This window comes from Trichogramma pretiosum, unplaced genomic scaffold (assembly GCF_000599845.2).
Source record: "Trichogramma pretiosum strain Unisexual culture from Peru unplaced genomic scaffold, Tpre_2.0 scaffold2, whole genome shotgun sequence".
NCBI lineage: Eukaryota > Metazoa > Arthropoda > Insecta > Hymenoptera > Trichogrammatidae > Trichogramma > Trichogramma pretiosum.
Window position 1 is genome coordinate 2,457,537 of NW_019641687.1, and position 144,179 is coordinate 2,601,715.

A 144,179-nucleotide genomic window follows, 5' to 3' on the forward strand; every position below is an offset into this window, starting at 1 on the left:
ATCGAAATTTATTAATATACTCAAGTTTCTTTGAATTCAAAAAAATATTACTACATCTGTGAATAACTATTTGATTGAAATTTGTGATGAGTTTCTGATAGAATCATTTGATTAAACATTGATCAGCTAATTATATTCAAACTTGATAGTTTTAAACAAAAAGTTATTAAGAAATAGTATGGGATTTAGTTTGATTGGAGTAGCGAGAGTTTATACTCCACAAATGTGCTTTATGATAATAATGAACCATAAAATAAGAAATCACCATGAATATGTTTTCAAAATATTATTAACTTGAATTTAACATTTATAAATCAATTTATGATATTGTTGCAATTATGCCCAAAAGAGACACCTGCATTAAAGTCGAATTTACTTTTCATACATCCGTACTTATGAATAACGGCAATGGTAGTTGTATTAAAATTTTACAAGCAGTTGAATTCATTATTAGAATAGCGCGCCTGGACACATTGTGAGAGCAGCAAGTAAAACAAAGCATGAAAGCCACACCGCTGCGGAATGCAAAACTTTCAGGGAAAATAATCAGCCGCTGCGCACGGAGCAACAATGCGACCTCCCAGAGCTCGAGGTAAAAAAATGAGTACCGCGCCGCGGAGCAAACGAGCGCGCGGCGCGCCGTCCTATATAGCTGTATCCTCGCGCTGCTGTCTCGGGGTATTCCATCGATGGTAAAGGAGCAAAAGATCGGTATACACGTCGTCGCGTCGACTTGATGAATGTGCCGATGGGCGGAGTCTGCGGACCGTAGGCAGGGCCTCCACGAAGTAGCTCGAGTCGGCCGCCCGCCCCCCGTCGGTGAAGCACAAGCGCCGGAACAAGCTCGTCCGAGTCTCGAGGTCGATGGCTATATACCGCGGAGATAGGCAGTCGCGCGGCCTGTCACCCGTCGGGCTCGGCTACCCTCTCTCTACGCGATCGAGCTCGTTCCTGCGCTCTCTCTCTCTCTCTCTCTTTCTTTTTCCTCGCTACTGGCGAGATCGAGGTCTCGCGGCGCTCGCCTGCAGTGCGAACCACCTCCTTTATACCGAGAGCCCGGCGTGCGCGCGCCAAAGGTGACTGTCCCAGCGCGAGACAGTTTTAAAGCCGCAGTCGACGATTGCGCTACACGAGGCTCTGCGAGCGAGAGAGAGAGAGAGAGAGGCTATATCGGTAGCGCGCGTGGTGAACCTAACCTCTCCCTCGATCGACCGATCGTTAATGATAACAGGCGAGAGCGTATCGGTGGTAAATTATCTTTAAAAAAAAAAAACCCATCACGAGTCCAATGACTTTTGGTCTGCGAGTGATTAGGAACTCTGACGATTGTGGCGCTCGAGGCTCGGCCGACGCTACAACCGATGTGCGCGTGCGATCGTTTTGTCGATGATCAGCGACCAGCCGCCTGTAGCCCGATCGACGGCTCTTAGTGTCAGTGTCGAGAGTAAGTGAATCGGCGGCTAAAGCCTCGAGTGATCGCCGATCGTGGACGTTAAACAGTGCCGATTTTCATCGTTATCAGTGAAAACTCATTTTGTGCAACTCGCTCGAAGGGAATCGCATCGTTTTCAAACGGATTCGTGACATTCTGTGAGGTCAAAATTAATCAACTGGAGTTTATTGCGTAGTGTAGTTTCCAATCTGTCTGTTGAAACTACTCTCGAGCGCTGTCAATCGATCGTGTTGGACTAGTTTTTTCAGTGATGAAATCAGTGCCGCGTGTTTCATTGTACTGTTGAAAAACTCGTCTTTGTGCCATCACGCTTCAACTCATGTCTCGCCGCTTATGTTTTGCATCCTTTAAGATGTTGGCTGTTTCTTACTGATTATGTGTAAGCATTGAAAGTATTTTATTTATCACAATTATACAACGCCAAAGTATGATAAACTAAACAACGATTTTGGCCTCATATTACTTTTCATAAAAATGATTTATCACATTGCTTTCAACTACGTACATAATCATGCTCGAATATTTTTTGGAATATAACAAGACTCGTTTCATAATATCAGTGTTTGATTTCAAAAAGCTTATGCAATCTGATTTCGATATACAATAAATAGATAAACTTTCTTTCAAACAAAACTCGATTAGAGTTTTTATGATTAGAGATTTGTCCCTCATTTGAAAAAGTGAACAAACCATATCAAATGTACATTTTAATAATATAATAATCAGAAAATCATTTCTTGGTCGATTAAACACGATGGAACCGGCGCCATCCACAGGCTTCTTCCGACGACTAATTCTGTAGAAATCAAACAATTCATATGTGATGAATAAGAAGAGAAGGCTTTCAGCTGTGATTTTCTATTCAGTTGACTTCATCATATTTAACGTGCAATATTCTCACTTGCTCATGTTTTATAAAGTTATTTATTGTCTACTTACACCTACTATATAATAGAGTGATAAATGAACACATATAATAAATTACTGCATCTTATTGAATAGCAGCTGATAAACATCAAAACAACGCATGTGCTTTTCAATGTTTTTAGCTGAATTATAATACAACATGAAACTCACCTAAAACTTGAAATTTACGCGCTCTCAATCTTCGTAACACACAAAGTTGCTGTTCGCATTGCTCGTACAATAATAATTGACACACAATTTCTGAAATTCAGCACAATGATCCGAGCGAGATCGCGAACAGCTAATATATTTATACCATTAAAATTTATTCGATCTCATAAACACCATTAGAAAACCGGCCGAGCACGCGAACTCTTGGCGCACACTTGCTGAAATATGCCAATATTACTTGACAAGAAAGTGGAGGCATATACACGGCAAATACACGAGATCTCCTGGCATGTAATCACCATTAACGCTAATGCCATCGGTGAAATTACTCTTTCACTCGCGCGTTAGTCCTGTTTTTTTCTGTTTCGGAAAACTACCTGTGCGCGAGTGGCTTGCGTTGAAAAAAACGCGCGCTTCGTCTAAAAAGTCCATTATTCGTTTATAACATAATTTTTCGCTGGAAAAAAAATACCCGAGAACAAGAATCTTATCGGCCAACATGACTTGAACATTAAAAATTTGCTTATCAGGATAATTAAGTACCATCGGTGTATATACTATTCTTTTTATCGTAGCTCGTTATTAACAGCGCTTTTATGTATTTCGAAGGAGTAATTTTTCAATGTGCAAGAGCGCGAGCAAACACGATTGATGGAAAGAAAGTTGATTATCTGCGCTTCTCCGCTTTCGTCGATTGTTTTGAGACTTATGGGCGCGCAAGAGCATAATTTTGTAATAGCTCTCACGAAGATGGTCAAATTTTTTCAATCAAAATTGTATGTGTAAGCAAAGTGATATAAACATTAGAAAAGCAGGCCATGGAATTATGCGACTTCAAATGAAAAATGTCTGTTTACTTTTTGTTTGCCAAAAAGTCTCCGAATCATTATCATCGATTTGCAAAGCAGCGACTATTTCATCTTTAGTTGCGGAATCGTTTGATAAATCTTGTGTAAAAGTATAATATCTACAAAATTTACGTACATAGATCACAACTACTTTCTACGTATTTTTTCCAACCAGGCTTTTACTCCAATTTTCATTAATGAGTTTAAATGCATGTAAATAAATGTACCGCCCGAGGTCGTATTATACAGCGTACATGTAAATTTGTGTAAACTTATTTTTGTGCAAATATTATTCTCTAGGAAAAACTGTAAGTTCTAGCTCGACTTTAAATCACTCGGCTGTTTTGAAAAAATTACTCAATTGATTGATTTATTGCCCTCATAATCATCTTATAAATAAATCGAGAGCTTTTACGATGACAAGTCTCGCATGTGTGTGCAGTGTATGCCAATGCGTGCTGTGTACTTGCTCGTGTACGTGCCTGTATCTAGCTTATATGCGCGTTTAAATTTATATGCGATAGTGGATAATATTAGCAGTAGTAAACTAATTACGAATGCGTGTTTAGTTAAAATCACTTTTACCTTTTATGTATCGCGAGCCTTGATAGAGCAACCATAAAAACGATATCGTCGTGTCTATATGCATACAAAGAAAGCAACTGTACGTACAACAATACTTGGTATTTCTGTAACAAAATTTTACACGTATTTTTTAATACTGCCCACTTTTTAGTCGTAATATTTAATAGACATTTATTCATTTTCGCTTAGTTAAAAATGAATGGATTTAGTGATACGATACATTCTTATTAGTAATAGGTTATTGCCAAGTCAACGTGAATAGACTTAATAAAATAAACAAGTAATATAGAAAATTGTGTTATAAATCATTAAAATCAAGGCGTAAAAAGAAAACATAATGGTAAGGCTGAAGACGTAGGAAAGGTTTTGAGAAATGATATGTGAGCGTTCACGATAAAGACTTGGAAAAACGGAGTAAGGAGTTTTAATTCAAAGCCTTCAATTGATAACGAAACTTTACAAATTTTTAATATAGTATGAAGACATGCATAAGTTATAATTATAGTTACGGGCCTACAAGGGAGGGAAAAATAGGAAAGCCTCAGCTTCGTCCGCTCATTAACAAGTGCTCTTACTCTTTCCAGTTTTGTACTCCCTAGTCACGTAATCTATTATTTCGATTCATTATTCCTATGAGATAAAATAAACTCAAGAATTATTAATTAAAACAAGGGACGAAAAATGTAACGATAACTTCAGTAAGAGACAACTCCAAATTTCACATAATTTAAGTAGAATAAAGAATATTACGTTTTCTTTAAATAAATACAAATATTTACCAAATATTTACCACCCCAAATTCTACTAAACATCGAACAAAATTATCTACGCAGTGGTGATTTTAGGATGTGCTTATATAATTAAGAGTGTAATATCTCTCGTTCAGATTTATTTCTGACATCTGTTGACATTTTCGCGTAGTTATAGTTACGATAGCGATGCTCGATCAAAACAATTTTTTTTATCATTTAAATATTTTTCATATACCGTAAATTCTAAGAATGCACAAAACAAGAATATCTTCTTCAAAATATAAATAAACAAATGGAAAAAATGGAAAGTCAATTATAAAATAACTTTTTTTCTGTATCATATTATACGTGCCTCATAGGAAAACAATTAAAAATAAAATTCACAACTGAAATTATTACCTGAAATGAGAGTGAAAAGCTTTTGAGTTTCAAAGAAACTTGCAAGTCAAATAATGATTCAAGTGCACCGTGCTGAAAAATCATAAAATAACGAGGCTCAAGCCGATGAACGAAAGAAGGGCTCGGATAAGAATCTCGGTTGGAGCTTTTTCGCAGTACGAAGGCAAAGGAATAATAGACCGTAGGCAGGCAAGCTCGGGCTCGTGATTCGTCGTCGCCAAATGCACTCGCCCGAGCCCCGCTCATACAGCCAACTCATAATACACGCAGCGCACGTGAAATAGTAACGGTCGAACTGCACGCAACGCGCAGAAAAGCCCGATGATGCCTTGGCATTGTACTCGCACTCGGGGCTGGGGGAGAGAGGGCACGGAAATTTACGATAATGAATTCGTCCTATCAAGACATGATAAATTTATATTTCGACTATCGTGAAACACTTTTTTTTGTTTGCAGTCGCGCGCTCGCCCTCGGCCATGCAAAATCTTCGTACGAAGCAGTGGTGCGCTGTACGTGCAGTCCGTATATACACGCGCGCGCGTAAATGACTCGCGTAGCTCGTCGCGTACGCGGTCACTAAGTAATGACACTGCTGCTATTTTATCGTGTCATTGATATGAATAAACGTCGGGTGGAGCGAGCTCGCCTCAAGAAATCTGGCTCTTTACGGCTGAGATTTTAGGCGACACAATCGCTCCTAGGCTCTGCGAGACTTATCAGCGATTTGAAAGGTTCTTGCTGTACGGCGAGCGACTCGTGTGTCTGTCTCTCTCTCTCTCTCTCTTTGCCATATACTCGTGTACTATTAGCGTCCGCGCGCAGACAGACAGAAGCAACGATTCGAACACTGCTCAGACACGAGTACGCAGGCCGAGGCAGTTATACGCCCAGATATGAGGCAAATTTCAATCTCGTGTATAGGCGGATTTACAGCGTGTAAGTTCGATAATTTTGAATTGTATCGCGTAATATGCCACGGGCAGGCGCGAGAGCATGTACCCCTCGAGCAAATGAGAGCTTACATTCCGTCATTGCACGTGCGCGTGGCAGCGGCCGCTGTCTCTCGCTCTATCGGGACATTATACTTTCTGCAAGCTTCGCTTTGTAATTCATAGGCACTTTATGGAAATGTCACGAGGATAGTTGCAGATATTATTTTTCAATTATTATTATTTATTGCATTTTTTAATTTTACTTCACGATGATTATCGATTTTGAATTAAATGTGAATTTTAACGAGCTTTTTATATTGGTCCAATACATAGCTCACTTTCTAATATTCGAATAAATGAAAAACTACCGAGAGTCTGCAAAGCTGAATTGATTTTTCTCAAACCTATTTGGGTGTCACCCTTCTATGAGTTATCGATTTTTAATCATACTTGCTACTAAGGTCTCGCACGTAATTCATGTACGTATTTTAATTTTGCTTTGCTTTGTAACGAATAAATTCTAAACTTCTCACCGATTATCGACGGAAAAAGTTGTTAGCCGCTCCAAAGTATGCACGTTTCTAATGACCATATGCGGGCGGAAAATTCCCGATCGCCCATTTCGGATCATGTGCACATTTTTCAGCCGGCGAGGCTCGAGGTACTACATTAAGGATGCGATAAGGACGATTCTTGCGCGACGCGCACTTTTACGCGAATTATGACTTTTTGACATATATGTTGCTAACGCGCACACGTACTGCGTGTACCCGCTCGCTTATCGTTTTGCCCGCTGTCAAAACACTGCGAGCATCCATAAATTTACCTATGCATGTGCTGCACACACACATATAGTTATATATTGTATACGGCACCGGCAAGCAAAAGCGACTGCCTCGCAGTGAACTGGCAGATAAGAAAAAAAAAACGAACGATAATGCGACTCGAACAAGTTTTCTTCCACGCGCTTATTCATACGAGTTGAAATACAAAATAGAAATTGTTAGATTTACTATAGAGCTATGCGGATGTGTGCGTGCGCGTGTGTGTGTGTGCCCGAGTCGCGCGAGCTCTCGAGAGTAATTGAGCTTTGAGAAAGACCAGCTTCGACTTCAAAATTTTAAGTGCTTTACACCGCTTCTATTTAAAACCTTGCGTGCTCAGCTGTGAGAGCAGTAGCTCCGTACTTTGGCTGACTCGGGAACGCGTTGAAAATATTACAGAAGCACGAAAAAAGTTTTCGTCGATCATATCGACTTTCGACCGTCTAAAATCATCACTCGGTAAAACGCGGCATTGCTCGAATATCGAACGACGGACTTGTGCCGATTGAAAAAGTTGACGTTCGCCGCATATACGCGCTTCGCTGACTCGAGAGATTCAATAAAACAACCTGACTATGCATGTTATATATGCGGGGATGGATGAGCAGCGCCGCGCAAGACTAGCGGAAGTACGCTGTCGTAGGCCGCGAGCTGAACCGGCATTGATAAGAGCTTATCGGACGTGCGCGCGTACCAGCAGCAGCGGCTTTTTTCAAGCCGTTCGACGCTCGCGCGCGCGACAAGACTACCGATGAGCTCATTTTTTCCGTGCAGCTCAGCCGCATACTGCTTTGCAATTAAAAGCACTTACATATTTAAGCATGGATGTATAACGCGCGGCGATGTTTAACTGTAAAAACTTCTCACGCTTCATCGGATCAAGGGGACAGCAGTGCGTGTAGCGATGCAACCTCACGCGTGGAGCTTAATAACCGAAAATTGTTCAAAGCCTCGTAATCATAAATCTATTTACATGCTCATGCGACGCAATGATATAATTCATTATGCATGCCTGATAGTCGCATCAAATTATTTTTCGATAATGCAATTAAATTTACATACACATTGAAAACTAGAATAATTTTATTAACACAAATATGTGAACTTTGAAAAATGTATTTTAGCTCGAAATCGTCTTATTCGTCTCATCGTGTCGTATAAAATTTCATGCATCTGGGATTCTACAGCACATATCCTTGATCCTTTTATTTTGTTCGTATTTTGTGAAGTGACGCATGCATTATAATATACACTGTTCTCGCATCAACGTTTGCTCCTATATATACGTATAAATGCACGTATGTGTGTGCGTAGCCATGTCCAGAGAACGAGTCGGAGAAGAGAGGAGGAGAGCGAGGACGAGAAAATAGCAGCAGCAGCGAGCTCCGGCCAAGAGGAATTGTCAAAAGATTGTTGTGCGTAATATGTTTATAGACAAAATATGCACGCGCGCAGTGGATCTTAAAATCTCCCGAACGGAACCGGACGAGACAAAAATGCGCGCATGGTTATATAGCTATACGACTACGGCGGCGGTGGCGGCATCGTTGAGGCCAAGCTTTTTAGTCCTAATTAGTTGTCGCTCTAACGGAGACCACAACGATCCATTTCACGGGACGATCATCCGCACTATACACACACACACACAGGCGCGCGGGGCACGCTTAGGGTGTTTGCCTTGTTGTCTTTTTCTTTCTTTCTCTTTTTCTTGGCTGCGCTCGAGCTGCACGATATATATACCCGTGTACCCCCATCCGGGCTCCGACGGCAGCAACATTCTTTCATTCGCTACGTCCTGATTTCTCAATCGACCATATTCTTACCTTAACATCGACTTTTAACGATCATAAATTTTTGCTGCTTTGCAACCCGGATATGTACATAATCGTTTTCGGAAAGATGCCAATGTATAAGAAAGGAAAATACGAGGCTCTCGTTTTTTAGTTAAAATCGGCTACTAGTCCTATAACTGCCTCGGTATATTGTATAATGAATTCATCGTTCGCGGTTAACACATGATTTTTTACAGTCACCTCTCCTTTCTACACGGATGCATATTCATGAGGGCAATGAATTTAATTTGAGCTTACGCATTTTTCATCAAATAATTCAAAACAGCAGCCAGCACATCATTATAATCTTGAAATTTTCTCGATAGATTATTCATCTTATTTCATTATTCGGGTTAAGCGTGTGTCTCGAGTCGAATTAATCACGTTAAGTTTAATTACATCGAATTCAAGTTTACGGCCAGATTAATCGATCGCGCAAATCAGTAAAATGGTAGAAAGCATTTAAACGTATACGAGGTGATAGAATATTGATTTATATTGAAGATTTTATCTTTTCGGATCGCCGTTCAGTAGCTATAAGTTACGCTTTAAATTGAAAGGTTGAATTGGATTTGTAATTAATACTGCTGTAATGAGCAAATCGATGCCTCTCGGATCGAATTTCTTATATCATAACGTTTAGCTTCTGTCTTAAAATACAAAAAAAGGAAACTCGATCAATATCACTGGTTGCGGTCACTGATAATATCTTGTCAATTTTGTACTCAATGATAAATTTCTAATTCTGATAGACACTGAGAAGTTTTCATTTTAATTATGCAACAAGAGTATTCGAAGAAAAAGCTGCGCTACCTAAACCCCAACTCCAGTACTTGATTTTACGAAACTTCATGGTGGTTCATAGTCAGCGAGAAAAAAAGGTGCAGAGGAGCCGATACCTTTGTTTTTGTTGTCCATAATTTGGAAGCTCATAAAACTAGCGAGGCTCTCAAAGGAAGTGTTGACTATTCGAAATCGATGAGCGGATACCAGCGCCCCTTTATGGCACTTCTCGCTTGTCGCTTCTGCTTTACGAAAAACCAGTCTGCTCTCCGGCCCAACACATCTCCACTCAGACTGATTTGTGCTTTATTCCTTAGACTTTGACTCGGATTACCTCGGATTTCGATCCTGTTTCGCCAAATTCCATTCTTCGGCTACTTCCTCTTCTTGCTTCTTTTTTCTTTTATTCGTCATTATGTATCTTTTATTAACTCTTTAAAGGATAAAGGAAGGCATGGGCGTGACATTTTTTTCATACAATCTTAATTCAAAGGGGTAAATGTTTTTAAATATTTTTTCAAATTACTTATAAAATATTTGTGAATGCATTTATTGAGATTCTTACAGCTAATATTTAAAACAATTTAAGCACGAGCTTCAAAACTGAAGCTAAGTTCTCTGTAGTTATTTGCCGTTTGAGGCTGTAGTTTCATAAAAATAAGATGGTTATTTGATGAAATATTGAATGGTTTGGTTTATTGACTAAATTTTAAATTGTTTAAAGAATTTTTTTATAAAAATTCATCTTTAAACCAAAATTCTATTTTATTGCTAATGTACAGATTTTGAAAGTCTAAACCAACAAAGTTTAAATTATATTTATCAGCGTAAGTTGTGAGTGAATTTCAAGAAAAGGCAGTCATAATAATATTAAAATTTTTGTAAAAATTAAAGAAGAATTATTGTTCTCATGAATTATTTACACTAATTTAATAAATCAACAGGTGATGTAATTTAAAACCTGACGTAATATTAAACTCGGTAGCAGAAATTATTCCGCAGTTATTGGCCTTAAAATATAACGAGATGTGCTACTGTTTTCATCAAGCCAGAAGAAAAACAAAAATAAATAGTAACTTTATTCATTTCACTTCATCCGATAGACTAGAAGAGACACATTGTCACTTCATATGTCATTTTGGTAGGTATTTATTGTTATTGCGAGTCTTCCAGACTTGCAGGTTGCATATAAATTACGTAAAAATAGCGAATCCATGTTGTATTTTAATTACCTTCGTTCAAAAATATAAAAATGAGCGTGCCTCTTTTTAAATATTTTAGAAAGTATCTGATCGTAAATTAACTGTCGAAGCTAACGCATTATGAGGTTTTTTTTCTTCGTATACCAGAGTTCGCTTTTTAAGGAGACAATTTTTTTTGTCACATAACAGTCATCAATAAAAAAGTCATTAATAAAATCAATTTCTATAGACTTACAATTCGCAACATGTTTGTGCAGCAATGTCTTATCAATGGAAAGATTGACAAGCGTCAAAATAGAAAGAAATTCTTATCGAGAAAAATTATTATTCAAATTATTCGAAAAGGCATTTGAACTTTCCATACGATTTTTAATGAAGTGAAAACATTAGCAACTGACGACGATGGAGGCAACGCGATGTATTTGAACTCGTATTAAGTCCTACGTCGTTAATAAACAGAGGAAGAGAGAATGAAAGAAGTGAGAAAGCAAGAAAGAAGGGAGAGAGACTTAGAGAAAAACCTGTCGCTTGTAATTTCGTCAGGTTCTATTCTTCATTTTTTTTGAGTCCATTGCCGAAACATTTGAACGCTATATTGCTACTTCTCGTGTGGTCTAGTGCAGCCGGGCTCTCTCGGCAAATTAATGTCCTTCATTTAAAAACCAAAGTTGGGAAGCAACACCCGCAAGCCATCGCTGTCGCGCATATTATGCCCGTCGTCCAACGACTTGGATCTGCTTCTTTTTTTTTCTTCGCTCTTCGAATTCGAAAACCTGCGCAGAGAAATATCTCGAAGGTGACGTTGTTCGCGTATTCGTAACTCTCTCGCCAGCCGTATATATGCTAATATAGATCATAATTATGTATAATATGCTTACTTTTCTTCCTCGGTGTTTGTTTAATTCGACGGCTTAAATGGCGTCTACACTAGGCCTTGCTGACACTTGCACACAATATGCCAGCTGAGATCGCTATGTCTTTATTTCATATATGTGCGGGCAAAGGATACAAATCACGAAGTTCGGCTTGGCTTTATTTCAACCTGAGATTTTTATCGATGATAAATCCTTTATTTATGTTGATAGCGAGGTGTGGAATACGATAACGGGTGCTGATTGAAAAGATGGAATCTGTTTCAAAAAAACATAAAAAAACAGTAGCTAGTCATGTGTTGCCAGCATTATATACAACCGGACAGCATATTCTATTTCCATTTCGTCTTCTTTTAGAGGAATGACAGTCATTTTTTATATGCCTCAGCCTTTTCTAAACATAAAAGACTAGAATTTTTCTGGAAATCATACAAATTTCGATACTTTTAAGATGCATATTTTCTGAAGGCTTTTCAAAGTTTTCTTAGTACGTAAATTCGAAGGTATGTTGCATTTATTATCAATTTTTGGCGTATACGGGGATCAATTAAAGAGTTTAGCATAGGAAGCACCGATAGGAAGTAGGTGCCTTAAGGAATATTGTTCATAATTTAGTTAATGAAATGAATATGAATAAATTTTTTACAATTCCGAAAAGATTAATAAAAATTCTAAATACTTTATTGTTCTTTAAAGTTCAAACTTACTTATGTGAAATATTTTTTAAAATTACTTGGCAGATTCGTGCGATTCTAAAAGTCTTTATTACATCTAAATGCTTTCAGCAAACCTGGTCCAAATGAATTGTGACAAATCTCACACTCAAAGGTCTTACTCCAATTATGTACTGAATTTACTACTTTGGCCAAACGATTTGTGACAAATTTCACATTCAACGGATTTGTTTTCATTATGTAACATATTTACATGAGTTTTGAGATTACTTCTGAGTCAAAATGATTTTTGACAAATTCTCACATTCAAAGGGTTTACTGTGAGCATGTACTATCATTTTGTGCCTTTTAAGGTTATTCTTTTCACCAAAAGATTTATGACAAATATCACATTTGAAGGGTTTGCTACCATTATGTACTGTATTTATCTGTCCTTCGAGGTGATGTTTTGAACCAAATGATTTGTGACAAATCTTACATTCAAAGGGTTTATTATAATTATGTACTGTATTGATGTGCTTTTTCAGGTCACTTTTATGTCCAAATGATTTATGACAAACATCACATTCGAAGGGTTTATTCCGATTATGTACTGTATTGATGTGCTTTTTCAGGTCACTTTTATGTCCAAATGATTTATGACAAACATCACATTCAAAAGGTTTGCTTCGATTGTGTACTGAATTTATGTGAGTTTTGAGATGTCCTTTTTGTCCAAATAATTTCTGACAAATGTCACATTCAAAGGGTTTGCTACGATCATGTACTGTTCTTATGTGCATTTTGAGATTACCTTTTTCTCCAAATGATTTGTGACAGATGTCACATTTGAAAGGTTTAAGACGATTATGTACTGTATTGATATGCTTTTCCAGGTCACTTTTATGTCCAAATGATTTGTGACAAAATTCACATTCGAAGCGTTTGATGCGATCATGTACCACATTGACGTGTCTATTAAGGTCACCCTTGCTCCTATATGATTTGTGACAAATCTCACATTTAAATGGTCTAATGCTCTTATACGTTTTATTAACATGTGTTTTTAGACTCGCTCCTCCAATAATATTTTTCCGACACAAATTAAACTCATGTGACATTTTTTTTCGAGTTATTTTTTCAAATATATAATCATCCTGAAACTGTCTTTGAAACTGGCAATTACTATCGTAATTGAATTCTTTTTTTATTAAAATTACTAGCCGTTTTTCGTTTGAGTAATTTTTCTCTGTTTGCTTTTCTATTTTCACAATAGGTAAGCAACTTTGATACTTAGTTTTGCACATTGTTGTTGATAGAGACTTCAATTTAGGTTCAACATATTTGCACTCGAAGTCAATAAATATTTTTTAACACTGCGTGCGCGAAACACGGGCTTTCTAACCTTAAATCGTCAGAAAACCCTAGTTTCTCGCAAGCAGAGTTAAAAAATATCGTTTGCAACTAGTCCGCGAGGAAGTTGACTCACCCAGGAGTCTTTGCACCCTCGCTACGCTCGGGTGAAAACAACTCCTGGGTGAGTCAACTGCTTCGCGCACTTGTTACAAAATATACTATTTTCATTCAACTTTTCGGGCCATACCATAGCCTCTCTCATGTGATTGCCCTAAAATTAAAATTGTTTTATAATTTTGGGTAGCGGAAAAACATAAAAATTCAAATCATTAAACTCACTGATGATTTATAAAACGGGAATGCTTCATGGTTTTTGTCTTCGCAAGCATCAAAAATATCTTCACCTGCATCTGAACAAGGATCGTTGGATTCTTTTTTTACCCTGAAAAACAATATAATTTGATGGAGCCATTGCTTGAAAAAATATTATGGAATGAAATATGAATTTAAAAATTTCATACCCAACTATATCCTCTCGGCGTTCCATCTCTTGTTTGATTACGTGTAATAACTTTGAATTTGCACGATCCACGTTGATAAAGTATTCTAGGTTATATTGCCTCGCGTAGCCAACACTGAACCTGGATTTTATCTGTACACTTTTACGGTTATAATTTGTAATAGGGCGTTTTCACAAAGCGTTACTGACGGTCAGGATTGAACAGCTGATTTGCCTGTAGGCACAACAAACCGAGTTTCCATATACTTTATATGTTAAGTCGATTAGTTTGACTGCAAATTACAAATAAATGAGATGCTCTAAAAATATATAAAAAATATGTCGATGTAGAGGAAGACTTCATCTTTTCATCTATCGAAGCGGATTTTACGATTTCTCTTTAGGTATTGCAAAAAAAATTGTTGAAATTTCGGTTATTTCGGAGTTTTACTCGCTGCTCGGCTGCTGTCAACACCGAGTTGCGCGTGTCCGTAATTGTTTTAGCGATATTTGAAAATACATTTAAATATTAAAGCATGAGTATATTGCCTTTTTCGACTCAGTTCCCTTAATTCTTCAGAATTTCTATTATTTTTCGGCTTTCCTGTTGGTATACAAAAGAAGGAAAACTTTCCATTTTGTGAATTTGCTTTGCATCCTGTTAAATAACACCTCAACACCATTTTTTATTTTATGATTGCAGATTGATAAAAAAAACGAAACCAAATCTCAAATATGGCTAAAACGATCACGGACACGCGCAACTCGGTGTTGACAGCAGCCGAGCAGCGAGTAAAACTCCGAAATAACCGAAATTTCAACAATTTTTTTTGTAATAACTAAAGAGAAATCGTAAAATCCGCTTCGATAGATGAAAAGATGAAGTCTTCCTCTACATAGACATATTTTTTATATATTTTTAGAGCATCTCATTTATTTGTAATTTGCAGTCAAACTAATCGACTTAACATATAAAGTGAATGGAAGCTCGGTTTGTTATGCCTACAGGCAAATCAGCTGTTTGAGTGAAGCAGTTAATGACGGTCTCTGAAAACAGCCTATACTTATTCACCTATAAACACCTCTCTTTCGACTGAACGCACTATTGGTATGTTAGCGACGTTATCCTGGACTGTGATTGTGATAGCTCCTTAGCGATACTTTCTCCCTCTATCGTCGACCATTGTACGTAGTATTGTTCTGCGATACTTGCGTGTCGTCAATTGCAATGAAAATTTGATTCATACCGTTTATTTGATACATACAATTTACTCACACTTACGTTCTACATATGCGGAGAAATGTTTACAAGAAAGAGAAATATATCTCTGAGTCCGGACCGATACAGTACATGATGAGACTCAAGAGATATTATGAATAATGTTCAATTAGTCATTAGGACTTCAGTTGTTAAAAAAATATTTATGGCAGATGTATCGATAATTTAACGAATTCTATAATTGGTATTCATTACGTTTAAGAAGCACTAATTAAGAAAATGTTGTCCAAAATATTTATTTAGATCACTGGGTCTCTGATAAAGCAAGCAATATAAATATAGACAATAAATCCATAGTGTTCCATTAAGACAATAGATCACGAATGTTTAATATCTTAAAAATCTCGCCCAGGCGTGTGCTCGCTGAGAATCGCCGAAAAGATCTGCGCGAATAATTGACTTTCACGACACGATCTTAAACATCGCATATCCGCGTACACAACTTTTCGAATTTATGAAGCTAAAGGCCGCTTAGCATTCATTATAAGCTCCGTCGCTGGTTCTGCGCTGCTGTGCGCACTTGCTTCGCAGCGCCTGGATTATGTCTCTCACTTATGAATCGAGCTCTATGCTCTCCATACACCCATACACACGAGTTATATACGCGCCTAAGGTTGCTAACTTATTTTAACATATTCTCGAGGCTCGTTTTCTGTGCTTTTGTCGTTTCCACCGCTGAACACGCGTCGTGTTTTTGAACGAACCTAAAAGTCTGTTTTATCTATGGCTTTTAAAAGCATTTCAATGGGGAAAATTTATGCTTTCACGGGTGTGAATTTTTTTCGGATTTCTTATTGTAACTAGAAAAGCACGAAAACGCTACAAAATTCTGATTACATTGTGATGTAAATAAAGGCTAAAATAAAACATATTGATGAATTTATATTGTTTTAAAAATTCTAAGTATTATATTTATTGAGAAATTTTACAATAGGTTACAATTACAAAACAAAATGGTATAAAATATAAATGCAATGTTTTATTAAACTAACAGTCATAGTAAAACTGCTGCGCAGAGCCATTTACTGAACGTTAGCGTACGAAATCTCGCTGAAATATTAAATAACAACTGAATGAAACAAGCGGAAAGGAAGTGATCCCAGCAATGTAAAAACTGGCTTTTATACAACAAAAATATCAGCTGTAATAATTGCAAATTCATTGGTCACTAAATTGGCTGAAACGCATCGCTGCAGCGCGAAGTTACATTGTCCGCGCGCGTAACAAGCCCAGAATGCAGTAAGTATGCAGACGACTTTTATCCGTGAAAAGGGCTTCGGAACTGCCACGTGCAATAAAGCGGCGAGTTTATTAATTTTAAATGTGTAGCCTCTCAAGCTTACTATGCGACGTGTGAATATAAGTAATGGGTGCTTGAAACATCGGCTTAATTGAACAAAATCGAATAGATTCGTATTGCTGAATTTTTCAGCTATAAAGACTAAATTTTTTGAAAGGAGCGTCTCGCTGTGGGTGGAAGAAGGAATTTTAAAACAATTCTTTCATGATCCTAGCTCTACATTAATCATGGACTGATGACAAAAAAATGAACTTTTAAAATGTTACAAAAAATATATTACCATTAATTGGCTTATTGAAAATGATTATTCAAAATTTAGATAAGTTTTCAACCACTTCGAATACGATAATAATTTAAGGCTCCATCACTAGATGGCGAACATAACTTTATCAGTAAATCTGCAAGTGGCAAAGTAAAAATAATTGTATAAGTGGAAGCACAATTTTTTTCCACAATATGGTATTTTGTACAATATGGGATTTTTTCACAAAATATGGAAAGATAATTACAGCCGCGATCAAAAAGTAAAAATAAAAGAGAAAAGTTTCACGAAATAATGCCGGAAAAATTAATACAGAGTTGAAGTCGAACGTAATTGCGTTACCGCGATCGTTGGCCATCGTCATGCCTCGTGTGTGCATCATGCGCGTGTATGTGTGAGTATCAGTGTGTATCATGCCGCAGTACTGCACACATATCGCTCGACTCGAACTGCGCGCGCGGACAGACCGCGTGCGCGTAAATCATTAAGTGGTATGCGAGAGCTGCAGTGCCAGGAGAGCCTCGTATCGGTGCGCAGTTCTGCCCGCTTGTGTGTGTGCGCGCGCGCTTGCATGCACTTTAGAGCCATTTATCCGTTAATGCATGTCGAGCCCCTCCATCGTCGAGGCCCGTTCTCGAGCCGCTGACTCTCCTCGTAGTCGTCCTGCAAAGTCCTCGTCGTCGTCGTCGTCGTCGTCTTTCCTCCCGCGAACGTGACAGTAAATTATATCAACACCTTGGACGTGAGGAATCGCAACCTGGACAAAAACAACTAACAAACATACGTAGTCAATATGCCCACGCGTTCAGTTATCTGTAAATTCAATTGGGATCTAACTGTATGCAACGTTATTGACTTTGGTGTAGTTCAGCTAGGATTTTACTCACTAGTTTGCACATTTTCAAGACCGATAAATCTTTCTTTTGACTATTCAATTAAGGTCCAAGTTTATTTTTTCGAGTCGAAAAAAGTGGAAGTATTTTAGAACAAGCTAAAAATGCTTATAAATTTTTATCACTTTTGTAATTAAATACTTATACTTGTAAAGATTACTATTTGCAAGTGTTACATCACTTTTATTGGTAATTACTCGCAGCTGTAACTTTTCCTTTTTCGAGTCCCAATTCGAGATAAAAAAAATATCAAAAATTACAATTTGCTGCTACCTCGCGACTTTGGTCCCACTCATGTTGCACGAGCGATGTCATGCATAGTCATCAAACGACAGAGTCTCATTTTCTCGGTTTCAATCGATCTTGCGGCGGTGCGCTCAAAGAGTTGATTATTGCCAGCGCGTCATTACCATCCATGAACGTATCGCAGTCACTGTATGCACGGCACATGTTTTTCAATTACATCAATTGCAATAAAAAATATACTCGCCGTAAACGGCTTATTGCTTTTTCATGGAAAATCGGCATTTTTTATACATTCAAAGAACCTTTTGATTAAATTATGCTCGAACTTCAATAACTTCTGGTAAATAAATGTGAACTTTTAGGGAGAAAAAGTTGCTGCAGGAGTGTCTGAGTCACTTTTTGCAATCGCGTTAAAACAGCGCACTGGCGATGAATCAGAAATATATGCTTGATCCTGCATATAAAAACTTGGCAGTGCTCCTACAGGAATGATAATTCATTTCGTAATATTAAATTCAATACGAAATTCAATCGTATCAGCAAGCAGACTGCTCACAGTACTTCTCGCGAGGTGCGAAATAGAATCATTGCTTTAATTAAAAAAGGCAGCTCAATTGTGGAGTCTATTTTTGAAAAAGAATCATTAAAATGTTCACACGGCACGCGTACGCTCGAGTGCAAAGTCTTATTCAGTTTTCCCATAGCACGGCGGAATTGTGGCGCGCATACAAACACACAAGCACTCACGGGCAAACTCATATACGTTTTAGCATTTAGCGCACTTAGTATATGAAGCCGCGTGTTGGTATTTATTATATAGATTTGTAATCGAGCCTCTTCACCTGCACCGAGTCGGTCGGATGGAAATCGAATACGAGTATTACGAGTGTCGCGCGCGTGCTCATCGTCGTCGACTTTCGCTCGTTCGGGTCGATCGAGCTCAAAAAAATCATCGACATCGTGAACGAGAGAGAGCGAGAGAGGAAAACCCGTTAGGATATCGCACGAACACATACTGTAACAGGGTAATTAATTTCGCACGCGTTTGTGTCGTGTGTGTTTGCGAGTCGGTGTGTGTATGTGTGTGCAATGTCTGTGTGATTGTGTGCACTAGACCAAACTGCAGAGAAACTGCAGTTCTGCTCATAACATATAACAGCAAGCTTGAGCCGAGCCCAAGATGCTGTGCGCGGCTTCTTTATTTGCGCCTGAGAGACTCTTTCTAACGCACGTGTGCAGTACGGCGGCCGTCGAGCTTTTAACATTCGCCACGCAAACTGCAGCAACGTATGTTAACGCGGCTATATAGCTACGTGAGCTCGATTGTCCGCTTTTCAACATGAAGATGTACGAGAGATATCGAGCCGTGTCTACACACATGATGTGTACGTGCGCCTATGCTATGTATGTGTGTGTGTGCGAGTAGCAAAGCAAGCCTGCTCGGGTTTCCGAGGCGCATTTCTCGCCTTATATATACTAGCTGCGCGCGCGAGTCAAGTTTGTATGTTTCTGTGCTGTTGCACACCTAGAATCGCGTGGATGGGATGTGCGCATGAATGTTCACTTTTTCCCATGAAAAATCCCGCCAACCGACGCTCCAGCTATTTTACAAGTTTTTAATCCTCGAAGGCGTGCGAGCAAGTTTCTGTAATATCTATGTGGGCGATATTATTTGGGTTTTGGGTAAACAATTAATTTTTTCTTTACTGCTGCGTTATAATCTTGATCGTTGAGCTTTTAAAATATTTTCATCGATCACAACTGCAACGAGCTTTGAATGTTTCAAAAATTCCAATTGAAATTATTTCACAACAAATACAGTAGCAGCAATTGTATACACACGAAACTTATTGCGAATGAGGTATCGTAGATTTGTTGCACGGATAGAATTTTGCAATATCTATGGCTCGAACTTTGCTCGCGAGCAGCTCACGATCTCGAAGCTGTGGCAGATGGCCGTGCGATGGTGTTGCGAGTGAGCGCGTTACGTGTAAAATGTAAATTTCCCTTCGCGCTCGCAAAGAGAGAGAGGACCGACGGAGCGGCACACGCAGGTGAATGTATTTTATATATATTTATTGTAATTAATTAAGAAACGTTCATACGAGTCACGTGAATAGCTATATGTGTGCGACGTATGTCTGGATGTATGTATTATTACCCACACACTAAACGCAGCTTTCACACTGTTATTCATTTATATACAGTATAGGTGCATGAACTGCAGAAGAATACGTGGAAGCAAGAATTTTCCAGGTGAACGTTCGTTTGCCTGGCGTTATTTTAATCGTTGGTACTTTCTTCCATTGATAGAGACCGCAAAGCCTTTGTATCCCAATCGCATAATTTTGCAGATACGATCGGCATCGACATACTTTTTTTTCATCTACATTTTGCTGTTCAATGTCATATCGCATAATTATACCAGTACGAACGAGGAACTAATTATTGATACATAATTGTTAAACGTATTGTCACAATCGCACATTACTCCAATTATATAGTAATATTGACACCCAGTACAAGTTATGATTTAACATTAAAATTTTATTCTTGAAGTGAACATGAAAGAGGTTTTCGTATAGGGGAAAAATGGGAAAGAAATAAAAAGGATCATGGAGAAAAAGTAGCGCGTAAATTACTTGGTTGACGATACACTTTGCAGTTGGACAGGATGGGAAAAAAGGTGATCGAAGATACACGTTCAAACGACTCGAAGTGTACTCGGACTGCCACGATTAATTAATTGCACAAGAGCAGCGTCTCTACTAGGTGTGCGCGCATATCCTATACACACATACGCCGTGCGGCACACGACTTGAGTGATGATATGAAGATCGATAAGTCTCCCGCGCTTACTGCAGGCGGCAGGCAACGACCGAAACTATACTCGCAAAGCCACTGGAGCGTATAGCGTATAAAGCAAAAGTGTAAAAGATCATTGCCACTGAAAATAAAAGATAGCTCGCGAGCGAGGCCTTAAAAGCTCTTTGTATTTATAATAAGCGGCCTGGACTTGGATTTGCGCCGAGTGGAGTACGCATAAAACAAGAGTAAAATTGAAGTCATCAAGGATGCGCACTATTGGAATATGTATGTATGCGCGCACGAGAGAAAGCAGAGTTTGCTCGTCGTATTATTTCCCGTTTAATTAGCGCGAATGTATGCATACATCGATGTGTTGAGTTATCCATCCATACAGGCGGCGCATACATACGCGCTTATGCGTATGTTATTTCATACGTGTCACTCGTGGTCGATCCGCTGTTAAGCCTTATCGCAAATATCCTGTACCGCCTTACAAGCTACCGCAGCATCTCATGTGCGTGTGCTTGTGTGCAGTGCAGTGTAATATGCGCAAAAGTAAATAAAGTCGTTCCACTTATTGGTATCTTGTTTATTGTGTGCCGCTCGTCAAAGCACGCCAGATCGTTGATAACTTTTCCAATTTTCGGCGTAATTACTATACTTTGTATCGTTATTGGCGTGTATACTTGCATAATTTGTCGGGAAAATGCTCGGGATCGTATCTCTGGCGATCCATCGAACTAGAGCTGATATTTACATAAGCTTTTAACTTTATTGCGACACGTGTCATTTTTTAACGGTGCAGCAGCAGCAGCAGAGCAGGCCGTTGTTGTATCAATAAGAACTGCTTGTTTTGACTCGCCGGATCACTTAAGATAAAAGTGAATAACTATGCAGCGAGCCAGCGTCCAGTATTATATACCCTTGTAACTCGGAACCCATATTATATACGCGCACTATTTTAAGTAGATGCATATTATATAGTCAACAGTCAGCTCGTTTCATTTCTATCCGGACGCTGCGCGAGACGCGGAGACGGCTGCCCACACGAGGCGGATAAGAAACTTGACAATGAAAGTTTCTTTTCTCTCTCTTTCTGCGATACTGCCCATAAAGTGCAATAATTTTCTACTTTTTCCACGTAATAATTTACTCGATCGATGAATAATTTAGCCCGCTACGCGTATAAGTGATAAATTGCTTCGTCTGGATTGCGTCTGCGCTCGGTTTATATTTATTTATTTTATTCATTCGGCGAGCGATCGTACGCGTTTGAGTGTGACACGGCATAGGTTAACGTAGGCTCATTCAATTCAACGCCCATCGCGAAGTTTGAACTTGCGCTGACGTTTCAAAGGACAGCAGCTTTTCAACGCCTTTTCGCGCGCTGACAACCACCCATTGTAGGGCAGCTCTATTTGGATTTATTCTTTTGCAATCAGAGCTGCTACCGAATGTTAGTAGAACGCACTACGATGACGTCACAGCGATTCAAAAATCAATTTCTGTAGAGAATTTCTTAGCAGCTAATTCAAAATTACAGCTTGTTACATGCATACATCCCTTTGGTTATAATAATAAAATATAATGTTCTCTTAGAGAAGCTGCGAGCTGACCCGACGCGTAAATGCGGCAATAAATACAGCGAGAGAATTTCGATGAATTATCGGCGCTGATCTTCGGCTTTTGATTTCGCTACGTATATGTGTGTGATTGTATCTCTATTGCTCGCTACATACGTGGTACGGTGTATGGATATAAAGCAGCCTGGAACGACCTTGCATAATCGTACGTATTCGCCGCGAGTGTGTGGCTCTGCGTGCGCGCCGTATAGTGCGTGCAGACTGCGCCGCGCGGCAGAGAACACGCGGGTCCCGCTTGGAAATTGCGAGCATTAACAGCGGGATCTCCTTTGCACTACGCTGCGCTGCACACTGCTGCTGCACGATCGCGAGCGGACGAGCGCGCAAAAATGACTAAAACAACGAGAGGGAAAAATCCGGGAAAACGGCGAAAAAACGACGATGTCCAATGTATATGTAGGCATTCGCGCGAAGAAACTGCGTATTAATGAACACGAGAGGAAGAGAGAGAGAGAGAGCACGAGAGCTAGCTAGAGAAACGTACAGTCTGTATAGCGTGTGGTGTGTGCGCCGTGGCACCCGTTATTCGCGATTTATGGGCTTATGCGCGTGTATATAAGCGCGCGGTCCTTGACCGGTTTTATAATCTCGTGAGCTTCCAAGTTATAATACACGAAAATGGCAAACAGCGATGTTATTAAGAGGGCTTTATATGCGCGCACCTCCGACGACTTAGCCTCAGCTGCGCGTGTATGGGTAAGTCTGCGCGCGCGTGTGCTTGTGCGGCGCATTTTTTCTGCTCTCGTTGTAAGAAGTATCGAGCGCACCGAGAGAGCTCTATGTCGATCGGCACACATGTACATTTGTGAGCGCCTCGCGAAATCGCCTGCAAATAACCTGATTTATGATTATTGACGCTTTAAACACTCATTATTTTCATTTAAAATAATATCGATACGTTTAGCACCTAAGTCATCGTCACGTTTCGCTGGAATATAAAAGATTTAAGTGAGTTTTTACTAACGTCTCATGTTAATCGGTATCAAATGTTCGGAGCTAAATAAGCTCTAGGTTTATTGACGAGTGAAAACAATTTTATAAAGCTTTATTATATCAATTGGACAAATGATAATGACAATATCCGTAGAAATGTAGTAAAACCGCGCATTGTCTTATACAATTATTTTGACTTTGCCCATTGCAGATTTACAAATAATAGTAGTGCCCATCTAGTGGTGAATACGGGTATTAATGTAGATTGCTGAATGTATATAAACTTTTCTAGAAATTATTTTTAGTAATAGACTTGAATGTTCCAACATTTTTGTGACGTTCATGAAAAAAAATCAGTTCAGATACATCTATTTCTAACGAAGATTTCATATAAAGGTATAGCTCGATTACTTTAATTTCAACATCTGATGTACATACGAATTTAGGGGTTCTTTCAAGAGTGTAGCTAAACGATCACTGAAGTATTTATTTACAATAGAATAACTAATTTAGTAATGCAGCTAAGCGTTTCCGTTGATCATTTCATAAACGAGCTGTACAGGTTTTCTGGCTTCTATACGATCATCTAAAGTCAACACTCTTGGCGTAATAGTTATGATCATTAAATTTACACTGTTCGAATAGCCTACCGCGGTGAAAATTCAGTTTGCCGCGGCAATAGTATAAATTACACAACGGGCGTGGATGTGCACTTTTTTTGCAAGCCGTAGGCAAGGGGATGCCTTGCCTCAGGCTCACGCTGTATACAACAAGTTTCTTTATGAAAGAGAGCGGGAGAGTCGCACGAGCTGCATATTATAGTTTCACGAGAACCATTTACGTAGCGGGGAAATCGTTTACTTTTTGCTCCAGACTGTCTAACAGATTATATTTATTTTATCATTTAATTATACATTACTTGTAAATTATGTCACTAAAATTATATGTTCTATTGCACGATTTTCATATTTCTTGCTTCAATTACTGTTTTGCCAAATTAAACTCTGATAATGTCAATTATTAGACATCATTTGGGCTAAATATTGATACTCTTGATTGTGCTTTCGTTCGATCGAAACTTGTACACTGATTTTCATAAACGCGAAAAAGAGTTCGGCGTGAATGTTTTTTATTTTAAGGGTTCTCGATCAGCTCGCGCCGGAGTCTGTTTTCATAGCGGCATAATTACTGCAATCTCGCAGCGCAGTACGTTGCTCAATTGATTGTGCGTACATAAAGTATATATATAGGCGCCCGTAAAGCGAGAAGTGGCTGCGAGGAGAGCTCGCGGAAGCGCAGAATCGTCAGCAGGCGTTAATCGCGCCGGCGAAATTGTAATCGTGCGCATTGGGAGCGGGGCACACTACTACCATATACACACATACACTATACGTATAGCATCTCTCTCTCTTTCTCTCTGCTGCGCGGCGGCTCCAAGGTAACGAGTACTAGTGCGAGTTTAATTAGAAAACAAGCATAAAGCTTGCACGAGCGTCGGCCCGTTATATCGAGCGCGCGGCAGCGATGAGGATTTATGAGCGCGAGGCGCGAACGATATCTCCCATACGTGTGTGTATGTGTGTATCTGCTATCCCGGGCCGCCGCATGCATATATACGGGCACTGCGGGGTGACCGGTTCTATTAGCTGCCTACGATGAGCTTTATGAAAATGCAGCGATATGTGTGTTGTGCTCGCGCGTATACGTACATACATAGTTCCCCTTGGATATCCATTGGGCCTAGCTTACGCGCGGCGCAGAAAACACGCCGAGTTAGCGAATATAAGCGAGGCAAGGTTAATAGCTTTCGAGGACGCGATTGAGATGTATAGCGAGACGCCGCCGCCGCCTCGGCCGTCAAGCTGTGGTGCAGGCTAAATTTATCGGCCCAAGCCAAAGCCCTGGCCTGGCCGCCTTGTCATTATGATGCATATATAGCTACTTGTGTGCCGCATGCCTTGGTAGCCTTTTCACCTTCATTTAGTGAATATACAGTACTTTGTCCGCGAGTGCGAATACATCGACCGCATTCGATTTCAGACAAACTACGTTTCGGTTCTCGCTCATAGTAATGTATAACAATTCGTGTATCAAGAATTGATTTAAACGATCTGCGCTAGTGTAGCGCGTGAGCGACGATCTGTTTCGAGCGCAGATGTCTCGAAATGGAGAGAAGATCGAACAACGACCTGCGTTGTAAAATTCATGCATCTTTAATGCGACAAAACCTACCCACATATTTTCGACTCATAAAAACGACGCTCGACTCACGAAAAAAGAGCTCGCTGCCTCAATAACAATAATATAAATGAAAGTACAAAACGACGAAACATTTTATTAGTATTAAAAGCGAAATGCATGTACACGAATTAAAAACGAGGTTGATGCACCTCGAGCTCGAAATATGCATGTGTGTGTGTGTGTGTGTGTGTGTGTGTGTGTGTGTGTGTGTGTGTGTGTGTGTGTGTATAAAGTGGCGCTCGTGCTGCAGCTGCAGCGCGCGCGGATTTCGTGCAAGCGGCGGCGCTAATGAAAACTCCTGCATAAACATGCCCTCTTTCTCTCGATCTCCCTATCTCTCTATCTCGTTCGGACTACGTCCAGAGAAAGAGAGTGAGCCAAAAGAAACAACAACAAAAAATCTACCCGATACACTTTTTCGAGAACAAGTATTCTCGCATTTTTGTCAAATAAGACCTGTATTGACATTTTGCTATTTGCAACACTTTCTAATAAGTTCACTAACTCTTCTAGTACTTTTTAAAACTGTTACTCAAGGGAAAATTATTCCAGCTTTTAGAATACTTTATAAATGTAAATCTGACGTACGAAAAGCAGGGAACATTTTTTTATGAAATTATCGAATACAAGGAAAGGGAAAACAACGGTAAGAATTTGGAAGAAATGCAGAGGACACGAATGTCGATGGTAACAGCGAACGACGAATTTTATATTATAATTACGCCTATCGTCGATTCATACAACCGATGTTTCGTCTCTCTATCTCTCTTTCTCGCTTTTTTTTCTTCCTCCTTCTTCTCGAGCTCTCTTGCTTCACTTACTCTTGCTTCTACAGGGACTCCCAATCTTTTAGCTACACCGACGGCGATACATGCAGCGACAACTACGTCACCAAAAATTCTGAATCGGCATGTGTTTGCATTTGCGTTTCGATGTAAAAAGCGACAAAAAAAACAAGAAAACCTTTCAAATGATTTTACCTCCGCATTCGAGATGGTAACAACAAAGGAGTAGGATATTTATGACTTTAAAATGAATGGCGCGTTGCTAGTGACAAATTTTCATATCGTGCCGAAGCCAGCCGATGGTTCATTCAGAAAAATACCCAACTATTTATGAAGAATTTTTCCATTACTCGTATCATAAGTCACTCAATAAAAAAACCAATTTACAAAATGTATGGGTAACAAGGCGGAATCAATGTAGCCACGTTCTATGAGACAATGCCAGCATTCTAGAATGGTAAATTGATAGAGAAAAACAATATTTACTGACATGCCGACAATAGAAAACTCATCTATATAAAAATGAAAATGAAGAAGAAATTATTAATACCTATGGACACTCTTAAAATGGTGTTTGCATAACAATTTTTCATTTTTCATTCAGTTTTTCTAGAGCAGTTTTCAATGAACATGATAAATAATTTCGGTGAATTTTTTTCATTTGGAGATTATGTATTATCATGATTATTCGATTGAAATTCATTACACCACAAAAATCTTATCGTTCAACTATATTTCGAGTTCACCTTTCGCTGAGAGGGTCAGTGGACTTCGAGATGCTCATTGTATAATCAAATAAAAATAAAATGTGAAAAATATTTACAGGAAAGATTAATTCATGGTTGAACCGCACTATGTTTAAATAAATTTTTTAACTTTGACACTTGCAGATTTACAGATATAAGTAGTTGCCATCTAGCGGCGGAGACTTATTGCAATTTTAGTTGTTGAATTTTCATAAGCTTTTTCTCTAATAATTTTTCGTACTTTGATTGTGTCTTTGTGCATTTTTCTGCAGATTATGTAAATAAATTAATTCTGATATATTAATTTTCAACGAAGATTTCATGTAAAAGGATCTGAAATAAAATTCAGTTTCGCTTACTATAATTTTTATGTTTTATTAGCATATTAAAAAAAAATGAAGTATAGAACTGCATGAGGAATTATTACGAAAAAAAAGTTGTCATTTTTCGATCTCAGTACCACCAAATATTGTAAAACAAAATGTGTGTGAGTGTGTGTCAGTTTTATATGAAATAATCATTGCAATATAATAGGCAGGAATATGCACATAAAAGACAATATTACGAAATTACTTGGGGCGGTTCATATAGTCATGACGCAGGGAGCTATTTGTCTTTTACTTTTTTTCCACGAGCCTATATGAGCCTCTATGTCCACGCTCTATGTATCTTGATTTATTGGTCGAGGTCAGGCGAGAATTAATGGGTTTTCGTCCGCTCTCGCGCGCAAACCCAAGCGATCTGTATTTACTGCGTATTCTTGCCTTTTTTCCTGTATATGAAACGCGTAAGGCACGCGTGCGCGCTACAATCGCTTTTACAGTTGTTTTTCGAGTGAATTTATTTAACAGACTTGTTGTTACAATGTAGCAGACGATAAAAAAAGAACCGAAAACTTTACAATATACATTCGAGACTTAAAATTTTCATTTATTGTTTTCATACGTCATAAATTGATCGTGTTTACAACAAAATTGTTTACGCTATTCATATGAGAAAGCAAAAAAATATAATTCGATTTTAAAGCTGGGGTTAAAATCAAAATTTGTAAATACGATTTCAACGATTTTGAATAAATTTTTTTTATGAAGTTTTGTGGATTGTTGTGTTCTTATGTAAATGCAAAGATAGATTTAAAAAAAAATATTTAGTTATTTAATTGATTATCAAGTATCTTAGACTTTGTTTGGAGTTTGCATTCTTCACGAAAATTTATTCTTTGATACTGCAAATTTCATTATTTTCCAAGTTTAAATATAGTTAATATACTCTTATACGATTCAATCGAAGTATTTATATATCTTCACGCATGAAATAACATTTCGATACCGTGATAAGAATTAGTTCCACCCTAAAAATCGATTGAACATAAGGTAAAAAAATATAGAAAAGTCGTACGAGAAATGATCCTTATCCAAGTGGACTGAATTAATTAAAATGTAAGCTACTGGCGAGGGTCAAGCACTTTATGTCACGATATTTTTCTATCAAGCGTTGAGCAAAATATATGAAGAACTCCATGAGCAAAATTTTGAAATTCAACGATTTTTCTGATGAACATTAAATTTTATCCAAGATTGAAAAATTACACTCATTGATGATAGTAAAATTATAAAAATATGTTTAGTTAAAAGTCTTAAGATTCATTATGTATAATACTTATTGCATGAGCTAAAGTTCAATATTTTTTATAACTAACAACTTTATTAATAATAATTAACAATGATAGATCATAAGGGTAACATTCAAAAGTTTCATCAAAATAAGTGTCGAAAACTTTGCGGTCAAGTGATTCGAAAAATATATTTAAATGTTTCTCACAGAGGCGCACGTGTAACGTGCAAGTGAATACCGGTTTCGAGTCTAAGAAAATTTTATGCTGCAATTACAAAATACGGCTAAAAATCACGTGGTTTTTGCGCAGACGATCGCTCGCTCGCGCACTGCAGACGTGCGCTCAGAAGTCACGATTAAAAGTCGAAAATTATAAAGTAAGCACATCCTAATTAACACATCATCGGAGCACAGAGGCACATATATTCCGATTCGCCAAGGGTATATACAGATATACACGTACAGATGCGCACTGCATGCAGCATATGACAGAGACGGAGAAAATTGAGCTCATGCAAGATATACATTAGCCGGCGCGCGATCGACCTCCCGCTGCCTTCGACCTCGATATAATACACAGTACACACACACATACACACACATACACACGGAGTCGCGCTCGCTTACGCGTCATAGGTTCTTTCGCCTTTCGTTGCATTATATTATGTATCGATTACACGAAGAAGCACTCGGTGCCGAGCTCTCGCGATGCATACACAGCAGCAGCATCAAAAGCCGCGGCAGCTTATACGTGTACGCGTATGCCTACTGCTACCGTACGGATATTTTCTTTACTTTTTTTTCCTTCACCAGCTAGTCCGAGTGCTCTGGAAACAATGCCAAGAGCTAGCCCACGACCTGAGCGCATTCCCATGCAGTCGTATACACTTTATTTTTCGTTCTCGTGTTCACACCTCTGCGTATGCTGGTCTTATCGAGAAAAATTAACGGTTAAGTAATAATTCCTTTTAAAATCGTATTTTCGAGTACTTATACTCTATATCGCATGTAACGCGTGCGCGACGCTGCATTATTAAGTTCCGATAGCATTTTTACCTTTTTACTTCAACACATATATGCTAGCATGTAAGATTGCAATAATTTACGAGTATTGGCAAAGCAGGATTTGTGCGCGAGAATTGATTTATTGGTTTTCCCGTTAATTTATTGGACGCCTTCGAATGAAATTCCAGTGCGATAGTTATTCCACATCTGGAGTATTTTTGATGAGTGCTCGTTATTCTGCAAAAATAAAAACTTCATTCAACGATCCGTATATTTTTTTCGTCACACGTGATTCACAGTTAAATCGTTGCCATTGCAGCAATTTTTCAACAACCGCAGCGGAATTCAGAAATTTTTTGATTTTATGAAAATTTATGAAACGACAATGACTCATTACAAATGTTTATTACAATGACGAATAATAATTTTTGTTTTCATCGACATTTCGAAAGATGATCAGTGCATTGACAAGACACAAAGCTCGAGTCTTTTAAAAGTCATATTATAACGAGCTTAGCCATGATCCGACGCTTTAATCTGTTGTCTCTTGAACAGCTACTGGTATTAATACGCTCGCTTAAGCGACCATTATTATTCGAACCTTCTCTTATTTATAACACTCATATTCAAATGAAGAGCATTCCTCTCAAAAGTGGACAATCTGCTTTAGTCGATCCAGCGATGAATCATTTAAACGCCTTGAGAAGACGCTCAATTCTTGACGACGTTCAAAACGAGTATGAAATAGCTGAAATTTCATTCACTAAAAAATCTAGTTTTCCAAAATATTAATCGTTGACAAACGAGTACGAAAATAAAATAATCATAGGACGTAATTATTAATTGGTAAAAGTTAAAGAGACTTCAGTGCAAAACAAAACTTCATCTCAAGTTTTGCTTTCATAATAAAATAAATAGCGACAGGTGATAGTTTTTGAGAAGAAAAAAGTGGCAAAGGCACTGCCGGTGAAGAATCGTTCATTTCAGCATTCAATTAAAGAGTAAAAACCGGCCGTTATGCATTTGGCGAGTCGTCGAGGACGCGTTAAAAAAATCAAAAAGAAAAGGGCTGGAATTCAATCTCATATGGCGAAATTAAGGTCTTATCGGGCGAAAAATATAAATTTGCCGAGTGCTGAAGTAAAGAAAGCGAAAAAAGGAAAAAGAAAGATTAACGGACGGCCGAGGATTGGTATATAAGCGAGCTAAGCACGGCACGCATATACGGGCGCGCACAATGGTCCGTCGGCCGATCGGCCAAGTGGCACGTTGGTGATATGCAACTGCAGCAGCAGCAGCAGGCGTATTAGCGTCGTCGTCGCATGTGAGAGCCCAGGAGAGTGAGTGAGAGAGGCCGCGCGTGTGTGAGCGCGTGCGTGAGAGGCGCACATTGTCTGTGTGTGCGCTTGACAAGAAAACCCTTCTACGGGCTCGGCGCCATGGCGCCTCGTCGCCTCGTCGCCGTTCGGTCGTCCCGCTCCCGAAGTTTGCTTACTCCAGCTCTCTCTCTCTCTCTCTCTCTCTCTCTCTCTTTCTCTTTCTCGCACGTTGTCTTCGTCTCGGCGTATGTATATATATGATTACGGGGGTACACGTATAAACCATGCGGACTTGCGGCTCCTCTTCGTTCTCTTCTCTCTCTCACTCTCTCGCTCTTACTTGCTTTCAGCCGACGCGATACTATGGATCCGACGGGATTACGACAATAAAACAAATCTCCATTATATAGATTCTTTGCTTAAGACTTCATAGCCGAACCGACGGTATTCGCATTCCATCGCCAAAATCAGCATTTTTCGGAGCAGCAATTTTACAACAAACATTTTCGGCATTTTTACCGACTCGATTACCTCGATCCACTCGTGAAAATGAAATTATTTAACCTTTCATAAGTTCATTTTACTACGAAATGTCAATTTCGTTGTAAATATTGATCTTTAAAAGTTCAAAAGACTTTTTGGATTTTTAAACCAGCTTGATGATACTCAAAATCAAAATAAATTATCTGTAATTACTCCAAGATAATGAATAATTCGCTTCTTATTGAATAGTACAGTAATGTTTTTAACTATATTAAAAAATTTACCAAGTTTTGCGTAAAAGCATCAAGGTACATATATTGCGGTCAATATTGTTCTCTTCAATTTGAGCTTGCGACGGAACACCTATAATAATATCTATTGTCCTGGTAAAAATGTTCAACAGAAATAATGACGATATGCCCACAAAATAGTCGTTTTCTGATAAAATCATGTTGGAAATATTAAGCTAGTTTTAAGTGAGCTGAAAATGATAATTTGGTTGTTTCAAAAAAATTAGACTAGCTTTCAATCACTGTGAGTTTAATCATACCACTTCAAGCTTTCACCACTAGATGGTAATAATACCTTTATCGGTAAATCACCAAATGGTAAGGTAAAAATATTTTATAAATTCAAACGACAATTTTGAAGAAAGTATATCAAAGTTGGTGCTTATTATATAAAAAAAACGTGTAGCATCATATGGCTATGAATTGTTTGAAAAAATTTTACGATTTTGGTCAATTTATGTTCAGTTCTAATGCCCCTATATCCCAGAAAATAAATATTTAGCTATAAAATTTTAAGCATTTCTACCATGTAAATTAATCTAGATAAAGTAGGAAAAAGTAGAATGATATGTTTTTTTTATGAATAAAATGGTAATGCTATTTTCAACTTTTGCTAGAGCTATGAACATATTTGAGGGACAATCTCAAATGAAAATTCTAATAAGGGACTTTCCCTTTTTAAAATGCTATACATAAATGAACATAATTGTTTGCATTGTTAACATAATGGCATAGTCTGATACAGGAAATCCTTTGGACCACCATGATAGGGCGCGCATTTGAAGTCATTTTGCGTATAGTGCAAAATTATAGTGTTCAATTACATTTTGTCATGTTCTTTTAAGGTCAACCACAGAAACCAATTTCATACGTTGAAATTTCGCTTTCGCACTTCATATCTACAATTTATATCGATAAAATTGATTTAATCTGCATACTCATTAAAAATATGTATTGTTTAAAAAAATGATTTAATAATGTTTTGAAAATTTATAAATTACTTTCATTCTTTTATAACATACTATTCTAAAACTTTAATGTACACAATGAATATTTTTATTAAAAAGTTATTCGACGTAAAAAAGTATGTAAATTTTAGCAACGTAACCAATCTAAATGTAATATTAACTTAAACTTTCAATTCTACAAAATAAACCGACGGTTCACTTAGATTTTAATTAAATTAGTTATTTAATTTGAATTAATAAATTTACTTGGATTAATTTTAAAATTTTAAATCTTTTGCAAATTTCCTAAATAGCCAATTTTTTCTTTGCATCAGATGTCTTTATCTGGGCCGATCATGTATCGTATTTTTGGTTCCACCAGTTTTATGACCAGTCTAAAATCGATTTTTGTTAATTTTTGTGTCTCGTATACCCCAACTTAATATAATTTTTAATCTAGATCGAATAAGATACTAATGTTTATATCTATGTGTATGTGGAAGTATTATTTTTGCTTCTCGGTCTTTTTGCTAAAGATGTGTGACGGTCAAATATTAATAATTTATGATGAAAAATAATTTTGAGAAAAATTATAAAAAGTATGTATCATTTAAAGGTCAGATTACAGATACAGTTGTTGAAACAAGGATTTGATACTTTTCATTAATATCTATAAATGTTTAAAAATATATGAATCATATTTTTAGGAGGAAGCTCTTTACCAATGATTTAGCAGTAGTTTTTACAATAATTGCATGATTATCTAAAAATAAAGCTTCTATTACTTAAAAAAGAGAACAAGGTATGTACAAATATTTAAGATCGCTAGTTTTTATAATTGAATAAAATAATTGAAATATACTATTAAATTTTTTTCACATTGATAGATAATAATAAAGAAGATTAAAATTTTCATCATACTCAGTCTTATCTCAGCTAATAATTTACATGTAATAAACATCATATTACTTTCAACTTTTGTCAAATGTAGGCATTTTCAAGCGTACAGTAACCCTCCAAAAATATTACTTTTTCGTTTAAAATACAATTTCGTTTAACAAAATGCATTATTTTTAATTGAATTATTTTTAATTGAATCGTCGGTAAACATTAATAATTTTGACTGAAAATAGTAGACCTTACTGCCACACTAAAATCAATAAAAAAATAGCATAGATTTACAAAAATAATTCTTAATTATTTCTTGTTAGCTGGGCTCATGTGTTATTGGTTCATGATGGTTGAAGTAGCATCTACACAGCAAATAGAGAGAGCAATTATTTTATTTACTTAAAAGTTTTAAATTGTTCATTCAATCGTTTAATAAATATTGCATTCAATCTAATTTAATATGTACGAATGGTTTTACTAGATTTTATTTTTATCAAAAGATAAAGGTAATAGTAATTCGCTCAAACAAATGTAGTATCTAACAACGTACTTAAGATACATATCAAAACTATCATATTATCTATTATTTTTATGCAATATACCGGAAAATTATTTTTAGTTAGTTTAAATGTTTCTGGATACAAGAATTTTAATAACAAATAGGATATACTTCATAAAGGTTTACTTTTTAAATGTTCAATTTACAAATAAAATTTGATTACTATTTGGCAAATGAATATGTTACTTCTTGATAGGATACTAGTGTAAAATAAGCGCCGTGAAAGCATGAAACTTTATGCAATTTACCTATGTAATACAATTTATTCATTAATAGCTCCAGATTATGTTCGATATCACTTGAAGTATTTTATTCATAAATTTACAGTAATTAAATCTTTTTAATTTTTGTCAAAAATTTTAGATAGCATCCGAACATGAAAAAAATCATGGGAGACAATACTTCCGTTAATATTACGAGTACATGAATTATTAAGAGTCTTTTTGGAAAAGATGCCGAAACTTGTGCGAAAATCATATCTTGAAAACAAATGTTACTCAAGAGAATTTGTGTTCTTGTCTTCTGCAGAATCGTATCATTGCCATGCGAAGCTCAAATAAACGATGTTTTACGTCTTCTACACGATGTCCAGCATTGGGAAGGAAAAAACGTCCGATAGTCCGAAGAATGCAGAACGCGAAGTCTCCACCCTTGCGTTCAACAAATTTCAATGCAAAAGTCGACAAAGGGGATTGCTCACGACACAGGTCCTGATAAAAGTCACTCTGCGTTCCGAGAAACGTACCCTGTTACAAAGTCTGCTGGCACAAATTAGTGTTTTCTCGTGCTCGCATATATACACATACGCACGCTACAGGCATACTAAAGATACCAAAAAAAAGAGAGAAAGAAAGAAAGAAAGAAGGAAAGAGAAAAAAAAGAAACTGTACTGGGACTATAAAAGCAATTTAACGAGTGAACCGCTTCCTCATGGCCATTGGTCGAATGCACATATTTTTCTACTGGATTCAGTATATAGAAACTCGTTTGCTCGTTGATGCAATATATACAGCTGAGTCGGCGCTGGCGAATATCAGAGGCGTCCTCTGCAGGCGTGCACCTACACAAACTCGTTACCTTATGCGTTAGCAACAGTCCCGCCCACGCAACCTCGATAATGGCCGACGATATAGTACGCACGCGGAAAGTACGCTGGGTAGGAGTGCGTCTCCATCCTGCACGTCTGTGCGCTGCAGCGTCGGGCCACGCGTCTGCTCCCTTCCTCGCAGCTACATTTCTCCTTCCAGGCTTATGGAGCGCCGACAGTCGCTTATTTTACTTTCTTACCTGCGCGAAGACGAAGGTGGTGCAGCGGCGGCGGCGGCGACAGCAGCAGCGCATGAAAAAGGAGCGGCGTGGCTGCACTGCTTTCGAACGCGCTGCTTTATAATATTGTTTGGACTGCGTTTGTCGTAGGGCCGAGTCCCTCCCTTCGTGGGCGTAACACGTTTTTTCACACTTTCACCAGTACACGCGTATACGAATACCTAAACTAACGATCATGCATGTCTCTATCTCCAGACGACCAATCCCGAGACACCGAGTAGGATCTTTTGTCTTACGAGTTTTAGCTTATTTATTGAAATACCCCGTGAGGCAAATAAACTCGAGAAGATTAGCCGAGGACTGGCAAAAAAAGAGAGCGCACGCCAAGAAAGAGAAAGAATGAGAGAGAAAAGGAAAACATTTGCCTCAGCTTGCACTTCAAACCGTCGTAAATTTATTTTTTGACGTGAAGTAATTTTCGTTCTCCACTCTTGACATTTACTTTTTTTTCGAATCTTCATAAATTAGAGGAAAGCTCGAGTTATTTTTTGTTTGAATTTTTTTCCATTGTCCCTGATACTGTAATTAAATAGATAAATGATATTTTAGTTAAAAAATTGAGCCAATTCTATACTCATCCTTCCTATGTTGGAATCACAACATAATTTATAATAACTATTTATGATAATTTTTTTTCAAATTTTGTTTTGTAAATAAGATTCATGAACAAATTCGTTGAGAAACTTCAAAGATATTTTATTCTAAACGGGTATTTAATTCATTTGCAGCATTTGTTACGGCGGTAGACTCTGTTGAGGGATAATGTTCCACGGGAGCGGAGGCGGCGGCTACGGCGCTAGTTCAGAATATCAACAGCAACAATCGCAGTCAGGCCAGCAACAACGACAACAACAGCAACAGCAGCAACAGCAGCAGCAACAACAGCAGCAACAACAACAACAGCAGCAACATATTCAACAGCTTCAATCTCCCGTTTATGTTCCTTCATCTAGACCGGCGATAGCCTCATCAACAACGGCTGGGCAGTATCATTCTTTTACTAGCTCAGCTTCTCCAGCTTGGTTAGTAAGCTTAAAATATTTTGACTTTCACTTTGAAATTCCATCACTAGATGGCAAGTACCTTTATTTACAAATCTGCAGGTGACAAAGTAAAATTAATCGTATATGTCAAAGCACGGTTATACTTTTAGGTATCCCTTCAATTTTCATAATGTTTGGACCAAACTATTCAAGTAAGCGGTATTCAGGGAACATACTTAAGCTTTGCTCAAACACTTGAGCATACATTTTTTCCATTTTACGTTTTTTTCTTAATTTCCATTGTTTAACTAATCATCGAGAACGACTTGTGAGTAACTTTATCCGAGTTTTCGACCCATTAAAATTCTAAAAGAAGCTTAAATAGATTGTGATATTTTCAAAAATAATGAAACGTTAGCAAAAGCAAGAAAAGAAAAAAACAGCACAAAATTTGTGATAAATTGTTTCTGACATCGAGTACATTTAAAATTATTAATAAAACCACGAAAATTTTGGTAGTTTTTATTATCATACTTTGAAATCTTTACTTATTGCCAAAAGTGTATGAATTTTTTATGATTAATTTTAATTACTTTTTATACTAGAAACCATCGAAATTATTTGTTGATTGTCTATTGCAGCGCCATAATTGTCATCGCAAGAATCAAATCAATGTTCAAAGTTATATTGCATTAAAAATATTGATTAGTATCTTGCCTACTTACAATTTCGTGCTTTGATTTTATTCAATTATTTCACTTTGTCACTTGCGGATTACAGATAAAAGTCTTCGCCATCTATTGGTGGAGTCTTAAAGTGGCATTGTTACATTTAAGGTGGTTGAAAATTATTCAAAATTTTTTCAAATAGTTAAATTGTTATTTCGGGTCATTTAACATAATCTTAATATTTGCAGCATAATTGTAACAAAAAATCGTCGAAAACAAACCAATCCTTGGTCATTTTGTTTAATAGTATATTTCGCTCCCTTTATTAATGTTAATCATTAATAAAGTATTAATGTTAATCATTTCTACCACGGTTACACTAAAAATAATATAATTATAACAAATCTTCAGAAGTTTTTTGATACTCCAGACTTATTAAAATTTTCTTGTACGAAATGAAAAAATTTGTAAATGTTTACAGTATATTATCACGCTAGTATTATAAACCTAATTTTCTATTTCATCTTTCGAAAAATTATTTGGATGATTAAATCGTCGCCCCAGCGCAGGAAGGTATCTATTTTCAAGCTGCAGCAAGAAGGAGACTTACTCGCGCGCAGAGGCAAAAAGGTATCTAACTCGAGCGCAGCGGCAAAAAGGTATCTAATTCGAGCGAGAAGCAAAAAAGTAGCTTATTCAAACGAAGTGGCAAGAAAGTTTTGACGCGCCGAATTTAGGTTGGCAACGGAGCCGTAAATGATAAAATTTTGTTTCAACATTCAACATTCAACGTTTAATTCAAAGCTATATGTAAAGCCGATAACTTCTACTCCTCTCAGAACATAGAAAGTTCTCCATAAGAGGCATATTGAGTCGAAATCGCGGCGAGATTGATTTGTTTGCTCGCATTTCAAATAGATGAAACTCATTACACTAGCTCAAATGTTTTTCCTCTTTTTTGCTCTAATACAAAACAAAATTTTATCATTTACGGCTCCGTTGCCAACCTAAATTCAGCGAGTCAAAACTTTCTTGCCACTTCGTTTGAATAAGCTACTTTTTTGCTTCTCGCTCGAATTAGATTCCTTTTTGCCGCTGCGCGCGAGTAAGTATCCTTCTTGCTACAGCTTGGAAATAGATACCTTCCTGCTAAATGTTATTTTAACAAAATTTTAATATTATTTTTAGAAGTTTCGAAAATTTTATACTACTTCGAAAAATTGTTATATAATTATTTTTATTACTTATAATTTAATGATAAGAGGTTTTTTCTTTAATGTCTAATCAATTATTTATTTTACATATTATTGAATGAGTAATAGGTAGTTATAATCATGTGTACAGTTTAGTTTGACTTCACGAGGGGCAAGCTCTAGCTTATTATCACTGAAAGAATTTCCGCTTCAAAATTGAATAGATTTGTAGGCTACCAAAAATTGATTTTTTACAATCAACAATTGATTAGCTTCAAACAGTCAAATCACCATCTTCATTGACGGCTTCAAATTACAAATAGCATGATAACAATGTTGGAATAAAAAATTTACAGGGAAAAAACGGCCTCATGGCAACATGGAGTCGATACGTATGCTCATCATGCAGCATTAGCTAGTCACACGGGAAGCACAACTGGTGCGATGGGTCCACATTCGAGTCATGCACACCCTCACGCGGGTCATCCACATACAGCTCATCCTCATACAAGTTTAGCAGCAGCTGCAGCATCGCCATTTTATGCTCAAAATGTTGCAATGATGTCGTCGTGGCGGGCATACGATAGTGCCGGCTTTCAAAGGGCCTCTCCATATGGTAAATATTAATAATTTAATTTATATTTTTACCGTATATAAATAAGATTACCAAATTATCAAGCGCTTTGATAGAGACAATTTTTCAAATTTTTAATTGAAAAAAATTCGTGATTTAAAGTACTTCAGTTCTTGAAATGAAAAATAATTTCATTGAATTAAGAATTGTTCACGTTTTTCTTAATTCATAATCATATAAAGTTAAAGATGGAAAAAATTAATACAAATAAAAAATGAGTATGTAGTTGGAGAAATAACAGTTTTATGTGAAAAATAAAAAAATTTTAGAATACAAATTCCCAGGCTGAACATTCATTACATTTTTATTCATCCGTCGGCTACGGATCGTGACGGCTGATAGTTACTTGGGCCATGTGCGAGGGATAAGTGATATCGGCTTCTCTTTCATGTAAAGAGTTTTACTTAAATGTTGCTGAAGCTTTAGTCAAGTATTTATTTTTTTCTTTGAATGCAACAATCTGTCATAGGCTTATGTCAAATTCATCGTCTGCCTTCGATCGCTCGATATTTTCTTATACTCTTTCTAATCATCTATTTCTGCCTTATTATTCGTGTAAAAATCTCTCCACTTTTTAATCAATAGTTTGTAAAAAGAAAGAATTCGGAAAAAATAATGTAATGTGAAAAAGATATAATTTCACTATTTAAAAATAAAAGTTATAAATTCGTTTGTAACATTGCAACGAACATACATATTTTTATTATTCTCTTTACACTGATTAACAAAATTAACAGATTTATGAAATGATTAATGCATTAATCAATAATATTTATTATATAAATTACTGGTTACTTGAAAATTTATTTAAAATATGATTACTATAAATGAAGTATTCAATAATGTCTTAATCTTGATTGCATATAACCTACTTAATGTGAAAAAACAACAAAGCTGGAAGTTGACATCGTTAAATTTTTCAAAATGTTTTATCTTTTCAATATAATACTTATAGCTTCATGTACGTTTTATTGAAATCGCTAAAGTAAAAATAAAAATTAGGAGAAAATGTATTTTAATTTCCACGTAGGTTTAGATATCTCCTCCCTATTATCTTGCATTCATATCTATATGTTCCATACTGTTACACTTAAAAACATTACTTTCTACACGTGTATTCCAACATTTAAATGACTTCTTTGCTTCGGTATTCGGTAATACGGGTGATAAAAATAAATAAATTAGCTGAATAAATAGTGGCGGCAGCGTGCGCGACAGAGGAGATGGAGCTGCTGCTCATCTCTTACGTTTAAAATCCTCGGGGTGCAAGGCTTGTATTGAGATTAGAAACAGGCTCTGAGAATGGGTATGGGTATGAGTATATAATATATACGTACATAATGCCTCGCAAGAAAGCCCGAGTCTGACCGCTCTCAGAGTGGAGATAAAGCACAGACGGGCGTCTCGCAGCTCTTTCTTCCTTCTCTTCTTATTTTTACCATGCTGCTATCTTTGCGCGGCACAAAGGCGCCTCGATCTTGAAAGCACTCGACCAAAACTTCAATAGATCATCGGTGTCCTGTCCTTTTTTAGTAGCTATATTTTATTTGGATGTGTTTCTTACGCTACGGAAGTAATCTAGACTCGAGCAATACCTTACAAAGATGTCAAATTAGTCGACATTTTTCATTAGTATCCATTAATTCAAATCCCAAATTATGGTTGATATAACACTTCGAGCTAGTACCCCAATTTTATAGCCAATTTTAACCGACACTTTCAATTTTACTAACATTTTATTTCATGATGATTATATAGTATAAAATTTTTTTATCAATGGTTTCCATCTACTATTAAACTCATTTGAAACAACAATGAAGAAAATGAAACTAGCAATTGTAATAATAAAAATGATAACAATAAAATATATATTTTGCAGAAACGACTATGGACTTTCAGTTTAGTGAAGGTCGAGAATGTGTAAATTGTGGTGCCATTTCCACGCCACTGTGGCGTCGCGACGGGACTGGGCATTATCTTTGTAATGCTTGTGGCCTCTATCACAAAATAAATGGAATGAATCGACCTCTCATAAAACCAACCAAACGCTTGGTAAGTTCACATTCATTTTGTTTTCGTCTAATATAACTTAGATGCACTTCAATTAAATTTTTATAGAACTTGAAAATAATTTAATATTAAAAAGAAGGAATGCGTAAAATGACATTTTGTTCACACTCCACCGATTACTTTTTCTCGAAAATTTCTTTTTTGTTTATCAAAACTAAAGCGCGATACACCTGATTGTAAATATTTTAGATAGTAAGATTTAGTTTATCATTTAATTAATTGATCAAATTACACACACACGCAAATCCTTAGTACAGAGCCTTTATCTTCTAAAGTAGTCTCGATTCAACGTCCAAAGTCATGATTATTTTTACTTTTCCTCTTTAAAGTAAAAAAAGTTTATAGGGAAATTAGGAATTAGTAATAAAGAATTCTGTATGGGTAAAATTATTTTCACAAAAATCAAATTTCATCGTTTTAATAAGAATTTATATTTAGAAAAAATTATTGGTAACCGATAGTAAAATATACTTTTTTTCGAGGATTATCTAATATTTTTGGAATTAAGTTTATTGATAGTTATGATTATAAATTATGAATAACAATAATCTCGGTATATACATATAAGAAAATGGGACAGATCTCCGAATTCCAGACGGCGACGAGAAGATTGGGCCTATGCTGCACGAATTGCGGTACCCGTACGACTACTCTTTGGAGGCGCAACAACGAAGGCGAACCCGTGTGCAACGCCTGCGGCCTTTACTTTAAGCTTCATGGTGTCAATCGACCGTTGGCCATGCGAAAAGATGGAATACAAACCCGCAAAAGAAAACCCAAGAAGACACCCGAGCCAAACTCACGACAGTCCAGCTCAGACCACAACGACAGTCTCACTTCCACAGCTTCGTCACCTTCAGGTAAAATTTCATGCCCATATCAAAAAATATATAAATTTCAATAAATAGATTGAAGTGTAAAATAGTTCAAATATATCTATCATCTATTACACGTAGATATTAAAAGTGGGCATCTTGCATCGCATCAGCAACAGCCTCACCAACATCAATTGGAAGTAAAATCAACGTCGACAAGCTCACCGACGGAACGTCCAGTATACTTGGGTCATACGCCCTTGCTACCGTCCAACGCGGCGACGGGCAGTATACCAACAGTCAAAACGGAGCCTCGAAGTTGCGATGGTGGCGTGATAAGCCAGCCTTATTCTTCTTACTATCAACATCCCCACCAGCTCGGCGTGCCATCGAGCGAGCATCAGCAGGCAGCAGCGTATTATGCAAGCCAGGAAGCTCCTTATCATCATCAGCACCACGTCACTGCATCGGCCAAGCTTCTAGCCTCATCATGAACGTCGTTACGCATCGACCCGCCCCAATAGAATTCGTCCAGACTCTCTTGCTCCGTACTTCTAAATTAATCGTTACAATTTTTAGAATCTATTTATCCGGTTTCATTGTCGATACTATACTCCAGATTTAACTGCATTTACGCTTTTGATGTACATTATATCCCAGTGCGCTCATGAACTTATTACAGTTATTCATTTATAAAACACGTTTAGTAGAATTTCATTTTTATCAGTAAGCCATGTAAATTATTTCTGTTTGATATACACGCACATGAAAAGTTGGAATTAAATTGTAAATTTTTTAAATGAATGCAAAATATTTTTTGCAATCAACTCATAGAAATAAAGCGATTGCATACTACCTCCTTTTTTATGCATAATATGCTTTTGAACTTAATTTCATTTAAAAAATAAGTTTCATGTAAGTTATGATTGAGTACCAAACCTTCGATAATAGCTTTCATTTTATCAATTTTGTTGGTTACACTCTATCCTTTCAAACTACTTTAATTTTATGGGAGTTCGATAATGATAATTATTTAATGTTTATTATAATTTTCATAGCATTCATTTATATGTAATGAAAGTCAAAATCGTGCAATCTTTTAACGCATGACACGTTATAGAGTACTATAGAGCATTAATATTATTTGTACATAGTTTAATATAGTAAAATAACATATTTAGATTATTAGTTCAACATATCAAAATCTAAACATAGATTTTGTAATTTTGAATCTCGTGTCTAAAAAGTCGAAGAGTATCCAGAAATGTTGAAAACATTTTGGTGGAATTTTTGATATTCATGAGAATTCTTATGTTTAAAATACTTAAATATGAAGTTTAATTATTACAAGGCGATATCAATTACTTTGAAACTGTGTATTGTATGAGTAGCTGATCTCGACACCTGACAAGGTATAATTCGTACTTACTTGGACACCATTATTGTTAAAAAGCTAAAACCTCACGGGGTTAACTATGACGATATTATATTTTTATTCACATGTATATTTCGTTTTTATTAGACTCACATCGAAATATATATTTGTAGATCGTAATCTTGAAAATCAATGAAATTTGTTGTAAGTATTTTCGTGTTGCAAGTTTTATTTAAAATTTACACTTTACGTAAATCTTCGGTATATTCTGTAAACTTCGTTTATGTTAAAAATCGTAATTTATTATTTACAACAATAAAAACTGTATTTGAACAAAAAATAAAAGTTTTTTAAAAAATTATTAATCCAGTCTTTTTGAATACCAAACTTACAGTCATAAAACTTTTATCGATTCATTTCACATATGATTTACTGACTCTCAAGAAGTAGTTAAATGCGTAAAAATTGTTCATCATTTCATAGATATTATAATCTCTTCAAACTGAGCAGCAGAAAATTATCTATTACAAACAAAGGAAAATCTACAACCTTATATTTTTATTCAAAGATTCAACATTATACTAGAATGCATTTTAGAATTATGTTTGAAAAACAGATCAGACACATTTCAATAAAATAATTTTTATTGATTTCGTCTCAGAAGCGAATTTAATAATTGTACATAACGAATTAAATACGTAATATTATTTATCAGCTTTGGTTCACAATTGGTAATTTTATTTTTTGACATAACATATGATACATAAATGAACCAACAAACGATATAGAATATCAACACCATTCCTAATACCTGTAATACCGACAGTCCGTCGGAAAGTAATTTAATGGACTGTTGGTAACTGTAGTTTCAAGTTTGTTTCTTTATTTGAAGGAAGAGGATGTAATCATACAATCCTTTAAGATTTTGAATCAATTCTTTCATAAAATCAATTTCATAGGAATGTGGATATCGACTTTTCAAGAAATTGTATCAACAACTATATAATTAAAATATTAGAAAATATGAATACCGTAAATAGGACAGAAATTCTAACTGATATTTTTTATTTTAAAAATATGACATAGAAGTTCAATTGAAATTTATAACATAGGTATTCTCAGTGTTTAATTTTCAAACGAATATCAATGCAACAGAAAGTTCGATAAAGCAGAGTATTCGTACATTATTCATTAATAAAAATTAAAGAGCTATATTTTTTAAATCATTTAATGAAACTTATTCATTGAAACTTACAAAATATCTTTTATTTTTCAATGAAGTTATAAAGTTACTTTTATAAATAAAAATGATTCAATAAAACCTATCTCTTAAGAGGTGCAGTTTCATTTACGATACATTTTTAAAAATTTTCACGGAAAAAGTATGGTAGATTAATGTTAGACTATGGTCAGAGTCTCTTTTTGAAACAAATTATGCTTTAATTGAAATGCTACTTTGCCCAATATGTTCAAAAATCTCAAAAAATATTGATTACATAAAACTACATAGTACTAGTAGGAAAAAATCGAAAAACTGTTATTAATTGTGTAGGCAATATTTTGGTTTGATCTGATGGTGGTGATTGGAGTCAAAAAATAAATTAATTAAAAAAATGATATTGTTTTTTCCACAATAAACCATTTTGCAACATTTATAGCAACAGGCTAGATTTTAATACATTGAGCGGCGTAGTCAAGTGTAGAAAAAATAACATTATTCATTAAAAATTGTCTTTAAGGATTAAGTAATTTTTAGATTTTTGGAAAAAAGTAACAATTATGAAATTTAAACAAGCCCTTTAAAAATTAATAATATTTTTAAAGAAACTCGTGACAAACATGAGTTGATATTTATTTAATCGATGACGCATTTTTTTTAGTATTGATTTTATGCAATGTAAGTATCCTAGTTAGAACACCTAGTGAATAAGCACTGCTTTTCTCTTAAATTAGATATCTATCTAATTTAAGAGAAAAGAGTATCTAATTTAAGAGAAAAGAATTGAAGATAATTAAAAACATGGTTTTCTATCGAATGAGAAAGTTACTAATTTTATGATATCTAAAACAATTATCAGCTCAAAACAAGTAAATATTATTTTTCAAATTTCTTATAAATAAAAATGTGTCAGTACGATTAAAAAAATTTTATTATATTTAAATTGACTACATATTTTACCACGGTCTTTTTCAAACTATTTTTTTGTTTTTGCGAGGTAAATGATAAAAGTTTAAAAATTCTTACAATGATCATGACACTTGACTCAATTCTCAATACCGAGTCTCAATTACATTCATGCACATGATATCCACACAAAACCTATTGGTTCAATGTACTCCTTTATACACAGATAGTTTATTTTACTAGCATCACTTAGCTTTATTCAAGATAAATTTCAAATTGTTGTACAGCTGTGTTCAAATATGAGAATAAACCATAAATCACTTTTAACTAAAATGTTATGGAAAAAACGCGCTGATGATCGTCAAGGTTTTTTTCCTCACTATTTTATAAGACAAAGCTTTGCGAATTTTTTTTTCTAAATCCTTCTATTTGATATCAAAGACTGTCTTTGGTGAATATTTGTTATAAACTATACATTCGTGAAAATGAATGTTTAAAATCACTCTATCACAAAATGCATTACAGTTCCAAGTTATAAAAATGAAAACTATGAGTACATCTATTCACTTTGAAGAAATGAATTTTTAAATTTTTAAAAAAATGATGATCAAATTTTTTTCGTGAATTTAAGAATTTAATTAATGATCAACCAGAAATGAATTTTTTCGAAGCTTATCGTATATCATCAAAGCTATACAATGCAATGCAAGAAACGTGTTTTGTCGAGCCTTATCTTAACTCTTGTTGAAAAGTATAATGATTTAAGAGAATAGTGATTTAAGAGAATGGTGATTTAAGAGAGTGTGTTTATTAACGCTACAGCGAATGTTCAAATTTTAAACTAGAATTTATCGTACGATCATTGAATGAAGGAGAAGATGCGCCAATTCACATTATCGAAATGCGTCAATGTGAAAAAATGAAAGATAAAATATGAAATTGTAATAAAAAATGATAAACTAAAAACAAACACCGTCTATTTCATTTTGAATTTTTTGAATTTTCATGGTTTGATTATATTATTTTGTTAATGTCATGAAAGTTGATTTAGCAAATAAGCTACTATTTTACAACAATCTTCTCGAGATGAGCAGAGTAATGATAGCCTTTACAAAAACATTGATGACTCATTACAATCTTTCGACATTCTAAGACATTTTAACTATACTTACATTCATTTAAGAAAAAAACTGAAAATTAATTATACAACGAATTTCAAGTATGTGCGTATCATCACTCATGCTCGTAGATGGTCAAAAATGTGAAAATCCAGTTTATTCAAGATTAAAAAAGAATTACCAGACGAAAAAAAATCATTTTATATCTAACGTTCCATAAGTTCGTCAGCATGATAAAACTGTTGATTTAAATGCGTCGCGATCTTGAAAAAGTAGGGATAGACAAGTAAGAGAGAGAGAGAGAGAGAGAGAGAGAGAGAGCAAAAACTTAAGAAGAGTTGAATGGATTGGCGCTCTACACAGTGATTTTGCCAGTTAGACTTGAGATCTTGCGAATCGGTTTCTCGCTTAAATGGAGCTGGAAACGAAGGATACACAAAAATCAAGAGAGTTTTCTAATAAAAATAGAGGTAAAATTGTTGTAGAACTTTAAATTCATATAAACACGTTTTCATATTTTAATCATCATTCATTATTCCAATAATTATTGCTATACTGACATGAATTTTGTTTCCTTGCTCAAAAATTACAAACAATGTGTATTCTAGTTTATGACAAAATTTATCATAAATAAGTTTTCGCGTAAATTGACGACAAATTAATATTCCATCACTTAAGTATTTTATTTTATTATTTTAACTAATCGAAATGACTTATAATTTTGTTGAAGGATTCCCAGAAATAGTCATATAATTATGAATCACTATTTATCAATCGTATTTTTTTCTATTATACTTGATAAATATATATCACTTTTTTATACACTAAGATGGCAGAGGATCAAATTTTGAAGAAGCTATATCGGCTTGCGGCTATGGTAAATTTCATTATTTACTACTCTTAGTAATTATACCTGCTTCTTGGGCATCCGTGCTAGATAGTTCAAATATGTCAATGATATTGCCATCTGCTGAATGCGATTTAGATTTGACACTTTATCACAAAGGTATACTTAATGGGATTTCATATGCAGGTAAGAATGGAAAATATTCTCTACAACAGTAGAATAATCTAAACAAAAAAAGTTTATACCTCTTTATAGGCATGGTTAGTAGTGCATTGTTGTGGGGATTTATGGCTGATGTATTCGGTAGAAGACCTATATTATTATATGGATTTTTAGCCGATGGAATTTGCAATTTACTTTGTGGATTTTCTCAGAACTTTGCAACTATCGTAATATTCAAATTCATCAGCGGGTTTATGTGCGTTTCAATGATCATAATATCATAGTAAATGTAACACCCATCAGTCATCCACAAATGACTCAAGTACAATTATCATTTCAGTGTAAGTGGACCTTATGCTACAATTATGACATATTGTGCTGAATTTTATTGTACTAAAGATCGTCCGAGAATTACTTTAGCAATTGGTTTCACGTGTTTTGCTGGATGTATTGTTAATGCGGGTAATAAATGACTTCTAAAGAATATGAATGAATAAAAAAATTAAAATTAAAAAATTTTTTTTTGTTTCAGCTATGGCTTGGCTCATTATTCCTCGAAACTGGTACTTTCAATTTGGAGATGATTCTTTCATTTATAACTCATGGAGAATATATCTAAGCTCATGTGGTCTTCCAATACTTATCGGTGCACTAGGTTTATCTTTTTTTCCTGAAAGTCCAAAATTTTTAATGAGTCAAGGACGAAATGAAGAAGCTTTGAGTATATTTAGATCAATATATGTTATAAACAAGAAAAAATCGGCAGAAACATATTCAGTGAGTTTAACTTTTGCTCACCCCATAAATCATTTGCAAGTATAAAATTCTCGTTGTAACATACATTCCATAGGCTGTATAGTTACTTTTAGATGATGATTTCTCATTATATTACTGTCTTTCACAAAAAACCAATATCTTAGAAAACTATTTTGAGGGTTAACAATTTTTTTAAAGGCAATCAATTTCTTAGAAATAAACAAGGTTATTTCCAATTGTTCGTCAGATAAAAGTGCTCGAGAATGAACTGACAGATGAGATTCCTGTATCAGTGACAGAAACAAGGGCGTATCCAAAGAGTTTCAAAAGCGTCATATGTCAAGGATTGCTTCAAATGAAGCCGCTCTTCATGGGTTCCAACTTGATGCGACTTTTATTAATGGTGACAATACAGTTTGGAGGCATGCTTTGGTAAAACAGATAATAATTTATGCAAATAATAACAAATAATAATAACATAAAAGAAATTAATTCTGTAACTTGCGCCAAGACGAGACGATTTTTTTTTAAATTATTTTTAAGATGCAAGCTATTTGCCAATGAAATGACAGCATTTTTTTTCATTGATGGATTTCCAACGCCAAGACAACAATGAAATTTATTAATTTAGTCTTCTGATATTTAATTAAATATTTTTATCCCCCAGCAGAAATTAACTTTTTCGTTTTGATCGCCGGGACGAAAAAGGTTAGTTTCGGCTAGGGTAGTATGAAAAAATCATAACTAATAGAATATCTAAAAATTATAAGAGCGTTAATTTTACGAATGCGTATTCATTTCATCCAGTGCAAACACTTTGAGACTCTGGCAACCTCAATTATTTGCAACCTTGAATCACTATCAAGGTAACGCTAGTGGAGGAGCTTTAAATTTAACATTTTGTGAAATTTTGGATACAACAAATACAAAAGTAATAAAAGTAGAGAATATTCATGAAACCGAACCTGAATGCATAGTGGTGAGTTAAAAACAAATTTTTTATTTATTATGTTATTTTCTAGTAAATATCTTGAACTGGTCTTTTTTTTAGAAACATGTAGATAGCACCGTGTACATTTTCACCTTACTGGTATCAACAGCGATAACTATCTGTTTATTATTAGCAACTGCTTTAGTTAATATAGTAAATAACAAAAATCTTTTGAGTACGTATTTTTGTTTATTTTAAAAATAATATTTTATTTTCGCGTATTAACTTTTAAAGTACCGTGAAATTGATTCAATACTCTAACAAATACCTTTCAACGCTCTTCATAAAACAAAAAAACAATTTCGATAAATAATGGCGAAAATGACGAATATTACTTTTATAGTATTATGTTTTGTTGTCTCAACGAGTTCTATACTTTTATTAAATTGGGCGAGCCACTATACTGTAATCATTCTGCTCACTTCTTTCTTCGTTGGATTAATGAGCACTACGACCACATTAGTCATAAGTGTTACTGTAAATCTGTTTCCTACATCTCTAAGGTAAATATTTTGAAGAATGACTTAAATAATATAGATTCATTTTGATGTTTTCACAATTTAAGAGATTTTATGAAAGTATATTAAAATATTCACTTTCTTTGATATCTAGTTTTAAGGGTTTACAGGAGGCATAAGCGAAAAAAATTTTTTTGAGAGGAGTTTTCTTCCTTTGCCTTTTCTGGTTTTTCAAAAACGCGTTCAGAAGTTAGAATTTTCAGAGTGAAGCTCGAATGGATTGCTCTGAATATTACGACAGGTAAACGTTGTTTTGAAAACTATGAACAACGCCAGAAAATGCAAAAGAAGAAAAAGTTGTACGCATGAAGCATTTAACAAAAAATTAAAAACTTCATTTTCAGAACTATGGCAGTAAGCTTAGCTATGATGGTTGGACGTATCGGAGCATTGTCGGGAAATATATTATTTCCAATTTTTCTTGATTACGGATGCATCGTCACAGTTATATCACTTGCAGTCATTCTCATTGGTAAGGTCAAATATGGGTAATTTACGCTATTTAAATTTATAAGTAAACAGTTTTTAAATAATACTATTTTCTTTTCATAGTTTCATTGGTATTAACAATATTTATACCAAAAAGTAAAAATAATGTAAAATAACATCAACGATACATGAATGAAAAAAAGAATTACATTTTATAAAGCTTCAAAATGGTGAGCTATGAGTATTGCTTGTAATATATAAAAAAATTATGATAATGCAGTATCAGTATTAAGAATTTAGATGTTGAGATAAATTTCGTTAAATACACTTGTTTAACGTCAGCAAAGTGCAGCAAGATATATATTTATTATTGTAAAATATTTGAAATGAATAAAAATCAACCAATAATTAATACTAGCGTCATTCAACTCATTTTAGATTATTTTAAAGAAATTGTAAGAAATGTTGGAGGAGTAAGAATATTATAAGGCATATTTATGAAATATTTTAATTTTAAACAATATTAGATATTAAGACATAATAGAATATAAAAGAATCATGTTCATTGAAAATTTTTCTCTTTCTAATTTTTACTGTACATAATTCGAGCTACTTGTATCTTTGGTAGCATAATCCACGTATTTTTTACTTTCAATAATAGAATATAGATTGTAGTGTATGTGAATATAGTCAGTTCACATTACGACCCTGCCCCGTGAGCGGCTGAAAATATTACATCGTGAGAACGAAAATGATTATTTTTTCATTTTTCGAAAATTGAATTATAGATGTTCACAAAGGTTTAGTGGTTTTTGTAAAATATCAGTAGTTTTACTCATATATACAAAAATTATTTTTTATTAACATTTTTATTAACATTTTACTTCATAGACATCATTTTGTTTAAAAAGGGGGTAGGAAAAATCTGTTAAAATTTCCTAAGGTACTTCTACACCCATGATCACTTCCGATCATGTTTGTATTTTAGGTTATTTACCGCAACAGTTCGAAATAAACTCTTTAAGTCGTTTTTTCGCACAATTTTTTCCTTTATTTTTTGTTTAAACGAACATGACTTTCTATCGAATCATTAAATTTTCAATTCAAGCCAAAATTCTGAAAGGGCACTAAATTTTGGGTCTGGCCATTCAGGGAAATTTTATGAAAACTCATGGATTCGACAATTTTTGTACCCGAAAATTTGGATTTTCCGAGATATGTTTATAGACGAAATTTTCTAGAAAATTTTCGTCTACGAAAATTTAGTCATAAAAATTTTTCAAAACATTCATTTTAACTGTCAACGATTTCGTGTACGAAAAATTTTCGTGAACGGAAACTCGGAATTTCTAAAACGAGTTTATCAACAAAATTTTCAGGAAAATATTTCATGTACATAATAATTACGTGAACAAAAAAAGTCCTTACAACTCTGAAGAATGAATGACTTTGCATGGCAATTTGTGTGCAGAAATGTTTCTTAAACATTATCTTCAACGAGATTTTGATGTACATAAATTTATGAAAACATGTTTGTATTTGACAAATTAAAAACATGAAAATGTTTCTGAGAATTTTTTAAATCGAGTCAATGATATTTTTGTATATTTAGAAGAAACACCTGTTATGGCACATCTAAGGAACTTTTGGCTATGATAAAAAATGTATGGTTTGTGAAACACGATACTCAATATGCCTAATGATACTCAGAGTTTTTTTCTTTGCTTTGATATGTTTATTATTGCCAAAAATATAATTTGTTTCTCCTGAATTCAAGTAACCCAATAGTCCCGTATAGTAAGGATTATTTTAAACTCTTCATAAATGCTTGCTTTGAAAAATGCATGGAAAATTAGCGTAAAAGGACCCATGTCGTAAAATAACCCCAAAGTCCATACTTAAACACCAGAAATAACCCGAGAGTTGTTTGTTTCATCCAAAATAACCCGAGAATGTATCATTTCATTCGGCGACGGTGGCTCTCGAGACTTGGTAACTGAGTCAGAGAGAAAAAGTAATGCGTATGAACTTGTAAATATTCTTCAATGTCAAAGAAATATTCCACAAGTCCCTCGTTACTGAAACTCCAAAATAACCCGAGTTAAGTCCCGATTAAGGCCGATTAAGCCCTCGATCATCCTGTTCTTCGAGTCCACCTTTTTCAGCTCGCACAAGTCATCGATTGGCCATGAGCCCGGGGCGGTTCGTCGATAAGTTAACCCTTAACCCGCAAAAGGACATGCGCAGGCTCCAACCTGACGAGACAAGCGAGCACACCGGAAACAACAAAAAAATCGGTTACGAGGCGAAACGACGCTACGCACGGACCCGACGTCGGTTAACTTAACGTGCACGCGAATAGCGCTTAGTTTACGTTTCTTTTTACAACAAGATGAGCACACCTAAATACATGAGAAACGAAAACAAAAAAATTAAAAAAAAAAAAAGCCACGGCTAAGGATTCACGCAGCTGGCGAGAGAGAGAGAGCGTAATGATAAAAACGAAGCGAATAGAGGGCATACTGTGACTTTGTGATGATGCTGCCTAAGTGAGCATCCCAGTGAAGAGATGGAGTCAGCAAGATTCCCAAGCATCTCATGCTTGACGAGTAGACGTCTTTTCTCGACCTTTGGACTAAGATTGACGAACAGCTTTATAGTTTCGAGAGTCGTGCGCGTCGCTATGGATATAGAAAACTCGCCTTTTAGCTAAGATGGAGGTACTCATGAAGAGCTTGGAGAGTTAATCAAAATGCAATGCGTAAAAAACTCGAAAAGTTGATCCTAGAGGTCTTTTCTAGCCTTTTTGGCTAAGATGTACGTGAAGCCTTATAGTTTTGAGAGTTGTGCAAGTCGCTATGCATATAGCAAACACGCCATTTTGGCTAAGATGGAGGGACTCATAAAGAGCTCAAGAGTCAATCGTTTCGCAATGCGTAAGAAACTCGACGAGTTGATCATAGACGTCTTATCTCGCCTTTTTGGCTATGATATACGTACAGCCTAATAGTTTTGAGAGGTGTCCACGTCGCTATGCATATGGCACACGTGCCTTTCGGCTAAGATACGTTCTGCTTTATAGTTTTAAGAGTTGTGCGCGTCGCTATACATATAGCAAACACGCCTTTTTGGCTAAGATGGAGGTACTCATGGAGAGCTCGAGAGTCCATCGATTCGTGATGCGTGAGAAACTCGACGAGTTGATCCTAGACGTCTTATCTTGCCTTTTTGGCTAAGATACGTACAGCCTTATAGTTTTGAGAGTTGTCCGCGTCGCTGTGCATATAGCATACTCGCTTTTTGGCTAAGATACGTACAGCCCTATAGTTTTGAGAGTCGTGCGCGTCGCTGTGCATATAGCATACTCGCCTTTTGCCTATGATACGTACAGCCTTATAGTTTTGAGAGTTGTCCGCGTCGCTGTGTATATAGCATACTCGCCTTTTGGCTAAGATACGTACAGCGTTATAGTTTTGCGAGTCGTTCGTGTCGCTGTGCATATAGCATACTCGCCTTTTTGGCTAAGATGGAGGTACTCATGGAATGCTCGAGAGTCAATCGATTCGCAGTGCGTAAGAAACTCGACGAGTTGATCCTAGCATTCTTATCTTGACTTTTTGGCTATGATATACGTACAGCCTTATAGTTTCGAGAGTTGTGCGCGTCGCTATGCATATAGCACACACGCCTTTTGGCTAAGATACGTACAGCCTTAAAGTTTTGAGAGTTGTCCGCGTCGCTGTGCATATAGCATACTCGCCTTTTTGGCTAAGATGGAGGTACTCAGGAAATGCTCGAGAGTCAATCGATTCGCAGTGCGTAAGAAACTCGACGAGTTGATCCTAGACATCTTATCTCGTCTTTTTGGCTATGATATACGTACAGCCTTATAGTTTCGAGAGTTGTGCGCGTCGCTATGTATATAGCACATACGCCTTTTGGCTAAGATACGTACAGCGTTATAGTTTTGAGAGTCGTGCGCGTCGTTGTGCATATAGCATACTCGCCTTTCGGCTTAGATACGTACAGCCTTAAAGTTTTGAGAGTTGTCCGCGTCGCTGTGCATATAGCATACTCGCCTTTTTGGCTAAGATGAAGGTAATCATGGAAAGCTCGGGAGTCAACAGATTCGCAGTGCGTAAGAAACTCGACGAGTTGATCCTAGACGTCTTATCTCGACTTTTTGGCTATGATATACGTACAGCCATCAAGTTTTGAGAGTTGTCCGCGTCGCTGTGCATATAGCATACTCGCCTTTTGGCTAAGATACGTACAGCCTTATAGTTTTGAGAGTCGTGCGCGTCGCTGTGCATATAGCATACTCGCCTTTCGGCTTAGATACGTACAGCGTTAAAGTTTTGAGAGTTGTCCGCGTCGCTGTGCATATAGCATACTCGCCTTTTGGCTAAGATACGTACAGCCTTATAGTTTTGAGAGTCGTGCGCGTCGCTGTGCATATAGCATACTCGCCTTTTTGGCTCAGATGGAAGTACTCATGGAAAGCTCGAGAGTCAATCGATTCGCAGTGCGTAAGAAACTCGACGAGTTAATCCTAGCATTCTTATCTCGACTTTTTGGCTATGATATACGTACAGCCTTATAGTTTCGAGAGTTGTGCGCGTCTCTATGCATATAGCACACACGCCTTTTTGGCTAAGATACGTACAGCCTTATAGTTTTGAGAGGTGTCCGCGTCGCTATGCATATAGCACACACGCCTTTCGGCTTAGATACGTACAGCCTTAAAGTTTTGAGAGTTGTCCGCGTCGCTGTGCATATAGCATACTCGCCTTCCGGCTTAGATACGTACAGCCTTAAAGTTTTGAGAGTTGTCCGCGTCGCTGTGCANCTTTACTGAGTTGATTAAAAGTTCGGCTGATTCTATGCTGTCCATATAGACGCATACTCTTTTGTTGGAGATTCTCGATGCGTATTTCATTTTTTTTGGGCCGATGTGATTTTTCAGGGACTTCAAGTATTCGGTATATTTGATGCCATCAAGGGCGTCCATGACGATAGCCATTTCATCAGTATAACATATTTCAGTAGCTTGAGCGTACGATCTTCTGTTGTTACTTGTGTTGTTGTTGATCATCGATGATACATTTGCTTCCGTATTTCTTGACATATTTACTTGCGTTGTGTTACTTTCACCAATCTTCCAGATTGAATTTTGCTGGTTCATGCTGAATTCGACTATTGACTTTGTCGAGCAGAGTCAATGGCCTGTTTTTTCGGCTTAAAAAGCAAGATTTTGTTAGCTGGTGCGGGAAGGCCCGTAGCCCAGCGGTTTGCACTTAATTAAGATAGTTTGATTGAAATCAATTGGTTAATTTCTCACTTGAATCACATATAATAACATGTAAATACTAGTTGAGCTACCAATAAACACGTCTGTCTCCTTAGACGGATCAGACGAGACCTACGTACAGCCTTATAGTTTTGAGAGTCGTGCGCGTCGCTGTGCATATAGCATACTCGCCTTTTTGGCTCAGATGGAGGTACTCATGGAAAGCTCGAGAGTCAATCGATTCGCAGTGCGTAAGAAACTCGACGAGTTGATCCTAGCATTCTTATCTCGACTTTTTGGCTATGATATACGTACAGCCTTATAGTTTCGAGAGTTGTGCGCGTCGCTATGCATATAGCATACTCGCCTTTTTGGCTCAGATGGAGGTACTCATGGAAAGCTCGAGAGTCAATCAATTCGCAGTGCGTAAGAAACTCGACGAGTTGATCCTAGCATTCTTATCTCGACTTTTTGGCTAAGATACGTACAGCCTTAAAGTTTTGAGAGTTGTCCGCGTCGCTGTGCATATAGCATACTCGCCTTTTGGCTAAGATACGTACAGCCTTATAGTTTTGAGAGTCGTGCGCGTCGCTGTGGATATAGCATACTCGCCTTTTTGGCTCAGATGGAGGTACTCATGGAAAGCTCGAGAGTCAATCGATTCGCAGTGCGTAAGAAACTCGACGAGTTGATCCTAGCATTCTTATCTTGACTTTTTGGCTATGATATACGTACAGCCTTATAGTTTCGAGAGTTGTGCGCGTCGCTATGCATATAGCACACACGCCTTTTGGCTAAGATACGTACAGCCTTAAAGTTTTGAGAGTTGTCCGCGTCGCTGTGCATATAGCATACTCGCCTTTTTGCTAAGATACGTACAGCCCTATAGTTTTGAGAGTTGTCCGTGTCGCTGTGTATATAGCATACTCGCCTTTTGGCTAAGATACGTACAGCGTTATAGTTTTGCGAGTCGTTCTCGTCGCTGTGCATATAGCATACTCGCATTTTTGGCTAAGATGGAGGTACTCATGGAAAGCTCGAGAGTCAACCGATTCGCAGTGCGTAAGAAACTCAACTAGTTGATTCTAGACGTCTTATCTCGACTTTTTGGCTATGATATACGTACAGCCTTATAGTTTTGAGAGTTGTCCGCGTCGCTGTGCATGTAGCATACTCGCCTTTTGGCTAAGATACGTACAGCCTTATAGTTTTGAGAGTTGTGCGCGTCGCTGTGCATATAACATACTCGCCTTTTGGCTAAGATACGTACAGCCTTATAGTTTTAAGAGTCGTGCGCGTAGCTGTGCATATAGCATACTCGCATTTTTGGCTAAGATGGAGGTACTCATGGAAAGCTCGAGAGTCAACCGATTCGCAGTGCGTAAGAAACTCAACTAGTTGATTCTAGACGTCTTATCTCGACTTTTTGGCTATGATATACGTACAGCCTTATAGTTTTGAGAGTTGTCCGCGTCGCTGTGCATATAGCATCTTCGCCTTTTGGCTAAGATACGTACAGCCTTATAGTTTTGAGAGTCGTGAGCGTCGCTGTGCATATAGCATACTCGACCTTTGGCTAAGATATGTACAGCCTTATAGTTTCGAGAGTTCTGCGCGTCGCTATGCATATAGCACACACGCCTTTTGGCTAAGATACGTACAGCCTTAAAGTTTTGAGAGTTGTCCGCGTCGCTGTGCATATAGCATACTCGCCTTTTGGCTAAGATACGTACAGCCTTATAGTTTTGAGAGTCGTGCTCGTCGCTGTGCATATAGCATAATCGCCTTTTTGGCTCAGATGGAGGTACTCATGGAAAGCTCGAGAGTAAATCGATTCGCAGTGTGAAGAAACTCGACGAGTTGATCCTAGCATTCTTATCTCGACTTTTTGGCTATGATATACGTACAGCCTTATAGTTTTGAGAGTTCTGCGCGTCGCTATGCATATAGCACACACGCCTTTTGGCTAAGATACGTACAGCCTTATAGTTTTGAGAGTCGTGCGCGTCTCTATGCATATAGCACACACGCTTTTTGGCTAAGAAACGTACAGCCTTATAGTTTTGAGAGGTGTCCGCGTCGCTATGCATATAGCACACACGCCTTTTGGCTAAAATACGTACAGCGTTAGAGTTTTGCGAGTCGTTCGCGTCGCTGTGCATATAGCATACTCGCCTTTTTGGCTAAGATGGAGGTACTCATGAAATGCTCGAGAGTCAATCGATTTGCAGTGCGTAAGAAACTCGACGAGTTGATCCTAGACGTCTTATCTCGTCTTTTTGGCTATGATATACGTACAGCCTTATAGTTTCGAGAGTTGTGCGCGTCGCTATGCATATAGCACACACGCCTTTTTGGCTATGATAGAAGTGTAGGGGTGACGTATGGTCGGGATAGAAACTTTGTATTTATTGTTTTGATCTTTCTCAATTTCAATTCTTAACCTATATTATTTCTTCAAAAATTTTTTATCTCAAGGAGGTTCGGGAGTCTCAGAGGGGGACGAAGCGGGACGCGAGGGGCTCCTATACTTCCAATGTTAAATTTTCAGCGCTGCCAACTTCGAAATAACACGAAATTGTAGGTTTTTTGAATGAGCTGGCACACAATTATAGCTATTATTAATAATTCAATCATTTTGATGAGTATTTTTCGATGTTTTAGGCTTAAAACAATACTTTATTTCTCATTAGAGTCGAATGAGCACATATTTTTGTTGATATAGCTTATTTGTTGGTTAGGGTAAGTGCAAATGACCCACGAATTTTGTCACATAATAATTTATTTCTCGTTAACTAAACGGTCGATGAACTTCTTTTTGCAGTCAAATTATTCCTTATTAATTTTCCTACATGTACGTATTTTTTTTTCTATTTAGTTTTTTTTTTTTACATTATGTTTATGCTCATTGAAAGCGAAAATTCACGATTTCCCGTAAGAAACTATGTTAAAAGGTCAAAAATTTTTTTCATTATTTTAACAAAATTTTGCGGTGAAAAGTTGTATTTTGATATTAACATTCATTTCATAAAGTTTCAAAGCAATTAAATGTGTTTTAAAAATTTTGCTGCATTTCGCTGAGACTCCAGAACCTCTTTAATGTACTGTTATGCGTTGTATCTTAGTTTGCTGGGTGATTATATGCTGTTTGCTTTATTGTCAACTTACGAAATATTTTCGATGGTATAGATCGCTCCTCGGCCCCTGTGGCTCGTTGTTCGAGTGTGAGTGTCCCTTCGAATAGCAGTCAGCGATTAGCGGAGCATTTTTGTTCGATCTGTTTGCTTGTGTAGTGTGAGTTTCATAGCCGGCGTCTACCTGCACATTCGTATTATAGCGTTATTCCCATGTTATGAACATTCTACTTCACGTTTTTTCATTTTACAGACTCGGCATAAACGATGAAAGGAGAAACGATAAACAAATAATATTTGGTATTTGTCAATGAAAATTCAACTGAGTACTCTAGAAAGGTTGTCATTTAGCCTAAACATCAAACCTATAAATGTATCTTTGCCGGATTGAAAGTATAAGCTCTTAGAATCATGCAACAATAATAAAAAAGTTAATGTTACACCCCCCTCCCCCCCCCCCCCCCCCCNCCCCCCCCCCCCCCCCCTCCCTTTCGTTAGTATCTAGTTTAATAGAAATAAAGATTTTTTAAAAAGATTTTTTAAATTTTCCATTATATTTATTTTAAACTTGGATACATTCGATGTATTTGTTTATTGTAAATTACTTCTAAGCTTCTTACAATGTATTTACACGTAGTTCATTGAACATAGGGATACTGATACTGCATAATCCATTTTACAGTTTTTATTAATTATCGCAAAACTTAATTATTTGTCTTACGGAACGATCAGGAGGGGAAACAAATATTATGTGTACTTATTATCTGATGATAATGTCGATATATTCAACATAAACACATTTCTCAAACGAAGGTGAAAAAATTCTAATTCGCTTCAATTCTTCTTCTAATTTTAGATTATCAGTATTAAATTTTACTCCAGGTTATTTTCAAATAACTATCTATCTTTTAAGTTTACCACATAAATATTTTTTAATCCTCGCTGGCCGTACCAGAATCTTTTCGTAGTTAAGGTTGCAAATCTTATTCTGATGTTAATAATAACTATAATATAATTATATTAATTAATAAAGATGATGATACTATTGAATAAACTTTAACTTATCTTATAATTAAAGAAACGCAATTATGAATGTCATTTTAGTATTACTCCCAACTAAAAATAAATTTTGATGCTAGCGAAATAATTAAATAATTCAATTGGAGCTTGTTTGTGAATATTTTCATAGTAAATTACTTTCAGTGCGACAATTTTCAACATGGGATTGTTGTACAAATAAAATACGTATTTGTGCGTTATTTTCAGTCAATTTTTATCTACATGTCATTTAATTTTGATTTGATCAAATTGATTATTATAAGCTTAATAAAATATCATTAATTCATTAATATTTAATGATTGTTCATACAAAAAATCAATCTCACATTTCTTAATACCAATTATATAAATTCGGTTAAGTATGTTTTTGTAACCATTATCTGTTATTGAATTATTGACACAACCATTTGGATCGCCAATTATACATGATTACATGATCTGTCAACGACTAAGTTATTTTGAAAGATTCATGCTTTAACGTTTTGTTTGATTCGATAATTTAATAGCTGAGAATCATTTTTTCTTGAAGCATGCAATAATTATTTACGAAATATTATTTAATACAGTATAACGCATATATTTACCAGGTGAATCATAAATAATTTCTTTCTGACATCATAAATTACTTTTTTCAGTCTACTTTTCTTATTTTTATACTATTGTAAATACGAGATAATCATTTTATTGGCTCGTATATTGATGCTTACAAGTTTTTTTTAGCTATATTTATCAAGATAACTAGGACCATTTTTCAATCTACATCAAAGTCGTACGCGAAATTAAATTAGTGCATTCAGATTTCAAGAGCACTTGAAACATGCAATTCGTCCGAGCAATTATAATTAGAATCTAATATAATTATATGTTGGACTGAATCACCCTTGCGCACGCTCGCAATCGGTCTTTGTTTATGTTTTTTGTTTTTTCATATCATTAAGATTATACGTAGGGCGTTATTATCATCATCGACGTTAAAAAAATTGTCATATGTGCGAGTTATTTTGGAAGTGGATTTGATTATTCGCGACGCATGGGGCGCGTACAACGAAGGCGAGGATTTTTACGAAGTGTATATAAAAAGAGTCGATTGGGCAGTTGTAAGTAGTCGAGCGGAGGAGTAATGCGTGTCAATATAGATTACAATGATTGTCGATGCTGTAGCGAGCATCGAAATTTTTCCGTCTAATTGATGCGTCCTTTGTGAGTCATGTAGCTTATGCTGTCGGACAGGAGCTTCTCTCGAGCAACTCGTCGCATTCTCGAACACATGGCCAACATCGAACCGGCCATGATGCACAGTAGAGCGCAGTTTAGACCTACGACCGTGCTCACCAGCGTAGGTCGCAAACACACTCGATCCACGTTCGGGTCTTGAGTACCTGTGGCAAATAGTAGGGATGCGCATTTTGAGTTTTGATCTTCGTCGACCAGCATCTGGCCAAAAAATATCGATCTTATACTCACTGCTGCGGGATGGGGTCGTTGCATTTTGGAAAAATTCTGTATCAGCCTCGCCCTCTTGCAAAACTCTGAGCGACTGGAAGAGATTGACGTTTTCTGACAAAGCGGTGGCCGGAGTTGACGGGCCTTCGATGGCATCGGACACCGAACGTTTCACCACGGTCTTGGCGTTTCTCCAGTGACAAGGTTGACTCTGAAATAAATTAACAATCAAATTGCTATCGATTCGCAAAACACTTTTCAGCTCGCGCTACGAGAACAAAGGTAAAGCTACTCACTGGGCATCTGCCGTGGCACATTCGCACGTCGCACTCGATGTAGAGGGCCGGAGAGCCAGTAAACCTAAAAGTCTTCATGTAGGCAAACACTTGAGTCTCGAAGAGTCCACTCTCGGACCAGGAGCCGCGGAAGCGACTGATGAGCTTGTCGTCGACCGGACAGCCGAACTGGTCGATCAGCTGGATGCGCTTGTTGCCGCCGTTGTGCGCGTAGCAGTCGTTCACTACGATGTCGAAACCATCTGCTGGCGATCATAAAACCAAGCAAATATATCAATATTATTGCCTTCTCTCTTTCTTTTTGTGCGCGTATATTTTGCTCGATTAAAAATTAATTTCGAATGCGCTTCACGCGGCCGCTTGTTTACCACTAAATTTTTCCGTGACACGCCCGCGGAACCGATGTAAGCATCGGGTTGAACACATTTATGCGTTCCTATGATGCGCGCACGCGTATTACAAACGACATCTTGATATGACAAATCACCGATAATTTATGCTGCATTGCACTGGAATTATATTATATAGTGACCGACGACGCACATGCGCGCCTCGACCCTTGCCGATAAGTTATTAGATGCAAAAAAAAGTCGCTGCAGCAGTTGCGTCGAAGCAGCGACGCAGCGCGCACGAGGCACGTCGTAGCCGGTACCGTTAATCAATAAATTGCTCAAACTTGATCAAATCTGTCGAGTTGCATTAATATAGAGCACGAACAAACTCGGCTATCGACGCCGACCGGTTCCAATACCTCCTCCTCCTTCTTAGGACTGCGCTCGCTTGCTCTCAACGCGGCGCGCACTTGTTTTTAAAAGATGCAGGTAATTTTTACCGCGACGTGTAAATATACGTAATTCTCACCGGATCGATCACAATGGTTGATTGAAATAACGACGACAAACGACTTACAAATAACCATATGGTGGTATTATACGCTAATCGCATTATGAAATATCTCGTAATGAGACGTGAGCATCCCGACGAAAAGAAAAAAAAGGACGAGTCAAGGAAGAAGAGGAAAAAGCTGAGATGTACCGTATTTGCTGCGCATGTAGATGATGAGCGTCAGTGGATCTCCCACTCGAACTGGTCCGGCCACTCTGGTTCCCGATGTGCCGTAACCGTACCTGATTTCCATGTAGCACTCGGGCGGCTGCAGGGTAAATACCACGGGATTACCCGTAGCCACTCTGTTGAACGAATACATCCTCGTTAGTCATAAAGCTTTTTGTTTTTCTTATTAGAGTCTCGCAGCGATCAAACGAGCGCCGGATGAACGTACTACGATCAAAGGATTAGAGAGGTATAATATCAAGAGTTGAAAACTTACTCGACGTCGAGGAAAGGAAAAGTGACCGTCTTCCAAAAATCATAGCCGTACTCGCAGGTAACTTTGAAATGCTCGTCGAACTCCTCTTCGATCAGCGGATTGTATTGCACGGTAACCGTGTTCCACATGAGATTTTTCTGTAAGAAAGCGTCAAAGGTTATTCGCTGATTGCCTCGCGAAACATTTCACGTATACGCATATGTGTATGCCAAGGCAATTGGAAATGACACGATGATACGCACGTGGCTCGAGTACAACAATGATCATTAAAAAAAAGGGAAACAAAAAATGTGTCAAGAGGACAGCTGCTGCTGCTTACGAGGTGCCAAGCTGGGATCTGAATTCTTCGCGGCGCAGTTATATAGCGCCGTGGCGTGCGATGCTCCGATTTTTGCCCCTTGCTCATAACATAACACACACTTGCACCGTGAGGCGCGCTCGAGAGAGAGAGAGAGAGATGTTTTTATAACCTACCGTGGGATTTTTCCTACTATCCTGATGATGCGTGTTCTCACCGAGAGTGCCGCAGCGATTCAGCTGAATGAAAAATTCATAGTAGTCCCGGCCGGTTCCGTTAACGTACATGCAGTCCGGGTCGTATGAGTAACCTGTAATTAAGAGTCGATTGTCTTTTAGTATATCGTTAATACATATAAGCATATAAAGAAGTGTGTGTGCAGCTCTTGCAGACTAGAGCAGATCGCGTATCTGGAATCGCAATATCATCTGCAGAGGCAGACAAACCCACGTGTACACACGTGCGCGCGAGGATATGCATCGCGAGCTAGAAGCTAAGTACGCCGACACACATGCAAATGTGCGCGTATAGGCAGTTTTTTTCCTATCTGGCGCGCGCCAAAAAGAGATTTTACAATGAGATATCGAGATCGCGTGCATCGCTGCGATCATAGTACGAGCTTCGACTTGATGAATTTACGCGTTTGACTTGTTTTTTTTTTCTTTGTTTCGTTACAATATACTCGAGTGTTGAACAAATACTTTCGATGCGCTCATTATTTTTTTGCCCTCCTTCAGTGCATGTATTACATTATGTTAAAGCATCGATTGTTGGGCCGTTATGTTAATAACTCGGTAAACCAGTTGCTCTTTTTTATGCACCGAGTGAAATGTTAATATTTATCCAGTACAATTACGTCGAGCTTTGCACATTTGTATTTAAATACATATTAGTTGGGCTGCAAATAAATCAATAAATGACGGTTGCTGCATAACGCGTGTGCACACACACTCCATTATTTTCTCGGACTAATCCAGTTTACTGCGCAGAGGTAATATCTATATAACAAGTAAAAATAATCCCGAAAGAGTAAATTAAATATTCATAGAACACGTTTTAGCGACTCGAGTTGAAATATACATCCAGACTCGCGCGGTATCGTCTTCATAGGTGCATTGACTCGTTATCATCGTCCATTCCACGCGTGCGCGTTTGTTAAATAATAATTTATCGCATCATCGAAAATAAATAAATCGCCGACTGAAAAATCGCATGCCAATGGGATTCACGACAGCGCACCGTTGCCCCATGCATTTTACGAGGAAATCGATATTAATAGCTAAAAAGAGAATGAAACTCGGGTATAAATCGGTGTATATACCGCGCGCGCGCGCGAGCAGAGACGAGCTAGTTATATGTCGGATATATCGGAAGTGTACGAGTTCCTTGATCAAGAAAACGGTGTATCATATAATATAAGTATATCTCGGCGCAAGAGATGAGCGCACAATAGCAGCGCGCACGTTTCGCAATAAATAAACTCGGCTGCACAGTTATACATGGGAATGCTGAGAAATATATAAATTCAATTTAGTGAGATGTGAATTTTTTGTATTATTTCATCAAGCTTTTACCCCGATTTATCGCGCTGTCTGACGAAAAGAATCTGTACGTCTCGCTTACAGTTTTCAGTCTGTATGTCGATCAACTTTAATGCTCGATATTAGTGAATCGAGTCACGATTGTGAATTCCGATTCGATAAAGAGATTTTTCGAGTTCACAATTTTTTTTCAATTTAAAAGTTCAATTGATTTTATGTGAAATTCAAAAGAATCGGTACAAATTCCCTCGAATATTACACCAATGAAAACGTCCATAGAGCTCGCGATAAGCATGTTGGCGCGCGCGATTATCGCGAAAAACGTGTTATGGGTTATTTGAGTCATCCCTGTAAGTTATAAGCTGCTCGTTGCCGACGCACTCGGTACTTATTTTAGATAAAAAATCAAAAAAGTTTCAACGATGCCCTTCGGTTGTTCGTAGATATTATAAGTACCTACGAAGGGTCAAAGATCTCCTCTGCTCTGATTTATCAATTTATTGTAAGTGTTAACTTATTGGCCAGTTATTGTATAAAGATCGAATTGTTGCGCTATGGTAATAAATAATTGTCTTTCGATTTACGCTAAAATTTATCGATCCATTTAGCTGCAGCATTTCTTTGTGTGTTGTGATAAGTTCGCGAGTTTGCGCTTAGTTACTCACTCGGCGAGTACAACTATTTATTATAGCGAATCATAGACAGACAGAACGAATGTCTGTGCCATTGCAGGAGAGCAAAGAGAGAGAGAGAGCCCTTTGCACTCGCCCTTGTGCACCGTGCAAATACAAGCACACATACACACGTGCATATACCGTATAGGCATGTAGGTATAAGAGGCATGCAGACAGATAGATACACAGAGTCGATTGGATTGAATTCGTGATGTTGTCTAAAGAGACCGCAGCTAAAAGCAGTAATTCATCGTGTGAGTCTTGGTTGGATACTTAATATCAACGACTGGTGATCATCGTGGCGTGACCGACGCGTAATTCTTGATGAGTCGAAGAAATGCGATTTTCGCGAATATAAGCTGAGAGACCGGCGCACGAGCTCGGCGCAATGAGAAAATATATATCCCACCTCCTTTATTGCTCCTTTCCTCATGTTTATAAATACATGTACTCATTATCGACATTGTAGTTGTTATATTGACCAGATAATGATCCGATCTATCTTTAATTTTCCCATTCACTTTTCTCATATTCGCACTTGCGGCTGGCGTGTATTACACGATATTACATCTTCGCGTACGTGGCTTATTATTTTAACTCGTTTAAAGTCTGCTAATTACGATTTATCTGTTTGTAAATGGCATTCGCGGAAGTGCAGCCGCAAATAAACTTGGAAATAATCAGAAATGCCCGTTCTCGATGCCCACTGTATAATGTGAAGTCCGTGCGAATGGGTGTGCAAATTGTTTAAGTTAAACTCACCCGCCGAGTACAGCAAGCCGTTGAAAGATCCATTGAAACCAATGCGGATTTTCATGTAGTCGTCCTGGCATTCCGCCTCGATATCTGCAAAACACGAGAGAAAAAGAGTGAGAACACACATTAAATTCGATTCATACCTTATTTATAGTGCATATATGAGAGCCGCCGAGAGGGTGAGCTGCAATTTTAATTATCATATTTCGTGAATCTTCGAAGATTCGTGATCCACATGAATGCGCGCGCCCCGCGTAGCCAAAGTCGAATAAAACTTGTAAAGGCCACTACTGCTGATTATTGCCATGAGAATAAAGTTAATGACCGGCTACATCATGTTCTCGTAACAGAAAAAACTGTGGCGTTAACATTGAAAAGGGATTCGTGATATTCGTTGTATATCTTTTGTTGTAATGCCATTAAGGTACCTTTAAATTGATAAAAAAAACAATTTTTTCATGAATAAAATAATTGAAAAAGTATGCAGAGCTCGTATGGTGAATCAGAATTCAACGACCTTTACTTTCAAAAGCATACATTAAAATTTTTTGTAAAGGTAGCACTAATTGTAGTAAATGTGAAATTCATTTGACGAAGTATATTTATTTATTCAAGGACTTTAAATAAAGATTAGTATCATTAATCATTTCTTGATTGTTTTTAAATTAAGCTCAGAAACGAAATGGCTATCTCGTGGCTCATCCCATCGTCATTGTTTTGAAAAGTACCTTGGAGTCGATGGTAAAAAAAGCCAGAATAGCGTATGCATTAATGCGGTGGATATGTAATACGTAAATACGTATAAATTGCGAATAAAAAAACAATGTTTAAGCCAGACCCGCAGAGAGGTAGATTCGAGTTACAAGTGAAGGCACGAAAAATCATTCGACTCGAAAAGCGAACGATGATAATCTCTTTCTCTCTTTCGGGTGGGTGTTGTGTGTGTGTGTGGCGTATATAGGTGCATAATGCGCGAAACATACAACAATACGCACAATTGCAAGGGGCTCTTACGAAATTTTCGACTGGAATCGCCTGCGCGAATCGAGTGATACCGCGAGGCGCGTGCGTACATATATTTGGCTGCAACGCACGCGGGCGCAGTGATGCTCGACCGGTCCGCGAGGCAGTCCACGAGACTTTTGCACGAGCGAGTGAAAGTCCGCGAGAGCCGCCGGATGGTTTGCACCGCACGCGCCTTCTGCGAGCCCCGGTGTATAATATATAGGATGTGTGGCAGTTTGCGGGTCCGATCGACGCCGAGCGATAGTCACAGCCGCGGATTCGCGTCGAGGCTCTCTTCCTGCGCGTGTGGCGGCGGAGACCTCCTTGCAGCTGACGATCGTCATGACGATTCGAATCTCTGCTCCGCGAGTACAGTAGCACTTATTATGTATATACCTTACTGCCCAATCAAACGCTAACTACAGGTCTTTCTGGGAGTAGCTCAATCTTATACTGCTCTGTTTTTGATCGATAGTTCGAACAAAGCTATTGCGTCATGCACATTGTGTTCGTGTGTGTTTAGGCCGGTACATAAATTCTTTTTCTTGACTCGGTTCGGTAGGTAAAAGCCTATGTCATTCTCGCTTTTTCTCTTATTCAACAGTGAAAACTCGTTACTTTTAGTTTATTTGAAGAAAATTAGAAGATTCCTTATTTCCATTCTTACAGTAACTTCTCTGTTTATCTCTCCTCCGGGTTTACAAATGTGTTACATGACTGTTATTTACTAATACACTTTTTTTTGTTTTAATGAGTAAACTGATAATGCAATAAATTTTAGTCACAATACAGAATGAGTCAACTTCAAAACTTGCATTCGCTTTTATAGTACAGTGGCGTATGGTTATGCCCAAGTTCACAAATAGAAATATAGCTCTACAAACATTTAAAATATATAAATTTTGGTTGTTCTTGTCAGTTGTCCGTTCGAGTTCCCACAAAGGTAACACGATGCTTGTAGCACTTTCGCGAACTTTGAAGGAGCAAAAAAAGATATTTTCATTTCTTAAGCTCGTTATTTTATTTTTCCGTGAATTACATCTGAAGTTCAACGCGGGGATGACCGTTACATTCATGTGCATTTGTATGAAACCGCTGTTCACGGTAACAATCAGTATTTCATAGTTTATTTCAAGTATTGAAAGAGAATTTCCGTACAGGATCGCCAGCTCACGCGAACACTTTATGATCGAGTTACTCGAGTTGCATAGAATAAAAACAGCTTTAACATTGACGCAAGGATTTTGAACAATGGTCTAACCAACGTCACTTCATATAAAAAAAATGAAAAATATATGAAATCACAGTCGTAGTTATTATCTATATAATTGCACATTTTTTAAACTCTAGAATATTTTTATTAAAAAAACCATTCAATATTAAACGAAAATTAAAAAAAAAGTTAAATTAATGTAAAGATGAGGCACTTATCAAAGCATGGTGTACGATGATTTAAACATTTTATGTTGTGAAATACTCATGAAATTTGCTTTCAATTTTCCGTAAAACTTTACAGCTTTGATTTGGTGGAACCATGCGTTGAAATATTTCTTAAAAATCTAATAACAAGCTCCCACACGTACACAATATATTCAACAGAGCAAAAACGAAGTCAGTATAAAATAAAATGGAAAAGTATGAAAAAAAATTGGAGACAAGTAAAAATGAGAAGAGAACGGTGGTAACAGAAACGGGCAGCTAATTACCTGGAAATTTTGCTTTGTAAGAAGGCCCGCGCGGAGAGGAATAAAAAGTTGTGCGGAGGACGTCTGCACTTTGTACTTTGAATTAGTTAAGTCCGAATAAAAATACCAGTAGCTACCATCCTCATATAGGTGCTTCGAGCAGCTACAAGTGCCGGGGAAGTGCTCGACGCGATGCTTCTCAGCAGCGCACGAGCAAACGAAAGTAATTGACAATAATAATAACGACGAGGAAGACACAGGTTATACTTTATCCGTGTAAATTTTACTGTCCGCTCAGCGTTGAGTGCCGAGTTTGTCGCGGCTACGTCGTGGTGCGGACACCACTGCGCATCATAGCCCGCGTGGGTACACTACTGCTGTCCTCATCGCGTGTGTCGTGAATTATGCAGCTGCTGCGCGAGGATGCGAGGAGCCGAAGATGTGCGACTGCAGTAGGTGGAGGCTGAATTAGCATAACAATTGCCTCGGAGAATCATAGGAGATAAAGATCGCCTGTAACGTGTGCGAGTAAGCCGTGGCGGTTGGCCATTTATGACGTCATTACGGCGCGACGCACCGCTCGGCAACGATCGTGAGTACATGCACGATGCTGCTCGGTCACGGGTGGCCTTTGCAACGCGAGCTGAGCAAATAAAACTATACGAGACCTTGCGCAGGCCGAGCCGAGCCAACGAGCGGCCCTTAGCCTTTTACGGAGTTAATAATAATTGAGAGAAAAGAGTGGCAACTCTCCGCGCGACTCGACGCCACGCTATAGATTCGCTTTCTTCGGCCTGCAGCGTACAAAGGTTCATGTGATATTGATGTTCGCCTGTGTGGGTGCACGCGCGCCTACCGGCTAAATAAATGCAGTACACATTTTTTATCTTTATTCATGATGACTTTTAGAGCCGTTTAAAAAATAATTAGACTAGTTTTCAACCGCTTTAATTACGATTATACCACTTTAAACCTTCACCACTAGATGGCGAGTATCTCTTTGTCTATTAAACTGCAAGTTGACAAGTCAAAATATTTGTATAAGTCAATGCACGGTTTAGAAAAATTACACTAGAAGGATGATGTAGTTCTCATTTAAAAGTATAAATGCAAAGCAAGTCATTTCCAATGCTCATAATTTTTTATGCATCAAGAGAATGAAAAAAAAAAACATATGAAAGATGAAGGAATGCATGGGTACATAATACTCACGTTGGACTCTCGTGGTGTTGGGTCTGTAGCGACGATGCTCACGATCCCAGGACTCCGGATGCCTTCGCCAGTCCTCCTCGGTAGCGGTTCCGGAACCACCCCCGCCTCCGCCTCCGCCACCGCCGGCACCTGCACCGGCTCCAGCAGCGCCGCCTCCGCTCAGGGCTTGCAGGCTTTGTAGCGTTTGCAGAGCTTGCAAGTTCGGACCGAGCGGTCGATTCTTGGACGACGAAACCGGTACATATGGAGCTCCTGCTCCTTCGCCAACGTACACGACCTAGCAGTGTCGCAAAATTTTTTATAAAAAATTGTCAACATTTTAATGATTCAATATGTTTCATGTTTATGTATATAAAATTAATTTAATAAAGAAAAGAGTAATCATTAGAGCGCGTTGCTTCAATCAATGTTCACACAAAATATTAGAATTATATGATAAATTATAAAATAAAAATTTTCACCAATTTTTTAAAAATGAAAAATTGTAATAAGCCACCCCTCAAGCTCACAGGGACAATTAAAAATTAAGTTTCACGCATCTTTATAAATGCAGACGCATATGCCGCAAATACGCGCGGCTTAGCTCTCCCACGAAAACATGTGAGTATAGCCTGTATGTGTAGATGTACATTCGATAAATAGCGAGGGTGCAATAAACATCTATGCGATGTACAGGCAATATCATCATCATCCGATCATCGTATCGTCATCTTCTTTCCTGATCGGCATGCCAATTTTTTACCATTACGCTGCGGCCTGATACTTATTTTCTATACATAGACGTATGCCAACATGTATATATTGTATACTACAGGTTACTTCACGATCAGGCTATCAGCGGATTCATAATTCGCCGTACCTTCTCGATGTACATACCCTTGAAAAGGTCGCGCGCAGGTGCTTACAATATAACGTTTTGGATGCTCGCACACATGCAGACACACACACACGCACGAACGAGAGAGCCAAGATCCTGCGCTGAGTATTGCTCAGGTTCATGCCCTTTGCTTGCAGTTTAATCCAAAAACACACCAAGCACGTCGTAGGATCGTTTCTAAGTTGAGGGGGAAAACCATTTAATCGAGATAACCGTACTATTGTAATAGATATGTATTGAAAGTAACGTAGAGGACATTTGCGTGACGTAAAAATTCGATATATTCTATATAAGTTATATAGACGATTTATGCCTGAAAACAACCATGCCGCTGTTTTATGTGTACTCGTAGAGGGTAAATATTGCCAACGTTATGCAGTACATCGGCGGGTCATCAATGCGATGACGAGTCACGTTGTGATCGCTTAATATTTTGTCGGCTTTTGTCATGGAAAGGTAATCATAAAGATCGTAGAAAAACTTTTATCACTTCCAGAATACATTTATCATCCAATTATAGCGTTTTGCTTTTTCAAAGTATTGCAAGGTTTTGAAATAGTATTTGACTCTTCATTGAATCAATAAAAATTCGATCTAACTGATCGTCAGTTGTGAAAATCGCAGTCAAGAAAAACAAAAGGTCTTGGAGTGATTATTTTTAACAATTGGACATACACAGCTCGTTAAATATAAATTAATGCACAAATGAAAATGATACGAGTATTGAGGGGTACGAGCAAAAATATGAAGGTACATATAATAGAAAAAACTCATTATGAGCCGAGAAACGCGTTATATGATCGAAAACACGTTTCCGCATACTTTGGTCCGTCGACGCGAGCGGTCCACACACGAGCTGCTCGCTGCAACTTGATTGGACCTCGAGGCTCGAAGCTTTTTTACATTTTAATCGCGCGTATTGGCTCGTCTCGCATATGCGGCGGTAACGTCGCACAGCGATAGGATCATTTCCGGTGGATTTTTGTCGACGCACACACACACACACACACACACACACGTACTGGCAGGACTTGTGCGACCGGAGGACGAGGATCGAACCGCGCGCTCCATGACGATCGTTGAAAGCGAATGCTGCTGTGCTCGCGCTGCTCTCGGATTACGGGAAATATGCGTACATGTGCAGGCGCATATTCGTGCTCTCTCTCTCTCTCTCTCTCTCTCTCTTTTTATCTGACGTTAATGACATTATATGTAGCGTGCACATATAACGCAGTCGCTAACCGACGATGGGCTCCGCGCGTTTCACGAGTCGCGTCATTAACGTCAATAGCTCGTTCTTTGCTGGCTCACCGAGCACACGGCTCTCGTATACGCGTATACAGCACAGGCGTGATTTTTATCAGCTTGATGTGCGCACGTGTGTGCGTATGTGTACATAAAGCTGCGCGTACTGCAGGCCGCATCACGCGGCGCATATCGTGTATACGGTCGCGCGGGGCCACCTCCCGTGGATTAATAGTACCTTCGGCGTATATACCGCACTCATGCGTACACAAACAGCTGAGCTATATAGTCGAGCGCAATCACGACGCTCGCATGTGACGAGTAATGCTTGTTTTATCCCTCCTCCCTATGTATGTGATGCAGGCCGCGACTATAGCCGCACTCGAGAGTGTTGTACACTGCGCACACATGCAACGACGCGTTATTCTCTTTTCCCGTTTTCGATTAGTCGCCACGACGCGGCTTGTGTCTACACACATGTGTATGTATAGGCGCGAGCCCTGATTAATTGACCTTTCGTCGAGTCGAGAGCTTCGACGACGAGCCGAGGCAGCTCCGATCGTCAAAACCAAGCGGGATCGGTATAACGTAAGCTGCATGTGTCGTTCTCGCCAGCTCTTACTACATTGACACGAGCTGCATCGCAAGGTAGGATCTCCACTTGGTGCTTTATTTATTTGCGCGTATCACGAGCCTCGAGAGAGAGAGAGAGAGGGAGAGAGAAAGAGATGCGTAAAGACAGCATGTGGTGGCATATAAGCTAGGTAGAATGTGTATAAAGCGGCAACTCGCGAATCTCTCGTGATGAATGTGTTTGCTCAGCTCGTGTAACGTGCAAATTTTACACAAAGGTAATTATGTAGCATATATATAGCATTCGAGAAGAGAAGAGTATCTGCACATGCGCTTGTATAATACACACACACACACACGTATACGTACAAAGGGCTTATATGTATACGCGTATACATTGCATAACTGCGCACGTAGAATAGCCGAGGCCGGCAAAAAGAAGCGTGTCCGAGGCGTCGTACAAATAATTCGTTGTTGCCGCGCTGATGCTGATGCTCCTTGCCTCGCTATAGCTAGCAAGCTCGCGCTTTGTTCGCGAGAAAGAGAAACTTATGGCCGGCCTGCCGCTATACATGTGCGCCTGGGACATGGAAAAGCGAAACCAACGTGATCGTCGTCGTCGTCGTCGTCGTCGTCGCTGAGAGAAACAGAGAAGAAAGACCTTGACTCGGCAAAGAAGTGCAGTGACCGTCTAGGCCGCGTACCTACAGCAGCAGCATCAGCATCAGCTCCAGCTCGCTCTCGCTTCATCTCGTGTGCCATGCAGCATAGATATAGCTCTATACATAAAGCTGCTATGTGTGTCCGCGTGTATATGCAAGTATTGATGCACCGAGAGAGAGAGAGAGAGAGAGAAAGAGCGCAGCGTCACGCTTACACCCTCGTTCTTTCTTTGCCGCCGTACATACTGCAGTGAGCGCGATGAATCATACTTTTTTTGCTACATGCCACTGATGCACTGTGTGCTGCGAATCCTAATAAAGCTATTATAAGAAACGCTTCCAAGACCATAAAATAATTCGCGCATGTATAGGTGAGCACTGGGCGCTCCGTATAGTATGTACTTGTGTTGCAGCTTCTTTTTGCAGCGCGAGGCCTCTATACTCGGCCCTAAAGCGGCGCATCTCACTCTCTCTCTCTCTCTCCCTGCATTGCTTCGATTTGCCTCTATTGAACAATCTTCGTCCTCTCGCGCAACCAACGCTCTTATATATACGTATATGATGGCTTGACCATATAAGCGCGCCCGCCGCAAGAGACCCTTGGACGCGCTTGGCCGCGCACTGCCCGCAACTGCGCCCGATGAGGTAATTTTCTGATAATTCGATCTATAAATATACATTGATTCTGCTAAGTAATGCATTATATTTTGAAGCTTTTAGCTCTGGAGCTCGAACTATAATGTTGCTGCTCCTCGACCGCTTGATGTATTACACTTATGTAGCCGCAAAATGGACTTATTTCGAATGCATTTTCCTTCGATATTTTCTAAAAGATTGCTTTGAAAAAACAAAAGTGCTGTAATCGTTATCTTTCTACATTTAGCAATCAGCCCGTTTCACTTTCAACTACAAAATACTCAATTTGTATACCGATATTATCCGCAAACCACCGTTATTCGAAATGTATGCCCTTGACGTATTTCGGATTAAAAATTGGGGATTCCCAAGCAATGTAAACAACTCGTGTTTCGATTCAATATCGTATGGAGTAGAAGAAATGGAAGTAGCGAGCGATGAAGGGATCGAGAAGCGCGAACAGCATTATGGTATCCGACAAAAAACCTGCAAGCTCGCGCGCGCGCTACATATATTAAATGCAATTATTTGTAATGCGCGTAAATGAAGTATGCGTAAAAAAGGCAATTCGCCGAGTACAAAGTAAGAGAAAGGCACTGCGATGCGCAAGAAACGGGAGGAATAATAGGTCGATTCGCGCCTCTGCTCCTATACCCATATACACGCGCGCCTACTGCAGGCGAAAAAAAATCGACTCGAAAAGTAACATATAAATCACGGGAAATAGGAGCTGAAGTTTGCGAGTGGTGTTATAGCTGGCGCACGAGAGAGAGAGAGAGAGAGAGCGAGAGGTAGGTATATAATGTGCGGCCGCGGAGCATCGCGAGTCGAGTTCAGGCAGCTAAAGGATGGGTGCGCGAAAAACCGTTAGCCGAAGCGCGGGTGAATTCACACCACAGATACGGCTACGCGCAAACACGAATTACACCCAATCGGTCCCGAACCGGCGCATATACATAACTTGACCCTAGCCGCGTAGCAGCGACGTGCAGCCCTCTGTCTGTGTGTCTGTGTGTATATAGATAATGCACTTGCTGATTATATATGTGTTCGAGCAAGGGGGGCCTGCAGTACTCGGATCGCCAGTGCTTTATGCCGTGAAAACAAATAGATCAGGTGGGCTCTCGCGTAGGTATACATCGTGATATTCGTGTGAGCCTTTATACAAACGTATACGTATATGCATACGAACTTGCCAAAGCGAGTTGGACGCCGAGCTTGTGCTGTTGTTGCAGGTACGCGAGTATGTAGAACAGCGGTTTATACAGCCGAGCGCACGAGTCGATCGTGCGTCAGTGATCCGCGCGCGCGCGCGCTCGATCGTAATTAAACTGCGCCTCTCGCGATTTGACGTCTCCATTACCGATGCTCTGCTATGCATGCATTATACCGTACAACGATGATGTAACTTGATATAATACTATAGCTTACGGTCTTTCTCTCTTGCACTCGCGATCTTTTTCTTTTGAGTTGTTCTTTGTGACGTGTCAACGTGAACAGCTGACATTTAAAAAAACGTTTTTCTGAATAATTACAGAATCGTAAGAAAAAATTTCCAAACATATTGACGAAAACTTGATTGTATTCACTTTGCGTATTCCTATGCATAGACTTGATTTAGATTGACAGAATTTTTTATAACAAACTATGAATTCTCATAGTTAAAATGTACAAAATAGATGACAATGCAATGACATACATTATGTATTCCAATTTAACTATTGATCAAAGTTCCTACGAAAATTCATAATAATTCGATCAAAATTAAAGCCAAACTCCACCGCTAGATAGCGAGAATTATTATCTGTAAATCTGCTAGTGGCAAAGTCAAATTAATTTTATAAGCCAAAGCATAGCTTCGTAAGACGCAGATGAGTAAGCTTGGCACACAAGTTAAAACGAACATTGCGACTGGAAGAAGCGAGTACGGTTTGTTTTGTTCAACAATTTCTTAAACAATACATTTTGAAGGTAGCCGATTGACTCAAGATATCGTATTGCTAACCCCCAAACGGTCAAATTCGATTTTGGTATTTAAGTATCGTAGTTCATACTAGTCGCATAAATTGTATTGTACAGGCCCAGTACTTTTTTATACTAACGTTATGGCACATTTACACCAATGTTGTCTCGTTGTAACTCGTTACGACTCTTATAATCTTGTGTAATAAGCACATATTGGAGCTGATCAAATAACTATTTCTATTTAATAAAGAAATTGAAGCTATATTCAAAAATACCAATGAATTGTCTAATTTTCATATGTAAAGTATATAAGTAAGCTTATCAAGTATATAATGCGGCGCTTTAATCTGCTTGCGAGTTGGCCGGTCAGTCTTGACCATTACGTCGTAGGTACTTTAGTAAGAGGGCAAGTAATCGCGTGTGAATGGTTGAAAATTAAATTAAATTGCGAGTCATCGAGGCTCAAATGAACGTCTTATAAATTTGCCAAGTACTCTGATGATACAGTCCCTTATTATTGAACCACTCACACGTCTGTATATGGGCCCATATCTTCACGTGTGCGTATTATTATGACGTATATACTCACTTCATAATGCACTTGATCTTCCTTTATAATAGATGACTGCATCTCTATAGTATATGTGTGTATATATGTACGAACTACAATAAGCCAGAATCATTATCGGTGAGATAGGCCTCGACGTAATTTGTGATTGGGTACTTATCCAGATATATTACGGATAAACCGATACACAACGTAGATATATTTTGATGCGTGCGTACACTTAGATATGTATACTGCGACGCACCGAGTAATTGAGATCTATTACTGCGCGTACCTATACAATTGTCTTGGATCCTAACGATGCTCTGTACTAGCCATCCTTCCTGTTCTACCCTTTGCTTGATAAGATAACGGACTACTTGGCAACGCAAGCTGTTTGCAAGATAAAGAATAGATATTTAGTATTTTAAATTCAAATGAACAAATGACATTTTATGTCTGAAGAAATAAATATCTTTGTAAATCTTTAACATTTTTTATTGCAATTCATTTTATTTGGGCTGGAAATTAATGAATATTATCTGATATTCTGAATTAATTCCAATATACTAAATACTCGCTATAATCACATAACGTAATAAAACTGTTACTTTTAGTTGACACTCAGAAGTTTTTCTAATGAGACAGACATGTAATAACTTTCTTTTTTGAGAGTTTAGAACATTTTGCGAGTGTTGAATTTTTCTCATACTGTCATAATAGTATTGATTGATAATTTGCATGAAAGTGGTAACTTACAACAAGATCAAATTAAAGCTTGATAAAGCTATGCGGATGTAGTTTTTGCAACGGGTTCCCTGGAGAATCTACATCGTCGATGTACACTTTCACATCTATGAGTCAAAATTGACGCTGCTATTCTAAGAACTTGAAGTATGAAAGATGAAGGATGAAGAGAGAGAGAGAGAGAGAGAGAGAGAGAGAGAGAGAGAGAGAGAGAGAGAGAGAAATAGGTGGAATGAATCTGCACGTAGTGAAGAAAATGCTTTTTTTGATATTCTATAATTGAAGCATTTTAGCAATCTTTTCTCTAATGTGGATAATCGGGATAAATATAACGGATTCATAATAATATAAGTTGGTTTCCCGAACATAGTTGATTCGAAATTTCACACTCTTACTAGTATACAAATTCTTTACTTATAGTCTATACGTGTTATTTAAATACAAAAAAATTCATTTAAAAATAATTGAAGCATATTAACCCTTTTTGAAATGTGTATTGAATAGTGTCAAGTTAGTTAAATCATGAAAAAAGGGTAAAAAGAGTAAAAAGGTAAATAAACCCATAAAATACTTAATTGACACTGGTATCATGTTTATAATATGTAGTGTACAGGAATTCAGGGGAGTAATTCAAGATCCAACGGGTTTTATTCTATTTTAACATTGCCACAAAGTGATGTATCAGCTGTGCACTGGAAAACTTGTTTCCGTTTATGCATTTATAAATATGAAAAAGACGAAACGTTACATTTAATATTGCAGACATTGATATCTGATATAAAGCAGTAATTCGAGATCTTATCAAGCCCTATAATTAGATGAGTTTAGTTCCTTTTAATTTAGTGTGGGTATTGTAAGAAGCTCGTAAATCTTTTTTTAATGACGAATTTTCTTAATTGTTATTATACCTATGAGAGCATGCATGCTTAATATGTGTTCTAGCAGTTGATACACAAGTTTATGCATCGTTTAAAAAAGGTATGTGATATCGTTTATTTTTCATGATTTTCCCCTTTCATTAAATAAAAAAGATGATATCATTAAAAAAACATCGTTAGAATGCGTTAATATACTCACAGCTTCGTGATCACTGGCCTCATGTGCTAGAGTCTCCCGCGTTTCATTTCTCGAACTATTATTACTGTTTTCCTCTTCATCTGGACCAGCCCCGCTGCCAGCCCAATAGTCTTCTGTTGTATCCTCCAAAGACGATTCTTCTGCCGTTGATTCCAAATCAGCATTTTCTGCACTTGCCGCCTAAATATATTTTATTTTAAACTTTGCTATTAGACAATCACGTACGTCAGAGTGATTAAAAAATCCTATTTTAAAAAATGTATCAAAAAAAATAATTATAATGATCTCTTTTTATCGTAAAATTTTTTTATCTGCACTTTTTGAGATAGGATTTTTTTAAATCTACGTGACTATTAGTACGATACTCTAAGTAAACAAAAATAAAGTGTACTTACCCGTGACCTTGTTGAAAGAGCAGCTAGCATCCATATAATGATAAATCTGTAACAAAAAATTCGAAATAATTGTAAAAAAATGAAAAAATTACCAACACAAATTTTATATTAAAATATCATCACATTCTCAATATTTTTATTTTGTTTTCAAGAAACCGGACACCTTAATAGGAGTTCTTGATAAAAAAAGTAAAACTTTTCAAAAACGATGTTATTGTCAAAAGTCACTAGATTTATGAAGTTGCTTAACATATTATACAGGTACACGTTGTGTGTGATAAAACATCCTAACAATATAATATAAAATATAGCCATATTAAAAATGAACACAGTTGCTATCATAAAGCGGTGGCATGTAACGAGACCCAAATGTATTCATAGTGCATTCAACTTTTTACTTAACTATCTTGAGGCTACGTTTAGGCTTTTATGCTTAATCCTATATATTTTCTGCAATAAATGGTCGCCCGTGGGTAAGGATTTCTGTCAATTTACTAAATAGTCTTCTGCAATTAAAAATGTTGTCCGGAATATATTTTCCCAGATTCACAACAATATACTTAACAGATATTTTGTAAATTAACTGTACATAAGATACTCATTGGACTTTGACGTTTTTTTTGGTTGTAATAATTATAAGACCTGAGAAACAATCTATGCCTTATTCACATGGTGAGTGAAGAAATCAGTTTTTCGTTACTCGGAAAGAGCAGGCAGAGGTGCGCGTTGCGACATGAAATAATAACGATAAAAGGGTCTGCAATCAGGAAAAGTGTAATATAAAGTGCTGTCACACGCAGACATGCACCGAAGTGCGCGCAACAAAGTAAAAAAAAATTAAAAATATATATTCGCACTAAAAAGAAACGATGGGCGCTTGAGATAGGCCTGCAGCATGTGTGTGTGTGTGTGTGTGTATACTGTACGAGGGCTCGTAAAAGCCGCGTGTACAAGCACTACCCACATGCCAGTGGCAATTGAGAAAAAGTCACATCTTAATGACCTAAATATCTTTCGAACATCTTCAAGCGCGGCGGCAGAGGGAGTTTCGACGCAGGAGGGCGGTACGCGCGAGTCGCGCTTAAGTATCGGGCAGCCTCGATCTCATTACTTTAAAATACACGTCAAAATGTGCTACAGCAAGTCAGTGAAGCGGTGACGTTTGTTTTTCTTTCTTTCCTTTTTTTTCTTTTTTTTTTTGTAGTGCTACAAGTAGTCGTCGTATATGTTGCCGCGCGTCGATTCCCACATGCACGCGAGGACAAAAATGTTGATTCAATTAGGTCGGCGGGCAGGGGTGACTATAGCATACGGCACGCAACAATCTTTGGCTTATCTCGCTTGCGTTGCTTCGCACTGTAAACATCCTGTAAAGTATAAGTGCATATACAAATACAAACGTACACATACACACAGCGCACATATTTATGTCGAGGTTTTCTCGTTCGGTCTCTCTCTCTCTTATATAGGCAGTCGCGGCCGCGTCTGCAGAGAGAGAGATGGTGATCGAAGGAGCTACCGACCCCTGCGCAATTACAATTGCATGTTTATACGCGACAAGAGTCGCAGCTCGAGATTCGCATCTGTGTCGCGAGCAGTCCGGCAATTTGCAAGTAGCATATGGACAAGACGTATATTCCACCTTTGCACGTGTGCATGCAAAGATGAAATGGAACGTCGAGCTACGTACCTATATACATACCGGTACGAGGCATGTGCGCACGTATATCCGCCCACCACTTTCTGACGTGTTTCGCGTACACACACTCGTATGTGTGTGTGCGCTGCTTATTAGCAGTACAATCAGTGCTGCAGTGGCTAACCATTATTATCATTAGGCTGCGTAGGGTACCTATTACTTGTATAATGTACGTAAACTGGCCTTTGAGGTGTGTAACGCCTCGTGCAGGTGCGTGTGACCTTGCGCAGTAAATTCGACTCCTTGTCGCGATCGTTAATTTCTTCGATATTGCCTCTTTCCTGACGACCAACCGAAAGGTCCGATTAGCCACGAAACAAGTTGCAAAACAAAATCCGTTGAGAGTGAATTTTTTGTGAGGAAAAAAAGAGAGAAGGAGCATAATAAAATATTGATAAAAACTATTCATTTGCGATGGGATTTTCAAGAGTAAGAGTCTTGGATTACCTGATCTTCAATAAGTAGTAATTACAGCATTACTCAACTGGAATTTATTTTTACGCCAGGACATTTTTTCCAAAAAATACGTTTTAAAAATAATATTGAATGCTATCTAGTGTAGATAGGACTGCTAGCCGATGAATCTCCCATAGGTGTTATTTAAAAAAAGCCGAAGCAACAAGTACCGGAATGATAACGAGCTGCAATCAGCGCAAAGGCGAGTGCAATCGTATCGGTTGCAACGCGCTATACTTTTTACACCGACTCGCAGTCATACGGCAAATAAGATGGAAATCCTACGTATAAATAGATGCGCGAGAGCTGATACACGCTTTGCACTCGTGTATAATATAGCGACGAGTATATAGTTGATGAAATTGTGAGTGCGCATCCGCTTTTTCCTAGCTAGGCGTCCTTCGCGCGGCCGAGGCCGCGTACCGAAGCTACTTTGTAACTTCGCGCTGATAGGATGTCTATTTTTTCTTTCACACCTTCCTTGCAATGCATACAATCCTAGCGGACACTTGGAAGTGCAGCTACTTCTTTCCATTGGATGCCTATGATCCCATTATAGTATATGAAAAGGTCGAGGAGCAAAAAAATCGGCTTGACCGCGGAATGGTTCAATTGCGTTCGCAACATATCTTATTTCCGCATTCATCAAACTCATTTACAATATATATGCCTCGATTTAGAACGATTCAGTAGTTTTTTTCATAAAGGCACTAAGTACATCGACGTTTGAGATTTACATACACACTAAAAGAATTTGACCATACTGCCAAAAATCAAATTGAGTAAAATTATATAATATAATTAATATGCATAAAATCGAGTTGATGAGCAGTGCTTATATTTTATGAGTAAATAAATGAGTTAAATAATCTATCTACTCATAAAGAAGTCATACTTATATCAATCATTTGACTACGTTTGACAAACTTGTCTTGATAACCAATGACTAATATGATTGAAAAAAAGGTGGAAAGCTTTTCAGTATTTTGATCGGCAGCAAAAAATATGTCTTGAAATAGCAGAGAGAAAAGTTATAATTTAAATCAGCTGATGTATTAGCTTGGTCTCTTTGTTAAGTGCTGCGCGCGAGCGCATTCAAGTGAGCATCGGTGCATAACAGGTGAAGCTCAAGCCATTTCATGGAAGCGCCCATTAATGCTGCACATGTGGTCATATAGCTGAAACACGTGCCCATTGTCCTATTGTTTCCGACGTGAGTGGAAGCTCTTTGAATTTTTTATACCTTTTTGTACTTTTAGCACAACGATTACCACTCACAAATATTATGATACGACGTGTAGCGCGGCTGCTACGCTATGCAGCTTAGATACAATTCTTGGGCCTCGGCTCGCATACCTCACAACTATTGTTACTCCAGGGATATATGATGGCACATTACTCATATTTATAGAAGCAACGAACTCTGATGCAGATAAATAGTGAATTTCGATTCCATGAAACTGATCAGTAAAGATTTTATGAGTTCTGAGTTGATAATAATTAGCATTAATTGCTGAAAATTGATAAAAAAATATTATGCTAGCAAAAACCTGCTATTTTTTGTATTTCTGTAAATAATGAAATCGATTTCCTATGAAACTTAACATCAAAAATACTACTAAATTTTCTCCCTCCAATTCCTTTATCAGGCCTGCCCATTTCTTTGAATCAGTCGATCAAGATTTAACGGCTGCCAGTGACTAATTTTTGCGAGTGAGTCTAGCTTTCAGTGATATGATCTTCCTAAGGTCTTCAATACCCCACTATATCGAACATATGTATTAGCCAATTTTACAAAAAAATGATTACAGTTTTTACTAAAATTTCGGTATAATATCAACACCATGCAAGAGCTTCTCTGCATAGCAGTGCACCCGATGAGTTAGATACTTGGACCTCGAAAATTTGCGATCGATTATAGTCGCTTCCTTCACTGTTTATAAACAACAGTGCGTTACAGTTTCAGCATGTACATTGCGCAGTGAAGGGAGCGACTAATCGATCGCAAATTTTCGAGGTCCGAGTATCTAACTCGGCAGGTGTACATTACTACACATAACCAGTCGACGATAGATAAGAAAGGGTCGCGAAGGAGCTCGCACTATCACAATTGCCAGATTATCTCGCTAAGCTAATATTCGAATAGTGTGTAGCAGTTGCTAGTGAGTAATTTTTTGGTGATCAACAGTTTAAAAATAATATCAGTAAAAGATAGCTATCAACCCAAAATCGAATGCTCGAGGCTCTTAACCTCAAAAATTTACTCCGTGCGTATCGTGATAATTCACAGTGATTAAATATAATCGAGCGAATGATCGAGAGCCGAGAGAACACTGTTAAGTATGACTATTTTTGTACATAACATGATATTTTATTAAGCGATAAATTCTTCAAAGTTATTATTATTGCTCAGTGCGAAGGAAGAGCCGAACGATACCTGGCCAAATACAGACGATGGTTATTTCGATTTGGTGGACTCTTGCGAAGTCAAAAACGTTGAAACATTCACGTTTCATAAATCATCAGTGAGTTTAATAATTTAATTTATGCTCTGTATTTCCATTATCTGAAACTATTAAACAATTTTAATTATAGGTGAATGCCGTAAACGAGGCTATGTTGTTTCAAAAAAAAGTAGATGAAAAAATATTTGTAAATTTTGAGTGCAAATATGTTAAACCTGAACTGACGACTCTATCGAGAACCATGTGCAAAACGGAGTATCAAAATTTCCTGCCTACTGTGAAAATAGAAAACCAAATAGAAAAAAATTTCTCGAATGAAAAACGGCTAGTAATTTTAATAAAAAAAGGGTTTAATTACAATAATAACTGCCAATTTCAAAGACAGTTTATACTGAAGCTTGATAATTCCAAGGACGATCATATATTTGAAAAAGGAACTCGAAAAAAAATATCACATGAGCTTAATTTGTGTCGGAAAAATTTTATAAAAGAAGCGAGCCTGAAAACACATGTTGAAAAAACATATAAGAGCATTAGACCATTTGATTGTCAAATTTGCTATAAATCATTTGGAAAAAATTATAATCTCAAAAGGCACGTTAATGCAGTACATGATCGTATCAAACCCTTCGAATGTGATATTTGTCATAAATCATTTGGACTGAAAAATAACCTCAGAACTCACATAAGTGCAGTACATGATCGCAGCAAACCTTATAAATGTGACATTTGTCAGAAATCATTTGGAGAAAAACTGAAGTTCAGAAACCACATAAATACAGTACATAATGGTAACGAACCCTTCGAATGTGATATTTGTCATAAATCATTTGGACATATGAGTAATCTAAAAAAACACATCAATACAGTAGATATTCGGAACAAACCATTTGAATGTAAGATTTGCCACAAATCATTTGGATATAAGGGTGACCTCAATAAACACATAAATGCAATACATAATAGGAGCAAACCCTTCGAATGTGAGACTTGTCATAAATCATTTGGACTAAAAAGTAACCTCAAATCTCACATAAATGCAATACATAATGGTAGCAAACCATTCGAATGTGATATTTGCCACAAATCATTTGGATACCAGAGTCACCTCAAATCTCATGTAACTGCAGTACATGATCGTAGCAAACCCTTCGATTGTAAGATTTGTCACAAATCATTTGGACAAAAAGGTAATCTCAAAACTCATATTGATACAGTACATAATCAGAGCCAATCCTTTGAATGTGAAATTTGTCACTAATCATTTGCGGAAAAAGGTAATCACAAAAATCACATAAATATAGTGTATCATCGGAGCAAAAGTCGACAAAATGGAAAATTTCTCCTTATCAATCGCTTGAATCGAAATGGTGCTATTGAAAACAAACACTACATATTATTGTGTTAGGATTACTGATAATATTATCTCAATACAAGTCATTGATCAATAGAAATATGCCATTTTGCCAACTTACCTCACATGCCAACGCATCCCGCTCTCATTTACAACGCTAAGTAATTTTGGACAATCTTTCACATAAACTTCCTTCAATTTTTTTAAGAATAAAAAAATATTTGAAACTCTTGATATAGTTTTGTCGTAATTGCAAAAAAAACCTTCCGACTTTTCTTACTTTAATTTAAAAATGATTTATTATAATTTTTATTTACATTCAACTCATTTGAACAAAATGAAATTCATCAAACGATATTTACGAGGTAGTAAGCACAGATAGAATCGGAAATCAGTAAAAAATTTCATCAGCTCTCGAGTTATTCGAAAATTGTATTAATATAATAAATGGTGCGGGCACGATGATCGAATCTCGCCCGAGTTCAGCTTAAATTATCGTAAGTATTAACTCATAGGCAGCTCTCGGACCTCAGCTATAACAGAGGCGCACGAGTGCGCCGCAGACTCGATACGAGCTGAATCGTGTACACGGTGTTTGCAGCGTCAGGCAAATAAATCCTCTGCACAGAATGGCGAATAATAATGTTTCGATCGCTGTAACTGCCGGGGCTGCTCTCGGCCGCAACAGGAGCAGCACGTACATACATACGTATACGTACGTACGTATGAAGGAAGAGGGTGCAAAGAGAAGAAGATGTTTCTGGATCGCAACATATAGCGCCGTCATGAATAAGTACTTGTGTAATACTCTGATGATCCGACTTCTTATAAGCTCTCGGTATACCTCGCCGAGAAGACTCAGGTTAAGCCGCCGTAGACGTCGCTGCTGCTATACTTTTCGCTCTATTAAATCCCTAATGCAGTTTCTATATTCTGACAAAGATGACACGTAGCTTCTAATTACGCTGAAAGGCCGCGTTTAATAAATTGCGAGGCTTTTAATACACGTGGGGCTGTGGTGCACACTACTTATTATACCTACTTGGGCGCACATGTGCCTCGTGCGCTTCGAGCTGCCGCTCATGCCTTCTCGCCTCTTCTCTCCCTCTCTCTCTCTCTCATTTTCTCATAGGATGTTCTGTGCCTGTTGTACCTTCCTGTATGCATGCATAACGGCAATTTTGACTTATGCTCATCGGCAGTTATACTTTCTTTTGTACAAAACACACAAAGCTATTTACGAGCTTGCAATGCATCATTGATTCAACAACACTCGAGGGCAGCCCGGTCCCCGCTTCATTATCGTCCTCCTCGTCGATATCAGTTAAGCGCTGATGTTCTGACATAAATTTGCACTCCGTTAACAAATGGTCGTAAGTAATGCTCACGTTAGAGGCGTCAAGTGAAAATCACTTTCACTGTGCAAACGTCAAAGTGGACATAATATAAGTATGCAATACTATTTAGGACAAGTGTAAGAGTAGAAAAATGTAACAAATTAATCACTTGAGTTTTCCAATAGAAACTGGTTTAAAATATCGTTGTCAAGTTCAGTCTAGACAACAAATGGATGAAATTGTAATTATCTGAATCAGATAATTGTCTATGAAAAAAATGACACTTTTGAACGATGAAATTAAGCTCATCGATAACACGCACGCCATCGTGCAACTCCAGCTAGGGCGCGGATACACACGCGATTGCGAGCTGCTCACGTTGAAAAAACACAGGAAAAACATGCTTAAATGGCTCAAGATGAAGTTGGCCGATAGGGTAACGCTGGGGGGCTAGCGGTGGCAACAGCAGCATGAGCAGCAGCAGCAGCAGCAGCAGCTTGCACACTTTGTTGCGTGGTTACATAAAAGGCCAACGACTACAACTGGGTACTGTCCTACATCAAAGTTTTTCAATTTATCGGCAAGCAGGATCGCAGCTCGTGTGAGTCCTGGAGCTTGATCGCCAACCAATTAGTTGGTAAAAATCGACAAGTTCCGGAATATGTATACGATACAGCGTAAACGAAAGCACAATATACTCGGCCATGTATAATGCAATAAGTATGTCACTCGGAATGCATCAGTCGGCCGTTTAAGTGGTAGCTCGCCGCAGCGACTCGGTTATCAATTTGAAACGACAATGGCTGAGAGAGAGAGAGAGAGAGGGAGGGTGGCGGCGGCATAGGAGAGCTGTTACGCACAATATGCAACAGCAGCCTCGAGCTCAAAAGAAAAGAAACGGCATTTTGACTGGAGCGCGAGCGAGCTAGCGAACTCGTTGCTCTCCTCGGGAAGGTCGTGAGTCACGTTTCGTTGTTGCGCCGTTTCGTGTCCTTAAATGTATTTAAGCTCGTCAAATAGGCTGGGTATGTAGCGGTGCTCGCCTCCACCTCCTTTGCCCCCCCCCCCCTCTCCTCCTACATATATATATAGGCCCTCTGTGTTTTTCGCATCTTTGGCTGGTTCTTGTTTTCTTCCCATTGGAAATGTCCTCGAGCGATCTTCATTATCTTGATTTTCCGCTCCTGTATTCCGAACAAAGGGTTAGCAAATCGGAAGGATGCTCGGTCAGAGTCGAGGAGCTCTACTGAATGCGTAAATATGCGCCGGTGGATGAATTAATAGACGACGAGACGAAGCTCGTGTCAGTTGGGCCAGTCAGCTCAGCAGCAGCAGCAGCAGCAGTTCATTGTGACGTCATGTATGTCGTCACTACTAAAACTCCTGTATAAAAGCGGAGTTTGCACGCGTGCGTCTATGTATGTATGCTATGCGAGAATGTACATAATGTTAATACCGCGCAGCATCGGCGCAACTGTATTGCCGTGCACTGCTCACTATGCACGTCGTCGCATGCTCATCGTGATCGTTCGAAAATTTGTATTACTGTTAAGCTGCGCCGCTACCGACGTGCTACCAGGCCAGCCGTACTGCAGCGCACTGCGCTATCGGTATTCGTGCGCTCAACCGGTCTGCTCATTTTTCGCCAGCCCTATTGTTTTATTTTCTTTGCGCGCCTTATATTCATCTTCTCTCTCTCTCTCTCTTTCTCTCTTTCTTTGGCCTTACGCTCCGGCAATGCCACAGTCGAGTCGCCAAGTATACAGAGTCATTCGCAGGTTCCGTTTCTTTTGCCGATCTTTCAAGTCTCTAATGAGAATTGCTCGCCGCACGAGAATGAGAGAGAACGAACAAGCCGATTTGCAGCTTCCAACGATTAAGCCCCACCGTTCAATGATTCTATTAGTAATTCTCATGAATCGATACGTGACAAGCTACAATTGTTTTATACTTGTACTATACTCTCGTGGTTTTTCCAAGCTACTTGGCCTCTTCACCTGTTTTTGTGTAACTTCTTTTGCAAGGACATTTTTATGGAACAGTATTGACCATCTACATTTCAAAATGAGCTAATTCTGTTCTTTTTCTGCATTTTATAGTCTAGATGTTCGGTGAAGATCGTGTACATATAATATTGAGAATGAATTCAGATTGATTGAAATTAGAGAGAAAGAAAGAGAGAGAGAGAGAACAGGAAAGAGATGGAAAGGCTCGAGCTGAGGGCTATACGCTGGCACATATTTTACTGTTTCTGAAGGCACTTCGAAGTTCCGATATTGCACCAAGTGATGGGAACATCATTTTAACCTACTTTCAGGGCCAATTATGTTTGTACTATATATAATAATAAGGAATCATCACCACCTCTATGCTGCAGCCTAACCATTCTTAAAATTGCTCAGTAAACATAGTATTGTACTAATGCCTATCCTATCAGAAATAGTACAAGAAAATCGCGCTTCAGCCCCAAGCGAAATAACAGTATAAGTACGAATGAATACACACATCACGCGTATTCCAATATAGGTTTTCGAGTATGATTCGAATATGAAATATTCAAATGAGGAGATGGAAAAATAAAAAAAAACTCATTGGACTAAAAATTAACTTAAGATTGAACTGGTTGTCAACTGAATTGGCAAAATTAATTGAGCGAGGAAGCGTTGAAATGTCCTTTAGGTGTTTAAAGATAAGATAGGTCTGGTTTCATATGACATTTTTCCTCTTCTCTAATTGCACTTTTATTGGGAAAACGCATGTGGAAACTAAAAATATGAGGTCTGTATTTGTAAAGATGATGAGCATCGAGTGCATTTATATTTAATATGCGCATAAGTATAAACCGCGCCCTCGAGAAATAGAACGGAAGGCGTCGACGTGACTGCTGCACACAATATTATACGACTTACTAAAATTATCTCCGTAGACACTCTCTCGATTTCGAGCTGCAACTTGTATGCGCGGCTCCGTTAATGAGGATAAATCCTTCCCCGCAATTATTATTATTTATATTTATATATACAAGTTCGCACAAACGGTCAGTGTGTTGAATCTCGCTGCTTTTTTTCTCGTATTTGCCTCTTTCATACGTTGTATTGCGGACAAGCGTGTATGCATGTATGAATATAGGAGCGCGCGAAAAGTCTCAAACGAATGTGAATCGCTAATGCCTTGTAATAAAACTGGGCCGCAGGAAAATCATTTTTGTACTCGTTAAACGGTATAAATACACTGTTGATTGTGGCAACTTATTTTTCCTCTTTACACACACATACGTACGGCCAATATTCGCGCATAACAAGCTTACTTCCAGGTATTTGTTCGTTGTCACGTTCGAAGGGTCCTGGGGCGAAATTGTTGAGACAGTCGCTTTCGAGAAAAAGATACACTGTAATTTCTTCTGTCACCTTGGAAGATTGTGTCAATCACGCTCGTAGACTCGAAATTTAAATTGCTCGATCAAATCATAAAGATGAGAGACTTGAAGATTAACGATCTTTCGAAATTTCTTCATTCGATAGCAATTTTCGTATTATATCTATCTAGGTGAAAATTCTTGCTAGATGAGCCGATGTAATAAAACTCAGAAAACATATTCGTGCTCGTACGAAAATTTCTACAACTCGATGAAATCTCGCTCTTCTCGTATAAAAGATCGTATACGTACTTACCGTTTAGCAAAAGGATAGTGTACTTTATACGAAGTTTGATGTTTAGCTTACGCTATCTGCGGAAAATGTCAAAAGAGCACAGGATTTATGCTAGCATCTCGTTCAGATGGGGTTTATCATTGCTTAGGATAGGTTGTTATCGCCATCTCGAAACAAACAGTCGTCGATTGGAGGGATAAATAAGTCCGATTGTAGAATTCAACAAGGGCGGGCGAATATGCGAGGCTCATGGTAACCGTTATATGCATAAGCCACATGGATGCACGGGCCCGAGAAAGATGGGAAAACGTATTACATGCCGTGCGCCTATGGGAGAGATGATCGAGAGATATCGCGCAAATACGAATTACCCACATGTATCCGAAAGACTGAAAAACAGAGAAAGAGATGCGAATGAGAGTCAGATACAGCCAACCATGCGAGTGGTATAATCGAGGAGAAAAAGGGAAGAAGATAATAGATTCATTTGAGCCTACGTTTGAGATGCTCAATTGCACCGACTATCGAGTGCTTCGCCTTGGCGTCGATTAGTTTTATAATTGAACCATTGGCTTCCGTGAATATTTTTATAAACGAATTTCCAGTCAATACGCGGATTCCAACATGCGGGCATTCCGGTATGAGAGCATTAATTGCCCTTGCTATATTTCACTTGAATGTAAATTAAGCTATGATGAAAATAACGATTTGATGAATCTCATAATGTAATTTAAACATATTAAACGAAAGACTACATATAACCTTGAATTACTTAATTAATTTATAAAAATATTTTTACTTTGCCGCTTGCAGATTTACATAAAAAGGTAATCGCCATCTAGCGCTGGAAGTTGGCTTTAATTATGATTGATTTTTCATCCATTTTTTCCACGGTGAACACAAAAAATTATTTGAAAATGAATCCTTGCATTAGCGTTTTCATACATTTTTTGGTCAGTTTATGTAATTACCTTAAGTCAATTTCAGTATCGATTACTTCAATTTTGAAGTATAATTTTATATCAAATCTGAATAAAATTTAAAGTTATACCTAACCGCGTGGATTTTGTAATAAATTTTTTGGAATTTTATACGAGCAATGAATAAAACTGTTCAGATAGCTACTTATGAGTCGCAAGTATCCCGAGTCAAAGATCAATTGATTAACGCGGAAAAATCTCAATGCCAGATGGGCAGTGTGAAATAAAGTAGCAGAACAAATGCCTTTTATATGCAGATGCGAACCAGTTTGTCGATGCTACGGTCGAGAAGGAAAAAAATCTCATCAAAGTGTCGTGGAACTTTTGATTAAAAGTTAGATCTCATATTGCACGGGCCTGTCGAGTATACGTGGCACACGTAGAAAACCATGGAGAAACGAATGGGCCAAGTTGTCGCGCGGTATCTGTTGTCAGAGCTGTGCAAAAGTGGTGGCCGCAGATAAATGTTCGTATCGGCCTTATTAATGGCTTGTAAGCAGTTGAGGTACCTATAAATAATTGGCCTTTAGCTCGGCTCGTACAGTTTATCGCTCAAGGCGATGATTCGAGGGTGCTAGCTTGATCGCCAGCCTCTGCCAGCGGGGAGTTGGTCGAAGCTTTGCATGTATGTGTGTGTGTGTGTGTGTGTGTGTGTGTCCGTGTGTGCGTGTATTCAGGCACGTATTATCGGAGCAGCTCTGCGGCCTTGGCGAGGGCAAATTATCACGCGTCGGACGAGCACACGCGTCTGTGGCTACGGGTATTTTTCACCTATAATTGCAGCAGAAGCAGCCATCGAGCTGCCCCTCGAGCATTAGCGCGATAAAAAGTTGATTTTTTCCCGCTGTAAAGACGCTGTCAGTAGCAGGAGTAGCAGCAGCAGCAGCAACAGTGGCGGCGGCGCCTCGCACAGCATCGTCGATCTGTACTGCACAATGTATATAGGTATACACACACGCACGAGTCACGACTCCCAACGCTTGATTGAATTATACAGAAAGTTAAGATAGGTGCTCGTTGCACTTAGCAGCCACACGCGCCAGCAGCAGCAGCAGCAGCAGCAGCTCGCCGCGGGAATTCCTTTGCGCGAGTTTTTTGTGCCCTGCGATGCGCTCGGGAAAAATAAGAGCGAGTCAATGTTGCTCGCTCGCGCGCCTGCTTCATCTAATTACCACTCTGTGAGTGCAGTTTGACGCCTTTTTTTCAACCGGCTGCGGTGCACACGATGCCAGTATATGCGTGCCCTGCGCGCGAGTAGTCCGTCTTCCGGTGCAGCAGCAACCTACGCGCGAGAACTACTGTGAGCGACTATTTAACAATTACTCACCTGCGCAAACTGATCATTTGGATTAAATTTTTTCTCGACTTTTTTTCTGATGCGCGCATAGCTTCCGCAGCTATATCAAAACAATTCAATTTTTCTTCCGTGGCTGCGTGAGACTCGAGTTTAATGTTTTCATTGCCTATCCTCTTACCAAAACGACACCCATGTGTCATCTCGTGAAAAGTAATTGTTTTGTTTAAACTTTTTATAACTATCCAGCCTTGATAATTTACTCTCGCACCTATTCGACTCATACTTATTTCACTAACATTGTTCATTCTAATGTGGAAGCGACAATTCTCTATTTTCACCATCTAGCGGTGACTTGTGAATTACTTGAAATTTAATTTAGCAGAGGGTATGTCAAATAAGCTGCGTAGAAAATATCCGAGTTTGTATAGCGATTATTGAATTCATATGAACTATAGCATAAATTCGGGTATATTGTAATTTGCTGCAATAAGCACAAAATCACTGATTAATTTATAGGCTCGACGCGCATCGTGTTTATGTGCAGCAGCCTTGGCTGCGATCAATGCCGCACGAGTCAAACTTTCTCTCGCTTAACACTTTCTTGTCCTGTTAGTATTAATGCATCCGAGCTCCCGACAGATTAGCGTAATTGCAATTGGATATATTAAATTAAGACCGATAGACTGGCTGCACCTGGACGAGATTCACTCGTATAGCAGCTCTCGACCGCTGTATATATATATATAACGTTGAGCGCTCGACTGCACACGCACTGCGGCTCGTGCGTATAATTGCGCGAATTATCCGCGTAAGTGTTTTGCGCGCGCGCTGCATTTATATTTATATAATGCGTATATTCGCGTGCGCACCTCGTCAAAAGGACTGCTGCATAGGACCGCGACTGGAGAGCTCCAACGAGTACGGCACAGAGTCGAGTTTACCCACGGTGATGATTTTTTACGTAAAATAATTAAAACGTGTTTATCGTCGCAAGAATTAACGGGTTTTCGCACGCGCGCGTCACGTCAGCACGAGCCGCGCGGCGGTGGCCAACGGTGCTGCTGCTGCTGCTGCTGCTGCTGCTGCCGCTGTTTCTGCTGTTACTTTTGCCGTTGTTGTATTCGGCTCGTTTTATTTATGCGCCTCTCGTCCTCGACTGGACCTAGTCCGTGAGAGGCTAATTTTAATAGAGACGCACGCGCGGATGCACATGTATAGCTGTTCATCGCACGTGCCCACTTGAAATCTGCAGCTGATGCGCCCACACAAAGTTTGCACCAATTTGAACTACCGTCCGGCTGATACTCTCGTCGACAAAGGGCTATTCTGCATAAAACGAATGCAAATATTGCGGTCGAATCGCAACGATATCTCGCGTTCAAAGTTTTGAAGAAAAATAAAGAAGCTGAAAAGCCGCGGAAGTGCTGGTTGGATGTTACGGGGGGAAGCTCGGCGCAGCGCGAGTCAGCCAGCTGACTCGTGACCCATTTTCGACCAAAAAAGTCCCGCTCGGAAGAAGTAGCATCATCTGTTCGTGTGCGGCGCGGTGCAGTGCGGCAGGCTAAACTGCGGCGTGCTGCGCGAGACTCGAATTAGCTGACTTTTGCGTAAAGCCGCGTGGCAATTGTGTACAGTTAAATGCGCGTCGCGTTGCGAAGGCCCATATAGCTGCTGCTGCTACTCGTCGCGCTCGCACACGAACTACTACTGCTGCTGCTGCACCGAGTGCCAAGAGAGAGAGAGAGAGAGAGATAAAAGTCTCTTACTCCGCGGAGAAGCTCGGCTCAGCTGCTCGAGTCAGCGGATCAGCACTCGCGTGTCGTCTCGTTGGCTAAAAAATAAAAGTTGGCTCGGCGCGATGTGTGTTTACACGTCGACGCGGTTTCTGTTACTTGTACACATGTAGGTTTATAAGCAACGAGTGGCCCCGACAAGCACGTAGTTTTCCGTTTTTTCCCTTCCACGCGTTTCTGTGTATACGAATCATACTCTCACACACACACACACACACACGAAGCTATTGTACGCGTGCTCGTATGTATACACATCCGCGCGGTAGCGGCAATCGCGCGCGAGAAAAGAGGCAGCCCGGTATAGTACAGCTGCAGTGCGTCGAGCGCACGAGTCGCTGCGGCCAACTTAGAACTCGATGCTACCCGAGTGATTATAATAACGAGCTGCAACTCGGAGCATAATTATATCGCCACTGCCTCCGCCGCTGTTCGATATATTATATGTGCCATGCTGTATGTGTGTGTATACGAACGAATCGCGCTTGATCGGGCGCAGTCTCGCGCGCTGCAGTTGATATGCGCAGAAGCGCGCGAATACATAATAATGTCGAGTTGCCGGTGGCTGAGCTGCGAGGCTGGCCTCGCTCGCGCTTCGTACGCAGGAAAGAAAAGGGAACGAACGGTGCACGCGACTGGATTACAGCCCGGCTTTCTGGGTTTTTATAATATGTGAAAATACAGAACTTGACAGTACGAAATATCATATGACCAATTTCACATTCATCGTATTGTAAGAAGACATTATTTTTTCACATTCGAGATCGATTATGACATCTAGCGGTTGAAATTGAAGTTATAAAATAACGGAACTGACTATAATTCGAGATTTAAAAATGGTATCGATATCACTAATATTTATATGAGCTTTTCATTCTTGTTAATTAAAAACCCATTACTCGGAAATGTCGAGCTAAGGTGCGAAAGAGTATACCGCTCGAACTATCATTATTTAAACCTTGCATATATATAGTCATTTTCTGTCTACGCAAATTTCATTGCTCGATGATTGTCATTTTGGCTGCGGGTATCGCTTTGATATCTCTTTTCAAATAATAAATCGTCTTTAAACTCAAGAGGCTTACCAAGCAGAAGCCCTTATGAACTGTTGGCCGTTTCGGGATCTCATTATTTAAATAATTTTTATAATGGAAAAGTTTGGATCATGAAATGCGTGTATGAGTCGAATCGGGCTATTACAGAAATTGATGTACTCTATCTATGAGAAGTCAACTTTGAATGCGTTGACGCAATATTATATACGCTTGTAACGCGCAGTATCAACGTCTATGCACCTTCGTTGCTATATCGGAAATTTGCATAACAAAATAACTTGGAAGCTGCATTTTATATTTTACTATACCGAGAGTGAATACTTGGGAAATTGAATAACGTCGTATTGGATTTGATAAAGTCGCTGTCGACAGCTTGCGACTTGGGGGATATCGTGCTTTAGTAATATAATATTCAATTTTCCAAATTGGATCTGTACGGCGCGCAGGCACGTGTTGCGTCGAGACTTTACACGCTCGCCTATGTCTACGTATATATATAGTATATAATCCTCGAAGCTGCGCGCAAGGCGGATAACGGTTCCGTAAAAGGGATTCAATTATTTCTTACGTCCTTTTTGATTTTCTACATGTCTACGTGGGTAGGCTCATTGTATACGCTACGTAGCGTGTACAGATCTATGCGCGCTTATACACAAGTTGCACGCGGCGCATTCGCGTGGCGAGGCTCGCGAGCTTTTATAATAGAAAGTCTAGTATTCGCATCGGAAGGAGCGGACAGCCATCCTCGCCTCGGCGTTGCAGCAGCAGCAAGTAGCGATGCTATCGTCGTCGGCCAGACAGGTGCTGGCATTGCCTCTACGTATATACTATGCACGCGGCTATAATATCGCCCGTCCCCCCCTGCGCGCCCAGCCAGCGCACTTATGACGGCAGCCCCGCGAGATTATTTCGCAAGCTTGCGAGAGCATGGATGTATCGCGGCCAAGCGCCGAAAGTGAAACTTCCTCGTCGACGCTGGCCTCGAGACGGTTGCAGCCGCCGCCGCCGCCGCCTCTCATATATAGAAATACGCACCGTTACTGCACTGCTTGGCTCTCTCTCTCTCTCTCTCTCTCTCTATTACTCGAGACGCGGCAGGCTATTCAACGTTATGTGCGCACACATACGTAGGTACACACAAACAAGCACACAGGCCGATGCAAAATACCGAAATTTCAAAGGAAGATAAGCCCTGGATGCATATAGGTTCGCACGTGTTCGCCTAATACGCCGCAGTTATAACTCGCGCGAGCTCGATAAAAATGGTTAATCGCGGCTGTTTATATTATATGGAGAAGTTCGCGTCCTTATCGTCATCGATGTAACGCGTATATAGTCGAGCGATCGTTGCGTGGGTAGTTCCTCGAGTACGCGAGTACGCATTACGCACGCGTGTACCTATAATATGTTTCTAAGGCCCGATTCTGGGTCAAGCTCGTACGATCCGCCTCGAGGTGGCTGCTGCTGCGATCTGCCCGCGCTCCTACATTATTATACGCGCGCATCGCCTAGATAAATCCTCGATAAGCAAACAGTACATATACGCGTATACGCAGCCATAAGTTGGAACATTAACTCATCGTTGCAAGATTATTAGGCAAGTTTGCGCGCTGGCGTTGTAAGCGCAGCTCGCAATTAAACACGGGATCCGGGATTTTCCCGCTGGGGTGAAAAATTGCCGCTTGTTCCGTAATCGAATTGATTTAGGAAAACAGCTGCCCGGACAGATACGAGATACGCAAACGAGAGAGAGAGAGGAGAGGTACGGTATTGAACCGTAGACTACAGGCAGCAAGAGAAGTGCAGCTATCAGCTCGCAGCCTAAGGTATTCGATGCACACATGTCCGACACAAACACACACACACACACACACAGAAGGGATATATAGTCCTTTCCTCCGGTTTCTTTTCGATCCAACGGCCAAGGCTTACATTTACCACTATTCGTACGGATTCGCCGAGTCCATAGTCCGCGCACGGGCTAAACAAAACGGCTAAACGTGCGGATTTTTTATGCCGCTGCCGCTGTGGCTGCTGATGCTGATGCTGGCCACCTGCAGTGTGAGCGGCCACATGGACGTCGCATCGCACAGGCATTGCCTTTACCTTATCCCGTGTGATTCACGACAAAGGTACCAGTCCGTATATATCATTCAGTTTGCTTGGCTAATGGTTCAATCAGATTATGCATTGTGCAGTGCTTTATGTGACATGAGTCGGATCGAAGGATGCACTCGGTCTCGGTCTCGGTTGTCCATGCCTGCATCTCTTCTTCTCTCTCTCTCTCTCTCTTATATACCTCGGGTATGTCGTTGGTAGCAGCCGTAGCTCTCGCTCACTCGTATAGCGCGCGCAACATCTCACGAAACTTCGTGCCCCTCGGTGCGCCTATACAGCTTGTAAATTAGTCGGCCGGCGGCGCAGAGATTTCGTAAGCTTGTCTCCTCCTAGGGCTCGTTCGCTCGCGCGCAAACAGAAAGAAAGACGGAGAAAGAGAGAGAGAGAGAGAAGAGAAGCGAGAGCAACGAACTTGTATACAGCAGTGTACAGCAGACGGCAGTCGCGCGGCTCAGCTCCTCCGATCCTGCAAGTGGATAACGCTAAACGTAACGGAAATCTCTCTCATAAGCGTCTCGCAATGGATTTCGAGTCGATTCTCTCGAGAACTTGTGTCTGTATTTTTTCGACTGTGCGCCTTAACACATGTGCACACATACAAACACACACTCACAACCCCCATATACCGGTCTCAAGCCCGGGACTTGGTCACCTAAAAGACAGAGAAGGAAGAGGGAAAATAGTAATGATCTCGTGAAAAAACAAGGTACATTTAGCCCGGGCGTTGATACTTTATAAGGGTGCCCGTTCAGAGTTATGAACAAACCAATTACTGGCTAAAGGAGATCCTGAGTAGGAACGAGATCCGATGCTGATCTGAAGATGATCTAAGTCATCTTTGGCTTCCGTTGTCGCTAACACGACTGACCAATATCTAGTCAGTATCTCAGTGACTTAGACTTATTGTTAGTGAGTTCGTTATGCACTGCGCTAGAAATCCTTCATATAGCTTGAATACCTAGATCGGTGTGTAACGCTATTGTGAAAAGAGAGAAGAACTAGCGCAATGTGGTGCGCCGCCCCCGATAGAGATTCTCAGTATTAATAAGAACCTAATGACAAAAAATGAAGGCTTAAAATGAGTTAAAATACATAACCATTAATTAGCTTGATTTTGATGATTTTTCTGCTACTATTATGTTACAATTACAATCTGTGCATTGTAACATGACCTCAAAACGACCATTAAACTGTTTCCAAAATATAAACCATCTTTCAACCACTTTATCAAAAACAATGATAATAGAACTTTAAGCCTTCGTCGCTAGGTGGTAAGAACATTTACACATAAACCTGCAAGTGACAGAATCAAAATACTTGTATAAGTCAAAGCATAATTAATCACAATCAAAGCACGATATGAGTGATAGCGGTTTGTTTTTGTTTTCAGTTGAAATGTTCAATTTGAGACAATTTACATACTTCAAATAAGAAGTGTATTGTAAAAAAATATAAAGCAAAATACACGAACTACACTTTATACTCTTAATACAGACAGTGTCTGGCCAGCGTATACGCTTGTGCGCAATCGTGACGCAAGCCGAATTAACATATTTATTATGCAAGCTGCAGATTTATGCGAGCCAGATAAAGCTTTAGAAAAGTGTACTTGCGAGGGCTGCGTGCAGTCTTAGGATATATATGTGCACGTACGGCTTGGCGTGCCTCGCGGTAACGCATCGTTGGCGCGTCGTTAACGTCTTGCATTCGGCAGAGCCTCGACAATTGGAAGGGCTCAACCAACAGTGTGCATATAGTCGAGCGAGCAGTTCTTGATGAGACAGACGCATACGAATTGAATCGAGTACCTGATACGGATGCGATGATGGACTTGAAAGCGAAAATTCGTGTAAGAGTACCGGTCGGCGTCCAAGTATTTCGTAGAGCGAAGAATGTTACGTATGTGAGCTGAGTGAAAGCGATACATATCGAGCGATCGAAGCACTATTAGTCACGCGAAAAATTGCTCCCATGTACATAAAATGTATTACATTATGAAAAAAGAGATCGTAATGAATACCGGTGGATGAACATGTAGTTTGTTCAAACTCAACTACGCTGAATATTTTTTCATCACTTTTAATGTAATTTGAATGTCAACGTTTCGGAGCATTCCTTTTCGAATTTGGACCAAAATTATCTTCAAGAGATTCTCCCATTTATGCTTTCCTCATGAGTACATTTATACATACTCATGATTATACTAACATGTTTAAAATTTTAGTATCAACAGATGCATCAGTAACAGAAGCAAAAATAACGACGGTGCATCGTTGCTCTCTCTCTCTCTCTCTCTCTTTTGCGTCCGTAAAACTACTGTTAGTCGCTACACTCGACTAAACAAGGCTACACGTTGGCGAGCGTTGCCACTCGTTGGGACGTTATACAACAGCAACAACAACAACAACAACAACAGGAACGCAGCAAAAGGAAAAACTGATCGTTTTGGTGCACATACATATAGTCGCTCATACGGATGTAGCATATGTATACGGTCGAGCCAGGCGCGGGCGATGTCCATCATTGCGGATTCACTTTAACGACGCTTTTTTTACGGCACACTTGCAGCTAGCTCTCGATATGAGTTAACGAATATAATTTCTGCGTGCTTGATCTCTATCGCCAGAGAAACAGTAGCTATACTTGTATGTCTGTTCGTAAAAGTTTTCTGCGCCTGGCCCATTCGAGCAAAGATAATGCGTGGCCTGGTAAAACTGTACATTTTGCTCGAGCGATAATTTAACATGAGTGTGTAATTGTTCCAAGACTGACACACATGATGAAAACTGAACAATTTGATTTGTTTGCGTTCGCTGTGAGTAACAATCGACAGCAACTTCCAATACCTTTCGACTATGTTAGAAAGACTTGTGTTAATTAGCACCTGGGCGAGACAATGTCAAGAAGATTTTTTTTTGGCACTAGCCACTGGATCCGTTCATAGAACTGGCACACTACCGATTACCGATAATCCGCTGTGATTTGATCATCGAGCATCTAACGAACAAAGATTTATTTAAGCAGATGTTAGAGATAAAGAAATGGCTTTTCGCACTAGATGATCGACGGCACATGAAAGAAACGCACTCGTTTGGACAAAGTAAAAAGTCAGCGAGTAAATACAATATAATTAAAAAGCGCGTGCATGGGCTAAATTGCTCCAATGAAATTAAAAGCAAAAGGGTCCCCTGACCAATAGCGCAATACAAGCTACACACACATACAAGCGTCGAGAAATCTCTCGCGCCTCTTCGGCTATCGGAAATAATCTGGTTGCGGCACCTCTGTAGATACTCCCGACGTAATATCGCCAATAACTATATTGGTATTTCATTAATGTACATATACGTACACGTATATGTAACCAGAGATGTGCATAATGTATCGCAGTCGATGCACTACCTTGGATGCGAATCTCAGCTCTCTCTTTCTCTGTCGAGTGCATATAAGCCGAGTCGGGGCTGCAGACTGGGAGCCGCAGCCGCTGCTTGTATGTACGTCGCGTTGTTTATTGGCTTACTGCACATATGGGCTACACTGCAGTACCAGCAGTCTAATTAGCGCTACGCCTATCTCCACGGGCGCGCGTGTGTGTGTGTGTGTGTGTGTATGTGCCGTATGCGTATTATATTATAAGCACGCCACCTTCTATTTTGCACCCGCAATTCTGCAACAAGAGGCGGCTAGAGGACTGGCCAAGCTCTCGTGTAGCGCGCTCCACGCAGCAGACACGCGTTGGAGCTAACCGTGCTGCACTTGCATCTTCTTTTTCTGTACACACAACTTCGGTTTCTGCTGCTGGAATATCGCTTTCGCGTTATTGCTCCTCTTTGAGCTGCATAATGAGCTGATCTTCTACGATCTTCCCCCTTACCCTCCTCTTATACACCCTCGACGACTGCGAATCTTTAAGAATCTCCTGGCCGCATTATATTTACATTTTAACCATCGTGTGGAGGGGCGCCCATTCAAAAAATCTTTATTTAATTGCAAATTATACTAATGAGATTTGAATAGATACGCGTATGAATTTACTGTAATATGCGCGCCCGCGAGCACACGTAGTACATGCAGTACACGTAGCAGGGCCTTACGAGATTCTGCGAAGAAAAATCTTTTAACAGCGCAATAATCGAGTGAAGAATCGAAAAAAATTCTATCTCAATTCTTCACCGCAGATGTTTAGAAACTACTTCGTTGCGTCTTACACAGCCAATACATATTGATTAATATCGTCATAATTTACTAAGCAGTCTGTAATACGCAAATATCAATGTACAACTCATGAAAATTATTTAAAAATGTTCTTTTAATATTTTCATTATGTGCAAAAAGTGCTTAATATTAATGGTGTTCATATGACTAAAAAATGACCATTTAAAATAGGTAAAAATACGTGTTTGTTAATTGGCTTTTAAATTCTGTTAAAACTATGTTAGGTATTAAGAACATTTTAAATGACTTGAAAATGACAATTCTATTGTGTGTAAAATTTTTGAACAATTTTATGATACTTTAAATACGATATGATTAGGCCTTCGCCACCAGATGGCGAGTACTTTTATTTCTATAAATCCGCAAGTGCCAAAGTCAAAATAATCATATAAGTTGAGGCGGAACATTCGGCAGCGCTGTAATCCGTTCCATCAACGTGGACACTGCCAATAGTATGCAGGAAAATTATTTCTATTGTCAATTCAACGGTATCATTACTGACATCTAAATCTGCCTTTCCGCAAGCAGCTATATCGATTCGTAAAACAACATCTTCGTTATACTAAAAATGAATTCATATTGCGATGGCCGTAAGTATTACGTCTCGAGTCACGTCGCAAACAATAGAAATTGGTCGCTGTGAAATTAGTTTGGTGCTAGGAGCTGAAAACGGCCGCCACGCTGCTGCTGCCACTGCAGCGGGAGGCTCACAATGATACGAAACAACGAAGCAATGTATATTGTGGTATTTTGTTATTTCGCTATCGAGATGCTATCCTCAATTGTGACCATGAATGCAATTATGTTTCAATGTATAGCAAGCAAATGTATGTATGTGCGCAAGGCGCAGAGTCTCGCAGTGGCACGAATGGATAAAGCTGCACACGTACTATAATTCGGAGCATTGAAAATTGATTGTATCAGTTGGGTCGAATTGGAGCGATTATCGGTGCGCAGCTAAGCGTGCGACAAGTATCGTTGCCGTCGTCGTTTGTAAATGTATATTTATAAGCCGGAGCATCGGGTCGCAATATAATATCAAATCTATTTTTCCTACTCCCTACGGTATTTACATCTACGCTATTCTTGGTTTATTACAGCGATGTACATCGTGCTAATTCAAAGTATCGGGGATATATTGTCTTTGGACGGAAGATGAAAAGATTGGCCGAGAGGTGCGGGAAGAAAGATCTGTACTCGGCGAGATGCGACGAGATAATCGAGTCGCCGTCGCAGAAGTCATGCAGCCTTGTAGAACGCGAACTGCACTATAGACGTCGACGCGTAGATCTCTATGGTTGCGGCCACTCGCAGCAACGAAAGTCGTCGCCTGTATGATAGCGCGCGCGCGCAGATGGGCAATATAGCACCGGGGAACGTAGCAGCTATCGATAGCTCGTCGAGCGACTATACGACTCCACGGCCGCAGCAGCAGCAGTTTAAGTTTATCGCCGCGCAGAGCACTTGGAGCTCGTCGAGTAGTTTTACCTCTATTGTCGAGTGAAATGGGTGTATATATCGCGGATCGCTGCCGCTGCCGCGGAGCAGACCAAAACAATAAAAAGCAGGCCATTATATTGTAGGACAGTAAAGCAGCAGCAGCGGGGCAGGAAAGCCGAGCCGAGAGAGAGAGAACGAAAGAGAAGAAGGAGAGCCGAAGACGAGAAAAACAGCGAGAAACAATCGAGCTGAATCCGGTGTAAATAATTATATCGGCCGTGCTTGAGGACGTTATTCCCGAGCAGCTGTAAATAATGCGTGTAGCTGCACCGCGGCCACACGTATATATGTAACTGAAAGAGAGTCTCAATTGCAGCTATACGGACCAAGTAGTCTTCGCGCATGCATAAATGTGTACGTGTGTGTGTGTGTGCATGTGCAGTTGTTGTATGCAGTCAGCCGCGTCTTGTATATTATGCATCACGAAGTGGCCTTGCGTGGCCAGAGTCGACTCCGCACGCGGGCCTCGCTTCTGTGCTGCAACTCGACGACGGCGCTGGTGGCGGCAGTAGCAGAGAGCCACGCGCCGTATGTGGGTCAGGCACGATTCGCCGATGCTCATCGCCGCCTCTGTACCATGCTAGGCTACTACTGCTGCTGCTGCTGCATCCCATTGCTTGAAATTTGCCTAGGCCAAGCAGCCGTGCGGTAGGAAATTGCCTCGGGAGAGCCGCTGCTGCTGCTGATGCTTCTGCCGCACCACCTCTCGCGATGAAAGCACACGAAAAAAAAAAAAAAAAAAACGAGAAATATCAAGATTCCCATTTGGCCGAGTGGTCCGCGCGCGCACGTGTGCGGTGCGATGCGGTGCGACGACGACATCGGCTCGGCGTAAATTCGTACAGGGGACTCTGCTCCGCGCGCGTCTATCGGTACCGTTACGGCCGCGCTCCGTATACTCGCGGCTGCTGCTGGATTATTCAATCTCTCGGCGGTGGCTGGACATCCCTCTGTGTATGTGTACACAAGCAGCCTCGACGTCGTGCATTTTTCCCTCTCGCCCGCGGTGTATCACGACCACTGGCCTATAGGATCCGCTCGTATACGAATACATTTCAGCTGCTTACACAGACGTAAAAGCGCAGCGTTAATCGACACTCACGAGCTTTTGGTCACTGGCAGATTTTTTTACTGCTATAGGCCTTTTTTTGCCGCAGCTCGATCGGCTCGACCCATTGTATCATTGCGCGCCGCCGCCGCCACCGCTGCTCAACGATGTTGTACACATAATGTCGTGACGCATCGAGAATCGCTTTGGGATATGTGTGCAGTACGCCGAGTTCTTTTGTATGCGATTGGCGATGCTCATTGACTCTCTCGAATACTCAACTTTCAGTGTGCCTGCAGCTGTTATAGGAGTCGGCTCTATTTTCATTGATCCGTTAATTAAGCTCTTCAAGGGCGTTCCAGCTTTTTATATGCGTAATACACAGATCTTTAAAGTGTAATCTATAAAATTTCAACGATATTATCCTTTTAAGCCAGATCTTGATAGTATCATCGATCATCAGCCCGATTACAAATTCCTCTAAATAAATTCCCTCGATCATGCACTCGCGTACCGCATACAAAGCAACATGGCTTAGTCTTTGTGCGAAAGGGTGCATTAAAACAGCTATAAGATATGAGTTTTATTGGTGTAGTACCGTGTGTCGCGTGACACAAACGGCTCGTCTTTGCTATTATGAAACACGACATCACGCGCCAACTTTCTCTACTTCGGCACATGGCATCGACTAATCTTCGCTGGTATGAGCTTAATTCTAATGCACGCGTATTAGTCGAGCAATTCACGCGATCTCACGTCGCTTAGATTGCTGAGGCTTCTAAACGATAATCGGAACAATATATACTAATCGAAGAGTAAATACTGTGCGACACAGTCATCGGCCAATCAGTTATTATGTGCTTGCACGAGGACTTTTATTAACATCTTAACATCTCATCGAATGTACATTCGATGGCATATTTGTGCATCTTACGTACGTATCAAGCAATCGATCGCGCAGTTTCACGCTAGAAAATCGATTCGTTTCTCATTACTTTTCGATTCTCAGCTTTAATTTTTACGCGGATTTTGTACCGCATAACTATTACGCAAAGCATGTAATACACGGTGTTGGCGTAGTGTATACTTTGTAAGCCGCGCACGCGTGTCTACATCGCTTAGAAAAGCACACGTGCTGACGCGTGACATTGATTAGAAAGTTCGTAAATATACGGGGCGTAAGTGCGGCGGAGCCGATGCCCGTGCGATTTCCAAGAGATATCCTCGCGAGGCGTGGAATCGCACGCGACACGTAACTGCAGCGGCGCGCACGTAATACACTGTGCAGCGCAGTGCGCGGAGCTCATCACGCCGCGCGCCACAGCCGTAATAACGAACACGGTAACAAAAAATGAATACGAGTCGACTCGCGCACGCTACCCATGCCGGTCGTCGCGCCGTGTACATAAAACTCTCGGTGTGCTATGCTGTGCCAGTGCATGTGCAGGCAGGTACGTGAGAGACTATAGGCGATCTCTGAACATTAGTACTTACTACACACGTTGGCAGTTGCCGAGGCTGACTGGGTGGGTGGAGCCGCGCGGCGCATCGCCACCGCACATGCGTGCAAGCTCAAACGAGCCGCCGACACTTGGCTATTCGTCGCGCGCGCGCGCAGGCGGCGATCCCCCGATTTAAGGACGCGAGGCGTATGTACCGACTCGGCTGCAATATGCACGCCCTGTGCACATGAACTTCCGAGTTTGACTAATAGCTCGACGGAGATTCTCCCTCGCACGCGCGTTTACTGCTCCGAGTTTGCGTTCTACTGTACTCTAGGAGAGCTTTTTGCCCATTGCGCGCGCGCTTCGACAATAATATGCCGGGGCTCTCTCGCGTGCACCGCATTATTTCCGTACGATGATCCCCCCGGTCTCGTTCCCTCTCATTTGTCGCGCGGAGCCGCCAACTCGACGCCACAGCTAGTACTACTACGGCAGTTATGTATACGTTGAGAGTCGACATTTTCGCAGATAGATCTGTGAGCGGAGCGACCGAGCTGTATTATGTATACACGGCATAACGTGGTAGCATCGCGTAGTGGCCGGCCGACACGGATGATAGACTTTTCCGCGAGATTCAGAGTACTTCCTTGAGACAAATCGATGCGGAGTCGATGCGCCGCGTCTTCGTCGCCACCGCCGCTCTCTCGGCCTGTTCTCTCTGCCAGAGAGAACGAGAGACGATCGCGGGCAGTATAAATTTTTTCATTATACCGTTAGCAGTTATGATCGTGGGCCAATCGGCCGCACCTGCCCCGACTGATCAGCTCGCACGACGACGACGACGACGACGATCCTCGGCGTTATCGCGCATGAGCTGCGCCGCGATACTACGCTATATATAAACGCTGCTATATAGACTAGAGCGGTGTGCGCGTTGCGTGCGCCCGTAAGTGCCAAGTCGTCATTGCATTATAATTTTCTCGAGAGATTTTACGATCTCGCGAGCTGGTTAGCTGATCGCTCGCCTCGCGCTTCGTGCGATCGTTCAACTCTCGGGTACCGATTGTCGGGTCGGGAAATGTCGTCGAGCCCGGCTGAGAACGCGCTGCATTCCTCGTCTTTGATTCCACGGTGTTTTGCTCGTGTTATGATCTTTGGTCCATATTCGTTCGGACTGTCTACGAGTTCGCGGGTGCTCTCGACAATCGGTGCAATCGACCAACTCAACACAAGAAAGAAATAAAATGAATATAAGTGGGCAGAAACACAAGTTATTTTTCGAAATTTTTTTATCTTGTAAATTAATCGCTATCAAAACGTGAATCTAACTTTACATAATTTGCGAGCAAAGATATTGTCAAATGCACAATTGCAACTTCATTTCCATAGTATAAAATTTCAATCGCGTTTTAAAATTAAAATTTTAATTGCAACGATGTGTAAGAAATATTATAAATATTAAATCTGCAATAAAAAATAAGGGATACCGAGTAAAAATTGACGTTAGGCTCGATGATAAGTTCCAGGACAAGTTCAAGGTCACCATTAGTTTCCCTGTCGAAAAATACGTTGGATAAGAGGCTTTTGATTTTTCTTCTAAGTACACTCCAGAGATTCTCTAGGATTTTCATAATTTTGTCGAATTGCATATATTTTTATTTATTTTTTTTTTTTTCAAACCTACATGCTAGGGCATCTGGTCAATTAAAAAATTTTTTCTTAAACATCAAATTTAAGGTATAGATGTCAGCTTTCAAACCAATGAATAAAAAATTGGAATCAGCAATATTCAAATCAATCAAGAATGGCTTCAAAATCGTCTTTAATAGAAATCGTAATATAGTACATTTTCAAAACAATCATTGTGTTATAGGAAGCATTTTCCTGCGTTCTTTTGGTCTCTAAACTATAGTTTTATTCGTGTAGTATTCATGTCATTCAATGTCTTTTTTTATTTAAAAAACGTTACACAAATGGCGAATAAATGTAGCACTTCTGTCTGGGATCATGGAAATTTACTTTGCTATGAGAATCTAATGATATTTGTACACGGAAACACACGAAAAAAAGTGTACAATGTACCTCTACTGCAGCCACTGTATTATGTAGTCAAAATAATTTTTTTTGCTACTTGCGAGTTTAGAATGCTCCATCTGTTGATGGAATCAAAAAGTGCATAACCATTGACCTTATATAATATCTAAATAACTATGAATCTTGCTCTTGAATTCTTACATTTTCGTAAAAAAATTTAACTCACACTTAAAATTTTTAAATCAAGAAGAATAATTTTCTGTAAAATATTATAAAAAATATACTTTCAATACACAGTAATCATCTCCGAGGTGTCTATATTTCTGCCATTATCGCACTCGCACTATAAACTCACCACCCAACTGAATGCTCCATAATAAGTCTTATACTGTTAAAAAAAAGTAACAAGTGTCAAAAGACTCCTAAGACCTTGTCACTAATGAATATAATCTAATCGGTGAATTCGTCGACCGGTATACGATCGCAGCGTATTATTATAAATAGAGGCGCGAGCTCTCTCATACAGGTAGCTAGTTAATCCATTATAAATATATTTATGGCTCATTAGGTACATCCGACTTGCCTCGAAGCTGCAGTCGCATCGCTCAGCTGTCGTAGCGAGGCTCGAGCTTCGACCTATACCGTATTTTGTATTGTACAAGCCGCAGCTGCAAAAGCCTTGAAATATATATACCCGAGCGATCGAGGAAGCGCGAGCCCCCCAGAGTCCCGTAGGAGTAAATATAAACTCCTGCCGTTCGTTTCAATCGCCAATAAAATGAAATAGAAGGTGCGAGCGCAGACGTACACGTATATTACATCGTCGCTATCGTCCGAGCAATTTAGCTTATTGCGCGGCTACAGATAACAGAATATATAATATGCGCGCGCTTGTACATGTGGACGATGTGCAGTCAGATTATGAGCTTATAACGCCCAACGCTTCGTCTTTGCTCTTTCGACGCTTGCTTACCTTCGCTTATCCATGACGCAAGAACAAAATCAACATTGTTAGTCGGTAATAAGAAAAACATTTTCGCGCCTTAATGTGCGTTACTTTCACATTTACGGAATTTTACAAGCCTCAACGAAGGATGTGTTGTGTATTACTGAGTTTGGTTGTTACACGAATAAAATTTCAAATAATTAATCTAACTGATGCTCGCCAAAGAGCGCGTGATCTATTATTTATGAAAGAACATGTAAAGGTTAGTGCGTGGTTGGTTTTGGTACTCAAGCAGCTTGTCGTGCGAGGCTTAATTTCTCGAGGTGTTGTACAGCAGCTCTGATTGATGAGCTTGATCGGTGCGAGGTACACAACTTCCATCCTAGGATTTTATCAAAATCTCTCTCTCTCTGTCTAACTTCCTCTTGGGGTTTTTATCATCCTTTTCCTCTGCTCCACTCCTCTTTACAGATATATAATGCAGCTACATAGTGTGGCTGTATAAATGGCTGAAACAACAATTTGTTAGAGGCACGCGCGCCGCAGCGCGTGTGGGCAATTGCGATCTACATGGCTCGACTCGCGAACAAAGCTGAGGCATAATACCTGGAATTTCTTAGATTATTCGCACGCTCGTGTATAAAGTCACGCGCTCGAGCTTCGCGAGAATTTAATAAGGTCTGACACTTTTTTTCGGCGCACTCGCGATGATAATGGAGTTTTCTGCGTAAAAATTACAATGGCTTAAAATCTGAATTGTTTCAGAGCTGTTGCTGCTGCTGCTGCTACCGTAGAAGTGATAAAAATCGGTGGCAGTGCGCAGAGCAGGTAAGCGTACGTACGCAGGGTTTATATACGAGCATAAACGTGTATCCGTACAAATGAATTATGAGCCGGTGCTGCTGCTGCAGCAGCAGGCATAATATGTAATATAGCTTGCAGTGAGCGTGACGCGGGCTGCTATGCGGCTTCGAGCGTGCGACAAGGAGACACGGCTGTTACTCGATTATTACGTGAATCGAAGTAGCCCAAGATCAACGGGTGAAAGTCACGCGCGCCAACACGCGACCGCACTTCAATACCTGCATACATACATAGCAGAGTCTGCGAGCCAAGGTATATAAACGAAGCGTGGACGACCAGCTCCACGGTATATATTAGATATGACTGTGTATGTGTGTGTGTGCGTGAAGTGCGTCGTGCGCTCGCGAGCATGCAGCTTCGTACATAGAGAGAGAGAGAGAGAGAGAGAGACTCGCGCGACTTGAGAATCAGGTTGATGTATTGCATAAGCGCAGCGTGGCCTGCTGCTTCTGCTGCTAGAGCGAACTAGCTTTTCTCACGCACTCATTTGCCTATGCATACACTCCAGCTGATAGCTATAACCATGCTGAGAGAGAAAGAGATTCTTTGACACGGGCTTTGTCTTTTCTCGAGGAGCCCAGCGATTAACAGCTATTTTGTTCTATAGTCGAAAAAATCGAGCTTTTAAAGCACTGCGCTCTCGATACTAGCGATGTATTTTATAATTTCTCCAATTTTTGAAAAAAACTTTGCCAATAGGACTCGTTTTATTCTCCCCATTCAACATAATATTGTAGTAATAAAAAATTAAATAAGGAAAGTAATTAATAAATTAGAAAATTCTAAATGTTCGAACAGGATTTTTTCTCAATTTACGAAGAATACGTTGAACAAGGGTAAGGTTACATACTCGAAAAAATCTTGACATTTTGATTCGACAAAGAAACAGTCCTCTCGTATATATTTATGCGCGCGGTTATATATGTGAGCTATAATGTACATTTATATGAATGTGTATAAGGAAGGAATAGATGTATCGCTCCTAGGCAGGAAAATTATTGCTCGTTTCCGTGTGAAGTTTCCAGCGAGAGCAGAGAGCAGCAGAGAGCAGCAGCAGCCGAGAGAAAGAGAGTCTCGGCTCTATGGCTTCGGAGCTCTCCGCGAACGAATAAACGAACGAGCCGAAGCGAGACCATAAGCTGCTGCACCAGCTCGCTCGGCGCACGTTGATCGACATCGCGCCCGCCGCCGCGGCTCGGCTGCACTCCGGCGCAGAGCATATAACCATTGATGTGAATCTAATCGGCCCGTTGCACTTGACCTTTGCTTTATTTCGTTGCCTCTCGAGCTGCACACAACCTCGCTTTATATATAAATGCTACACGGTATCGTTCGCGATCTACGCGAGCTCTCGCAGTCTGCTGCCTGCATTATAGTCGACAGAGAGAGAGAGAGAAAAGGTTTAACGGGGGTCGATGATTGTTCCTTATTTATGGGCTGCGACTCGTGAGTACTGAATATACATGAACTTATACGCTCGCGCATACATGCATGCATGCATACAGCGCCACGGACGCCCTTTGTATATATGAGTATCATTTTCTGTAATTATCTTCCGCGTTGATTATGTGATTAAGACCCTCGTTGGCTCCACGCCACACTCGGAAGCCCTAAGCAGGCATACACACATACGTACGTACATATGCAATCTCTCTCTCTCTGATGCATATTCATACTCGCGTATAGCATATACGCACTCCGACGACTCGAGATAGTACTTTCCACTCCATTGTTGCGGCTCTTTATTGCTTTTTCACCTGGATCGTCGTAATACACGTGTGTGTGTGTGTAATACACGCGCGCAGAATTGACTGTGACCTACGCGCGTATCGCTTTCAATGGCAAAATTACAGCTCTTCACGTAATGCGTATACGCGAGATTTTTAATAAAAACTGCGCCAACTCGCGCGAGCTTCGACAATAGAATAATACGTATGCGAGCTGCACCGAGAGCAGTTGACGTGCAGAGGGATGTACGCGTTCATTACGCATTAAAGGATCGCCTGTATCGGAGTATAGAACAGCAGCCTCGACTGCACCGAGACCATTCGCTGCGCCCCTCGCTGAAAAGAAAACTCGAGTGGTGTGCGCGTATATATAACTATTATACTTGTACTTTCGACGTGCGCGCGCTCGCGAGAGAGTCACTCCGTGCCGAGTTACATGTACGAGTTGCCAAGTGATATAGCTGCGCTCGGGATCCCCTCGTGCGTGCAGCCTTAATCGTTTAATTAATGTACACAAACGCGAATTAATAACGCTTGATAGATTATTCGTCTGCGCGTGTAATATTATGTACTTAGGTGCGTAACTATTTCATTCTTGGCTAATTGTGAGTATTAGCCTGGAATTCTTCGGGGGCGCGCAAGTACCATATCGCGCAGCTCCTATAGCAAAGCTCTTCGTATAAATCCGATGTGTTATGTACATGCTCGACTGATCTCGAAGCCGAAGAATGTCTATCAGTCTCGCGCAATCGCCGTTGTTCGCCTTGTTCGATTGATATCGCAGACGAACGGAGAGCGAGATTCGTTGATTAATTTTTTTTTCTTCCTCCTCTCCTGCACTTTTTTCCACTCTACCACCGCGCGTCTATCTCGCCGAGGTGACTCTTTCACGGAAATCGAGCTAGGCTCTCTCTCTCTCTTTTCCTCTTGCACGCGCGAGCGCCTCTGCTCATATCTTGTGAGAAAATTGCGCTTAATTCAATGGGCCCCGCCGCACCGCACACAGCCGAGGCAGGAATATAACATAGATGGAAATGTAAACTCACGTCGCGATCGCATATGCAATGCGCGAGCGGCGATAGATCGCGTAAGTATAGCGAAGCTAACGGTAGCTCGTGCAGCTCATCGTGCATACACACACACACACACACATGGGTAATATGTATAAGGATAAATATACGGGGTCCCGCGATCGCAAATGAATATTGCATTACGTAATATGAATTTATGATTAATGAACGGCCGCTCAATTTGGATGAATACTGTTTTATTCATCGATCGCGGCCATCTCGGTCATGTAGAGGCTCTCTCTCGCCGATAGATCGCGGCGCATATTATATCTTTATAATACTCGATAGCTGTGTATACGGGCCGAGATCGTGAAAATGCTGCCCGCGCCACGCTCGAGATCGGCGATCGCGACGACGACGACCAAGCGGTAGCGATCGCGCGCGGCGCATTATGCAATTTCGAAAATGAGATTGTGTTGCATATACGTCGACCGGGGCTTACGGTGTATGTGTACCTACTGCACGGGGTCGCGCACGTATGCGGCATTATATTCGACGAGCGCCCAGAGAGAGAGAGAGAGAGAGCAACGCAAAGTAGCGCCGGATAGGATCCTTTGCTTCGGTTATGCATAGGCGCACGCGAGAGCCGTTAGTCAATTTTTCCTCGCCTATACCGTCGCGAGCCCGCGTACATATACATGTATTATACCGCGAAATTGTATAATCGCCCGACAAGATAAGAGAGAGAGAGAGAGAAAGAAAGACAGTGCGAGTAGCAAAGACAATTTAGAACTACGATTCATTGGCACACATATGTCGAGGATCGTGTGCCACGCTGCTCGTGAGCAACGGTCGCATGCCCATGGGTCTCCCGAATGCGCCGATGCCCTTCGGACGATACGTACTCTCTTTCTCTTGTGCCCGACTAAGAATAAAGGTGGATTAATTGCTCGGCGCGCCAGTGACGCGCGCACGAGCTCACGCGACAATGAAAGATAAGCTGTGCTAGTCGCGAGTAGGGCTATTTTTCTTGGCTGTGCAGCAAATCTTTGCCTGCGTATATACGCAAGCAGCAGCTCGCACGGCTATCGTCGTACGCATTCGCTCGGAGACTCTGTGTATGCCAGTATGTACCTACTTCTATATACCTATATAGACGGCGCGACCAAGAAAAGAGAGCTAGGGCGCGGAAGAGGGAAGACCCATACTATTGTTAAACAAATTTGTTCTAGCGGATTGAAGAAACTGCCGTTTTCAGCGGCACTAGCGGTGCGAGACCAGCGTACGAAAGAGTTATACACGATAGCTAAGCCGCGCTCGGCTTAGCTTTAGCTCTCTGTATACCCGCAGTACACGAAGAGGGAGAAAGAGAGACAGAAAGAGAGAGGAGCTCACAATGGCCTGATGAGTATCGATGCTTCAATGTTGCTTTTTAACATTTTCACGTGCGATTTACTTTTTCCAGACGTGACCCAATTTCGCCTCGCGCGTTCGAATGACCCTGACTTCTGTAGTCGCAAAAGACGCTCGAGGCTTTATAAAATATTCCAATTCTTTCGCGTGCGACGCGATTGATATTCGGCCGATGCGACGCTTGTTCGCACGCGCGAGCTTTCTTTGACGCTTTTAGCCTTCTTTGCAATTACAATGTAATTCATTCGCATGATTAAATAGTTCGAGTCGGTAGATATTTCTCTTACGTTCGTGCGCGATTGAATTAACAACTTGATGCATATAATTATGAATGCGAGCGGCGAAGCTTTTAACGACTCAATGAAATATCAAGCAGTTTTTTCATGTTCGTGACGCAAACTCTTATTTCTTTCTATTTCTTTCAATGAAAAGGTAGACTGTTGAAAAAAAACTGTAAATTTCATGCAAATTTCATGCAAATTTCATGTAAAATCAGTCATTGAAATTGAAGATATATCTATCAATCAATCATATAAATTATTTTTTTTTTATTGCTAAAATGAGCGAAAATAAATTAATTGTATCTCACTTTAAACATATTGATAGCAATTTATGAATAAAATATATGTATGAACATTAAATTAAACTCAAAAACAATCTTCACCGCTAGATGGCGAGTACATTTATCTGTAAATCTGCAAGTGGTAATTTGAAGTGAAAATAATTATATAAGTTAAGGCAAGGCGCCTCATTCATCTTGACACGTATTTAACATTTTTAGTATCATTACAGTGTATCCCTGGATTCATAAAATTCTCGTTTATATAAATCAATTACATTAATTTGAATTTTTATACAAGAAACTGAATTCATGCAAGTTGAGAAAAAAAACGTCCTTCAACTTTCACATTAATTTTAATGTAAACGTTTATTAACAATGTTATTTAAAATTTTGAAAAATATACGAGTTAATATTTGTAAATCGGTATGAGAAAATGCGCTCAATGACAATCGCGCAGTTTGCTATTCTCGGGTAATCGCACTAGCCAAGCTCTGCGGGCACGCATTGCATCGGAGCTCATCGTGCCCATCTCGACGAACGTTTCGCTTTCAATGCGATCTGTACACGGTTCTGCCGCTGTGTGTACGTAATATATGCTACACCAGGTATAGAAGAGATGGTTAAATTGCTACACAACTAAAGGAAGAGAAGAAGAGAGTAATTCGAATGATTGCAATTCTTTTCAGCGACAGTCGTGCACGCGCGTAGCTATGGAGATTCATTGGATGATGCCTCGCGAGGCTATGTATTAATGGACGAGCTGCATTTATACGAGACTCGATCATCGCTCGTCGAGTCGTCTCGTTTAGGGCCGCGAAGGCAAACAACCTAATGCGAGCTGTAATGCGTGGTATTTATTTGTATTGTACTTACGAATTGGCGAGCATTACGAGCAGTCGAACGTCATAGTTCGATTATTAAGTGCTGATCGTGCGTCAAACGTGGTATATTTGCACGCGTAAGCTATCGGTACATAGGAAGAGGGACTTACCTGTAACAGAGAAAAAAAGCATGAATTTTATTAGAGTGCTTGAGAAGGTACTTTGCTTAATGTATAACACAGATATATTTGTATGAAAAGTTGTTGGGAGATAGGCCGTGCGTAGAAAGAGAGAGAGAGAGAGAGGCCAAGATAGCGTATCTATCAAGGTATTTGTCATCATTAGTATTCTGAAATCAGATAAATCAGCTGGAGCAGCGCGTCGAGTAGCTGCGGTAGCCGCACGGTTATACAGCATCGCAGTACACGTCCTGCTGTATGTATATATATCCTACTACAGGCAGCCTATAGGTGCAGTAGCCCGCAGCATCGGAGCAACGGAGCAACGGAGTATGAGTGTGTGTGTGTGTGTGTACACGTCCACGCGCAAGTGAGAGCTGCTCATGCAGCAGCCGTATATATATAAAGCACAAGAGGCCGTCAGCAGCAGCAGCGGGAGCAGCAGCGAACGGACATCAATCCAGTTGATATTCAGAGCTGTGCTCCGAGTCCGTTGCACGCGGGTTGTGCGCTAATACGCGCGTAGCTGTCAACAGTATCTCGCTGCCGGCGCTCACAAGTCGACACGGCCTCTGTGCATAGTAGTAGTAGGTAGTAGTAGTAGTACAGCTATAGGAAGAAAGCGTTTTCAATCGCTGCGCGGCCGATTTATCATCCGCATGCATCGCCGCGTACTTGCATTACGATGTATATAAATGTGTTTAGCATCGCGCGCGTACCTATACGTGCGCGAGCCATTTTTTTCTCCTTACGAGCGTATCAGTTGGGACGCTTTGGGAATACGTAATGTGTTCTCCATAGCTCGTACAGCAGTCGCGAGCTTTCGCGTTGATCTGATTCGACTCTTTCACTATGGAGCTTTATAAATAGGCGCAGCTATGACAAATGTATCCTCGGCCGCGCGTAAATCGGCGGAGCGAGCTCGAGCTGCTGTATCGCGGTAGCGCGACTGTTCATTTGTCCGACGGACAGACGGCATAATGTAAACTTTTATTATCGACACATGCACGTAGGTATGCGCAAGCACGAAGGCGGAGAAGTACAAGAGAAGTATAACGAGAGGCACAGCAAACGGCAGCAGCAGCATCCCAGCAACAAAGTCCGGGAGCGCGCAGTAATTCCGATGTTGCGGCAATTATTCATCGGCGTGCGAGTCGTGACTGTGCCGGGGGGTGCTGCATCAGCTCGCGATCGCGTATACGTTGCCGGGCGCTCGTCATTAGGCGCCCGATCGTTCTACGTATATACATACCGCCAACCGATGCTGCTGCCAAGCAGTGATCGATGACGCAATACGCCCTGTACAAAAATTTAGCCGAGTACGTTCAATGTTGTGTTATGTGTACTGTGTTGGATATACATGCGCGGTAATAGCATCTCAATCACCGCTCGCCCGTGCGAGCAACTCGTTCGCGTCCGAAGCGATTCCGCTTTCTTCTCTCTCTCTCTCTCTTTGTTGTTTCTCGCGATCGCTCACCGTTGTTTTTACGAGGTGCGACGTGCATACGTTCACTCGCGGATAACTGCCTGGGCATCTTTACACTATAAGAGAAAGAGAGTGAGAGCAGCTACAGCGAGTAAAAAAGCTCCATCGCTACGTATTCTAACCCAATCCTTGAGTGCATGTACAAAACAGACACACGTAAAGTATACTCAAGTTCCATGAGAAACTTGCGTCTATCTATAAATTTATTCGACGATTTTATATGTTCTGGATTAGTGTGAAGTACGACGCTCGAGTCAATCGTACAAGTCTACATCCAGGTCAGCAACTTGCACGAAAGATACAATGACTTTATCCATCGCCGATCGCGGCTTATAGAGCACATCTGTTACACCATGACGCGGAGAGGGCAAATTTTGGGATGAATACTAATTTGTTTTATAATTTACAATACATTGCAAAAATTTGTATTGACTCAATATTACAGGAAGATTTTTTAAACAACCAAATTAAAGAGAAGTAAAAGAAATTCTTCGAAAAAATCGAATTGCCAGTAAAATTTCAAAACTGGTTCAAATACTTTGAGAATAATATATAAACAAATGTAACGGTATGTTGATCATAAACAATATAATAAGATTATACACGATTTTGACTACGTTCATCTATCACAGATTACGTTCATAATGACAACAAATTAGTCTGAATGTTTTCTTTCTGAATGAAACAAGCCATAATACCCAAGAAATAAATTTTACTTATTAATTTACCGTGTCACTTAATACAAGTATCCATCATATAATTCAAGCCCCAAAATGGATGAAAGTGAGAAGAAATCAAAAACAGTTGTCACAAAAGATCAGTTAAGCGAACGTAGCATTATTGTTTCTGATGACAAAAAATATGCTTGTAATATTTGTCAGGAGACATTTAAACTAGAATCAAACCTGATAACACTTCGAGACACAAGTCACAATGAACGAAAAGATTTCGCATGTGACAGGTGCGAAAAGAAAATTGAGTTCCGAAGTCATCTGAGTAGACATCAAATATCAGAACACAAAAGCCGCAACGATTTTGCATGTGACCAGTGCGAGAAAAAATTTGTGAAAAAATCAAGTTTGTTAACGCATCAAAAATTGATACACAAAGATCGTAAAGATTACTCATGCAACAAGTGCGAGAGAAAATTTGCAAATGAATCAAATTTACTGAAGCACAAAAAAATATTTCACGAAGTATTAAAAAATTATTTATGTGAAATGTGCGCTAAAAGATTTGATAATAAAAATAGTTTGCTTTTGCACATAAAAAGAGTACACAACAGTCACAAAAATGACATATTTGACAAGTGCGGGAAGAAATTTGGAACAAAATCACATCTGCTTTTCCACCAAAAGATAGAGCGCGAATGTCGCAGAGACTACGCACGAAATAAGCTACAGCGGAAATTTGAAAAAAAATCAAATTTGATGAGAAACCGAAATACATATCACGAACGTCCCAAAGATTACTTATGTGAAAAGTGCGAGAAAAAGTTTGAATGTAAATCACATTTGCTCAAACACCAAAATAAAGTTCATGAGGATTATACAGGTTATACATGTAACAAATGTGAGAAGATATTTAGGTATCGACCAGATTTGACCAGGCACCAAAATGTAATACATGAAGGTAGCAGAGATTTTGCATGCGATAATTGCGAGAAAAAATTTGGATACAAATGTAATTTGGTTGTACACCTTAAAACAGTACACGAAGGTCACAAAGATTACAAATGTGACAAGTGTGAAAAAAAATTTGGACTAAAATCGAGTTTGTTTAAACACCAAAGGATAGTACACGATGGTTGCAAAGATTTTGCATGCGACAAATGTGAGAAAAAATTTGGATGCAGAACTTATTTGCTTTCCCACCAAAAGACAGAACACGAAAATTGCAAAGATTTTGCATGCGACAAGTGCGAGAAGAAATTCGGACAAAAATCGAGCTTATTAATGCACCAAAAAGTAATTCACACCAATCGTAAAGATTTTGTATGCGATAAGTGCGGGAAGAAATTTAAGTATAAAGGCAGTTTGCTCGTTCACTTAAAGACACTCCATGAGGGTTGCAAAGATTTCGCATGCGACAAGTGCGGAAAAAAATTCGCATATAAATGTAATTTACTCACTCACCAAAAGACACTACACGAAGGTCGGAAAGATTACGCGTGTAACAAATGCAAGAAGAAATTTGGGACTCAAAGCAATTTGATAAAACACCAAATTACAGTACACGAAGGTCGGAAAGATTACGAATGTAAGAAGTGCGGGAAGAAATTTGGACAAACAACGGACTTGTTCAGGCACCAAAAGACAATACACGAAAGTCGTAAAAAAGAATCATCGACTATCAATGAAATTTAAAATTTAAATTCGCTGACGGACTGTTTCTTTTGCCTCACGAGGTGTGATCGGTAATAACGATGTGTTTTTACTGAAAAACCCAAACTTCAAACCATTTAATAATTCACTTTGTACAAATAAATATTTTCTACAATATTAAAAATTATTAGAAGCTTTCTAAATTGATTAATCAATTTTTCTTGGTTATTTAATCAATCCACAATTTTATTTTAATGCTTTGATTTTAATATTCCAAGTTTTCAAAAATCTTGCCCCAGTGAATACGGGAACTTTCAAATAAGGACAAATAATTATGGATCAAAATTTAAAAATGAATTTACCGATCTCCATTACATCATCTTTGTAGTTACAATAAAAGGGATATTTCAACGAAATAGAATTTCAACGAATGCCTTGGAAATGGTTGAGATATAATTATAATTGAACCACATACGCGGCATATTTTCTGTACTTTAAACGCGTCCACAGATTTGCCCATATGTACACGTCTTCTGGATATAATTGAACGAGTTTACCGAGTCAGTGTGTGACGTATAATGTGACAATTGCAGCGCATCGCTCGTAGACGATATGAGCGATCGCACGCCAACTTACCGCTATGTCGAGCGTGCGGTGCACCAGGCGATCGTCGTATATAATATCGTTACGCGCGTATACAGAGTCAGCGGCAGCAATTGCGCGACGCGTTTTATTTGTCATTAAGATATTGGCCGCAGAGCTTCGCAGAGATAGAACGAGAGAAAGAAAGAGATAAATTTCTCGGTGCGAGTCATCGTGCGGGGCCCGACGATTCGCTGGTATAATCGAGTCATAAAGTCATCCGCACAGCTTTTGACACGCTTTGCTCGGCATTAAGTTTTAAGCCGCTCATGCACACGCGCGCATGAGTAGCAGCAGCAGCATCAAGGTCGCTCGGGAAGGCCATTAAACGAATTATATACGGTGTCAGGTGCGCGCGTGTCTATAACTTATATACGATCCTATATAAGCCAGAAGCAGAAGCAGCAGCAGCAGCAGCAGCAGCAGGCCCTTCTCGAGTATCAAGCCTTATACTCGTCTCGAGTCTCGAGAGAGATCATGGGCGAGTCCTGCGTTATATAGGCACGAGCTCACCTGATCCAAATTAAAAAGGCGGCCAATTGTCGACGGGGGATATAAAAGTGAGCCAGCGTACAGAGGTTTTACGTCTGCGAAGCGATACGCTCGGGCGTATACGAGAGAGAGAGAGAGAGAGAGAGAGAGAGAGAGAGAAATTGCGCTCGTTCTACGAATTTCTCGCGTGAGAATTTAAATGGCGATATTCGCACGAAACCATTAGGCAAATACGCACGTTGCCCATCGAGAGGCTTGCGACCGAGTAAGGACTGTACTGCTTTTGCTGCTATGCGTGCAGCAGCAACAGCAGCAGCAGCGGAGGGAGCAAGGGAGGCCCAGACAGATAGCCAGAGAGAGAAAGAGATGAGGGTTCAGTTTCTTGCTCGAGTGTCGTAAACTTATATATAAGATTAGTTTGATTGCTGCTAGTGCGTAAAATTGCAGTCTACGCGCATAGCGACTGTGCGATGCACCCGCAGCCGCCTCGGCTGCTGCAGCAGCAGCAGCAGCAAAAGCAGTGCGCAAAGTCTATGTATACCGAACAAAAACAAAAACGAGAACATCTCATATTACAGAATATTTATTCGCTTATGATGCAAAAAGCAGTAAAGTTAATTTTTTCCTTTAATGTATGTGCGAGAGAGCGAGAGAGAGAGAGGAGCAGAGGCGCGCGCGGGAAGTATTATCGCATGCCTCGAGGACGCGCACACGAGAGCTTTTTTCTCTTCTTTTCTAGCGTCGAGCCTGCGCGGATGATGGGGCCGTGTCTCGGCGTTAGTTTTGCGCCACGTACGGCTGACCATTATATACATATAATATACATAGCCTGCGTCCAGGAGGCGATTATAAATATATATCTATAGGCGCTACGGACATTTTTAATTAACATTTTTAATCAAAATGTCGCTGTCATCGTCGTTCATGCGGAATAAGCTCGCGTTGGCACGCGCTTATATACCCATAAAACAAGATGCAATAGATACAGGATCGCGAGCGCAAGGATAGTTTTTCATGCATCGAGCTATATATAGCGCCCGGCAGTACGCCGGCCAGTGTTATTATTTGCTCGAGCAACGGATAAAACTGGTTCGATCGCGCCTTACGTGCAAAAGTATATCGGTCGAGTACGTGTCCGCAGATTGATGTTTAGCTTGTTCGCGATCACCTCGCATATAAGAATGTCAATGGAGAGCCGATAGTTATGCGATCAGCTGTCAGGGTGGCTGCAGCCGACGTTTCTCCTCGCGCGTGAGATCAACTCGCGGGAGTGTCAGCTGCGAGCTTCGATCGAGCAAAAAAAAAAAAAACAATTAGGTCGCGAGCGACTATATCTCGTGATATGGTATTTAAGGGCGCAAATTGTTATTTAATCTCGTCGAGTTAAAATCTCGAATCAATGGCAAGATTACGCTCGGAAGCTGTTAAGTACGAGGAGCTATCTAGACGCTGGACTCGAGCCATAAAGTACGTATAGGAAGTATGCATCGTCGTCGGGGCGATCGGCCGCGCTCTTTGCCTTGCGCAATTAGTTTCAAATAAATATCGCTGACGTGGCAGGGCGATTTGTATAGCAGCTCTCATGGGCCCCGCTATACACGAGAGAGAGAAAGAGAGAGAGAGAGGGAGAGAAGAGCTCTCGGATCATATATATGCAGTGCGGCCGCTGCGCAGAACGCGCGCATCATGCAGCGGTATCGGGGCTGCACACCGCACACTGCACGCGGCAGCTTGACGCTAATGCTAGCCGAGAGCAAAAATTCCGCGTAGGTATATATACATGTAAAGCCGCGGATCGGTTGCAGCGTCGAGCGAGCTCCGACGCTCGCGCTGATGGAAAGGCTCGCGGAGAGAGCGAGAGAATGAGCGTTGGCGGCTGCACTCGTCGCGGCGCGCACACGACGCTGCTCGCGATGCCCATAGCGTATATCATATGTACATGTAACATGGGCATCGTGGCTGTATAAACGGCGCGTACGCGTGTCTGCCGGCGAGTCGAGTCAAGCCGAGCGAAAATAAGCGACGAGCGGCTGAGTGGCCACCCTCGGCGCTCCGACGCGTACCTCTTATGCTAGTTTCGTAGCATAAGCTACATACAGCCGTCTGACCGAGCCGAGTCGCTGCGAGTCAGCTGCGCGATGCGGGCTCTCGTCTCTGATGCAGTTGCATTATGTGCAGCCGATTCTTTCACCTACTCTCTCTCTCGGCGCGCGAGGACGTATCGTCGTGCATCAGTAGCTCGATCGTACCGCGATCGGCCACACTATACATATATAAGCTTGCAATATGATATCCGAGTCCGGGGCAGTCCAGCGGCGAATCGAAACTACGTAACGGCGGTAACCACCTATAGGCAGCAGCATGAGCGCCGGCCGCCGCTTTTGTATGCACACACACACACATAGACACACTAGATCGCAGGACGGCCGCTGCAGATCATCCGCAGATAACGGATAAACGGCAAGCCTCAACGGAGTCGCCGCCGCATGTATAAATAATAACAGTGCCCGCGTATATGGGAAATTTGCACCTATACGACGCTCTGCATGATCGCTAGATTTGCACGTCTTTTCGCGCTTAGGCTTGTGCATACACTATGTATGTATTCTCGAGCGCCAACGGAGACTGCAGCTTCTGAGATCCCGAACTGCGCTCGAGATAAGTATTAGCTTCGACGATCGTGTTTGCTTTTTCCGTTGTTGTAGCTCAGCAGCGAAAATCTATGAGCAATGCTCGTTTACGGCTGACAAACCTTGTCGATTCCTTTTTCCAGCTCGGCTTTGGTAAAATCTACAGCCTCCCAGCTGCACATCAGCTCTACAATGGATCTTTTCGTCGCTGCTATTTATATTGATAATAACTGTTGTTGTTTACTATTTCCGGATCCAAGCGCGCTAGGCGACGTTGCAGCGCCGACATTGTAGTACGTGCCGCGCGCGCTGCAGTGGCACAAGCGATCGCTACGTTCGGCGCGGCTCGCCACATTGAAACGTTATATCCTCGCTTATGTATTTGCTCGATATAGCTCGCGCAGGCCGCGATCTTTAATGAACAGTAGAGAAGTCGAGTCAACTCTTCGTTCGTACAGAGCAGCTCTTGGCTTTAGGCGCGAGCGGCGTGTCGTTTACCGTTTGCGCCAGGCGCGCTGTGGCTCGCAGCTTCTTTTTTTTTCTCTGCACACCATCGACAGATGTTTACACAGCACATCATGTAAAAATGAGTGTAACAAAGCTATACATAGATCCTTTTACGCAACACAATTAATCCCTCAATTTCAGAACTGACTCCGACTTTGGAAAAAGTGAATCATCCCATATAACGTTCGTATTACGACTATAGACCTACACGAAAAATATTTTTTTGCAAATATGAAAAATTTGTTTCTCATGAAAAATCTTGAAATCTAATCGAGTTCGATTCGAACTTTAAAGTTTCTTGAAAATGTCAACTACTGCCTAATAAAATGTTGTAATTGGCTTCAAAGTGTAACGGACTGTATACAACAATGAGCGTGGAAAAACGTGCAGATCATATAGTCGATTTCTGATGGGAGATTCCGTTTTACAAAAGAATTTAATAATGCACTCAGTAGTGACGAGTTTTCGGAATTAACCACTAGATGTCATACTAGATTTTGAACATGAAATGATAAAGTTTTGTACATATATCCAAGTAAAATCAAACAAAATTCAGGTATGGTAGAAGGGCTTGTCTATTATTTTACTTCGTAAAGATTAGGACCTAGTGATGAGGTGAACACCAATAAGCTCATTCAGAGCACCGGGTTCTAACGAAAAATGAATGTTCATTTCCATATTCAAATCATATCAAAATAATGTCTTTTTGACTCTGCATCAAAAATATAAAACATTTTTATTTATTTCACGGGGAGATTTCCCATGATTCTTAAAACAAAATGTTTAGGTGACTCTAGAAGCCTCTGCTCCAAAGGAAGATGAGTTTGCATATGCAACGAAAAGTGCATACATATACATGCATTATATATAAATATTAGATACACGCGTCGGGCGCTGATCGGGAACTGCAGACTCAATTAGAAACCGCCCACGGTCATAAATCGCATATTATACATTTCTTTTCGCTGTGCAATGTACATTACCCGCGCTTCTCACGCGAGCCATTGTTTTTCATCTGCTCAGCGGAGCTATGAACGAAGAAGAGAGGCTATAAGAGAGAAAGAGAGACGGATAGCTGAAACGAGTCGACAGCGTCGAATGGACTATTTATTTTTCATTTTCGCGCGCGAGACAGACGAGATTGACGTGCCCAAGCGACGAGCAACGTGCTTGAAATGGTCGCTGGGCTGTATTATGGAAAGTAAACACAAGAGGGGTGCAAGTCGCGATTGTCCTCTTTTAGAGCGGCTAGACTCGCGGACTGGATCGAAATTGGCAGCGCTGCATGTATAAAGCAACGCAACGACTTGCAAGTACAATTACAAAAACAACAATTGAGAAAGACCACCCATAAAGACATCGAAACATTTACGTTATGCATAAAACGATTCTCTCATTCTCAGCTCCAGCTCCGTATTCTTCTCTTTTTATCTCCTTTTTTCTCTTCTTTTCCGCTAATAAGTCTGTGCAGCTCTCTCTCTCTCTCTCGCTCGGCAGCAGCAGTTACTCTTTGAGCGCAATAGAAATGCGCAATTCGCGCGCAGGCGGGCAAATAATAAGGGACATTACTTTACGTATACAACGATAGGCCAGCAGAATAAGCAAATTAGACAAGAGCAGCAGCAACACTGCAAGCGCCGCGCGAGAAGATATTAAGATACGATCTTCGAATGCGATACGCGCAGCTTAGCATTGTAGTGGAGTTGCGGTTTAGTCGTAACCCACGTCATTCACAATGTGTATCGTATAAGAATGGACAGAGATATTACAAGTACCTGCAACCAAATGTGCATGTATAATAAAGCTTAGAAAAGTCGCACGAGCTAGCTCGAGTGTGAGCTGCGCCATGGTCAGTATTGTAGGAGCCGGCGATAAAAATCGAAAGTGGCTGCTGTTGTCGCAGTTTCATTGGTACTCGACTCGTGTGTATTTATCCGCGCATGACTTCGTGTGTACCGAGTGCATCTCGTCGCTCGGGCACGTTTATAACTATTGACTCTAGATCTCGACTACGTGAAGTTTGTTTCGTCAGGCTTGGAGCTATACGGCGGATGATTTGCTACTATACTACCACTACAAGAGCTCCATTCAAAGATCGCTTCAATAATGGAGCACATGGCTATGCAACGATCATCCAAGCGAAGCAAAGGTCAAAAGCCTCGGCTCTACGCGCAAGCTCGTATCTTACCTTTCGCGCGCGGTTATCGTAAAATTCCAATCGGCTCGTTCGCCCGCCCGCGCAATAAACGCGCGCACCCATACAAAGATATACGCACTCCGCGTCCAAAAGGTATCGCGAGCAGCTGCGGAAAGTGCGACCATATCGGCTATTATACAACATATACACGCGCATTCGTACGTGTATGTATATAAATACGATACAGATCGCGGCGAGTGCAGCCGAGGTAAGAGCGATGACGGGGCGGACGACTGCCGCGCGATGTCTATTCATTGATTTAACGCTGTTGCTCGTGTGCGTGCGCGTCTTTTTGTGTCGTTACAACAAGATGCTCGCGTCCGTCGCGACAAGAGACTCCGGACGTCGTGCGTGTGCCGCACTTTGCACTCGCGCCCCGAGCCTGATACGCAGCCGCAGATATATATTAAGAGGCGAGTCGAGACATCGAGCGAGCGACTTTACGGATGGCCGAGCATTAATCACGGAAATATTGCGAATTCATAAATATCGGCGACGGCGGTGGTGCAGCTGAATGTATATAGCTCGAGCGATAAAGGCCCGTCCGATAATGCTTCTCTCTTTTTCGCAATCATTGCTCCTGCCTACCTGCCTACCTCTGCGCCTCTTTAATCGAGCGAGCATCCGCGCTATATTCCGGCCTCTCTCTCTCTTTCTCTACTGGTGTGTGCGTGTGCGCGACATGTAAACCGTCCGGCAAAGCATAAACGTGTTTTTCGCGATCGTATCACCAAGAGGCTCGAGTGAGAGAGAGAGAGAAGACTGCAGGCACTGCGCGATAATTATGAGGCTCTCCTTTTTCCCCGCGTGAGTCCCTCGTTGCGACGAACTGCGTATATGTATGCATGCTCGCCGAGCGAGAACCAGTGAGTCGAACGACTACGACGATTTTTTTTCTTTTCGTTTTCAACCGCGTAAGGCAATGCATTAGATCGACAACGCATGTATGTGCGTGTGCGTGTGTGTGCACCGATCGATACCAATCCTTCTCATTGCGATTAAACGTTATCATTATTTGCAGCTCTCTCTCGGTCGAGCACGGCCCAGCCGCGTATAAGGCCGCCCGGCGATCTCGAGACTCGAGACGAGACGCGCACTTCGATATTATACTGCAGCAGCAGCAGCAGCGATGCGAGCGCGGCGCATGCATAATATATACGCGATCGTTAGGTTAATGCTACGAGTGCGTGCCTATACACTACCTACGTATGTATGCGGCTCCACTGCGCAGCGCTCGATTCGTCGAAATAAGAGACGCGTAATGAAACGAATCCTCTTTGTCATTTTCCGCAACGAATTATTATATGAGTTGAATTCACCCCGTCTCGAAGCTCGATCGTCAATCGTCCTGATCTATTATTTTCGCAATTCTTGTTTCCATCGTTTAATCGATGCCAACAAAAAGAAGTTGTTCTATAAAATCCGTCGCACTCTTGTTCATGAATCATGCAAAATGTGTTCTTATTGCTGCGAAAATAATCTTAACAATTTGCTATATCAGTTGTATTATTATTAACTTGCACTTTTCTCATAAACTCATAAACAGAAATATCATGGTAAATTATGAGATTATGAGTTACGAACATTTCACAAGTACCGAACGATAAAAAGCCGAGATTTTCTGGTGTGTATGCTTAATTTGATGTTCACGCCAGGCATGAGTCATTTTTTGTCGCGTAGTTCTCTGCCGCGTAGAGCTTTTTTGAGTGTTTTAATGATGATTCATGAAGCCATATGGTGGCGTGTTTACCAGCTTATGAGAATTAGACGCTTTTTGCCCCTCGGTGCAACGAACGCCAGTTGTTGGCACTTGGCATACAGCGTACTCGCGTGCTAAAGTCTATAAAAGACCCTAAGCTCGCAGGGAGAAATTACTGCAAATTATATTCGTATTTTTTTCGGGACCCGCAGCACGAGTCCCTTTACGAGTAATGGAAATTCTAGCATCACACGCGTGCGCGCGACTATAAAAGTAAAAGTCTCGCGCGTCCAGAAGTTGGCGATATACGCGCAATTTAGTTATTAACTATAACGCAGGTAATGAGCATCATATCTCAGGGTGTTTGTTCAGTTCCTAATGCTCGGCAAGTTCTCGAGCGAGAAAGAGAGAGAAAGAGAGAGAAAGAGAGAAAAATAGAGGAGCCAACGAGTGCGATGGCTTATGTTAATGCTCGTTACGCGGGGCCCATCTATACATATAAATTAAACATGGAGTCTCTTGCCTGGAATGCCACCGAATGCTTATATTAAACGCAAAGTCTCTCGGTTTGCCGATGCAGACTGCGCAGCTTATGTACACACACATACACACACGTACGTATAAGGATGGATTTTAATTGATTGCGCGCGTGCAGAGGCGTTGCAGCGAAATTCGACTCTCTCTCTCTCTCTTTCTCTCGGGGTGTAGCTCGCGCGAGGATCGGCAGCCAGCAGAGTTTCTGCACACACGAGCACTGCATATAGGAAGCGAACACACACACACATACGTATACGCGCAGACTCGCACGAGAGCTTGATTTTCATCGAATGACTGATATTTCATAGCCATTGAATCACTAATACCTGGCCGCGGTGGATTCCTTGCTCGGCCGTTCGTCTGTATCCTATATATAGCTATAGGTATACACATTGGCCAGCTGACTGCTATCTATGCGGAATGCGCCGCTCGCGATTCTTTCGCCTTCTAATTGAATAATCATTAGCCGGGCGTGCGGATCTCGCTCGCTCGAGCAGCGCGTCTGTACCCGAGATATATATTTTCCGAGCTTTGTGCGTATCGCGTGCAATTCTGCTACCAGCGCCGATCTTGAAATTACTACAAAACGTTCAATCATTCGTAAGACACGAATACTGATTGTAGCCATAGTTGGTCGGCTCTTGGCTTGAAAATTTACACTCGAAAATGTTTTGATATTTCACAAATGTTTTTAGTAAAAATTAATTGAAATCAAAATAGAAATTAAAAAAAATTTCAAATTCGAGGTACTTGTATACAGATATGCTACTAGCTACTTGCGAGTTTCAATGAATTCATATGTACGCCACCTATTGGTAATACAAGAAACTTAAAATTTGTCCGTAATGATCCAGAAAGTTTTTTTCATGACACCCCAGTCGAAACCAACCCATTGGGCTCTCTAATCAAATCGAAAGTATTTATTTCTTCTGGGGAAGTCATAAAAACAAAAATAGTATACGCACCTATGAAGCAAAATAAGAAAACCTCATAGAACTTATTTATGAGATTTTCGCTTCGATACATATGTCAGAAAAAATGCGCAACTTTTGAAAGAAAGCATTAATTAGATAAATAAAAATGGGCATATTAAATTTAGCAGTGAAAATTTTCAAATTCCGAACCAGCGATCCTTTTTTATAAATACGAGATATATGTGTAAACGCGTAAAAAATAACACGTAGTTTCTATGCGCTTGATAAATTCTGTCAAATAAGTATAAAGAAAGTTGCGCACACATATCAGCATAAATAAATAGGACGTAGACAAAATGAATAGTATATTAATAGCCTCGAGTTGAAAGTATATCTCGTTTTGAGCATTTGCATCTGAGCGCGCGGGGCGTTCGTGCCGTGGAAGGAAGTATAAATCGCTAAGGCCGAATAGCCGCGCGCCGCCCGTGTAGTAATAGCTCGCAAGGACTCCAATATATACCACGTTGCATACATACGTACGCATCGAAGTGCGCGAGCGTACGACGACCTTGACATTGCGTAATCGCGGCTGAAACGAGCGATCGGTTGGGTAAGAGCGAGAGAATGCGCACGTACGTATATATACGCGAGCGTGTAATAACGCAGTCGACGCAGCAGCGGCAGCAGCACACGCTGCAGGTGGAAAAAAAAGGTGATGCATCTGGTTTGATACGCGGGCGCGCGTGCATAATGCCAGGACCGCCCACCTCAATGAATGAGCTCGAGCTCGAGCTCGTGTGTACGTGGACGCTTATACGTGTGCTGTACAAGTGCGCAGCATGCGTGTGCATATGCAGAGAGAGATACCGGCGCACAGAGGCAGCAATTGCGGCATATCGGTTATTAGCCCCTTCGTCGAGCTGCTGCTGCTCGATTACGTCTGCGAGCAGTGCGTTGAGCTCTCTGCATGCTGTATATAGTAGTAGCTTGGATCAGGCCCGAGATACACGCAGTCGTGTGTTTACCTTTCGCATAGTCGAGCATTATACGCGCGGCAGACGCGCATGAGAGTACGTCTCGCGCCCAAGAAGCCTTTTCTCTCCCTCGAAGGTATAGCATGGTACTACCTGCGGCCTGCCTATAGATATACTGGCTCGATGAGAGCTCGGGCAAAAATGCATGATTTCAATGCCGATCTCCCTGCACTAACTTTGCTCCTTTTTCTCTCTCTCTCTCTCTCTCTCTCCCTGCATGTGCATTATATGATATTACATTTTTCCGGCTCTCGCGCCTATTTATCTGCGTACAGCCTCTCTCCACATATGTATAACAGCGAAGGCCGCAGCTCGTTTGTGATGACTTGTAAAGTGTATGATTTGTTTACCTACATCGAGTAACCGCGCATCGCATAGGTATATATAATATAATGCGCAGCGCGAGCCGTGCGATCTACGCGAGTCCTTGATATTTTTACGAGCTTCTCTACATGTGTTATATGCGTGTACCTGCTGTACGTACACACTACATAGACTGCGTGCGAAGATCGAACGAGAGCCCGGTATAAAGCTATAGGTGCACGAGCATAGATGTATAATGCAGATAAACGATGCACTCCGTCACCTCGCTGCAGAAGACCATTCAGGCTCGTGCGCGCGAGACTCGCTCGAGTCCCATACGTGCCGGCGCGTTCGGAGCAATAAATCAGCCTGTCAATATTCGCATATTCTTTTTTGCAAAAGCGCCACTGTATATAACTGCGGCGAGCACGCACTACGTAAAATACACACGCACACTTACGCGTATATTGTATTGCATAATACTCGTGTTTGTATCTATATATCTGACTGTGTGCGTGCTATGCACGCAGTGAATACGTCAAGCATACACACACACACATGCTGTATACAGAAGAGATGCGCGTTTGAGCGAGTCGTTTATGTAAATATACGCGCCGGTCTAAGTGGTTGTACCGCTATATACATAGGTAGTGCTGCTCATTGCTCGCTTGACGACACGCACGTGTTATACATACATATTCCTAAAGTGCCTCGACTGCACTCGCGCGCTCGCAATCAAATGTCACGCTACTCCTTTTCATTCTTTTCAGTCCGCGCGCATTTACGACGACGAGCACGACTTTTCTTTCGAACGAGTATTCCACTATATGTGTACTGCACCCGCGCACTCCATTCACCTCTTTCTTTCTCGTCGATACTTTCGTGAGCTTGGGCTTCAATGGAATACTGTACGTGCAGACACATAATCACTTTTTTCGATTCGAGAAATCCTGGTAAAAAGGCGCAACATTTGTAATGGCTTGATGATCAAAAAAATACATTACCATTGATTCGCTTATTTTTGGCGATTTTTCTATTGCAACTATGTTGTAAACATTATACCATATTTTAAATGACCCAAAAATGACAATTTAATTGTTTCAAAAAATGTAGACTAGTTTTGGAGCACTTTCAGTAATGTATCACTTCAAGCCTCCCCCGCTAGATGGCGAATACCCTCATCTATAAATCTTCAAGTGGCAAAGTCAGAATAATTGTATAATGAAAATTATTGTACAAGTCAAAGTCAGTTGTTTGCAACTCTAGTACGATTTGAATTCGAGCACATGAAAATACACGCATCGGCCGTAAATACTGTTGCGTCGAAGATGAAACGCGTGTTGGCATGCGGCAGCGGAAAATTACTTTCTCACCCTCGGCACGCACCGACGTATGCACACACAACACAGCGTTGCATATCCTGCGCTCCACTCACGCATACACACGCGCGTAGCCGCACACGCATCTACCGTACGTACATAATACGGACACCTATAACACATTGTAGAGTTCACCTCCGAAGAGAGCTGCAAGAGTACGTGTATAAATGGAGAGTTACAGCGTCGACATACAGCTCATATATGCGCATTTTCCCATCGATGACGGGCGCCACGATATGCGCCGCGCGCACAATGAAGCCGCCACGGCAAATGTCTCTTTTAACTTTTGCACGAGAACAGTTCACCGCTGGTGTATGCGCGTGCGAAATGAAGATAAGTAGTTGTGTAGAGCGCGAGTAACAACATATTTGCATGCGAGCTGCGCTGCTGCTGCAAGAGTGCGCGCGGGTGTCACATAAAGAGGACTCGAGAGCTGCGAGCTTGGACTCGCGCGGGCGTCCCATAGGAAAACATTCGGATGTGCACAGCCACTCAGGTGTACATGTGCCTCGACCTTTTGAGCGAGGTGCCGCTACGAAACGGCCCGACCGGCCCGTTAGATGACAAAGCTGCTTTAGCTGGCACCGCGCGCGGGCCCCTGCAGGATCGTCATTATATAGCCATAGAGCTCAGCTTATACACGTTATAGAGCCGAGCACGTGCGTGTGTTGTCGCGCTAACTGCACGCGGCTGAGACAGACTACTACTACTACTATGCGAGATACCACTGTCGTTGCAGCGCAGTTCGTGCGTATGCTATATACCTGTATCGAGCCCTATCACGCGAACAAGACAAATGTACGTTTTAGATGTTTTCTCTGGCTTGGCGATTGTTTGTGCTTATAAGTGCGTAAGGCCATATACGTGGATCGCTGCGCGAGAGAGAGAGCTCGAGAGAGTGTGTTTGTAAACAAACGGCGTATAAGTCGGCTGCGGAGTTTTTCTCACTGCGTGCACGAGAGGGAAAATTGCCCCGAGCGCACGTATACGTATATATAGTAGCTCTCTCGAATGCTGCACTGCGAATCGCGGGCCCTTACGTATAACGCGATATATACCAGCTGCAGGCGCTCGACAATTATTATACACAATGTATACATATGCAGCCGCGAGGCGGAGCCCTGCATAGCTCCCAGCAGATCTTATATTCCATGTTTCGTAGAGTATATCGCGCAGGCCTGCGTCCTCTTCTTATTCTACGCGCTTATTTCACGCCTTTTTTGTTTCCATTATCGCGCGCTCGCATCCCCATTTTTTCTATTCGTTTTCAATGGACTCGATCGCGATTGAAATACCGCCTAGCCATACTTGTACGCCAAAGAGCTTAAGCTAGCGCGATTTCCAGGGTATTTCCTAGTAGAGAGAGAGAGTCTGATCCGAAGACGCGGCGGCCGCGAATGCCTAATGCGCGAGCGAACACGAGAATTTCATGATACGCGCGCGCGCGCCGCATGAGCCGCGGCGCGCACGAGTGAATCCCCGCGATATATACGTGCTTGCGCGCTCGAGCGCTTTGACGCCAGCCAATTACGCAGAAATATTAATTGAGAGATCTCGGATGATAGCTGCTGTTGCTGCTGCTGCTTCTGCTGCGCTTACCTTTTAGTCACTTTAATTAACTGCATTTATGTATGGATAATTCTCGACGTGTGTTTCGCGCAGTGTGTGCAGGCGCAAAAAGGAAGTCGTTTGTTGCACTTAAAAGTTACGCACAGCTTACTATATATGTGTACATTATATAAAATATACTCTACCGTGTCTGTTTGTAACGTACCAAAGCCGTTTATTATGTAAAAAACAATACGGATATAAATAAAAAATTCATAAACTATAACGCAAGTGTCCCACGCGCGCGCCTATACGAGAGTGCGTACTTTTATGTACAGCCGCCACACAGATGCACTTGCTTTTCTTCCTCCTATATAGCCAGAGAATCGTTGGCAAAATTACAACAGAAAACCATAAAAATGCAACTTGTATACGTGTGTAAATCGCTTCGAGTTTCGAGCGCGTGAAAGTCTTTTTTCCAGTTAGACGCAGAGCATGTGTGTGTGTGTGTGTGTTAGAGAACTGTCTATACACGTGAAACGCGGTTGCATCGCTACTATACACGATATCGAAGATCTACGAGTAAGATCTGTGTTGGGGCGCGCTGCGTGCTGCCTCGTTTCGAGAATCGCTGCGCGTACTTCACCTAGATCGCAACGAACTGCTGTGCAGCAAGGTGTGTAGTCTAGTCTATACGCAGAGTCGCGTTCTTGTCAGTGTCGGATCATCGAGACCGAAAAGCCGCTCGAGCGAAGCTACGCGCTAATACGCCTCGTTCGTATACGTAATATGGTGTATATAACTTGGCTGGCTGCGCGCGAAAAGAGAGCGCGTAAAACATAAAACAGTTCTCGCGAGCAGCAGCGAGATGTTATATAGGCTGCGAACCGAGACGTGGGCTCGACCTGGAACTATATTTGCGCGTCGTCCTTTTCGTATTTACTGCAGCAAAGCGGCGTCAGAAAACAGGGAAAACTGGTGCGCCTTGTGGAGCAGCAGGAAAATAATCAATTCGACAGCTGGCTGCGCTTAAGCGATTCATAATGTGAAATCGAACGAGCTACTTCGCGCGCACACACACACACACACAGATATATATAATGTACTGGCAAATTATCGGAGCTAAAGAGCGAATAATGCCGTGTCCAATATAAAGCTATGGTGCGTAAGTTAGGCCCGCGCGCAGTACACTGTTACGCATTTTTCGCGCGAGACTAATTATTTGGATCCGTTAGCCTGGGCGCGCGATCACAATCATCATCATCGCCACTACGAGCATCATCATCATCATCATCATCATCATCATCATCGTAGTCGTCTTCGTGAACGACAGCAGCAGCAGCAGCAGGGAAAATCGCTCTCCACAGGTGTTAAAATAGCAATCCAATCGAGCCTTTAGATTTACGAGCTGTTACTCTGCCCCGTGCGCGCTCCTTGCCACGTATATAGCCGTGTTGCGTGATGAGACCATTATACGCGTTTGATATGCTCTCGCGCGCGCTCATATGCACGCGTGCGTGTTTGCCCGCACGTGAAAGGTTTATAGAGCTGCAGCTATACACATACATGTATGTGGCGCCCGGCCGCGCGAGCGATCCCGAGCGAGCCCAGACAATTCCGAATGAATAATAAAATAATTGAATCGGAGTGCATTAGATAGCTCGAGCCTCGCTTTGCACTTATAAATTTGTTCCAATTTTAGCAGCTCGTATGTAGCGGCCGCGTCCAGGATCTCGTTGCATAAATTTCAATCAAAATGCGCCGAGCTTGATCGAACTCGCTCGTCGTATTACGGCTTCTTCGCGCGAGTCCCATCCTTTCTGCCGAGTCCGAAGTTCTATTTATGCCTTCATTGTCGGCTCGTTGCCACGATGTAGCAGCTCATCCGCGTGCGAGTATGTTAGCACTGGTGCAAAGGGGAATGCCAGCTGTGAGCTCGCAGCCAGTTCGAATGTTGTAACGGATTCAGCGCGCGCTTCCACGAATAATGGCCATTTTCATTACTCCGCTTTCGGTCCACGCTGCGAGTATTTTCCGATAATGATCGCATTTATACCATTCGTGCAGCAGCAGCAGCAGCCGCAACAACGGCCGAATAAAAGTCTTCTTGAGTGCGATCAACTCGCAAGCGTGAACATCTTCGTGTGTTTGGATCCAAAGCTCGCACCTACCTTACCTACAACTTATCTTAGAATTATGAAAACCTCAAAATCAAATAGATAATTATTTACTTGCACGACTTAAATACTTAAGACTTATACAATTATTTTGACTTTGCCACTTGCAGATTTACAGATCAAGGACCTCGCCATCTAGTGGTAGATGCGTGCTTTTATGATGATTGAATTTTGATAAATTTTCAGAATAGTTAACTCAGAAAATAAATCAGTATTTAAACGTTAATTTTCAATAAAATGTTCAAGCTTTAGTAGAAAATTAATGTGTCAGTACTGATTCGTTTTTGGAGTTAACTGCTCAAAAATTGTATCACAATTCAATCATCATAATAGCACGCATCTACCACTAGATGGCGAGGACCTTTATTTGTAAATCTGCAAGAGACAAAGTAAAAATAATTGTATAAGTAAAAGTCCCCTTGATATGAGTGTGTCCGGAAAAAGTAATGTAAGTTCGAGAGAAAAAATGTGTGTGCGTGTTTGTATCCTATTTTGATTTTTCACTGACAGGATCTGACGAATTTCGCCACTTTTTCAAATTTGCGACGGGAAACAAAATTGAAAGTTTTTACGAATACTAGTCAGGGTGCGAGTCTGGCAGATTTTGCCAGACTTCAGAAAATTCGCGATTTTCTAGAAAAAAAAGGTTCGACAATCCTTTTTAAGTCTTTTTAAGGCATAGTGGCCAGAGCGAGACTAGTTTACTATAGCTCGACGTAGGTCCACGAAGCTGATTAGAAAAATACACATCACAGGATCTTGGGAATCGCGTTTGGAACTGTTTAATTTTACATTGTTTCCGTATCAATATTTCAAGACCCAGAGACACGTTCGATTATCAGTGATTTATTCATTTGCATTGTAACAGTTTTTATGGAAAATTGGAAGAAAAAGGATTTAATGGCCGAGAAGGCCCCGGCCGTGTGAGTTCTCAGCGAGTCCGTCGGTGCTATTTTTATCGGCTGTCTCTCTCTCTTTCTCTCTCGCGAGAGCTTCGGTAATTATATAGGACAGACAAAAGACGTCGTCCGCGAGAAGATCGGGCAGACAAATGAGTGAAAAATTACTGATGCTCGTGGCCGCGAGAAGATTCCTTATTATGGACGAAGTAGCAGCAGCAGCGAAGCAGAGCTTGGTCCGATTACTTTATTTGCCCCCTCATTAAGACCGTTTTTCTCTCGGCCCGGCGCCCGTTCCCTCTGCTCGGCATCGAGCTATATACATTGTTCTTTGTTCTTCCCCGCTTCTGCTGCTGCTGCCGCTGCTCCCGCTGCCGATGCTGTCGTGCGCCAAAGCTCACGTGCTATATACAATCTATACATGCTTACGTACACGTATGCACACACGAGTAATTCGTCCCAGTTTCTGGCGCGTCGCAGTTCGTCTCGCGTAGTCCTGTTTATTGGCCATAATCATTGTGCGCAGGAATTGAAGTAATAGGATAGAGAGAGAAGGGAAAAACGAGGCAACTCAAAGTTCGCGTAACCTCCTTAAGTTGGCTCGAAGTTATTCAGTCGAGTTGCTGGGCTATTATGCTGTCAGAGGAAGTGCGAAAATACTTGAAACGTACATGACGTGGGAGAGAGAGAGAGAGAACAAGAGACACGTAAAATACGGCTTATCAGCGAAATTACTGACTCTAACTTTTGTGTTCTCTGTATTTGCTAGCAATAGGCATATTTAGAATAAGCATTGGTAGACGTGTCAATAGACAATTACTCGACTCCCCCTTGGTTAAATAAACAAACTGTATAAAGACATTCAAAAAGTCACGTTCGAATGAAGTTAACACAAAGATGCTACAAAGACCGAGTTAATCTTATTGATTGAAAATTGCCATTACATATTATACAGTCGAAGTGTCTTTATTTGATAATTTTCCGTAAAAGAATGTTTTAATTAATTTTCACTTAAGATATACTTGCAAATTACCGGAGTTTTTCGCCAATTTGGCCTGGGAGCATATTATCGCTCGGTCGTGCCGAGAGTAGGTGCGAACGTGCGCGAGAAACGCGTCACGTACTTTTGATAACGAGCCGAAGCAGCGGCAGACGCGAGATCCGTACTCGCGATAAGGCTGCAGTATCGCATCCCGCTGGCAATTACACGATTATGAAATTGATCGGTACGTGCGGGGCGCGTTAAAGCATGAAAATTCAAGTACCCGCGTGTACGCATCTATAGCTAGCTGCATACGAGGAGAAGCGGACGGACGAAGAAGAAGCGGAAAAGAAGGAGAAGGGCGTGCAAAGGTCCGCGCGACGGATTACGATGCTAATCTGATGTTGCATAAGTGCAGCAGGCGCGTAAAGCTAAAGTTGGATGCGGCTGCGTCGTCTATATATATGTAGTATATATGCAGATATCCGCGCGCGCGCGTGTGGCGACGTGCCAACAACAACAGCAACAACAACAACAACAACAACAGCTGTGTACGCGCGTGGATGACGATGGGTACACAAATAAATGCGCGTATGTATAAATCGGCATAGTGAGTGAGATCGACCGGCGATTCTCTCTCTCTCTCTCTCTTTTGAGTCCAAGCTCTGCATGCGAGCTGCTGCTGGAGCAAAGGATTATGTTTATCGCTCCTTTAATGCGCTCTCGCTCGCTCCGCGTACTAGAGGTGAACGACCGATAAAATCTATCTTTGCACGCGCGGCAAGAGAAAATGTACTGTGAAGAAAAAAATAACACTCATCTGGCGAGCTTAACCACGGGGTAAGTTTCTCTCTCTCTCGAACGATCGCATAGCTCGAGAGTCGGCCTCGGCAGCACACGCGCAAAACACTGAGCCGGTACACAGCTCGAGTGAGTGAGCTAGAGAGAGAGAGAGAGAAAAGACTCGCTCGACGAGCGGCCAAATAACATAGTTCACTGCACACATTGTATGATTTCAGTCTTTCTCTCGGAGCTTCATTTCTTTTTCTATAGGCCGCGTGCGCGCGCTTTCTTGCACACGGCATGCATCCAGCACATCCAAGCACAGCACAGCCTCCTTCTAGATACACACACACAGATATACATTCGCTTCCTATATTATTTAGCGAAATCTCGACTGCACTTGGCATTATATATATAAAGCCCCGGACGCATCTCCAGTGCGAGCGAGCGAGCGAGCAAACCGAGCCAAGCGGCCCCCGATGATTTTGCAAGACAATAATGATAATAGTGATCTCGCTGCTGCGGTGGCCAAGTGCCGCACGTGAAACAATTCGCGTATCGCAGGATTAAAGTCCAGCCCCTTCGACACTCGCCGATGTATCTGCGCGCACGCCGATGCGTACTGCCAGCGAGTTTTGTCGTCTGACCAAGCGTAGCCGTTACTACTTAAAGGTGGCCAGCGTGTCCAAATTAGGCTTGAGTTTACCTCTCTCTCTCTCTCTCTCTTTCTAATCTTTCCCGAGCATTAAAAATTTCGCTTACCGTTAATTTTGCAGATGCGCCTGGACTGCAGAGCAGCTCCTTCAAGTACAGCATACCAGGTACGACTCGAAAAGTTACGATATCTTATACTCGCGCATGTTTATGTATATAAATGTGTATTATACGTATAGGCAGCTGCTGGCGCTGACGTTACGATGCTGCCGCATTGTGCACTTTTACGCCGAGTTATTAGACAGACAACAAACACATTGGCGCTAAACGAGCAGACAAATGGAATGGTATACGCGATCGGCAAGCCGCATCTCGGCGTGTAGCAAACCGTTACGGCGCGACGTACAACACGTGCGCGAGCGAGCGAGCGAGCTGGCCCCGGCCCCGCACCGCACTGCTGTATAGCTGTATATATATAGGTATGTATATACGCGTCTCGATACTCGCAGGCCCGACTCCATTCAGCGCCGAGCGATATAAATACTTATAACGTCGATCGAGAGAAACAATACGGATGCAGCGGCCGCCCAATCGCACCACTGCTATCTCTATATAAAATGTAAGCTGCGGCTTCGCGATCCGCCATTGTCGTGGACTCGACTCGAGAGCGAGAGAAACAATTAAGCGCCACATCTCATTGTTTTGTCGATCAATCAACAGCTCTCCTCGATCGGTACTACTACTACTATACGTACTGCAGCAGCAGCCACTCTCGAGGTTTTCCGCTCGTAATTATATGCACGCACGCGAGCGGCAGCAGCTGATCGCGTACATACACTACGCTTGGTATGCAGCGCACGTGTGAACTTTTCACTCGGCTGCCGCCGCCGCCGCCGCGTGCACGAGATCTTCTTCCGAGCAATCCGAGCTGTCGATTAGACGTATACGCGAAGCCGATCTGCCAAATCGATAAGATAATACTAATTTTGATGGCCTGGCCTGAGGTAATTCTGGCACACATACGCAGCACGCGCGAACATGTTCGCGGCGCAGGAATATTGCGCTATAATCCGAGGCGCCTATAACATACATATATCGAGAGAAAAATAAAGATACTGTAAATTGCAATTCGGTGCTGTACGCGGTACTTTATTCGCGCTTCCGAGAGTGCGCAGCTCTGCGCCGATGCATCGTTAATCAAAGTTAACGATTCCGGAGTGTGTGGCTAGCTCGAGTATAACTAGCCCCGCCGTTTCGATTTCGTGCCCGATTAACCTTCCTCTCTTTTCTCTCACTGGCGTTCCGAATTTTTTTCGTTTGTTCTTCGTTAGTTCTCTCTCTCTCTTTCTCGCCCGTCGACGAGCCCAACAACGGACGTACGGTTTCTACACCGGGCTTATCTCGAATTTCTACGCAGAATAGATGAGCAAACACGAAGGCGCGCGCGAATAGCTTTAACTGCAGCTTCATACATATTATAGTATACGCGTCCGAAGGCAGCTGCTTCTAGTTTTCTTGGCCTGCAAATTCCCTGCCCGCATATCGTACGGCTCGTTTTATAATTTCAATTGTTCTCCATGTTTATTATATACGAATATCAAAGGCGAATGCAGAGTTAGATTATATGCCAATGGGTGGCAGCTCGCAGCTCGGCCGGCGATTTTACTCGCTGTTAAACACATAGGTGGTATAGTCGTATTGAAAATAGCAGCGCACGCAGGCAGAGGCAGGGCATGGGCTGGCAGGCGGCTATTTCTGAAATAATCTCGAGGTAGGCGCGCGAGAGATGATGCGCGATTTAGCAAGGACGCGCGAGCATATATTATACACTCGATGCTGCTGCTGCTGCTATGTCGGGGGAGTCCTGTGTAAATATATAATGTAAATATATACACGTTCGCATATAGCTTATACCTAGGAATATATAGAAGAATATGGAGGCGCGAGCTCGAGCCGAGGCAGGGGGGATGTATGCATATCCATATACACAGGGACTCGCGCGTGTATAAATGCCACGTGATATATGCCCGGTGATCGACTGGTTTTGCAACTGGTTATATGTGTAGCGCGTACGTATACGCGAGCGGAAGAGCCGAGCCGGGCGCAGGAGCCGAGTCGCTGCATCGCGTCGTCGTTGCGAGATTTATAAGCTGCAGCACGCGCGCAGGATGTATTATAAATTCACACCATGCGAGCAGTCAGCGCGGTACTTAACGTTCGCGCCTATATGCAAGGATACTTGTATACATAGAGTCGCGCGATATCGTAAAAGCGAGGATTAATGTAAACGAGCGATGCTTATGCGTGTAGCGCGCATACAAAGTCGCTGTTTGAGAGAGAGAGAGAAATCGAGAGAGCTCCATAAAGGTGAGCGAGGGAGATTAGCGCATCAAGTGTCAAGTGGCCGAGAGCACGCGGCCATTCGGAAAAACACGTGCTTATATAGGTACTACGACGAGATATTTCGCGCAGATGTTATTTATCCGATGCGCGCCGATGCATATGCACGCGCGCCTATAACCGCTCGACGCTAAACGCCGAGTAGTATCCTTGCTTGCTTGCTCGCTTGCTCGCGCGTGCGTGAGAGAACACAATATTGAAAGAGCTATGCAAGCTGAGCAGCAGCCGACTAATGCATAGGTCCGCGAGTAAAAGAGAGAGAGAGAGCGTAAATGGCATTTAGCACAATGAATGAGTCCCTGCGATCCGTCCCTATAGGTGCGCACTGCAAAGTTGCAACGATCTCGCCGGCTACTATGCGCTATATATAGAGAGAGAGAGAGAGAGAGAGAGGCGCGCAGCCAACGATCCGGCGCGGAAAGTGCTGGAATGCGTGTCTCTCGGTCGATGACCATTGCCCAAGCGCGCGTAATATGTAAAAGATCCTCTCGAGCTACGCGTAGTTTGAGCTCGCGCAGCAGCCGCCTGGATGAATATTCATCCGCGCTACCGACGACCGACGACGACGACGACGACGACGACGACGACGACGACGACGACGACCATGAGAGAGCCGCCTAAGCCCGGCCTGGGAATCCGTAATAGCCATGCAAATTTAAAAGCGAGTTAGTTCTGCGCTACAGGACCAGTAAGGAATATATAGCGTAAATTTGCTCGATACGCACGAGTAGCTACAACCTACGTAGGTATTGCCCGAAAATTCCTAAGAACAGTCGGTGCAGCTAGCAGCCTGGTAGCGTAGTACCATTGACCTAAAAGTGAACGTCCAACGGATATGTGTCGGGAGCAGCTCAGACTGCGGCACACGTCCCAAGCCAATCAGTTGACGACGTCGAGCAGTATAGGCACACATCGAAGCGCGGCCCAACTCTCAGAGCCATTAGAAGCAACCGATGGATTTCCGCGCGCATCTGATGACACGCTTCGATATATTCGCCGGGCCCTACTACGTACGTTGCGGGGGCCACTATACCATAGCTGTAGCCGAGCTCGGTGCGACAGTCCCAGAGGACAGAGTCATCAGCGAGTGTACTGTAGCTCGCGGGCCGCGTCGAGCCTGGTATTTCAGCTATATATATACACGGAGCTAAGTCGCAACCCCTGGAGAAATGATCAGCTAGGCGGTGGCGGCCGAGGCTCGTGCCACCTAATTGTTTGCGGTGAATCGTCGTTGCGATTCTTGCAGTGTCAGACCCCGAGACTGTATATACTATGTATACACAGCAGCAGCAGCAGCAGCAGCAGCAGCAGCAGAGAGAATGAGAGAAAAGAGTCCCGCGCGCGCGAGCCGAGCAGAGAGCACAAGCCCGTTAGGACGACTGACACGTTGTTACGGTGTGTGGATCGCGAATACCGGACTTGTCGAGCTACGACTGGGATATATACAATTCAGGGCCGAACGAACGAAAGAAAGAGAGAGAGATAAAGAGAAAAGGGAAAAAGAGCAAGAACGCAAGCAAGCCGAGACTCAAGGCCTTTCGCGAGGCGGCGTCGGCGGCTGCTGCTGCTTATCTCTGTGTTATTGGGCCAGTCGGGACCTAATGAATGTATTGCCTCGAGGCTCCTTCGCTGCCAGTACACAGCCCCAGTACGCTACACTATACAGGAGAACAATTTCAGCTGCGCATGCACACGCGCGGCCACTGACATCTATACGTTTATATATGTGTTGTGTGCATTTTGCACATGCTTTTGTACGCCAGCTGCACTGCACACGTAACGTAAAATGAAGCGAGCTGCGCTATACGGGGTCGAAGGAAGGCTTAAAACTCGGCAGTAGGTCGTGAGCATCGTTATATAGTTTACTGCGCCGAGATATTTCAACCTGCTGCTGCTGCTATACGTACGTTTCCGAAGCGGTTCAAAAGTTCTCCGCAACTTATTCCACATTTTATTTAATTATTTTTCCTGGAGCACGAGTGATATCGTTGCTGTTTCCAGCTGCACTTGCAGCGAAATAGCTTCGATGAACGAAAAATTGCTTCTCCAGCTATACATGTAAGAGAGCACTTTGACTATTACGTTTGCCAGAGCAGAGGAAGAGATGAGTATTACGAATTATAATGACAATATCTGCACTGGCGCGCGGGTGTAAGCGTATTATTTGCCTAGGATCTCCGTGCCGTATCGCACACTGCACAGAGTGGAGCTAATTCTAATGCAAGCGATCGCAGTCTCGTACAAATATGCTCATAAAAATGAGCAAAGAAAAGACTCTCTTCCACTCGGTCTCTCTCTCTCTCTCTCTCTGATTGTGTAGCGCACGCACGAGTAAACAGACGAGATAATGTCGCGCTCGGCGCGCATCAGCTTGATCTTGTAACGGTCCTCGCGTACGTGCCCGTGTCTTGCTCGGCATATGAATATGAATATGCATCAGCAGCAGCCTGAGCTAGGATATGGTGCGGTGTGGCGCGGCAGCGTTCGGCACGTCTGCATATAAATCACACACACACACGGCAGAGAGCTAGTCGTCGACATAACACTATATAGCTCGACGAGTCGTCTTTTTCCATATACGATAATGCACTCGCGCCAACGTATATAAGTACAGCACGTAAAGGTGTATGCGGCTCGCGAGAGAATTGCCCGTCGTTAGATTCGAGAGCGAAATTCTAAGCATCGCGTCGAGCAAATATGCATTACTTCATCTCGGGCTAGCATTTACTTTTGTATGCGTAATCGATAAGGTGACTAAATGCATGTGCAAGCGCGCCATCGGATGAATGTTAAACTTCTAACGCGACGACACACGCGGGGGCTCGGATTCGCTGCTGCGGCCGGTGACATTGTGACAAGCGCGCGTGCGCGCCTGTATATACCCGTGCTCGCCAGGAAATAACAGCCGCGAAAAATGTCCCTTGCTCGTAAGTGCGTTCGATTAAATCTTCGGCTATATAGCCGAGCGAGGATAACGGTCATTAGCAGAATGACACGGCGGCCTATCGTACATACAAACTAGCTGTGTGTGTGTGTGCATGTGCGAACATGTAAACGATCAACTTTGCTGCGCGAGCTTATATGCAATGTAAGTAGTACGACACCGGCCGCGTATACGTATACGTAAAACGTCAATCGACGACGCATGTTGAGGGGGAGATTTTTCCTCGCCGCCGTGCCTCGCTCGGCTGCGTCGCATCACTCATTTACCGCAACTGTACGGCCGCAAATAAGCCTCGCGGTTATTCGCGCGATGTCTCTCTCTCTCTCTCTCTCTCTCTCTCTCTCTCACTCGCCGAAAATTCTCCATATACCAGCGCTCTGTAATGCGCAGCTCGCGTCTATATGGCTTTTTAAAGAGCCGCCAACGCGTCATTTCCGCATTATCCTGTTGTACTATGCAGCACATAGGGTTTTAGAGAGAGAAAAGAAAGATACTCTACAGAATCAGCAGCGTTGCTCGTCCAAGTTTGCATTCGAGGATCTGTACTCGCGACATCGACCGCCGACGGTGTATTATAGTACCGAACGCAATCATTTGCAACAGTCGATGGAAATTTCTACCCATAGGTACGCCTGGGATAATACGATCTCTTTTGCCTGTGTCTCTGCAGCTGACTGTGTGTGCCGCGAGGATCGTGCGTTGCCTATACGTATTGCATATTCTTAATTCGCAGGCGCGCGCACAGGATGTAGCAGTAGCAGCATATAAGCGTGTCTCTCTCGCGCGCGCGCTCGTAGAAAAATGCGCAAAAATCGAGTAAAAGCTGCGGATTATATGCATGCGGCGATCCTCGGAGCACGTACACCTATACGTACAGTAGTCTCCTAGCACGCGCCACCATATACATATGCAGCG

The 144,179-nt window shown here is 40.6% G+C and overlaps 5 protein-coding genes across 10 annotated transcripts; 3 read left to right on the forward strand and 2 right to left on the reverse strand.

Annotated features, from left to right (window-relative positions):
• The first annotated feature begins 1,347 nt into the window (after positions 1 to 1,347).
• Positions 1,348 to 42,757, forward strand: LOC106658812 (GATA-binding factor A-like). 3 transcript variants are annotated; one of them, XM_023461443.1, is made up of 6 exons: positions 1,348 to 1,832; positions 36,366 to 36,659; positions 38,838 to 39,097; positions 40,995 to 41,167; positions 41,754 to 42,045; positions 42,142 to 42,757. In XM_023461443.1, exons 2-6 carry the CDS (start codon positions 36,400 to 36,402, stop codon positions 42,492 to 42,494), a joined length of 1,338 nt encoding a protein of 445 aa, XP_023317211.1. In that variant the 5' UTR covers positions 1,348 to 1,832; positions 36,366 to 36,399; the 3' UTR covers positions 42,495 to 42,757. The 3 variants fall into 3 exon arrangements, with proteins under 3 accessions (XP_023317211.1, XP_023317212.1, XP_014236421.1); XM_023461444.1 differs by having other exon boundaries at positions 41,781 to 42,045; XM_014380935.2 differs by having other exon boundaries at positions 41,766 to 42,045; positions 42,142 to 42,494.
• Positions 11,081 to 14,245, reverse strand: LOC111694206 (MDS1 and EVI1 complex locus protein EVI1-like). 3 transcript variants are annotated; one of them, XM_023461446.1, is made up of 7 exons: positions 14,090 to 14,245; positions 13,908 to 14,010; positions 13,791 to 13,839; positions 13,218 to 13,581; positions 13,027 to 13,130; positions 11,566 to 11,817; positions 11,081 to 11,460 (listed from the first exon to the last, which is right to left on the reverse strand). In XM_023461446.1, the coding sequence occupies exons 1-6, from the start codon at positions 14,113 to 14,115 to the stop codon at positions 11,720 to 11,722; spliced, it is 744 nt and encodes a 247-aa protein (XP_023317214.1). In that variant the 5' UTR covers positions 14,116 to 14,245; the 3' UTR covers positions 11,081 to 11,460; positions 11,566 to 11,719. The 3 variants fall into 3 exon arrangements, with proteins under 3 accessions (XP_023317214.1, XP_023317213.1, XP_023317215.1); XM_023461445.1 differs by having other exon boundaries at positions 13,027 to 13,581; XM_023461447.1 differs by lacking the exons at positions 11,081 to 11,460; positions 11,566 to 11,817 and adding an exon at positions 11,825 to 11,978 and having other exon boundaries at positions 13,027 to 13,581.
• A 4,242-nt stretch (positions 42,758 to 46,999) lies between the features above and the next one.
• On the forward strand, positions 47,000 to 50,733 carry LOC106658726 (synaptic vesicle glycoprotein 2B-like). Of its 2 annotated transcripts, XM_014380810.1 has the most exons (11): positions 47,000 to 47,088; positions 47,448 to 47,651; positions 47,721 to 47,883; positions 47,968 to 48,089; positions 48,160 to 48,404; positions 48,631 to 48,815; positions 49,191 to 49,362; positions 49,435 to 49,549; positions 49,718 to 49,877; positions 50,237 to 50,364; positions 50,445 to 50,733. In XM_014380810.1, exons 1-11 carry the CDS (start codon positions 47,031 to 47,033, stop codon positions 50,495 to 50,497), a joined length of 1,605 nt encoding a protein of 534 aa, XP_014236296.1. In that variant the 5' UTR covers positions 47,000 to 47,030; the 3' UTR covers positions 50,498 to 50,733. The 2 variants fall into 2 exon arrangements, with proteins under 2 accessions (XP_014236296.1, XP_023317132.1); XM_023461364.1 differs by lacking the exons at positions 50,237 to 50,364; positions 50,445 to 50,733 and adding an exon at positions 49,987 to 50,230.
• A 10,000-nt stretch (positions 50,734 to 60,733) lies between these two features.
• On the reverse strand, positions 60,734 to 82,326 carry LOC106658580. Its single transcript, XM_023461526.1, has 11 exons — positions 82,280 to 82,326; positions 78,769 to 78,814; positions 78,374 to 78,553; positions 70,045 to 70,321; positions 66,149 to 66,232; positions 63,348 to 63,481; positions 62,874 to 63,010; positions 62,579 to 62,733; positions 61,544 to 61,788; positions 61,269 to 61,458; positions 60,734 to 61,183 (listed from the first exon to the last, which is right to left on the reverse strand). Exons 1-11 carry the CDS (start codon positions 82,324 to 82,326, stop codon positions 60,987 to 60,989), a joined length of 1,692 nt encoding a protein of 563 aa, XP_023317294.1. The 3' UTR covers positions 60,734 to 60,986.
• Positions 82,327 to 83,024: 698 nt separating this feature from the next.
• On the forward strand, positions 83,025 to 84,907 carry LOC106658579 (myoneurin-like). The gene is made up of 4 exons (XM_023461527.1): positions 83,025 to 83,263; positions 83,337 to 83,448; positions 83,519 to 84,179; positions 84,840 to 84,907. Exons 1-4 carry the CDS (start codon positions 83,235 to 83,237, stop codon positions 84,905 to 84,907), a joined length of 870 nt encoding a protein of 289 aa, XP_023317295.1. The 5' UTR covers positions 83,025 to 83,234.
• The last annotated feature ends 59,272 nt before the right edge of the window (positions 84,908 to 144,179 follow it).

Bases quoted from the DNA above. Each gene is read 5' to 3' on its own strand.
- LOC111694206 (XM_023461445.1), bottom strand. From the start codon at position 14,115: ATGGAACGCCGAGAGGATATAGTTGG. The intron at 13,840-13,907 runs GTGAGTTTAATG...TTTTAATTTTAG, and splicing joins TCCCGTTTTATAAATCATCA to GGCAATCACATGAGAGAGGC. The intron at 13,582-13,790 runs ATAGTATATTTT...CGCAGTGTTAAA, and splicing joins GCCCGAAAAGTTGAATGAAA to AAATATTTATTGACTTCGAG.
- LOC106658812 (XM_023461443.1), top strand. From the start codon at position 36,400: ATGTTCCACGGGAGCGGAGGCGGCGGCTACGGCGCTAGTTCAGAATAT. The intron at 36,660-38,837 runs GTTAGTAAGCTT...AAAAATTTACAG, and splicing joins AGCTCAGCTTCTCCAGCTTG to GGAAAAAACGGCCTCATGGC. The intron at 42,046-42,141 runs GTAAAATTTCAT...TATTACACGTAG, and splicing joins CACAGCTTCGTCACCTTCAG to ATATTAAAAGTGGGCATCTT.
- LOC106658726 (XM_014380810.1), top strand. From the start codon at position 47,031: ATGGAGCTGGAAACGAAGGATACACAAAAATCAAGAGAGTTTTCTAAT. The intron at 47,652-47,720 runs GTAAGAATGGAA...ACCTCTTTATAG, and splicing joins TAATGGGATTTCATATGCAG to GCATGGTTAGTAGTGCATTG. The intron at 48,090-48,159 runs GTAATAAATGAC...TTTTTGTTTCAG, and splicing joins TGGATGTATTGTTAATGCGG to CTATGGCTTGGCTCATTATT.
- LOC106658580 (XM_023461526.1), bottom strand. From the start codon at position 82,326: ATGAGTAATGTGCCATCATATATCCCTGGAGTAACAATAGTTGTGAG. The intron at 78,554-78,768 runs GTAAGTACACTT...AAATATATTTAG, and splicing joins CTCTTTCAACAAGGTCACGG to GCGGCAAGTGCAGAAAATGC. The intron at 70,322-78,373 runs GTGAGTATATTA...CGACACTGCTAG, and splicing joins AGGCCAGTGATCACGAAGCT to GTCGTGTACGTTGGCGAAGG.
- LOC106658579 (XM_023461527.1), top strand. From the start codon at position 83,235: ATGATCGAGAGCCGAGAGAACACTGTTAA. The intron at 83,449-83,518 runs GTGAGTTTAATA...TTTTAATTATAG, and splicing joins TCACGTTTCATAAATCATCA to GTGAATGCCGTAAACGAGGC. The intron at 84,180-84,839 runs GTAACGAACCCT...ATTGATCAATAG, and splicing joins CATAAATACAGTACATAATG to AAATATGCCATTTTGCCAAC.